Below are 144,179 nucleotides of genomic sequence, written 5' to 3'. Positions count from 1 at the left end.
TGAAATGTTTAAGACTTTTAAACTCAGAATTTGTTTGGAAATGACTAGTGTGAGTAATTCTTCAATTTAAAATGCTCTCTTTTTTATATCCTACTAGACTCAGCCGTGGGCAAACTATGGCCCGCGGAACGGATCCGGCCCGTTTGAAATGAATAAAACTAAAAAAAAAAAAAAAAAAAAAAAGACCGTACCCTTTTATCTAATGATGTTTACTTTGAAATTATATTAGTTCACACAAACACTCCATCCATGCTTTTGTTCCGGCCCTCCGGTCCAGTTTAAGAACCCATTGTCGCCCTCGAGTCAAAAAGTTTGCCCACCCCTGTACTAGAGGCTTGTTGCACGAAGATTCACGCATTAGGCCTTCCTTCCCCTGGCTGCCGGCACTGGTTTTCCTTCGGCACCCGGGACCCAGGCTTTTGGTTCGACCGCAGCAGCGAGGCTTGGCTTCTCAGCTCCGGCTGCTCCCAGACCTTCCTTTTTTTTTTTATCCCAGCTCCTCCAGCAGAGCCCAGGGTGACTGGAAGCCTGGGTCGGTGACCCAGGCCCCTAGCCCCTCCTTGAGCAGAGCCCAGCCGGGCTGGAGCAGAGTACAGGGCCAGTGGGAAGCTTGGCTTCCTCCGTCGCCGGGAGCAACCCAAGCCTCCTAATCACACCAGCTCGGTGGCTGCCGCCATCTTTAGTCGTCTTTAGTCTTCGCTCCGTGCCTGTGTATGCAAATTAACTGCCATCTTTATTGGTTTAATTTGCATAGTTTCTCTGATGGGCTGGTGGGTGTAGTGGAGTAATGGAGTGATAGTTAATTTGCATGTTTCTCTTTTATTAGTGTAGATTACTAATGAAGCATTTAAAGTTATGAATATTTTATATATAAACTAGAGGCCCAGTACATGAAACTCATGCACAGATATGGTCCTTAGGCCTGGCCTATGATCAGGGCCATCTTCCCCTGCTGCTAGCAGCCGGCCCTGCTCTCCACCGCCACCCACCCCCAGTTCCCTGTTTTGCCATCAGGAGATCAGAGCCTGAGGACTGGGGGGAGAGACCAAGAGGTAGGCTGTTCCCAACTGCTCACCGGCCCCACTCCTCACCACCACCAGTCACCCTCTGTGTGTGGGGCAATCAATGGGGCAGGAGCCTTTGCCTGGCACCACCCACATCCACTGCCACCCACCCCCAGTTCCCCATTCCCCATCGGGCGATCGTAGCCTGCTGGCCAGGGAAAGGGACTAAAAGGTTGGCCTGCAGGCCCCAATTGGGTGATCAGGGCCTGCCGGCGGCAGGTCCTGCATTGAGCATCTGCCCCTGGTGTCAGTGGGCGTCATAGCAACCAGTCGTGCTGCCGTTTGGTCGATTTGCATATTACCCTTTTATTATAGGATAGAGTGATATTTTATGTACAAAAGGATATAGTTAAATTTCTGATTTAACTTGCTCTGAAGAAGGAATATTTCAATAGAAGGAAAACAGGAAATGGCACCTACATATAAAACAGGAAATCTAAACCTGTCAAAATTACCCCTAATCCACCAGGACACTTAGCTTGCCTATGCAACATAGCAGATTCTGATGTTTTAAAACCAAACATTGAAAAATCAACATCTCTTCCTTCAGGTGGTGTTCAATTCTTAGTTTAAGGTGTAAATCTATCATAAATCCACCATATCCATGTCCTGTACTGTTCCATCATGCCCTCACACAAAGCATTATATTATTTATCAAACCTTGATGTAAGTACAGAATATATAGATAACAAATATAGTAACCCTAGTGCAAAATTAAATGACTTCTTTGCTTGATTTATTCTTAGTAAAATGATCCCAATGATCACCTATCTTTTTTTCTTTAGTAACTATAAGTTTAATATGCCATGTTAAAATGTCTTCATGCAAATTACAATAAAGCTAAGAAGTATATAATTTCTGGAACATACCTAAAACCCATATATAAAAGTCTAGACCATCTTTTTTGGGGGGGAGGGGGGACTGTCAATCTCCATGATTTCTCAAGTATTATTTAGAGTGACCTTTAGCTATGAGAGATTCACTATGGCTAATTTCTCTTCTCAGAATAAGCAACAACAAAATGTACAAAAGATATGAAATAATGTTTTCAGATATTGCATATCAAACAGAGAATGTAATAGATGGAAGCTCTTTTATCATCCTAGCTTTCTGCTTGGAGACACTTCTAGACCATGTTACAAGAAGGATGGTCCCAAGCAAAGCACGTATTGCTGAATTAAGGGAAAAGATAGTATAGTCAAAAAGGATGAAACAGCTAAAAATTGCAGGGAAGACAACAGGACCTGGGATAGTTGGGCATATAAGAAGCTTCAGAAATCTGCATATGGATAAAATTAAGTGATCTAGTCATCTAGTTAGGGTGTCAAATAAAGGACAGCAGGAAGGAAATAATCAGGAACTGAACAGGGAAAAAAAAGAAAGAAAAGGAAGGAATATGGGAAAAGGATGGGAAATTCCAAGAGACAAATATTGAGCTTTAAGAAATATTTCCTAAACACTTTCAGTTTGGTGCTGCCCAATTCAAATCCATGCTTGCCCTAGTAAACTCTTAGAAATGTTGATGTGCCTCTGTTTATCATTTATCAAGATACTATCTTTGGGGAAGGGTGTGTTAAATTTTTCTGTGATATTGCAACTTACTGTGTATTTATAATTGTTTTAAAATTAAAAGTTATAATAAGAGCATCTTGTCACTGTAACTCTCCATTTCAACCATTCGATCCCTTATAAAACATTAGGTTATCTGCCTGTTCTGGAGATCATACTGACTACACCAAATTTTGCACTTGAATTTAAAGAAGGCAGGTTTGGCAGTAGTTCCTGTTAGTCTTGCCCAAAAAAGTTTGTAATACTTAAGCATGATGTGAAATATTTCTAGAGAAAAAGAGAATTGTATATAAGAGTAAAGATACTATCAAGCAGCAAAATATCAATACTACCTTTTCCATTTCTATTTTCTTCATTTTTTTTTCTTTAACCGTGTAACCTTATTTACAAATGTGAGTTTTTAAGTGTAGAGTAAAAAAGAGTAACTGCTAAAATATGAATGGTTTATTTTAATACCAATTATTTTTATTTTAAAATCAGAGCCAAATTTTAACATCTTGGTTACAGTACTAATAATGCCCTTCAATTATAAAAGACATTGACTATCTCTCTCAAAATAAAATATCACATCTAAAACTCAAAGCATTTTTATAACATTTGAAAGATTGTTAAATAACATTTTTTAGATAACAGCTGAGTATGGTTGTACATTTTTTCATTTTGTTCTTTTGCTACAGAACTCTTTTTCAATGGAGAAGGGAATTACAGTGACCTGAAACTCTTCTGGAATCTGTCTTGTGGCTTTGGAACCTATGATTTTTTAATGTAGCTACAATGGTCAACCAGCCCTAGCTATTATTACTCGTGTCTATATTTATGCTCAGCTGTTAAATGTCTCTTTGAATTAATAATCTGTTAAACCCAAATAATCTTCTTATGTTAAGTTATCCAATAAATTAACAATATTTTATTATAAATTTAAAATAATTTTTACCTTTTATTCAATGAAAAATAATTCTATCTCCTTAGATATAAAATAAGTAGTGCCACAGGTTTTCCTTTCATATTTATACTAATCTCGTTATATTAAACTAGAGGCCAGGTGCACAAATTCATGCACAGGTGGGGTCCAGCTGGCCCACTTCAGTGGAGCCCATCAGGCCAGGCCAGCGGGGGGGGGGGGGCACAGGTGGTTGGTGGCCGGCCCCACCCCCGATTGGCATGTTGGGGGCCATTCAGGGGCTTAGCCGGGCGAGGCTGGGGGTGGGGGTAATCAGGGCCTGGGTCAGGCTTGTTGGCTGCCACAGTACACCTCATAGCCACCGGTTGTTCTGCTTGTTCCAGTCATTCTGCCCTTTTGGCTTTTATATATATAGATTTTTTTTTTTAATCCTTTGGAAAAAATCCTATATCCAAAGACCAACATTTTCTTTGCAAGTTTACTAGAGTGAATGAGTGCTTACCAAAATAAAAAGTACTTGTTCAGGACATTCTAATGAATGACAAGGAACAGTCCAGTGCAACTAAATGTCACCGGCCTAGGCACAAGATCTGAAAGTGGATATTTTCTTTCTTTTTTTTTTTTTTGAAAGTGGATATTTTCATATCAAAGATGATTTTATTTGTTGGATAAGGTCTTTTGTACTGTTATTTTTTCTTTTTATTTAACAACTTAATATTTACTGTTATCTCTAGATCAACCAATGATAGCACATCCATGGTGGATATTTTTTTAAATTTTCATTTTCAACATCCTAATATTTATTTTTTTCACGTAGACAGATAAGTTACAAATTTAATGAGATGGATAATAATCACAGAAAAAGCAGAGATGACACAGCCAAAGCATGGGCCTCAAAGTCTCTTGGAGCTCATTTCACATTCAATTAGATATATATTTGAATTTGAGGCTTGACTAATAAACTCTTCATAGTAAGCTCACAGCATTCTTTAAATCATTATTATTCTTTTCCAAAGTCAGGCCTACATGAAAAAATACTGACACTATATTAAATCTCTTAGTTTGAATACTAATTAATTGTGGTTTCTTTATAAAATCACATAATATTCTTCAATGCCAGTGCCTTCATCATAAAGGGACTGTGCTGAATGATACACCCTGCAAGCAGGGCATTGGTGCAATGGCTTTCTACCCTTATCAGAAAGTAATTTAAAATCTCTAGGCTGAAATGATTTCTGGGCAGAATGCTCTTGGTGGTGATAATCGGGAGTGGAGTTCAGGAATGTAACACTAACCTACTTTCTTAGAAAAGGGTATTGAAGAATAATGAAGCAATGCAAAATGTATTTTTCTTAATGAAGTTATAAGGTGAAACTTTGGAATGGAAGTCAGCCTATGAAATAAAATCTTGAATAAAAGTTTAAATTGTAAAAGCTACTTATAAATTCAAATAATGAAAATTATATTAATATTCACATAACTTTTGAATTAACATATAAAATTCAATAATATATATACAGTTATTTACCCATAATTAAAATGTTTTATAATAATATATTTAGATATGAAATTATATTGAAATATGAAATTATATTAGCTATTAGTATAATAAGGATAGAACTTTGAATATTCCTTCCATTTGACAGTTTGTAAAAGTTTGCAATATTATATGTATCATTAAGGCTGTTTCTTTACACTTTAATGTGAATGGAAGATTTAGAAAGTTATGGAATTTATTTTATTACTTATCCTAATAATTTAAAACACCATTTTGCAGCAAAGACATCTTAAAGTTTTGATTAGTTGAGGATTTAGACTAACCAAATGTAGTTTTCAGATTAGCACTGTTTATTAGAAACTTGGAGAATGCCTATAAAGATCTTTTAAGTAAAAACAGAATGGTAAAACTAAGTGCAATTTCATAAGATTATGTAATATCTTCTTGCATATGCATTTATCAATATTACCTTTATACAGAATGTTTATAAAATGGCTAATTACATATAAAGCAGGAAAAGTTCTAAATTATTTTAATACCAAAATAATTTAAGCACTTTTATTTTCTTCTCTTTATCATTTAAAGTACATCCAACCTCACTTGGAAATTGTAAAAATTGCTCCCAGGCCCAACTCTACTAAACTACTTTTTTCCCATGAGTGTTTGTTTTTTTAACCTTTATTATTATTGCTGTGTAGTATTCCATTGTGTAAATGTTCCATATTTTTTATCCACTCATCTGCTGATGGGCACTTAGGCTGCTTCCACATCTTAGCTATTGTAAATTGTGCTGCTATGAACATAGGGGTGCATATATTCTTTCTGATGAGTGTTTCCAGTTTCTTAGGATATATTCCTAGAAGTGGGATTACTGGGTCAAATGGGAGTTCCATTTTTAGTTTTTTGAGGAAACTTCATACTGTTTTCCACAGTGGCTGCACCAGTCTGTATTCTCACCAGCAGTGTATGAGGGTTCCATTTTCTCCACATCCTCTACAACACTTGTCCTTTGTTCATTTGTTGATGATAGCCATTCTGACAGGTGTGAGGTGGTATTTCATTGTTGTTTTGATCTGCATCTCTCGGATGATTAGTGACTTTGAGCATTTTTTTCTTATGTCTCTTGCCTTTCTTTATGTCCATTTTGGAGGAGTATCTATTTACATCCTTTGCATTTTTTAATTGGATCATTTGTCTTCCTTTAATTAATTGTATGAGTTCCCTATATATTTTGGAGGTTAACCCCTTATCGAATGTATCAATGGCAAATATGTTCTCCCATGCAGTGGGCTTTCTTGTTGTTTTGTTGATGGTTTATTTTGCAGTGCAGGAGCTTTTTATTTTGATGTAGTCCCATTTCTTTATTTTCTCCTTAGTTTCCATTGTCCTAGGAGATTTATTGGTAAACATATTGCTATGAGAAATGTATGAGATTTTAGTACCTACAGTTTCTTCTAGGACTTTTATGGTTTCCCTTATTACATTTAAGTCTTTTATCCATTTTGAATTTATTCTTGTGTATGGTATAAGTTGGTTTGTCTAGTTTCATTTTTTTGCATGTACCTGTCCAATTTTCCCAACACCATTTGTTGAAGAGACTGTCTCTGCTCCAAAGTATACTCTTGCCTCCTTTGTCAAATATTAATTGAGCATAGTGGCTTGGATTGATTTCTGGGTTCTCTGTTCTGTTCAATTGATTTATATGCCTGTTCTTCTGATAGTGCCAGGATGTTTTGAGCACAATGGCTTTGTAGTATGATTTGATATATGGTATTGTGATTCTTCCAACTTTGTTCTTCTTTTTCAAGATTGCTCTGCTACTTGGGGTCTTTTTTGGTTCCATATAAATTTTTGGAGTGTTTGTTCTAGGTCTGTGAAATATGCCATTGGCATTTAATAGGGATTGCATTGAATCTGTAAATTGTTTTGTGTAATATGGACATTTTAATGATGTTGATTTTACCAATCCATGAACATGGTATATTCTTCCACTTGTTTGTATTTTCCTCTCTTTTTTCAACATCCTATAGGTTTCTTTTTAATTTTCTATTTCTGAGAGTTCACTATTGGTGTATAAAAATGCTATAGATTTTTAGGTGTTAATTTTGTATCCTGCTACATTTCTGAATTCATTTATTAAATCTAGCAATTTTTTATGGAGTCTTTAGGGTTTTCCATGTACAGTATCATGTTATCTGTGAATTATGAGAGTTTTACTTCCTCCTTTCCAATTTGGATGCCTTTTTAAAAAAATATATTTTATTGATTTTTTACAGAGAGGAAGAGAGAGAGATAGAGTTAGAAACATCGATGAGAGAGAAACATCGACCAGGTGCCTCCAGCACACCCCCTACTGGGGATGTGCCCGCAACCAAGGTACATGCCCTTGACCTGAATCGAACCTGGGACCTTTCAGACCGGAGGCCGACGCTCTATCCACTGAGCCAAACCATCCAGGGCTTGGATGCCTTTTCTTTTTTCTTTTTGTCTCATCACTATGGCCAGGACTTCCAGTACTATGTTGAACAAGAATAGTGAAAGAGGGCATCCCTACCTTCTTCTTTTTCTTAGGGGAAACCATTTTAGTATTTTTCTATTTATTGATTATGTTGTTGGCTATATGGTTTGTCATATATGACCTTTATTATTTTGAGGTATGATCCCTCTATTCCCACTTTGCTGAGAGCTTTTATCAAAAAAGGGTGCTGGATTTTGTTGAATGCTTTTTTTAACCGCTTTGATAACCCATTCATTAATATGATTTTTGTATTGCAATCTGTTTTTGTGCTATATCACATTTATTGATTTGCGAATATTGTACCAGCCTTGCATCTCCATGAATAAATGCCACTTGGTCATGATATATGATATTTTTAATACATTGCTAGATCCAATTTGCTAATATTTTGTTGAGGATTTTTAACATCTGTATTCAACAGGGATATTGGCCTGTAGTTCTCTTTCGTTGCCATGTCTTTTTTGGTTTTGGAATTAGAGTAATGCTGACTTCATGGAAAGAGTTTGGAAGTCTTCCTTCCACTTGAACTTTTTGGGATAGTTCAAGAAGAATGGGTGTTAGTTCTTTGAATATTTGGTAAAACTCTTCTGGGAATCTGGACAAGGGCTTTGGTTTGCTGGAAGGTTTTGTTTGTTTGTTTGTTTAATTTTTTTTTATTACTACTTCAATTTCATCAGTAGTTATCAGCCTACTCAGGTTTTCTGATTCTTTCTGATTGAGTTTTGGAAGGTTGTATTTTTCTAAGAATATGTCCATTTGTCCAGGTTGCCCCATTTGTTGGACTAAAGTCATTCATAGTATTTTTTTAATGATTCTTTGTATTTCTGTGGGGTCAGTTGTTACTTCTTTAATTCTGATTTTATTTGGGTCCTCTCTCTGTTTCATAGAAAGTCTAGCTAGAGGTTCATCAATCTTGTTTATCCTTTCGAAGAACCAGCTCTCATTTTTATTGATCTTTTGTACTGTTTTTTGTTTGTTTGTTTGTTTTTTGGTCTCTAGTCATTTATTTATTTACACTCTGATCTTTATTATTTTCTTCCTTCTACTTATTCTGGGCTTTTATTGCTGTTCTGTTTCTAATTCTTTAAGTTGTTGTGTTAGATAACTTACTACCAGTTTTTCTTCTTTTCTGAGGTAGGCATGTAGTGCTATGAACTTCCCTCTCGGGACTGCTTTCACTGTGTCCCATAGATTTTGGATTGTTGTGTGTTCATTTTCTTTGTTTTCCAGGATGTTTTTAATTTCTTCTTTGATCTCTTCGGTAACCCATTCATTGTTTAAAAGCACACTAGTTAGCCTCCATGTATTTGGTTGTTTTTGAGCATTTTTTATTGTAGCTGATTTCTAATTTCATGCTATTGTGGACTGACAAGATGCTTAATATGATTTCAATCTCCTTGAATTTGTAGAGACTTAGCTTGTGTCCTAACATATGATCTATCTTTGAAAATGGCCCATGTGCACTTGAGAAGAATGTATATTCCATAGCTTTGGGGTGGAATGTTCTGAAGATGTCAGTTAGTTCCATCTGTTCTAGAGTGTCATTTAGGATTGCTGTTTTCTTGTTGATTTTTTTGTCTATAATATTTATCCAGTAATGTCAGTGGGGTATTAAATTCACCTACTATGATTGTATTATAGTCAATCTCTCCCTTGATATCCTCCAGAAGTTTGTATTGGGTGCTCCTGTATTGGGTGCATATATATGTCAACATATATATGCACCCAATACCAAAATCAGAAGTCAAAAAATGAAGTGTCATTCGCTTCAGCTGACTTTTAGTGCCCCGAGGGGGCTGGCTTAGGACCCCACTCTTCTGTCTGCCAATTCTGGGCTTTCTATTAAATATTTAGTTGCTAACCCAGCGGTGGGCAAACTTTTTGACTCGAGGGCCACAATGGGCTCTTAAACTGGACCGGAGGGCCGGAACAAAAGCATGGATGGAGTGTTTGTGTGAACTAATATAAATTCAAAGTAAACATCATTACATAAAAGGGTAAGGTCTTTTTTTTCAATAGTTTTATTCATTTCAAACAGGCCGGATCCGGCCCGCGGGCCGTAGTTTGCCCACGGCTGTCAGCTAACCACTGCCAGGCACTGTCTTTTGGCTTTTAGCAACCTCCTTGAATCTCCAAATGATCTGCTGGTCCACTGCTTTTGTCTGTCTCCATAGGTCTTGGCTTCACGCAGGAGGGGCCAATCTGCCCTCTTTACCTGTCTGCCACTGTCAGTCTTAAACACTCAAGAGTCTGTTTCTGATAGGGCTTTAGATGCGGTTGGTGTTGTTTCATTTTCAGGGACTATGATGGGTGTTTTTTCCTGTCCCAGAACTACTCCTCTGCCAGTGGCCCAAAATGTTATTCTGCCCTTTGCTGGATGGAGGTCCTTGTGTGGTCCAATGGAGTCAGATGGGACTCTGGAGTTTTTATCAGTCTGGTTCCTGGAATAGTGGGGGGTAGAGGTGGGTGGTGGGGGGGGGACAGATGGCCCCCCCTCCACACCATCACGAAGGGATCCTTGAGACTATTCAGACCTGTGAGCTTGGCCTCCGCCTTTGTTTCCTCAGTAAAACTCAAAATGCAGGGTGTAGCAGACTGTCTCACAGTGGGCAGGTGCTGTTTTTTATTTTCCTTTACCTGCCCTTTCGGTGTTTGGAGGATGTAGCTTCTCCCAGGGGAAATGGCCATTTAAACCATATGAATGACCCAACCAGGACTCCTGGCTACTACTGCTTTTTCAGGTTTCTCTGCCCTGCTTCCCTCCCCAACCTGTCCTCGGGCACCTCAAGTCCATGCCTCTCTCCCTGAAACATTGCCTGGGGTGTGTAGTTGCAAGTGGAAACTCCTATGCTCTAGGTTTAGAGATTTTAAAAAGTCGGGGTGGGGGGGGCTGTCAAAACCGCAGCTTTCTCAGCTTTCTCCCCAACTGGCTCTGTTCTGCTGAGCCTAGACTCCACTGCTGCCAGCAGTCTTGCTGACTTTCATAGCTGCTTGTATATATGATACGGGCGATGCGGGTAGCGCCACTGCAGGGGGTGTGTGTGCTCCTGGCAACCCCCCTCTCGTGATATCGCCCTTCCTACTGGTCTCCAGGTGCCTTCTGTTCTTCCTTGTTATAAGTCACCTCCTCAGCTGGACCACAGTTGGAAATTCCAGATGAATGTTCTCCAATTTAGTTGGATTTCCAGTCTGCCCCTTGGACTAGGTACCCAACAGCTCTGCATAGTCAGCCGTCATTTTCTCCTCTGCCCAACTATACTAAACTATTAACATGGTCTGAAGCTATATGTTTTTACTTGAAGGATACTATTTGTTTTTATTAAAACTCTAACAGTGATTTCAAAATTGTGTTGATTACACTAACATCTTAGAATTTCAGGGGTGTGTGAAATGCTTTTATGTGATTTGCCCTCTACTCAGAAAAAAAAAAAAAGGAATTGATTTTACAGTGAAATTAATATGAACTATTTTTCAGAGAATTTATATTGAGTCTTGCAGACCCCTGGTGACCATTTAGTCACATAATGGTGCTATTTACTAAGAGTCATTCAGGGACCTTAAAAAGTCTGCTGAATTATATACAAGTCAATAACTCTGCAATTGACTAACACATATTTGTGTTTAATTTTTTGGTAAATATAAAAACCAAAAAGAGTGCATATTTAGATGTTTTACAAGTTATAACTAATTGTCAAACAACAAAAATTTTAAAAGTTGTTCTTGAACAGCTAATTATTATTTATTTGTATACATTTTCCCTAAGAGACTGTTTGCTTCTCGGTCAGTTGCTTTTCTACACCTAGAATCTCTGAACTATCTTTCTCCAATGATTTTATATATATATATATATATATATATATATATATATATATATATATATATTAAATGTTACAGCAAAAGCAAGCATTTTGTACTAAATGGTACAAAATAGCAAATCCAAACTGGGTGGGGCAAAGTAGCTGCATTCAATGTTTACAACAATGCTGAAGACTAACTTTCCTCCTCCCTATTTATCTCTGTCATCGGAATCAAACACTGTTCTGTTGGTTAGAAGAGCCAGAAGAATTATCTACTGATTTATATCATCTGTACTAGTAATAAGCTGAGAAATTACACCGCAAAAAGCTTAGATAAGTAAGAGAAGGCTGAATATCTCTTCTCAGTAATGAATAATCTATAAGTTCCCATCCTTCTGAATCATGAAATGCTTATCCAGCAATTCTGCTACAGACACTGTCGGGTTCAGCATTCACCAGGCTCACATAGACAGGGTCTAATTGGAGAGCCTTTAGCTAACTTCTTCCTTTGCTTCTCCACATTTCATAGACAGTGCTTGAAAACAAACACATACCACAGAAAAACAGTCATGCATGTAATCTGATCATTTTAATGTTATTCAAGCTAGCATAACCATATATTGCAGTTTACCAGTTTTTACTTGTTTTTTTCAGAATCCCGTCTTGTCTATTAATTTTCATCCTAGACAAATGTAGCATGGTTTAGATATCTACCCAAAAGACAAAACAATTTTTGGAAATATTTTTATTTTCTTTGAATATGTTGAATATGTGTGTAGAAAAACATACAGATATATTGAAACAAACCAAGTAGCTATTACATATCCAAATGAGGGATCCTTCAAAATTATCCTGTTCTGAAATTGCATTCATAGTGGATTTTAGGTCAAATGATGGACTAAATATATACTGAACTGTCTGTTGCTCAAAATTTGTTAAGATTTTTATGTTTACAATTTCATAAAAATTCCCCAAAAGCATTAACCATAATAATAAAAATAAGTATTATTATATGAAAAATGAAGCATTTCTCATGAACCGTAGGCAACATAAGTGAGGCTGACAAGTAAACAAGCATATGAATACTTGTTTTCTGAAATTTTAAAATAAGATAACAAGTGTTAATAGAATATTAAGAAAGGCAAACATTTATTCACTACTAGTAATAAATAGCATAAATCAGTGTTTTAGAGATATTTCTGGATTTTCTTTTTATGAAATTAGTATATGTTTTGAAGCTTGCCTCTAAGACACAATCCCCAATGGGTTCATGAGGATGTTCTCAGCTTGTTTATATGGCAAAAGTTGGAAAAAACTGAGCCACCATCATAAAGGAAAATATTAATAAAATGTTTTATGTCCATATACAGCAATACTATTTATTATGCTTAAACCATAAAACCGAGTTTTAAAAAATCAGAAAACTATTTAGCACTATGTGGTTCAGATAAGCAAAATTATAAATCAAACATATATTTTTCAAGTATATTCTTATTTAAAGGTATACATTAATATATTAATAAGATTTCTTATTTGAGGTATGGGAGAGAATAGTATTGGGGTAGAGGCAAGAAGAGGAAAATAATTAAATGTAATAATAATAACATTTTACGTATTTATAATAATGATATGCCATGAGCTAAAGAATTTTATTAACTCAATACTCAATATAAGGACCATAATAAACAAATTAAATATCAATAAATTAAACATTGATGTTTAGTCTATAAAAAGATTTCCAGTATAGAGTATCCACTAAAATATGCACTCACACTCAGGGTAGAGAGAGTGAAAGAGACAAAGATAGAGAGATGTAGTATATTTTACATAGCATATGTTTAACATAGCATCTATGATATCCATATCATTTATGTTAAATAAGTGCATTCAAAGATAAAAGGACATTTAAAAAGTTTTTTATAAAATAAAAACAGTTTTTTCTAAAAAACAAAACAAAAAAAACTTGTTTCTCGCCGAAACCGGTTTGGCTCAGTGGATAGAGCGTCGGCCTGCGGACTGAAAGGTCCCGGGTTCGATTCCGGTCGGGGCATGTACCTTGGTTGCGGGCACATCCCCAGCAGGGTGTGTGCAGGAGGCAGCCGATGTTTCTCTCTCATCGATGTTTCTAACTCTCTATCTCTCTCCCTTCCTCTCTGTAAAAAATCAATAAAATATATTAAAAAACAAACAAACAAACAAAAAACTTGTTTCTGGGAATGGGTTTAATTTCTAAAATGGCAGCGTTTGCTTCGAAATTACTAGATTAAGTGTCCTCTTTCTGGGGAATATAAAGACTTAGTAGTGATACAACTATTGTTTCAGTTATATAGAAATAAAGCCTAATGTGCTACTGGAATTCAATCTGAGATATAAACTAAGTTAAATAAAGGGAACTCATCTAGGTCTCTAAAGGATTGTTATGCAACACATTATTTCACCACACAACAACAACAAAAAAAGGAAACAAAACAAGAAGCCCTACACATAGAGATAAATTATCTTAAATATTGGTGATATGTAATCTATCTGATAGTTTGAATAGCCAACAGAATGGAATGTCTTAGTAAAGAAGAAATACTAACTCTAAAAGAACCATTTCAGGTTATAAGTTTGGTGTCTTTGGGCAAATTGGAAGGGACAGTACTTTGAGGAAACAAGACTGTGAGATCCTCTCCCGGTCATAGAGCAGACAGGATGGCTTGCAGAACTCAGGACCATGAGACTGCTGAACCATGAGATGTCCACAAAAGTAGAGCCAGTTCTGTTCCTTTCAGATCCCAATGACACAGCACAATCAGTTTTTTTACAGTAACTATAAAGTGAAGAAGTATTCATGGCAATGTAAGTTCATTTTTCCAACCCCAAAAGAGAAAATATCTGACTATGTGGCGAAAAACTGAGGATCATAGTGGGTGTTTATACAAAAAAAGCAAACCTGCATCTCCCTCTATTTTGTGGGGCTCTTGGGCAAGTAGGTGTCATGAGATATCCATCTATACTAATAAAAGCCTAGGTGGCTCAGGGCCTCCTGCATGACCTCATCACAAGATGGCTGCCACCAGATGGCTGCCACAAAGATGGCCGCACACACAGTGGAGGCGGGGCCCAGCGGCCACTCCATGTGGTGAGGCCTGGGGGTCCCGCAGCTCTGCATGGCATGGAGGTGGCCAGTCCTGGCATCTATGCTGCCTCATGCGGAGGAGACGGGTCCCAGCAGAGGAGGCAGGTCGTGGCAGAGAAGGGCAGTTGGGGGCAATCGGGCTGGCAGAGGAGGGCAGTTGGGGGCAATCGGGCCAGCAAGGGAGCTGTTAGGGGGTGATCAGGCTGGCAGGCAGAAGAGGTTAGGGGCAATCAGGCAGGCAGGAAGGCAAGCGGTTAGGAGCCAGTGGTCCCAGATTGTGAGAGGGATGTCTGACTGCCAGTTTAGGCCCTATCCCACAATTGGCAGTCGGACATCCCCGCAGGAGTCCTAGATTGGAGAGGGTGCAGGCCAAACTGAGGGACACCCCTCCCATGCATTAATTTCATGCAGCAGTCCTCTAGTATCCATATAATTTAGAAGGAATCTGGAATAAAGAAAAGCAGTGTCTTGTATACCATGTGAAACTTGAGTAAACAAATTAAACAAAAGCAAAATGAAGAAGTAAAATATTTTCTTTCTGTACACCATTAATACCACCATTTTCTTTTGACTATGAAATAGCATGAAAAAGTATCCCCAGGTATTCTGTCTCTCCAAAACTTGTGGCTAGGTGTAGGAAAGTAGGCCTGAAGAGACCTCTCCATTGGCTAAGTGTAACAGCACTGAGAGTGACTAGAGGACAAATGTGAGGATAATTCAATTGTTGGTGTGTAAGTCCCTTCCAAGCCTAGAAAAGAGCGAGAAAAAATAATGAAGGGAAAATATGGAATTGACTGATTAACCACTAGAAAAGAAGAAAAAAGTTGAGAAAAAGAGGGAGGCGGGAAGAGAAAGGAGAGACAGAGACAGAGAGAACTGGTTTGACCTCATGTTGACAATAATTTTCTAATAAAAGCAGAAATTGGGACCCAATACCTAAGTATATTTTGAAAATAAAGTTTTCCTTTGGCAGTCTGTGTTTGCAGACTATGACCTCTGTACCTGCTCTTCCAGCGAAGACGCCTCAATACATTAGTGACCATCTTATAAAGTCAGTGTCACTGTATAAAAGCAGTACTAGCACGTTGCACCTAATGCTTTCAGAATATTTGAACAAGAAAAAAATATTAAGAAAAATGCCTAAAAGGAGAAGAATGGGGAAAAAATAGCTCTCCATATTTTAATTTTGGAATAGGGTGACTTGCAAGGCGGTAGAGATGCCATGCATGTCGGCATGAGTAAAAGGAAAAGGGAAAAATTGTATATGATAGCCACTACCTAGACTGCAGTTATTAACCTTTTAGAAGGAGAGGGAATAAAGTAGATGATTTCTCAAAGTACAATCTAGGGCTGTCATTCTATCATACTATGGCTCTTTGATGTCAGAATGCAATCCGGAACTTTTGAAGTATATTAGAAAACCCAGTATAACTTGCTGTCTCCTGGGCCACAAGCCAACATGAGGCTTATGAAAGAAAGTGTCAGGGATGGCATTCACTAAGGATGCAAAACTCACCCAAAGAAATAGATGAAGGATACATTAAGAAGGGAAGTAAATAGTGGAGATGTAAGAAACTCAGGCTGAAACAACCTGAATTAAGATGGCGTATAAGGAGTTTGTTTATCTGGTTTTATCCACTTCAGATTACCTGAATTTTGAATGTTAATAGACAAGTACTTTTCAGATACAGTATGAAAAACTATAGAACTGTGTCTAGAGGAATGTTTTAAAATAGAGTGCTATGAAGGAAAACACTTTATTAAGAATATAAATCCTGGAAATAAAGTGTGTAAGGGGGTGGGGAGAGAGAATGGAAGAGAAAATGCAGACATATATGTGGGGACACTGGCATCACAAATCCTTCAAATGAATGTTTATGAGTACCTACAGTAAACTAAGCATAAGGTAAATATTCTGCAAATAAATTAGTAAACAGGAAAAATTCTTTCTCCTCCAAAAGCATGTATACAATAGTCAATGCTGGTCATATGTATACCCTACTTTCCCCACACTCTGTATTGTAGTGGGGCTGATGCTCACAGAGAGCATTTCCCTGGCTCCCACATCACCAGGCTCCAGTCTAGGTCCTGTCACAGAGAGAAGTGGGGAGAGAGAAGCTAGGATATTCCTTGCCCTCTTTCTCTACTTCTGGCCATATTTCTAATGGTGGCTGCAACTCTTCAATGGTTCACACTTCTTCCAGATGGTCCCTCTGCACATGACCCCATATGAGACCGCGGACTCACTACACCATCCTATGCATGTGTTTAGCTCTCATCTTGTCATCCTGGATTTGGGGCTCTCCTAGCACCACGTTTTTCTTTGGTTCCTCAAGAGTCCAATTGCTACTAATATCTTGGTAGCCTTACTATAGTGTGTGGCTTCTCAGCATTTCAAAAACCTCTATTAAACTATAGAATCTGTTTTCCTTCCTTCACCCCAAATGATCCACTGCCTAATACAGTGGGATTATAGAGGATCTAGGATGATATAGACACATTTATTACTGAAGCCTATCTTACTCTTGGGTCAAAGAAATGTCTTTTAAGTCAACTGGCATATATGCTGGCACTGATGAGTGGGCATCTGCCAGTTACAAGGAAAGGAAAATTTTAGACCTGGCAATAGCATTCTCAGAGTTGCTGCACACACCCGTGTGTGTGTGTGTGTGTGTGTGTGTGTAGTGAGAGCATTTAAGTTCTACTCTCTTAACACATTTTATGTATACAATAGATTATTAAGTATAGTTGACCTATTGTTCATTAGTTGTCTAGAACTTATTCATCTTATAAGTTTGTATTAACATTGCCCATTTCCCCCGGCCCCTAGCAACCAACATTCTATTCTACTTTTTGTCCAAGTTCAACCTTTTCACATTCCACATATAAGTGACATGATGCAATATTTGTCTTTCTGTGTCTGGTATATTTCATTTAGAATGATATCCTACAAGTTATTTTGCATTGTCAGAAATGACAGATTTTCCTTTTTTTTTAAGGCTGAATAATATTTAAATTTAGTTGTCAGGTTCCAAGAGCTGTGGAGATGTTAGGCAAGACTGGAAGAGGAATAGATACAATGCAAGGTAGGCAAGTGAGGAATTTGAATAATGAGAAGTGGGTGAGGCATGGACAGGTAGGATCTTTGAATTTTTCCTCACTAAGAAAGTGAAGAAATGTTAATGCTTATTAATCACTATAAAATCTGTTATAATCTTTTCTAATATTCATCTTTCATTTTCTTCCTCCAGATAACTAGATGGCTCACTGCATCAACTCATTCAGATATTCAAATATCACCCATTCATTTCTTCATCCTGTTTAAATCTCAAACTCCACCCATCATGACCTATTTCTCTTCCTGGCTATTTTTCATCTTTGTTTAATTCCTATAATCAATAATAAGGCAGATTATTTTTTACTCTATGCACTTTGCTGCTCTGTTTCCAAGATCATATCAGTGACATAAAAATATAGTAAAAATTTAATAAATATTTAATTAAGTGTAATTAAATTATCTTCTAATTCTTTTCTTTCTGACAGTAATTTTAATGAGCTATTACCACTAAATACTTATCCTTTGAAACAAAAAACAAAGCCACAGTTAACTTTAAGTAGAATCTACATTAATTGATTCCATAGAGATATTGCTTCCCTATGAGGTGATCTATAATATGCCAACAGGTTTCCTTGTCAGCCACAGGAATAGTATCTGTCTGTCTGTCTGTCTGTCTGCAGAGGCTGCAGCTCTCCCTAACCTGAAATTCCCTACCTCTGGCCTCTTTGCCATGTTACATGAGGGCCAGAGAAAGAATTTCCCTTGTGTGAGGTTTGTACTAAAAATGGACTCCCTTTTTATATAGGGCCTTAATATTTCCTGTGTCATCCCAATAAATATTCCTTGGAAACAATTTTGTGTAATCAGTTTGGCTTGTTCCCAAAATAGACCCAAAGACAGAGATGTGTATGCAGAGATGTTCTACAACAAACTGAATTTTACTTAATATATTATGATCATTTTAATAGCTTCAAATATTCTTGCAAAATACTATTTTACTGTTAGACATTATTCTATAACCCAGAGGTATCGGGCCATGTTATCAAGGATGGTGTCTGTGAGGAACACCCGAAGCAGGATTGGGAGAGAGGAGGAAGGAATTGAGTGCAGTAGGAACAGTATCTTCAGACCTCCTCAGAGAGGGTCTGAGATGAGGAGGGCCCTTCAGAGAAGTCCTGAATCAAGGCACAGGGCTGGCCACCTGTAGTCCCATGTTAGTCATCTTGAGCCATGGCCACTCCCCAGGGAGGGATTCTTATATACTGGGTGACTCAACGCCTTTAGTCAAAGGCATTTCTGCCAGTTGTCATCACCCAACACTCCTGGTTTCTAATGGTGCACACCCAACATCCACCACAAACTTCATACTTACTTATGGGATAACAAAAGAAGGAAAAAATAGAAAGAAATTAGAGGATTCCTTTCTCAGAGGTAAATAAAAGAATAGGTATAAAATGGAACAGACAGATCAAGAAGTTACAAATATAAGATACCATAATATCTTATTATTTTATCTAGGACATATAAATAATTAGTTAATATTCATGTGTGATCTTAGAACAAAGCAAAGTCCTTTTCTGTTGAACTAAGGGATTATTAGTATGATATGTTTGAAACAAATACATTTTTCTTCACAGTCATTAGTGAATACTTCACTTGAACTTATTATTGCTTTATAATCATTATATTCAAAATGACAACATTTAAAAAAAACAATAAGGAAAATAAGAATACATAACCCCATTACCTAGATGATGCTTGCTAACACACTGGTTATAATTCTTTCAGAATGCTAACTAGCAGTGTCTGTCTGTCTGTTTCTCTCTCTTTTTACCAGCACTATATATACATATATACACACATAGGACATTCACCCACACTATTTTTATCATATCATATATTTTTTGTCATTTTTTTTACTACATCATGAACATTTTAAGTACTTCAAATATTCTGATAAAATATGATTCTATTGGTTACACATCATTGTATTACATAGATGCATCTTAATTTCTATGTTCCACAAGATTATCATAATTCATTTAACTGATAAACTACTGCTTTTGATATAGACAGATAACACTATAAACCCTTTTATTTTTTTCTTAAGCCTTGGGCAGGTTTTTCTGAAACTACTGCTTTTGATATAGACAGATAACACTATAAAACCTTTTATTTTTTTCTAAGCCTTGGGCAACTTTTCCTGAAATCCAGTTACTGCGGAATATATGACAACATATTTTACATGACATGTTTATAATTTCTCAATATGTTTCTCAGCATGTTAGGAGGCTTTGAGGCAGTATATATCTTTGAAGGTAATTAACACATTAAAATGTTGAACCACTTAAACATGATTATTTGTATTTCATATTTGGTTGGATCCAATTTTTCATTATTAAAGAAACTCAGCAATTATTACCAAGTTCCCTATGAGAGAATAGTACTTAAATCTTCCTTCACATAACTGAGAATTATTGGGTATAATGTTCCTTTTGCTTAATTTAAATCTTTCATTTAATAAATGCACAATCTTTAAATATTTAATTCTGGGTAACTTGTCAGCACATGTATTGCTATTGAAGTCACCATAACAGGGGGTAATTAAATAAACTGGTGATGCATTAGATAGACTCTTAACATTTTTTACAGTAAACTCGTTTTGTGTAGTAATAAGCTTTGTCATTACAAATGAAATGCACCACCTGGCACAATTAGAGTCATGCCTCTTATTTTTTTAGTAAGTCTCAGAGTTGTAGTGGAATGTTATAATTTGCATTGTTTAGCTCAAGCAAAATGCTAGCACTTGATTCAAAAATGTCTTTCATACTGGGGTCTAGGCTCATTTAATATATCATATTCTAGTTAGGTGCTATGAACATTTTAAAGATAATACAGGTTGATAAAATTATGGCCAAAGTATCATCTATCTATCTATATATCTATATCTATATCTATATATCTATATCTATGGCTAATTTTCAGGTTAAAGTACTTGAACCATGTAATCCTGTGAAAATTAGAATGCTATATGCTATATGCTATATGCTAAAATATAAGCTAATACAATTAATCATGTAATTTATTAAACTATCTAAAGGTAAAATTTTAATAATATTCAACCACAGCATATAAATTATCCTTCTAACATACCATGGACAGATGGGAGGAAATCTTAAAGGAATGGTCTACTCAATGGGCTTTATTAATGAACTTGAGAACAGCTCTTTGCAGGATGAATATAGCACTGTAGCCGTTAAACTTAAAACAATGATTATTCCAGTACAACTGTCAAAACTACATATAGTCAATCTCTCAACTATAAAACAGGTTACTAAGCGTGTATCAATATCTATCTCCCAAATTTCATTAAAACTACTGAAAGGAATTTTAAAGATAGGACAGGCTATTCGAGGGAATAAGGAGGATCCATGGGGAAGGAATGCATATGAGAAGGGCAGAAATAGCTCCAAGCCACCAAAATGCTTATCATACTCTCACAGAGGATTGGGAAAAATCACAAGATACCAGGAAGAGGGAAACATTTTCACAGAGGATAGAGGAATGTTGCAAGATAAGGGAGAGAGAAATAGGGGGGCACCACATGGGCTTTGACCTTTGAAACTGATACTCTGTAGCAGAATGACCAATGAGGAAAGCATTGAGGTCCTAAATTAAGGAAGGGTCCAATTAGAAAGGGTCGTGTTCAGACAAGGAGCTACAGCCTTTACTATAAACTGAAGACAAAGGGACCCAAGACAGATTTTTAGATTTTTTTTCCCCATTAGAGAGAGAGAGAGAGGGAGAGAGAGAGAGAGAGAGAGAGAGAGAGAGAGAGAGAGAGAGAGAGAGAGAGAGAGAAGGTTTTTCCTATTTTGGGACCGGTTCCCAGAGGGTTCCCCTTTGGGGCCCCCTCCCAGAGAGAGTTTGTATATGCTTACAATAAACTTCCACATATTTTATTTAGTATCTTTTAGTCCGCAAGTTTATTCTTCAAACTTCGTAGTGATAACTGAACAGTGAGCCGAGGTGCTTTCCCAGGTTGTGTCTCAGGACACTGAAGAATGGGCTCTGCAGACCAGACGATGTAAGCAAAGTGGAACATTTATTACAAGCAGATTCAGACCCTGCAAGGGGAGGGGGACCCAGTAATGGGCTGCCCGTTAAAGCCTTATAGGCGAGGGGTATATATTTGCTACAAGCCTGCTCTAAGTCTACCAGTGTTGTCACCGATTGATTCCCTCAGTTGTTCTTGCCCAGCAATGAACCTGAACTTTCCCTGTTTCTGTGAGTTCTTTCTCTGTTCCTATGCTGAATTTTCTCTGTTTCTATGTGTTCATACAGCTTGTTGCTACAGGCCCTCCCTTGGTTTCCCATGCCTCCTGCTTTGAATCTAGAAACATTTTATTATTTCTGCTTGGTTGGTTCCTGTGGTTAGGCTGCTCAAACTGCCATGTCTGCCCCTGCCTGTGTTTCACCTGCCTTTGTTTTCCACTAGACCCCTGCCCTATCTGCCTGTTTCAAGTTAACCTTCTCAATTTTGTCCGCTCCCTCTACTCTGAGCCCTGAGGGGATTAGCGGTAGCCGAGGGGAGAGCCAGTGTGCTTATTAACAACTGCTCTTTTTGTTTGCTGTAGTCTTATGTTGCAAATCTCATGAGGCTGGAAGTTGGGAGTTTCTTCCTAAGTTTGATGACACTCAGCCTGGGGCAGGGTTAACGGCGAGAGTGTGGCTCAGTCTTTCCAAATCCATTTTGATCTGAGTATTTCTTCATTCACCTATGCGCCCCTGGGAGGAAGGAATTCAGGAGCTTAACTATATTGCTATCTTGGTTGAAACCTAAACTTTTTTTTTTTAATTTGATGACAGGCATTGTGAATTTTAAATTGTTCATTACTGAATTTTGTTGTCTGACCTTCAACAATTTTGGACTTTGTTCTAATAGACTGTTGACTTGCATGAATATCCTTTTGATCAATCTAGAGGAGAAATCAGCAAACGTTCTATAAAAGGCCAGCCCTTATCTCCCTTAAGCTTTGCAAGCTATGTGACCTCTATGTCAACTCATCAACTTTGAGGTTGTAGCACAAAAACCTCCATGGGTAAGTAAATGAACAAGAAGAGATGTGTTCCAACAAAACTTTATTTATGAATCGGGCAGTAGATGAGATTCTGAACGCTAGTCTAGACTCATCGGTTTTACAAGAGTAGTTCAGCCCAGTTTACTACAGCATGACTTTTCTTGTATCTCTACTAAATTCCCCCATATATTTAATGATATTTCTTCAGTTTGGTTGCTGAATTTGGAAGGATTCATGACCCTGTTTGAGGTACAACAATTGTTTGGTTTACAAATACCTGGCAATTATTCTTTCCTCTGCACATTTTTTGTTTGCTCGCAGAGTTTCACCCTATCCACACAGATTGGTATTCCACCATAGACTCCAGAGGATCCATATGCAGATGTCCAGAGCTCATTCTCACTGCTTATCAGCTTCAATCATTCTAGTCACCTCAACGCATAATGTGGAGTGATACTCCAAACTCAACTCCTCAAACAAAAAGTGCACCACGGGTCTTTTGAGTTGGGTTTCCCTGCTCCAGGATTTAGAAATCACCAGCAAGCAAAAGGCCAGAGTGACTGAGAACACTGACCTTTTTTGTTTCTCTTATCTAATAGTTTTGTGTGGACATTTGTTTTGCCTAATTTTCTAGTTGTTTCTAGAGGGAAAGAAAACCTTATTGAGAAGCACAACCTTACTGATATGCACAAGTTTTCTACGTATTTTTTTATGAAGCTCTTTTAATAAAATCTCTCTACCAAGACATTTTTTTTTCCTGAGGAACACTTTTGGCCACTTTTGATGCGGGTGTCTTACTATGCATTTTTGCCTTTGCACATGAAAGAATTCAAATTGGAGCCAACATAGAGTTTAAAAAGAAAGATAGTTTATTGGTGAAGCAGTGGGACTGAGAGAAGGCTGCTCCACAGACAGAGCAACTCTTCCATAATGAGACTTACTTTTTTTTTTTTTTTGAGGCTCATTTAATCAAGGGATAAGATATTCAATAAAGGGAAGAAATGTTCAGGGTTTTTCTCAGAAAGGGTGAATACTTCTAGGAGAGCACCTTGCACCATTTTGTGTCCTTATATGGGCTTTTCATTTCATATCTTAGCAGTTCAGGGTGTGTTAGTTAGTCTTACAATTTGCATTTAATAAGGCTAGAGGTTACTGCAAGGTGAAATTAGTCACCATGTTCGATCAAGCTAGTCTTCTGCCATTTCTAAGCCATAAATCCATTGGGGGTTCATCTTATCTCTGTGACAGTCCTTATAGCCTTTATTGGTTATAGCCATTTTACCAACTACTCTATTTCACTTCTATAAATAAATAAATAAATAAATAAATAAATAAATAAATAAATTTACAGAGCAGACAAATTACTATCTTGGTTGAAACCTAAACTTTTGTCTTCCCTACAATCTACAGGAAGTTAAGGGGCTGTAGAGGTTTCTCAGTATTTTAAGATGGTAGAGTCCTACTTTTGAAGTTACCTTAAGAATAGTTTCTATAGTCCCAAATATTCTTATATATTAAATTTGTATTTTGCTTCTTTGGAGAATTAAAAACACAATTAATTAAAAAATTATTTTATGTTTAAAATTTCATTGTATATTTTGACTAATTCTCCTAGGTGCTAAACAGGAAAACTTAAAAGAAAAGTCACATTTTAACAGTGACTTTAGGAGGTTTTTTTGTTTGTTTGTTTTTACTTATCTGTCTATTCTATACATATATGTTGTCATTTCCCCCCTAAAACAGATGGTATTAATATTTTTAGTTATTTTAAATTCCTTCTTTCCTTTTCGATTTCATATTGTTGTATGTAGGGATCTCAAATATTAAATAAAGAATGGCTTTCATTGTCACTTTCTAGAAAGTGATAGCTTGTATGTAATAAATGTGCACTGGCAGTGCCATTATTGATATAACCTCTCCACTAAGCAAGCTCTGCTGTCCAAGCAAGAGAGTGTAAAACCCTAGATATGACCATGGAGAGATACTAACAATGTGATCATGGTTAAATTTCTAAAATATACTTTTACTTAATTTGAGTATCCAAATTTTATATGAAAGCTGTTTTTAGTCAAGGTTCTCCAGAGAAACAGATCCAATAAGATATATACTGGTATATATATATATGTAATTAGAGGCCCGGTGCATGACATTCATGCACTGAGGGGTGTGGGGGTTCCTCAGCCCTACCTGCACCCTCTCCAATCTGGGAGCCCTCAGGGAAGCCCTCTCCAATCCTGGAGTTTCTGTCTGTCTTTGCAATCATATGAGCGAATTGTCTGAGACCCCAACACGGTTTGGTTTGTTGCTCACAGAATAATAGAGGCATTTTTTTTTCTTAGCTTCATTGGTGGAGATTTCCTGGAAGTTTTAGGATATCTTCCTTTTAATTTTTCCTAGACACTCTGATTTTACTTATGTCTCTCACCTTTGCTTTCCCTCCATCCCCCACCGCAACAGTAAGTTGCTCCAGGCTCACTTTGCTCTAGAGCAGCCGTGGCAAACTAGGGCCCGCGGGCCGGATCTGGCCTGTTCGGCTGTTCTATCTGGCCCACGGAGCCGAAAGAGCGGAGGGTTCTCTTGCTCTCCCCTCCACTCCTTCACCAGCAGCAGTGTTAACATGTATTAGTTCACACAAACACTCCATCCATGCTTTTGTTCCGGCCCTCCGGTCCAGTTTAAGAACCCATTGTGGCCCTCAAATCAAAAAGTTTTCCCACCCCTGCTCTAGTGCCTAGGAGATCCGTCTGCCATCAGAACCACGATTCCCAGCATTCCTGGTGCTCCCACGCTCTAGATTTTCCCTTCCTGCTCTGTCTCCGTCCCAGGGCCTCCCACTCTGCCATGTCCCCGCAAGCTTCTGGCTCTAATGCTCTGCTCTCTGACTGGTGGCTTTGGGGAGCAACCAAGGGAGCCACGTCCCCCCAAGCTGCCAGTTCTCCCACTTCTGCTATCCGCCTGGGTCCTGTGTATGCATATTAACCCGCCATCTTTGTTGAGTTGATTTGCATATTCACTCCTGATTGGCTGGTGAGTATAGCGAAGGGACAGTCAATTTACATGTTTCTCTTTTATTATATAAGAAGAAGATGATAGATAGATAGATAGATAGATAGATAGATAGATAGATAGATACTAGAAGAGGCCTGATGCGCGAAAGTCATGCAAAAGTAGACCTTCCTTCCCCTGGCTGCTCGCACCGGCTTCTCTCTAGCACCCAGGACCCAGGCATCCCTCATAGCCCTGGCTTCATCCAGAAGGTTGTCCAGAAGGACATCTGGTCTAATTAGCATATGACACTTTTATTATTATAGATACTAATTAAAGGGTCATATGCTAAGTAGGGCAGACATCTTCCGGATGTCCATTCAGATAAAGTTATAGCAGCTGCGAGGCCTGGGGCTCAGGCAGCCATGGGCTCAGGCAGCCGTGAGGCCTGGGGCTCAGGCCTTGCAGCCACCAAGGCCGGCAGTGGCAGCAGCAGCAGGGTGATGGGGGCGGCATCTTCCCTGATCAGCCAGGTCGCCTCCCACAAAGGGAGGCCAGACTGCAGGGAGCAGGCCTAAGCTGTCAGTAGGACATCCCCTGAGGGCTCCCAGACTGTGAGAGGGGACAGGCCAGGCTGAGGGACCCCCCCCCCCCCATGGATGAATTTTTGTGCATCGAGCCTCTATACACACACACACACACACACACACACTCAACCCTCACGCTGTTGCAAAGATGGTGGCACCCACAGCCAATAAGGAGGGAATATACTAATTGACCTCCCCGCCCTCAAAGATGGAGGCGCCCACAGCCAATAAGGAGGGAAGATGATAATTCACTGCCCCACCCTCAAAGATAGTGGCGCTCATAGCCACAAGATGGCGGTGCCCAGACCCCTAAGCCCTGCTGGGGTGGCAGGCGCCTGCCTCTAGAGTCCCCCAGTCCCCTCAGCTCCCCAGCCACCCAGGGCAGCCCAAGGAGCAGGTAACCAGGGTCGGCTGAGGCTTGCGCTGCCAGCAGTGGTAGCAGCAGAGGTGTGATGGGGTGTCACCTTCCCCTGATTGCCAGGTCGCCTCCCACCCCTGAGGGCTCCTGGACTGTGAGAAGGGGCAGGGCTGAGGGAACCCCCCTCCAGTGCATGAATTTTCATGTTATATATATATATATATGATATATATATATATATATATATATATATATATATATATATTTATTAGAGAAAGAGGGAGATTATAAGGAATTGGCTCACAATTATGGAGGCTGGCAAGTTAAAAATCTGTAGTGTGGACCAGCAGGTCAAGACACAATAGAATTAATGGTGCAGATGAAGCCCAAAGGCAGTCTTCAAAAGAATTCACTACCACTCTGGGGAGCTGATCTTTTTGTTCTAGTTAGGTCTTCAGCTGATTTGATGAAACCCACCTATATTATAGAGGGCAATCTGATTCACCCAGAACTCATCAACTTAAATGTTAATCTCATCCCCAAACACCCTATGTATTGACACCTAAAAATTAAGCATCATAATAGCATTTATATTAATCCTGTAGACCTTATTAAAATACTGACAAGAAGATAAACAACTTATAATGAATACACTTAATAAACTAAAAAAGACATGCTGATTTTATACAATGTAATGGAGTAGAGGTGTTATGAGGAGGAGGAGGTAGAGGTTGTGGAAAATGCATTAGAATATGGAACACTCAAGAAGTTGAGATAAAGAAAAACATGGTATATATTTTTTTGTATTCTATTACTAAATGTCTAGGGTATCTATTATTGTCCCAAAGGCTTTACATACCAATGGTACATAAGGATATCTATGATGATTCATGAGTACTAATGATTTCAGATACTTAAAGGATCATATGTGAAAAACCCACAATTAGTGTGATAATTAATTAGCAGTTTTAATCACACAAGGAATAGGAGATTTTTCAACCTTAGCTTTGGTGTAAACATTATTAAAGAGAAAACAATGTTATTCACAGCAATAACTAAATAACTAAACTTTGTTAAAGGAGTCCTGGTTCTGCCTCCCAATCCACAAAAAATCAAATTGACTTTTTTTGGGGGGGAGAGGGGCCCTTTTTTTGAACCTCTCTTACTGGTCCTAAAGCAAGAACCAAATAACTTAGTGTTTCTGACTTTTGTTTTGTGAAGAATTCTTGCCAGCTAACTTATTTTCTTTCTTTTTCTTCTTGCAAAATACTTAGAGTATGTAAAATTACTATTCTCCCTTAATTCTTATCCCCACCCTCAAAACTAAATGCTTTCTCCAGTGACTAGAAATATTTGGTCCAGTTATATAGTTATACTGGGTGAAATAGAGAGTAAAGAAACAGAATCTTGTGCCTTTTAGGTGAAAAACATCACTTTTCCAAGTACTCAAAGGTAATTGAGCCACCTCCATTTTCACAAGGTTTGACACTTTGTTTTCAAAGTTTATCTTTAATCTATGAAAAAATAATAAAATGTTTATTCTGAAAAATATTTTTAATTCTTTCAGAATAAACTGTAAAATATGTGTATAGCTCTCATAGTTTTATATTTGGGAAAAAAACAAAGACCTATATAAACATTAGTGAGTCGATGATGCTAGTATAATATCAACTAGGTCTGTTTTCAGTAATCATCCATTCAGCTGTGCACTTTCAGGCTTTGTATAAGAATCTATCCCATGGCAATATGAAACATTTAGGTAAGTGCTGCTGAACATTATGTGCAACCGGGTGATTATTCATGGATGTTTATATGAATCTTTCATTGCCCATCCAAATAAATGCTACATTGAGCATTCAATATCTTTGGATGTAAAACCTCTCACAAAAATATTCTTTCTTCAAACCATAATGTTATACAGTGTCTTACTATGTGGCTTTTAATATATTAGAGTATCATTCTGCACACACCATCTTTGGGATTTTGTGCTGTGAGCCATGAGATGCTCCTATACAGTGGTGCCCGGATCAATGGACCTGATCTTTATTATCTCACTGCAAAGAGAAAGTCGAAGTGAGGTCCTTGCCACTTATATGACTGTCTCTTATTTTGATTGTTACAATTAGACAATAAATCTCAGTGGCATTAAAGGTGATCTGAAGGTTAAACACTGAAGGATTTCCAAAAATAACAATGAGCTGCTTTAAACCACAAGATTAACAAACAAAACAAAACTATAGAGCTTATTTATTTTTTTATTTTTTATTTTCTTTTAAGTAGGAGGCAGAAGAATTAATTAAATAGCCCATTTTTTTCTAAAGCCTACAGAGATATCGAACTTACTGAAGTCAGCCTTTGTAAGAGGTGTCAGAAATATGTGTTATTTTTGCTATAAAACCCTGAGTTTCTTAAAAAAAACAACAACAACATAAATGTAATTCTCATCAAAATGTTAAATAAAACTTCCCAACATGTTTTGCTTGACATAGCCATCATATACATCAACATTGATGACAATACAGAATAAACTTAATAAAACTGAAGCTAACTTACTTATACTCCCAGAAACTATGGTAGAGACAGGAAGAGAGTAAGCTCCTAAAATCTGTATGCATGCAAAATCAAGGTGTGACCAACCAACACAATGTCATTCTCAATCACTTTCTATTGTGGATAATATGATGTGCCACCCAGATTCCCCATATAGGACTAAGACGCTCATTCCCTTTTCCCCTTTTGGGAATTTCAGCAGCTGAGTTCTTCTCAAGAAATTTACTTTACCTGAGAGAACTTCTATACCCAGGTCATGTCCCAACCCAAGTGGGAACTTACCCATCATAAACACAGGAGTGTAAAGTCATGGCTCCCTTATCTTAAGGCAAGACAACTCTAAAGGGCCATCCCAACTCCAGGGCTTTCCATGAAACTATAAAAGTTTATCCCTGTGCCACGCCAGCATGCCTCAGTGGTTGAGCAACTACCTTTGAACTAGGAGGTCATGGTTTGATCCCCAGTCAGGACACATGCCTGGGTTGCAGGCTCGATCCCCAGTGTGGGGCGTGTAGAAGGTAGCCAATCAATGATTCTCTCTCATCATTGACGTTTCTATCTCTCCCTCTTCCTTCTTCTCTGAAATCAATAAAAAAATACATTTTTAAGAAGAAAAAGAGTATAATATGCAAATTACCAATAAACATAACATTGAAAACTCTCAAAGACCGGGTCACTAAAGAGGATGTATACATAAGTTCATTCCTATGGAGCTCAAGAGCAAGAGAAACTAAGCTATGGTGAGATAAAGAATCATTGAAAATTATAGATGGAGAATGACTGGAGAAAAGGAAAAAGGGTATTTCTAGGATGATGGAAATGTTCCATGCTCTGATCTGAGTACTGGCTATTGCTTATAGAGTTTACCAAACTCATCAAAGAACAGTACGTTTTGTTATTGGGGACGTTGAGGTATCCCTTCCCCCACTTAGTGCGCGGGGTGGAGTTCTCACAACATCTCGAGAAACAGAATTTTCTGATACTTGCACGGAAGAATGAATGATTTTTATTTTCGTGGAACTACATCTCTGCATTACCAAACTCCCATTTCCCTTAACCAAGTCCTGGAAGAAGAGTAGCTGGGGATTCAGCAGAGCGAAAAACAAAGCCAGTGTCCAGTTTCCGTTCCATGTTGCAGCCAGGTCCAGTTCAGCATCAGGCTATTTACAGGTCATCAGTCCATTGTGTGTGGGAGCACACATGGCTGTGGGCCACACCGAAGAATGCCAGGAAGCAGGAACAAGAGCCCCACAACACAGGAGGTAATGAAGAAAGCTGACTCCTTTGTTTAGGGGAGTAAACATTTCAAATGGCATGCCCTTGCAGTGGCCATGACAACTCTGGCCAGTGATCTGTTCCAGGTGTGACTGACAGACAAGTACCTTGCCTGCATCACCTCAGCTTTACTGGGCATGTGTCTATCTTCCCTGTCTAGTCCCTTCCCCCAGCCATCTGCAGGGAATAGACTGGTGGCTCCCTGGGGAGTGTAAAGCTGTAGCTTCCTGGTGAAGCTGTCTAAATGACATACCTATAATATTTGGACTTCCCTTTGCTCCTTTCATCTGTTATCAATAGCTAGGTTAATTACAACAGTATCATTTTCACTGAATGTAAATTATATTAATAAAATAAAAAGTAGTCTTATTAAAGTCTGTAGTGGATAAAGAATAAAATAGCTAAAACCACTGTTATACCTTTGTGAACATCTCTAGTCTCATAACTAATTGATCCTTTGTTTAATTAAGCCATTCTGTCTTGATCAAATAAATGTTTGGTTTGATATCCCAGAGTTTTGAAGCCTATCTTTCAAATACACATTCATTTATTGAGGTGAATAATTAAGGGAAAACTTCCTCTAAGATTGATTCAGGCATATGTGTATCATGTTGGTTTTCTGGGATTATGATGAGGTAAACCCTCTACATTTTTAGAATGGCATGGGGTAAATGTTGCATTCTGAGAGGGAAATTTTAAAAGGGAAGAGGGGAGAGACAGTGCTATATGAAGGAAATGCCATCGCTACATAGCCATGAATACATAAATGTAACCTGACTGCATGGATAAAAATGCTAAAGAATAAATGTGTCAATCAGAAAGGGTACAAATTAAACCAGGTACTGAAAGGAGGTAAAGCAGAATTAGGTAAACAGGCAAAGGGATGGAAGAAGGAGGAATCATGGAGCTAGCTGAAACAACAACAACAACAAAAAATGTTTTGTAGAAAAACAGGATGGATAGCAGAAAAATGGGGTGTTTTGAAACAAGGATTTTTTCAAGGATGTATAAAAGAAAATGTTGCAAAAAGGCCAGGAACCAATCAGAGAGTAGCCCAGTTAGACAAAGAGCAGGCCTTCAGCAGATAGAAGGGAAATAGCAGAATGCTTCAGGGGGACAACCTTTTTGAATTCCCTCCCAAGCAGAGATCCTGAGTTTGCAATAAACTCCTGCCTTGTTGAACTCCTCTGGTCCTTGGCTTCCTTCTTCGAGTCCGGCTTCATTCTTCAATCCGTGAGACACGACCCCGGGAAGAATTCCTGCTTACTGGTTCCAGTCTCAATACTAAAGGAAAGAAATGTGAAGATACAAGTTGTATCAGCTTCTAGTCAAGAACAGTCCTATGGAAAGAGAGCTTTGGCAATCAGCCCTTAAATACATTTAGCCCACTGGCTAAACCTTTCTTATGCTGAGATGAATAAAACAAGCTATTAGCTTCCAGCGCTGAATAACGCGTCTGCCCTCTGACACGTGGAGCACTTGTAGAGTAATGATAAAATCATATATCTGAGTCAGTAAATTTGGTAGCTAGACATTGGATCATGAAAAATTTATCGTACAAGATTGCCACTTTATACCCTGGCTCGTGTGGCTCAGTGGGTAGAGTGTTGGCCTGTAGACTCAAGGGTCCCAGGTTTGATTCTAGTCAATGGCACATGCCCAGGTTGCTGGCTCGATCCCCAGTAAGGGGTGTGCAGGAGGCAGCCAATCAATGATTCTCTCTCATCATTGATGTTTCTATCTCTTCCTCTCTAAAATCAATAAAAAATTATATAAAAGAAATGCCACTTTGTGACAGTTTTAGGGATGTGGACTAGCTAACTTTTATTTCCTAATAGTACTGTTCTCTTTTTTGCCTGTTTTAGTTTTCTAGATTTTTACAAAAAATATTCTTGACATTTATTCTGTCTTTAAATCTATCCTTTTGGACCCTGCAGACTTTGTTAGCATTTGGATTTCTATCCATGGCAGGTAAATGTCTATCAGCCCAGTGTGTATTTATCTTCTGAATATTAGTCTCTTACTCATTTATCCATTAGACCTTTTATCTTGTGTGAGGTATCAGTGCTACTTTCCAGTGGTAGACCTTATTTTTGCTGCTAGTTTTTTTTTTCTAAATCTTTGCTTTCTTCTCTTCCTACTAAAAGCTTTACCCAGCCTCATTCATGGACACTTAACATGCAGAGCCCTCCGGAAGGAGGTGCTACATTCCAGTCTCATTGATTTGGGGCTTGGTCACAATACACAAATTAGCCAAAGAAATGTGAGGAATAATAATTACAGAACTATCTGAGAAGAAACTTTAGAAGGCACCAATAGTTTCTGCCAGCTCTCTTTCTGGAGGTCCCAAGTAAGGCCAGCTCTTTGAGGTTAGAATCTGGAATGAGAACACATGTGGAACAGACATAAGGAAGTTGTCCCACAGCCACTGACAAGTATCAGGAGTGAGAAATGCATGTGTGTGTTATAAGCCACTGTGATTTTGGGGGCCTAATTTTAGTTAATAAAGCTAATGAAATTAATGTACTAGGTTAGGAAATTTAAAAAAAGAAATAGCTTAATAGCAAATTTGAATTGCAAATTTACATCCACTTTACATGATCTGTCAAATGAGTGAAAAATATAATGTTTAAACAAGAGTAAAAATCAGATGAAAGTTATTTAAAATTAATACAAAATTAAAAATTTTAAATCCAGAATTACTAAAAAACATAATTTGTCTATCTTTTGGCTATAATAATCTAAGATTAAGTTAACTAATCTCATCATTTGATGATCACTCCTGATCATTTGAGGAGAGATCTCTTCTTCTTCAGCAAGGCTTTGCGTGTGAAAGTTGACTTTTCTTGACAAGACATGTAAGTCATGGCCAGGAACAGGAACACTGTTCTTCTTGGTTCCCATTGGAGTTTATGCCATCAGTGGTTCGCCATCCGCCACCCATCATGCTGTCATCTACAGGCCACTTAATTACCCGCCAGGAATTAAAGGCCTACTCAACTCATATAATCATTACTTATTTCCCTGCATGATGTTTAGTGACTTCAAATAATCATAATCATGTAGATGATCCAAAATCCTAGTCTCTCTTCAATTGTCTTTTTTATACCTAGCAAAATTTGGTTTCACCTCAATTTAATCTTCCATTAGTTTCTAATTCCCATAGTAATTCTGTATCTTGCACCAGCATTAGGGTTTTTTCCCCCCTCTGAAATCCAAGTTGCAAGTTTTTCACTCTCTGTGCACCTATCACCTTTTCAACTTCTCTAGTAGCCACTTAAATTACTTCATTATATTGAGATTTCATCCTATTGGGTTGTAGACTTTATGCATCTGTCCTCTTCTGTTTTCACTCCCCTTTTTACTTTTTACCATCTTAGGTTAGGTGGCTCATCATTATTTGCATGATTTTTTAAGCAGTTTAAACTCTTGATTTCTCTCCCTCTCCCATACTTGTCTGGCAAAACCTCAACTCTGGTTGAATGCAAGTATACACATTCTGTGTATACAACCTGAATAACTCAACTCAACTAGAAGTACTCATGTAACCATACTGACAAATCTCTATTTTAATTCATGAGCACTAGCCTTAAATAGACAAGTAGCACTTCTCCAAAATAATACTACATGTCCTACATGATTTCGATTCCCAGGCTTTGGTAAAAATAATTCAGATAATCCCTTTCAACAAATATCTCCTTATATGGTCTCATAGTTTGCTTGATTGGTTATATACAATATAATGTCTTCCATTGTGTTCTTTATTTTCTGCCACTTTTGCCTGGCCAATCGTTCACTTCCTTGCATTTGCATTTGCTATCCTCTCAGTATATAATGCTCTTGTTCAGTTCTGTGCATTGCTAGCTCCCTCTTATTCTGCAAGTCTCTCTTCAAATGTCACCTCCTCCAAGAGCCCTTCCCCGACCATGTTATTCAAAGAATTTCACTACCGTTAGTTACACTACCCTGTTGAGGCCTTCACAGCACTTATCACAACATGCAATTACCTCCAGGTTTTCCTCCTGTTATATCTATCTACATCTAGAAATTAAACTCCTCAAGAGGATGACATTTGTCTACTTTGTACTCTGCTGTATCTTCAATGCCAAGTATAATCTCTGACAAAGAGTATGTAGTGAAGAAATAATTTTTACTAATTAATAAATTAATACCATACGTAAGTCACTAGATAACACCTTTATTAATTTTTTTAATCTGTAGAATGAAAAGGTGATAGTACAAGGTTTCCAAAGTGTCTTGTGGGATTCTAGTCCCATCTTTATCTTCTTGACTAGGTTGTGAATAACTGTACCATAAGATTAATTGGGTACTTCAATCAACTTGAACTTTGAAGTGTCTTTTGCACTTGTTGTACCATTTATCACCAGAGAGTTGATGATATAAGCCCAGTGTTGATGCGTTCTACAGGTGACTTCATCTTTAAAGGGATATCAGTATCCATGTGCAAGGATCATCAACTGCCCAGACACCTCTGTTTACCTTAACAGACATGACAGGTGCCTGTGATACCAAGGACCCACATTCAGATCATCATGGTTCTAAGATAGTCTCCATAGGAATTCTCCTCATCATAAAAATTATAATAATTCATTCACTTTCAAGAATTCTATGTAAATTTATTCCTCTGTCAAAAAGATTATAAGTGGCGAAATACAATCTACTTTCTTCTTCATATCTTCATTTAACACATATGGTCAAAAGGTAGCTAGTTTTACATTTAGGTTACACAAGAGAGGTTAAAATGGCCAAATTTGGATCTTCCCCAAAGGATTTTAAAATGTATTTCTTTATTTTTCTAATAATAGAAACACAATTGTAACCAACATAAACTTTACAATTTGCATGAGCTGTGAATATCTGAGTATATGTTTAATCATAATACCTATCTTAACATTAGGTATTTGCATAGTGAAGTTTTCTGGTGAACTGTAGGTAAATATGATTGTGTTTATGCAGAATACAGATCGATTATTCGTATGATGAGGCACAGGTCAGATGTGAATTAGACTCATTATTTTTCCTTTATTTCCACAGGCTCCCTCCAATAGGTATCTATTTATTCATTCTCCCACAGCAGCTTTCTCCTGCTGACAGATTAGGCATCTCTGCACTTAGCTTTCAAAAGTTTAGTTCATAAGGACTTAAGTTATTTGCTCAACTATTCATTTAACAAGAGCCCAGGTTATCAAATTTTCAATCCATTAAACATAAACCATGAAATCATTGTGTATACTTTAATAGAATTATTTAATTGAAGGATTGTAATTTCATGTACATGCAAGGACCAAGCAGATAAATGAATTGGAATAAACACAAATTGTGAAGCGAGATGAAACAATTGTTACTTAATGCCTCCTAATCATTACTATCAGAGTAGGTGAGTTTGGTATTAACAAATCTTATGATATTGAAAATAAATTTGTATAACTGGCACTTAATTGTGTGTGTGTGTATTTAATTTTGATCCATTTTGCTGGAAAACAAAAGTCTTCTAGAAGTTATATTCATCACTAGTGTACCAGCTAATAATGACCTGAATATTATTTTTCTTTAAATATTTAAGTGATAAACAATAAACCATTTAAAATGTCTGCTTCACAAAGTTCACTTTACACACAACTGTCCAATGTTATAATATATACATCAAAGCAATATTTTCCAGAGATACTTATTATATACTATTATAACTATAAAAGTGATTGCATAGATATGTATTTATCTAAAAAGAGATAGAACTACACAAATAATTGTTTTAGCCTTGAAAAATGTGTAATACTATTTCCCTTTGATTCTTTTGTGATAAATTGAAAATAATACAAAAAGAAGGTTGGTTAAGTTAAAAAAGAAATTAAGTGAATGGTTGGATTGGGCAACATGAGAAAAGAAAGGTAATAAGAGAGCAGAAGGAAATTGGCTAACACAGATATGAGAGACATAGAAAGTACCCTAAGATTAAAAAATTATGACCCAAAGCGATATACTCTCTAGAGAGTGACAGAGAGAATTGCTTTGGAAGTGACCACCATTCAATAGGAGAACAGTTTGGGGTAGGTAGTATGTGGGGTAGGTAATAGTTACTCTGTTTCTACCAGACAGTTCCTCCCAGCGCCACTGAGCATGGAAACACAGGGAAAGTAGAACACAGAAAATATATCACTAGGTAATAAGGTGATATATTTGAGGACTTCCCAAAACATGTGAGGAATAGTGTATCTGTTTGTTTTCAGGGGTCTTTGCAGAGGGAATAAAACAGCAAGAGTTAGGACTATAAACCAAATAAGATAAGGGTTTAAAAACAATTAAAACATGGATTATAAGCAATTGAAGTCCCATTCCAAATTGGAGTATATTGGACTAGCAGTTGTTAAAAGATATCTCAGAGAACATTTCAAATGGAAATTATAAATTGAAGAATATTTAACTAACAGTGTGTAAGAACTGTCTTTTCAAAGACATTTATATTTAAATAGAGCTCAAATACTTAATGCAAACAAAACTGTAAGTGGTGGGGTTAGATAGTGGGGAAGAACTGAGAATGGCAATGATGGGATTTTCTTGTTGTTCCAGAAATTATATTTATAATTGTATATTGTACCTATAGTCAAGATCACCCCTCTGTTATTATTACATTTGCTTATTATGGATGAAAAACAAAACACAAAGTAACAGAAGGACAATGAATATACATACTGAACAAAAATCAGTGAAGCTTTATGCATATTTATATGAGCAAAATGAATTAATTTAGAATAAATTTTTTTAAAACTAGATATTTTGTCCAGAAAAAAAATAAAAAAGACTGAGTTGCCTAGTGATGAACAGCTAAATTTTCATGAACATGTCGCTTGTTTTTCCTGATCATTGACTCATAGGTAAAAGGCTTTCATGAATAATTCTCAGTATATTGTAAGGTCATTAACAAGAATTTGAACCAGCCCATCTGCATCTGTGATGATTTGATGTGCCAACTTGATTTGTCCATAGTACCCAAATATTTAGTTAAATGCCAGTCTAGATGTTGGTGTGAAGGTGTTTTTTTAGTACAGAGTAACTTTTAAATCCAAAATTTTTGAGTAAAGCAGTTTATCCTCCATAATCTGATGGGCCTCACCCAGGAAACTGAAGACTTTAAGAAAATAATAGATTGAGGTTCCCTAAAGAAGAGGGATGTCTGCCTCCAGACGTCGTCGGAGTTGAGCTACAATATTAACTCTTCCTTCTTCCAGTCTACCACCTTATCCTACAAATGGGAAGTGTCAACCTCCACAATTACATGATCAGTTCCTTAAAATAAGTCTCTCTTCCCTGTATTTACACACATCTTATGGTTCTGTTTCTCTGGAGGTTCTGGACTAATACACCAACAATTCCATTGTTAAAATGTCATGGGTACTAACAAGAAGCAATTGGAACTTGAAATTAAAATAAAACACATTTATGTTAGCACTCAAAAAATAAAATACTTAGGTGTAAATCTAACTAAACATGTGCAAGAGCTATATGATGAATACCGACAAAGTTTGATGAAATGAATCAAAGAATAGCTAAATAAATGAAGAGATTATCCATGTTCATGATAGGAAGGCAATATAGTTAAGATGTCACTTTTTTTCAACTTGATCTACAGATTCAACTATTCCAAGTTATTTTGAAGATATTGACAAACTGATTTTAAAGCTTATATTGAGACAAAAGATACAAAGTAGCCTACATAATATGGAAGGAGAACAGTTGGAGCACTGAAACTACCAGATTTTAACTCTTATTATTAAGTTAAAATAATAACGACAATGTGATTATTTGTGAAAGAATACACAAATAAATCAGTGGAACAGATAAAGTCCCAAAAATAAACCCATTCAAGTGTATTCAACTGATCTTTGAGAAAGAACAAAGGCAGCACAATGCAGATAACATTGTCTTTTCAACAAATGGTCCATAAACAACTAGATAGCCACATGCAAAAAAACAAAAAACAAAACAAAACAAAACAACAACAACAACAAAAAACTTAGACATATAACTTACACTCTTCACAAAAATTAAATCAAAATACATGGTAGACTTAATATAAAATGGGAAATTATAAAACTCCCAGAAGATAACAGGTGAAAAAATCTAGATGACCTTGGGTTGACAATGACTTTTTAGATTCATCAAAGGTAAGATGAATGTAAGGATAGTCAATAAACTAGAAGAGTTAATCAAATTTGAAATGTCTGCTCTGTGAAAGATGCTGTCAAAATAATGAGAAGATAAACCATGGGCTGAAAGAAAATATTTGCAAAACATATGTGATAAAGGTCTTTATCCAAATATATACAAAGAACTCTTAAATTCAGCAGTAACAAAATGAAAAACCCAATTTAAATTGGGCAAAAGATCTCAATAGGCTTCTCACCAAAGAAGATACACAGATGGCAAATAAGCATATGAAAAGATGTTTCAAACCATATGTCCTCAGGAAAATGCAAATTAAAACAACAATGAGATACCACTAAACACCTATTTAATGGTCAACATTCAAAATAATGAAAATACCAAATGCTGGTGAGGATGTAGAGCAACAAGAACTCTCATTCATTGCCGGTGGGATGGAAAATAGTACAGTTACTTGGAAGACAATACAGGTTTCTTCAAAGTTAACCATAGTCTTACCATCAATCTTACCAGCTACTATACTGATTTGGTTTTTACCCAAATGAGTTGATAACTTAAGTCAACACAAAACAACTTCACATGGATGTTTATAGCAGCTTTGTGATTGCCAAAACTCAGAAGTAACCAAGAGTTCCTTCAGTAGGCATTTGGATAAATACTGCAGTATATCCATAATATGGAATATTATTCAGCATTGAAAAAAAGTGAGCGCTTATGCCATGAAAAAAAAAAATACGGAGGAATTTTAAAAGCATATTATTAAGTAAAAGAAGCCAATATAAAAGGGTTACATACTGTATAATTACAACTATATGACTTCTGGAAAAGGCAAAACTGTGGAGTATAAAGATCAGTGTTTGCTAAGAGTCAGTGGGGAAGGAGAGCAGAGCACAGAGGATATTTAGAACAGTGAAACTACCCTGTATAATACTTTTAAGTTATTACACATCTAGAAAAGTCCATAGGATGAATGTAAAATACCAAGAGTGAACCCTAAAATAAGCTATGGACTGTGGGTGACAATGATATGTCAATGTAGCTTCATTGATTTTAACAAATGTACTGCTCTGATATGGCATGTTGATAGTGGGGGAAGCTGTGTATGTTGGAGGTGAGGGTATATGGTAAGTCTCTGTACTTTCTGCTCAATATGCTGTAAATCAAAAACTGTTCTAAAAATAGTTTATTAAGAAAAACTGTCATGGGCCATTAAAAACCCCACTATGAAACACCAAATGTCTACCCACTTATTCCTAGCTAAAGCTGAGGGCACAGGCTGCAATTAAAACATGATTTACATTAAGTTGAAAGATAAAGCAGCATTTTAAAAGCAGCTGCCATTATTTTCATTATTTATTCATAGGGTGCTGTGTAATTGCAGAATTGTGCTGAATAAAGACAAATGTGTGCTCTTTAGTGAAGAACTTACAGTACAAAGATAGAATGGAAATTTAGAACCAACGTGAATTTTTCAGGATCATCAAAACAGGCATTCTAATGGAAAGACGTGAACCCAAAAGACTCTTGTGTGGATATGTTTTCTTACACAACATTTATATTTACGGTTCTTATGCCTAATTGCCTATTGAGAAGAACCAGACTGTCCTCAATTTGGACCAAGTGTTGGCCTGTATGCTTTTTATTAACTTGGCAAATACAGATGCATATTTCATGAATCTAATAATATTAGACAAATGACACTAAAATACACTCTAAACACTAAAGTGTTCAAATATGGGAAGTGGAAGCTCTTGAGTCTTACCGATCCATTATCAATCATTCAGAAGTGTTTACCTCAATCTAAAAGGTGCCATGCTTAAGGAATTTAGAAATAGCAGCATTATAGAATTCAGGCATTCATACCCCCCCCCCCCCCCGTCTTCTAGAAGTTTAAATACGTTTTCTGTGTTCCTATAACTAATACTTGGTGTGCTTTTCTTCTGCTGTTGTGTTTGTTTTGTTCTGTTAGGGCCAGATGAACCGTTTCCCCTAATTTAACTTAAAGCTTCATACAGGAATCAAACCCAATTTCCTCTGGCAGATTTTCTTGTTGCAACTTTCCCATTAGAGGAGACAGCTTGGCATTGTGGAGCTGTAGAATATTCATCCTGAACCCTTTGTCCCACTCCTCTTCCTTTCCACTTTCTATTCCCACAGGACTGAACTACTCCACAGTTCCCCAAAGCACCGGCTCTTTCCTCTGCTTGTTATGTCCTAACCTCCCTCTGTCTGGCTTACTCCTTAGCCTTGCAAACCCCAGTTTATCTGTGCCCTCCCTCGGGAAGCTCACCTTCCTTGCTGCCCCAAACTGAAACACTACCTCTGCTTCTACTCAGTAGCTTTCCTAGATGCCAGGTACATGCTTCAAATGCTGCTGTTACTCATGGTGCCAGATTGCAACTTATTTGTTTTACAATCTCCCCCCCCCCCCCCCCCGAGTGAGTGAACTTCATGTATGGCTGGATGCTATATTTTAATCATCTGTATGTTCAGATGTCTTCCATATTGCCTGGCTTTTAGTACTTGCTCAAGATATGTTGGACAAATTTCAGTGATGCACATTACACTATCACCATCAGTGAGTGGCTTTTTATTTAAAATCCAAAATTTATTTGTTCCCTGTTTCAAAATCAGAAAGTCACCTCAGAGAATTTAGCATGCTAACCAGGCGCTGCCCATGTCCTCCCCTCCTACGTTTCCTTTTGAACTTAAATAAGCGTTTTCTTTACTGCAGCTTCTCCAGGTTAAGTCAGTCTGATAGAGATGCATTAATGCAAGGGAGATTTGCCTCAGCATCAATAAACTCGAAAGGCTCCCAGCAGACCACTTGTAGTGTCAATAAAGGCTCATAATTACTTGCTCCTTTGAGCATTTTAGACCCAACCCCCTAGTTCCCTAGTTTGTTCTGCTGTGAATAAAGGCTGGTTCTTAACTTCCCAAACCTTAGGCAAAGAATGTCAGACATTGGTGAGGACCTGGTTTCCTATTACGAAAAGCAGCTAGATGTTATCATTATTTTAAGCCCTCCGGGGACTGGTAATGAGTTAACTCCTTTTCCTGCTCTCCTCCAGCATAGGATGGGTGGTGGGCCTCAGCACTTCTGGTTTGCAGAGGTGTAAACCCCAGGGGCAAGAGTGGATGACTGCTAGAGCTGCTATAGGCCAGGTACAAAAGGTCACCAGGGTGGAAAGCCCCAGGTGGCCAGCAAAGGGCAAAATGTAGAGTGGGACCTCACCCTGGGTGACCTTTCCTCCCCTAGCTTATTGCTGCTGGTCTTATGGTTTGGAGCCCCTGACCTTTCCCCCTTAGAGATAACATCTAAGCCTCAGTTGTATTTCAGCTCCAGACCCAGATAAGCAAGAAAACCAGCACTGCTGAAGTGAGGACCAGCTGCATGGAAGAATGCCAATCAATCAGTGGAGACCACAACCCTGAATAGACACACCTGGAAGGGTGCTGAATATTCTATTAAGATCTTTCCCTGGGACCTCCCCTAAAATGTCTACCTTTAAAACCCTTAGGATGGAGGACCCAGTGCGCTCTCCCTCCAGGGAGCCTGCCCATGCCCTCCTCTCCCCCTCTCTGCCCCAGGCACATTACCATTAGCTTCCTCACTCCCAACTTCCAAGGGCCCGTCCTTTACCTTCATAATTTGTATCCTAAGAATCACTTCTTCTACCTCTGTAATTTACTAGACAAATGTCCTCTTACAGTTTGGGTCTTGCTCTGAATTCTTTCCCAGCCAGAACCCAAGTACCGAGGTTGTAAACCCGGGTTTGGTCTGACCCCACAGGTCAGACACCTGGTGCCCTTCCTGCCACCTGCAGAAGAGCCACTGCTCAACCTGAAGGAACAAAGATTGCAATTGACAAGTTAGGGGTTGGGAGAGGGGAGGGGACGAACTTGGGATCCTTGCCTGTACATTGGTGAAAATCCTGGGCTCCAGGCACTGTCTCCTGCCAGGGGTGCAGCCCAAAGGACAGTAGAGAAATACTCAGACTGCGGACTGGAACTGGGGACTGGAAAGATGCCCCTGCATCAGAAGTGAGGAAACAGTTGGAGGGAGGAGAGGGTGAAAATCAGAGGATAAATACTTACTGAAACTTTTGAAGAAGAGCCCCTTCCTTCCTTCCTTCCTTCCTTCCTTCCTTCCTTCCTTCCTTCCTTCCCCTCCTTCTCTCTCTCTCTCTCTCTCTCTCTCTCTCTCTCTCTCTCTCTTCCTTCCTTCCTTCCTTCCTTCCTTCCTTCCTTCCTTCCTTCCTTCCTTCCTCCCTTCCCTTCCTAACTTCTTTCCTGTTTTCCTTCACGTGTGCAGGTGTACTTGTATTTTTTTTTTTTAGTTCTTGGGTGATTGCTTTTTCTCAGAATCCTGTTTCTCCTCAATGAAATTTAAGAGGGGTTGACGTTTCCTTGACTTAGGTGAGGAGTTTCCGAATGACAATGAAAGGGAGTCACGTAAATATCCATTACGTGCCCAATGTCATCATTTGTTTCCTACAGGATCCTGAGTGGGGGTCATCCGCCACCCCCCTGAGGGGTAATAGGCTGATCCGTGCGTGTATTTATACTTTCCAGATTGAGCTATGCACGGTTTATAAAACGTCCTCTTTCTACTCTTTCATCCCCGATCTCCCCCCGTCCCCCCCCCCGCCCCAAATCACTCTATTTGAGAGGCATGCGGATGCCTAAGTGCGCGCATGTGTTTGTTTTCAAAAGCTTGGAGCATGGGAACCCTTCTTGCAACACACCCCTTCTTTATCTGTACGATTTCGCCACCAGGAAGCCTCTCTAATCTGTCCGCAGCAGAAGCGCCCTCTCCACGCTCTACGGACGGGCGCCCTCAGCGCCTCCCAGTCCTGCGAGCTTCGGGGTTCTGGGGCTGCCTGCCTCGCTCTCCCCGCAGTGCAGGAGGGCTGGCTCCCGCGAGTGTGAGTGTGAGTGTGTGTGCGTGTGCATGCACGGCCAGGAGCTTGTTGGCTTCCTCTCCGGGCACAGTGCAGGCAGCGCCTGCAACGCTACTCTCCGAGCAGCCGCCGGCAACGCGAGGCGGCAGCAGCCTCCGCCTCCTCCGCTGGTGATTGGCTGGTTTTGCTCATCATTTCCCTGCTAGGAAAAGGGAAGGGCCAGTGACGCCCCCGAGCCCAGCTGCAGAAGCGGCCGTCTCCTTCAAAGCACAAGGTGTCTAGTCTTTAAAGAAATCTAAGCCCCAGGGAGGCAGCGCGGAGCGACCCGGCGGGGCTGGCGCGAACCGCGAGGGAGAGCGCAGGGCTGCGCTCCGGCACCGGGGTGAGCGTGGCCGCGGTGGACCCCCGCGACCTGCGCCGGAGACCCCGGCTCCACGCTCTCCTCGCATTTTACAGATAACGCCCCCCACCTCCGGCGACTAAATCTCCCAACACGGAGCTTTTATATCCAGAGAAGGTGCAGGAACCGGGGCAACCACTACTGTCCCAGGCACCCAAGATGCGGTCCGTTAGGAAGAGGTGGACGATCTGCACGATAAGTCTGCTCCTGATCTTTTATAAGACAAAAGAAATAGCAAGAACTGAGGAGCACCAGGAGACGCAACTCATCGGGTAAATGCAAAGCTTCATTTCAGGATATGATTATTATTATTTTTTTAAAAAAGTCAAGCCAGGAATGAGATGTGGCTGTAGACAATAGAGTGAAGGCTGGGGTGCTCTGTGTGTTCCTAGGAGCGTGTGTGTGTTTAGTCTCGGGAATTAAATAACAAAGGCAGTTGCCGAGGTGTGCGTGCTTCGCTAGGCGTGTTCCCGGGAAGAGTTCAACTTGCTGTGGGGTGGCCGTGACAGTTGTGTGGGCGGCGGGGCCCGCACGCCAAGGGGGGAGTCACTGCAGAAGTGTCAACAAAGAACGGGTGCCCTTGTGCCTTTAATCCGCGGGCAGAACTCAAGGGAGAGGTCTTTACTCGCCGTCTGGTTGCCCTCCCTTCTGTACCTTATCGCCGTGGCGATGCCAGGGAAAGCTGGCTGTCCGAAGGGCCGAAGTTACCGCCCGGAAAGCAGGACATGCGTCTGCACTCGTTACTCTTCTTTGGCGTGGGGGAGATCTGTGTATCTCCGTTTGAATGAGAAACTCCAGTACAACCAAGGATACTTTCTTACTTGCTCTTCTGTTGATAAAACACAGGGGCGTCATGGGTACTGTAGCTTCAAACACTATATTTCTGCCCTTTTTTCTTTCTTTAAGTTTGTCTAGTTGAGTTCAAAATCTTCCTCCACCCCAGAAAGTTCTCTAAATATCACACTTCCTTCCTCCTTGCCCCTGGCCTCTGTCTCTTTGAAGTTTACCCAGCGGGGTGGCTGCAACTTTGTGTTGCTTTACAAGGCTTGGAAGCGTTTGCTGAGGATAGGAACCTGGTTGTCAAAGGACTGTGTTCAAAGTCCTGTTTTCGGAAATCCTCCCTCATCCGGAGGCGTCCGCTGTGGGAAACTACACACTGGCCACTGGCAGAGATGCCCGCTTTGCCCCCTCGGTTTTTATTTCCCTCGGCATTTATTAAAACGAAGACAGAATCCTTGCCCCGCTGTGTGTGTGTGTGTGTGTGTGTGTGTGTGTGTGTGTGTGTGTGTGTGTGTGTGGCAGAGGACTGCTAAAACGTGCACAGGCACGCGAACTTCATGCACTCCATTTGTTCATATTCCTTCTCCCTAAGTAAGGAGCATTTAAGTGAACAAGGCTCAGGCTTACCCTGAGGGAAGTAGTTACTATTTTATAGGAAACTAAGATAGCCAGAAGCACAGCCGAATGGAACTGGTAGATGATGAAAAAGCTAATAAGGAATGGCCTGGATGGTCGCAATGCATCAACAAACCTATAAGTGGGTCTGTTCCTGCGGGGAGCGGGGGCCACGCTGAACTGTGTGATGAGGTCGTTTGCACATGGAGTGGGTGGGTGGGTTGCACATGAGACCGAGCTCAGTTGTCAGGAAAGGAGGACCTCGGGCGGGGGTGGTGGGCTTCCCTGGCCGACCTGCGCTTCCCAGGCAGACAAAGGGGTCTTTCGGAAGGTGGTGAACCAGCGCGTGGGGGCGAGGCGGATGCCGGGGTGTGGGGGAGGCTCTTTGTTCCCTTCCGGGCCGGGCCGGTGGCTCCGAAGACAAGCCTGAGCCCAGACAAAGCGGCCAAGCCTCGCCGGGACGCAGAGTGCGGGCCCACCGCTGGCGACCCGGGGAGCAGGAGTGGGCGGGGCGGGCGAGGCGAGGGGAGGCGCCACAAGCTGCCCAAACGCCCGCCCCGGGCCTCGGGCGGGAAGGAGGCGCGCACCCAGGTCGGGTCCCAATGGGGGAATAACAGACCTAACACGCTCCTCATGTCAGGGGCGATGTCGCTCCCGGGGCCCTCCCCGGACCCCGCGGGCCGGTGGGCGCTGCCCTGGACGCTGCGGGGAGGGGGCGGGCCGGCCGGGCGCGGCGGTTAGGTGCTGGGCTGGGTTCACATCGCACCCTTGGCGGGGTGGCGCTGCGGTCTCTTCCAGGCTCCCCTGACAAAGCTGGGACTGGCGCTGGAGTTGATCACTGGGAAGCGAGGTGTACACGAGGTTTCTCCCCTCCTCACCAGAGCTGGCCGCGAGGGCGGGAGAATGATGAGAAGACGGGAAGCCTTTTGCAGGAATCCGGTCCCTTTAAAAGAGCATCACTTTTCCTGCTTTCCCGCCACCCTGCTCCTCCTCCTTAATTAAAACCCGCAATTACCGGTGTGCGGGGCGCGCGCGGGGCAGTGCCTCGCAGCCATGGGCTTCCCGGAGACCTTGGAGGTGGCGCTGCCAGCGGCAATGCCAGGACAGCCAGGACCTGTAAGCGCTCCCCCTTTCTCTTCAGGATAAAGTGTTCAACAGGAACGCCTGTGGTGTTAGTTCATGACTGCGTTTTCAACTCCCAGACAGTGCTTCAGGTGGAGGGCTGGACGCACCAAAAGATCATTTCCTTGATTCTCTACTCACGCCACGCAGAGGGGCTAGTTTCCAGAGGAGTAACCTAGAGTGGAGGTTTGGCCCTCGCGCCCAGACCTGTATTCTACAGTGGGGTAAGGGAGGCAGTGTCTGACCTTTGGGGGGCACTGCGTGCCTTCTGAGTAGGCTGAGTGGATTCAATGAAGGGCATTCCATACTCCCCATATCTTAGGACAGCCCCCTAGATTCTTAATTAGGTTACTTGCTACCCTTTTTTAATAGGCAGGCAGTTCCGTTGTCTATTGGACTTCTGCCTTTCTTAACTGCAAGTCCCATCTAGAATCAGTGCAGCGCTGCTCTCATGCACCAGGTTGAGCAGGCATTCCGCGTAGAAGGAGGGAGAACACCAGCACAACTTTCCTACCAACCATCCACATTTTCATCTGTCCACAGGAATACTAGCAGCATGGTTTTTCTAAGGGACTGTTTGAGAATAGATCAAGTAATTATTGGGCATTTTAAACGGAAATCCCCTTCTAGGCAAACCTATTAATAAAGTGGAACTCAAAGGGCATGAAGTGGTCTGTGCTTGATGAACATTTTTTTCTTAATGGGAAAATGACATTTGCCTTGCAATTGGCCCAGGATTTCACTGATCCTGTGAGTGCTCTTTGGGTGTCATTGGAAACGTGTTACCTTAAGTGTCCTACAGATAACAGTGTATGTGTGTATGCTTATTGAATGTGATAATGTATTTGAGAGTATGACAGAAACTTTAATATCATTCAAATATTTGTTTTGATTGTTATTCTTTAAAATGTGCCACATGCCATTTTCCTGGTTGACCACAAGTGAACTTTAACTTACATTTCTTATCATCTAGAGATCTTTTTAATTTGACTGTGTACCTTCTGTTGTCTTACCAGTATTAGTTCTGAAACTTTTAACTGAATTGACTGTGCAGATAAGCATTCCTACTTAGAAAACGATCATTGTCAGCAAAGTTCCTTCCAGCGTGTCCTAGGGTAGAACACACTCTTGTAAATCAGGAAACCCAGGTTCTGCACGTCCCTTCACATGTCCCTTTGGAGCTCTGCTAACAACCATCAAGCAGGGAGTTGAGGTAGGAAGTACATCTCTCATCTTTATTTTTAGTTGTTTGACACTAAGGTAATGAAAACAGAAAGCTGACTGCTGTTTGTGTTCAGGCGTACTTGGATGCAAATTCTTTTAAATGATTTTCAAAATTTTATATTAACGAGGAGATTTAACCCAGTCCAAAGGAAACACATTCATTTCAAAGAACAAATCATGAAGAATTTTTCAGTAGAGGTGGGATCTAATTTCATGAAACGAAATTAATATGTGTTATATTCTACAGAATTAATAAATTGTAGTGATGCCTGACAACTCATATTTCAAATAGAAAAATATTTGTAAGTATTAGTAACCTAACTATTGATTAGTTTCTGTCACTAGCATTGCATAGATGAACATCTAGGAGGGCTTCTCTTAACTTCATACAAGCAGGAAAACTTACATATATTGCTTTATGCTACATTATTTCCTTGATGTGTCTTGTAGTTTTCCTTGTGGAGGAACATGTTGAATCTTACTGTGTATATAGCCCTATGCCAGTGATGACGAACCAGATGACACGCGAACTCATTTTTTTTGGTTGATTTTTTCTTTGTTAAATGGCATTTAAATATATAAAATAAATATCAAAAATATAAGTCTTTGTTTTATTATGGTTGCAAATATCAAAAAATTTCTATATGTGACACGGCACCAGAGTTAAGTTAGGGTTTTTCAAAATGCTGACACGCCGAGCTCAAAAGGTTCGCCATCACTGCCCTATGCAAATGTTTTCAGCGCAGCTGTTCAGCAATCATGTCTGATATGGAGTGAGAAACTAGTAGAGGGGGTGGTAGCCTCCTTGCATGCACGGGAAGGAAAAGCCTTTTCTAAGATAGAATGCTACCAAGTCACAAGTGAAAAATCCCTTGGGGCCCATTTAACTTTATACAAAGAAATTTGCTTCAGAGCCTCAGATTGCACTAAGCCAGGCCCTCTCACACAGGAATTTCATTGACTTCAAGAAGTTAACTAGTTGCAGCTGTTTGCATTCAATGATTAAAAACCTGAAATGTGGCTTATCACCAATTTAAATGAAAATAATTCAAATGGAATAGTAACATAGTAGCATTTCATTAATATAAATCTGATTTAAACTTTAAAACCCCCCTTTTTAAAACCTGAGAGGTCCTGTAAAGGCTCCACACAGCTAGGTGCATCATAACAATCATTCCGCCATGTAAAAATGTATCAATAGCAATCTTCCATGGATATTTTAAAATGTCAGCCTGTGCATATTTTTACTTCTCCCATAAAAGTTTATTGGTGAAAACAATTATCATAATCATAGCAATCTATGGTTAGAAGAAGATGATATTGACAGCCCAGTTATTAACAAGATGAAGATTGGAAAGATTCCTACCCCTGGAAATGGTAAAAGTTTGTGTCATACTCTTAAAGGCATACCTACAAAAGGGTGGAGATTAACTTCTGTGTATATCCACATTTTCATTCATATGTAGTTATTATCATTAGACATATAATGTAAAAACTGACTTCTGGGCCACTGAGTAGTAAATTGCTCCCTATGTTTTCTTGCATCCTAAATGACCTCTATAAAACAGTCACTATTAGCCATATATAGGCATGCCAATGTATCATTTTCATCAGTAAGATAGTTTAAATATTATTTTTTACAGAGTTCTAAATTTTACAGTGAGTAGTTGCAACTCATGCCTTGAGTTGCTTCAAATTGGAAATACATGTTTAAAAAAGAATGCAGACCAAAATACCAAACTATAAACTTCCATTACAGAATTCATCCAACAGCTGTTACACAAGCAGTGTTTCCATTGATAGTAGGAGAGGATTGCCTATGTAATAAACAGATTTAGGCTTTCTGATTGAGCAAATAGTTATGCTATTTTTTAAATTATACTTTTGAGAGTCTTAAAACTTAAAAGGTAATATATAAAGAAATAAATGCAGATGTTGAAAAGGTTATGCCATAAACAGGTGACTTTCAGATTCTCTAAGTCTTTACATCTATAAAGTACCAAGAAAATAGTTTAAACAATGATCTAGTCTGCTATTAATGTTCCAATGGCATAAATGTAATCAGAGATACCTGTCACCATCATCATTATTTCCAGCCCCCCTGCTACTACCATGACACTGGGATACTTGATTGACACTACTGATTGAAGGGAGTAGCAGTGTTAATTTCTTTAATGTACAAGAAAATACCAGTAATAATGACTACTCAATGAGTTTTCTCCCCACTACCTCTGTCTCCCTACCACCATCAACTATCAGGAAAGTGTCTCTTGTTGAGATGACTCAAAGTAATCTTAGCAAGTAGCATGTTAATAGTGCTTTATAAATTACTTTCACATTCAGAGTCCCACATAATTCTCACAAAGTCATTGCACATTAGATAATTTTATTGCAGTTTCACAAGTTAAGATAAGGATTTAGTGGCCTAGAAAGAAAATATTGTCCAAGGTCATACAGGCTAGCAAGTGATAGAATCACCAACATATCCAGATCATCTGATATCCCAAGGTCTTCTTACTACAAAACAAAAGCTCTTTCCATTATGTGTATATGCCTTCTGTGAAAATAAAATTACAGTCTTGGGAGTCACAAGTATACAGATGCAGAAGAACTGGCAAAACATCCTGTCTCTATTGTCTAAAACAGTGGGGAAGGATGGGCTAAACTGGAACAGGGCTTTGATGAGAATTTATTTTTTTCTTTAAATATCACAAAGACCTTTACATTATTTTTTCAGGATTCTTTTTTAAAAAAATCTAGATAGCATTGGCTTTTATTGGTTAACAAGGGTTTATGTTGGTATATATTATCATGTAAGTTTCAGGTGTTCAACATTATAGTTTAACATATGTGTACACTACAGCATGCTCACTACCAAAGGTCTAATTTCCATTTGTCACCATATAATTGACCACTTATACCCATTTCATTTTCCTACTACCCATCCATTCTGCTAACCACCAATGAGTTTGTTTTTACTTTGTTTTGTTTAAATTTTCTTCTTTCCACATATGAGTAAAATCACATGGTATTTTTCTTTCTCCATCTGACTTCTTTCACTTAGCATAATACCTTCAGGATCCATTCATGTTGTCTTGAATGTCAAGATTTCATATTTTTCATGGCTAAGTAGTATTCCTGTGTGTGTGTGTGTGAGAGAGAGAGAGAGAGAGAGGCGGGGTGGGGGGGGGGAGAGAATATCACATCTTTATCTATTCATCTGTGCATAGACACTTAGACTGTTTTCATAACTTCTGTATTTTAAATAATGCTACTATAAACATAGAGGTGCATATATCTTTTTAAATTTGTATTTTAATATTCTTTGCATGAATAACTACAAATGGAATAGCTGGATCATATGCTAGTTCTATTTTTAATTTTTGAGAAATCTTCATACTGTTTTTTCATAGTGGCTACACTAATCTACAGTCCCACCAACAGTGTATAAGGGGTCCCTTTTCACAGCATCTTCTCCAACACTTATTTCTTATAATAGCCATTTTTACAGGTGTGAGATGATAGCTCACTGTAGTTCTGATTTTAATTTCCCTAAAAATTGGTAATGTTCAATTTTTTTTTTATATGTCTGTTGGCCATCTGAATGTCTTCTTTGAAAAATGTCTCTTCAGATGCTCTGCCCATTTCCTGTTGGGTTGTTTGGGTTTTTTTGTTGTTGAATTGAATGAGGTCTGTATATATTTTGGATATTAACATTTGTATAATTTGAAAATACCTTTTCCCATTCGGTAAGTTGCCTTTTTGTTTTGTTGATCGTTTCCTTTATTGTCAAAGGCTATTTCTCTATGAAATGGGCTCTATTTCAAAAAGAATAAGTGTAAATGATTGCCCTGATAAAGTCATATTCACTTAACCTTTATAATACTTTTTATCATGGTTATTGAACTCTTCTAACTTGTAGAAAAAGTTCCATTTACTATTTGTCACTAGTTATCTAAATCAAATGTATTATGCTACTTAGACAAATGCTTCTTATTTTCACCAAGCTGGCATTTTTATTTTGTTTCAGAGATGGTGAATTGTATTTGAGTCGATCCCTTGTCAATAGTTCTGATAAAATCATTCGAAAGGCTGGCTCTTCAATCTTCCAGCACTCTGTAGAAGGTTGGAAAATCAATTCCTCTTTGGTCCTGGAGATAAGGTGAGTTTCTTTAATTAGGCATAATACATTTCACATCGTGTTCTTGGATATGTTGGGATTGGCAGACTTATATTGAACATTTAATTTATGGTTTAAGTATGAATACTTTAATATAAGAGTGAACTGAACCAGTTCTACTAAATGTTACTCACTGAAGAATATGAAACCATAAAACTGAAATCATTATGCAGTCAGAAATTTAAGGATGAATATTTGAGTTTGAATATACTGTCTTTATGGGAATGGAATAAGATATTTAAGTGAGTACTAATGTTTAACATACTTTTCTTCACTCAATTACTCAGGATAGCCATATTTTTGTGAATTATCTCTAACTTCCCTGTTAAGTCTTCATACTGATTTTGAGAGTTTTCTCACACTAGATGAAAACTGAACTTATTCAATTCCTATTTTGCTGACAATTATAAATAAATCTGACATTCTATCACTGGGTATTTCTATATGCGCTTCTGTGATAAAAGTCTCAGTAATTATATCTTAAATCAGAAAATAATTTTTCTGGGATACTGATTTATTCTTTGGAATTTTAGGTGAAACAAGCTCTTGAAAACAAACTTGGTGCCTACATATATCCACTATATCTTACTTTCTTCAATTATAATCCTATTACTAATAAGAAAGGTAGGGTCAGCCTCTCCTAATTATGGGGAAGCAAACAGAATTTTTCTCTATAGTTTCATTACTGTATTGGTCAGCAGGTTTTAAAAAGAGCATTTTAGTAAATCAGAACTAGTGTATTGATTGATTGATTGATTGATCTTTATTGTTGAGAGTATTACAGATCCCCCCCTCCCTTTTTGCACCCTTGCTTCTCACCATCCGGTTCCCACCCCACCCCAAGCCTTCACCACCCTATTGCCTGTGTTCATGGGCAATATATATATGCATGTAAGTTCTTTGTTTAATCTTCCCACCCCATCTTCCCTCTGAGATTCGTCAATCTGTTCCATGCCTCTAGTTCTATTTTACTCATCAATTTATTGTGTTCATTAGATTCCACATATAAGTGAGATCATGTGATATTTGTCTTTCTCTGACTGGCTTATTTCACTTAGCATAACCATCTCCAGGTCCCTCCATGCTGTCTCAAAGGTTAATGGATCCTTTTTTTTTATAGCTGCACTAGGGACCCAGTGCACGAATGCGTGCACCTTGAAAGGAACTTTGGGCTGCAATGATGTCGTGGGCACAGGGGCGGGTCTCGGCCCATCCTCTGTGCCTCTGCCTGGCCCCTTCCACCTCGGCCTCTGGTCCCCTGTCTGCCAGCAGCCCCGCTCTTGCCTCTGCCACTCCCACACGCTGACAGCACTGGCCCTGCTCACACCTGCTGTCAGCATGGAACGATTGGGGCCAGCGTCAGCAGCGGGTGTGAGCACCCAGCTGGACCGCAATGTGCAGGAGCGAAGAATTTTCAGTAACCACCAGAGGATTGCCCCTATGACAGTGACTGATGCCCTGCCTTGGTCTGGCGCCCCTGCTAACCTGCTCCACCATCCCCCTGAGGCCCATGCCCGCCATGTTCCGTGTGTGCCCCCTGGTGGTCAGCGCATGTCGTAGCAACTGGTTGTTCAGTTCCACTGTTCGGTCCATTTGCATATTAGGCTTTTATATATATAGACTAGCGGCCCGGTGCACAAAAATTTGTGCACTCAAGGGGGGTAGGAGGGGTCCCTCAGCCAGGCCTGTGCCCTCTTGCAGTCTGGGACCCCTTGGGAGATAACGACCTGCTGGCTTAGGCCTGCTCCTGGGTGGCAGAGGGTAGGCCCAATTGCTAGGTGCAGCTCCTGGTCGGGCTCAGAGCAGGGCTGATTGGGGAGTTGGGGTGCCGCCCCCTGTCATGCACAGAGCAGGGCGGATCGGGAGGTTGTGATGCCACCCTCAGTCACGCTCAGGGTAGGGCCCATCAGGGGGGTTGGGGCTCCGTACCCTCTCACACTCAAGGCAGGGTCGATGGGGAGGTTGCGGCGCCACCCCCTGTCACGCACAGAGCAGGGCCAATCAGGGGGTTGCGGTGCCACCCCCTGTCACGCACAGAGCAGGGCCAATCAGGGGGTTGCGGTGCCACCCCCTGTCACGCACAGAGCAGGGCCAATCAGGGGGTTGCGGTGCCACCACCTGTCATGCACAGAGCAGGGCCCATCAGGGGGGTTGGGGCTCCGTACCCTGTCAAGCACAGAGCAGGGTCGATCAGGGGGTTGGGGAGCTCCCCCCTATCACACACAGAGCAGGGCCCATCAGGGGGTTGGGGAGCTCCCCCCCTGTCATGCACAGAGCAGGGTGGATCAGGGGATTGGGGCGCCGCCCTCTATCACCCACAGAGCAGGGCCGATCAGGGGGTTGGGGCGCTGCCACTCTCACACTCAGGGCAGGGTCGATGGGGAGGGAGGTTATGGCTCTACTCCCATCACACACAGAGCAGGGCCTGTGGGGTGGGGCGGGTTGGGGCACCGCACCCTGTCACACACAGAGCAAGGCCGATCAGGGAGTTGGGGCACTGCACCCTGTCACACACAGAGCTGCAGGGCGATCAGGGGGTTGGGGAGCTCCCCCCTATCAGGCACAGAGCAGGGCTGATCAGGGGGTTGGGGCGCCTTCCCCTGTCACGAACAAAGCAGGGCGGATAGGGAGGTTGTGGCCCCGCCCCCTGTCACACACAGAGCTGCGGGCGATCAGGGGGTTTGGGCGATGCCCCCTGTCACACTGATCCCGGTGCCAGGAGGCCTCTCAGCTCCACTGATCCCGGTGCTGGGAGGCCTTGTGGCTCTGCTGATCCCGGTGCTGGGAGGCATATTACCCTATTACTATATAGGATAGAGGCCTGGTGCACGGGTGGGGGCCAGCTGCTTTGCCCTGAAGGGTATCCTGGATCAGGGTGGGGGTCCCCACTGGGGTGCCTGGCCAGCCTGGATGAGGGGATGATGGCTGTTTGCAGCTGGTCACACACCTTTCAGGGTGGGGGTCCCCACTGGGGTGCCTGGCCAATCTGGGTGAGGGGCTGAGGGCTGTTTTCAGGCTAGGGGTGACTGAAGCTCCCAACTGCTCCTTTTTTTCTTTTTCTTTTTTATTCTGGGCCAGCTTTAGCTCTGGCTCCAGCTCTGAGGCTTCAGCTGCTGAAAGCAGGTATCTGGTTTGTTTGGGTTCTATAATTGAAACTCTGTATCAACTCCAGCTTTGAGATCCCGGCGGGCTGAAAGCAGGTTTCTGTGGTTTTGTTTAGCTTCTATATTTGTAACTATGTTTCAAACTGCAAGCTCAGAGGCTGGCAAGGCAGGCGGGGAACGTTTGGTTTCCTCCGTCACTGAAGCAAGCAAGCCTCATGTTAGTTTCAAGCTGCCTGGCTGCTGGCTGCCATCTTGGCTGGCAGTTAATTTGCATATCTCATTGATTAGCCAATAGGAAGGGTAGCGGACGTGCGCAAATTACCATGTTTCTCTTTTATTAGATAGGATAGTACTCCATTGTGGAAAGATACCACAAGTTTGTTTTTTGTCCATTCATCTACTCTTAGTACTTGGGCTGTTTCCAGATCTTAGCTATGTAATCTAATAAAAGAGAAACATTCAAATTGACTGCAACTCCCCTCTGCTACTCCCCAAGTCACGCCCACCAGCCAATCAGAGCAACTATATGCAAATTAACCCAACCAAGATGGCGGCAGGAAGCCACAGAGCTGGAGCAAGCAGGAGGCTTGGTTTCCCCGGCAATGGAGGAAGCCAAGCTTCCCGCCTGCCCTGGCCAGCTGTGGCCTCCGTTCAAGGCAACAAAGTTTCAATTATAGAAGATAAATAAATCCCAGATACTGGTTTCCAGCCAGCCTCCACTGAGAGCTTGGGTGGCTGGGGGCCATGGCCAGCCTACAAACAGCCATCAGCCCCTCACCCAAGATGGCTACACCCTCATGGAGTGAGGGTCCCCGCTGGGGGGCTTGGCCAGCCTGCAAACAGCCATCAGCCCCTCACCCAGACTAGCCAGACACCCCAGCAAGACCCCCCCACCCTGAGGGGCTGTGGCCAGCCTGCAAACAGCCATCAACCCCTCACCTAGGCTGGCCAGGCACCCCCGCGGGGACCCCCACACTGAAGGGGCTGTGGCCAGCCTGAAAACAGCCATTAGCCACTCACCAAGGCTGACCAGGCACTCTGGCGGGGACCTCCACCCTGAAGGGGGTGTGGCCAGTCTGAAAACAGCTCTCAGCCCCTCACCCAGGTTGGCCAGGCACCCCAGCGGGACCCACACCCTGATCCAGGACACCCTTCAAAGCAAATCTGCCGGCCCACACCCATGCACCAGGCCTCTATCCTATATAATAAAAGGGTAATATGCAAATTGACCCTAACAGCAGAACGACTGGGAATCACTGGTCACTATGACACACACTGACCACCAGGGTGCAGACGTTCAATGCAGGAGCTGCCCCCTGGTGGTCAGTGCGCTCCCACAGGGGGAGCTCTGCTCAGCCACAAGCCAGGCTGACGGCTGCCAGTACAGCAGTGGTGGTGGGAGCCTCTCCCACCTCCTCAGCAGCGCTAAGGATGTCCCACTGCAGCTTAGGCCTGCTCCCCGCTGGCAAGTGGACATCCTCCGAGGGCTCCCGGGCTTCCAGAGGGATGTCTGATTGCCAGCTTAGGCTCAATCCCCTTGGGAGCGGGCCTAAGTCAGCAGGTAGTCATCCCCCTAGGGGTCCCAGACTGTGAGAGGGCACAGGCTAGGCTGAGGGACCCCCCCCCCCTCAAGTGCACAAATTTTTGTGCACTGTGCCTCTAGTCTATAATAATAAAGGCGTAATATGGCAATTAGACCAGATGTCCTTCCAGTCAACCTTCTGGATGAAACCAGGGCTGCAAGGGGGGCCTGGGTCCCGGGTGCCAGAGGAAAGCCGGTGCTGGCAGCTGGGGGAAGGAAGGCCTACTCTTGCACGAATTTCATGCATCGGGCCTCTAGTTGTAATTAATGCTGCTATGAACATAGGGGTGCAAATATTCTTTCTGATTGGTGTTGCAGGATTCTTAGGATATATTCCTAGAAGTAGGATCACTGGGTCAAATGACAGTTCCATTTTAATTTATTTGCTATTAATCACTGCCTGAGGACATATTTTCATTGATTTTTAGAGTGGAAGAGTAGAAGGGAGGGAATGGGGGAGGGAGGGAACAAGGGAGAAAGAAACATCAGTGTGAAAGAGACACATTGATTGGTCACCTCCCACAGGCATGCTAACCAGGGCAGGGGATTGAACCTGCAACCCAGGTACATGCCTTTGACTGGGGAACTGAAGACCATTTGGTCTGCAGGCTTATGCTCTAACCATTGAACTATACTGGCCAGGCCCATTTTTAATATTTTGAGGAAACTCCACACTGTTTTCCATAGTGGTTGTACCAGTCTACATTCTCACAAGGAGTGCACTAGGGTTCCTTTTTCTCCACATTCCCTCCAGCACTTGTTGTTTATTGATTTGTTGATGGTAGGTTGTCATTCTGAATGACCATCCTTTACATAATAAAATCATTGAATATTTCTAGTATTGACCAAATGCTAATTATTCATTTATTGGATAGTAATGCAGATTTTTTAAGCGCAGTTAGTGCACTTAAAAGGGTAAGCTGGTGATTTGTTTGGGTTTCTACCTACTCATTTCTTGGATCATACCCACATACTGAATGTTGTAGATTATAAGCAAATTAAAGAAATAATTTTCATACTCATCTTTAGAGTATGCATAGCAATTCATAGAATTAATGACAGCAAAGGCACTCACTTCATGTTAAAGTATATTTGACAGAATGTCTGTTAATTAAAGAGATGGGTCAGGCAAATGTAGGAAATGTTAGAATACTTTGTTTTAAAGCTTTGGCAGTGACTGGAAAGGGAAACTGAAATCAACTCACAGCATTGTCAAGTGGTGTTATGTTTGGTTGATTTTAGTTTAGTGAGAACGTTATATATTTGTAGGTGGAGTACAGGAATGTGAAGATAAGTATAGTGTGGAGACAGAGATTATAAATTGGTATCTTTTGGGTAGAATGTTGTCAGCAAGCAAGATTTATTTCAACCAGGTAGAAAAAAACTTAAAGCCAATATTAAAAATTGGGAGATTCCTTATAAAAGTAAAGATTTTCATTACTCTTGAAAATAAACATTGACGACTCTGGGTTCCACCAAAGCACTATTTGCTTGAGACAACATTAGGCAAATATATGCATATAAATTCTTTGTTTAATCTCTCTAGTTTGACATTTTTACCGATGGAGCATCCTTCTCTCATGATACTTACCTAGTAACTTCCTCATTATCCCAGACCTTTATACCCACATTTGAATTTAGAAACCCTATACGTGATGAGATAATTATGAGAAAAACAGCTACAGGATGTGGGACTCAAATGTGGTTGAGTTTAGAACAAAGTAAGGACTCATATTTCTTTGAGGTAGATTGGAAAGAGAGAAATATGGGTCATTATAAAAGGAAATATTTTTAGCATTATTCGTGGTGGCCAAAACTTGGAAACAACTAAAGTATCCCTCAATAAATGATTGGGTAAAGAAGACATGGTACATATATACAGTGGAATACTACTCAGCCATAAGAAAAGATGAAATACTTGCAACAGCATGGATCAATCTTTCACGCTTGCGAAATACTAAGTCAGGCAATAAAAATCAAGGACCATATGATTTCACTCATGTGGAATATAAAACTGAATGCAACAAATGAACAAATAACACAAACAAACAAATGAAACCTGATAGACACAGACAACAGTATGGTGGTTACCGAGAGGAAGATGGGTAGGGGAAGGTGGGTAGTAGAGAGTAAAGGGGGTCCAAATATATGGTGGCTGAAGGAAGGTAATTTGACTTTGGGTGGTAAACATGCAACGCAATAGAATTGTACACTTAAACCTATATAATTTTATTAACCAACTAGAGGCCTGGTGCATGAAAATTCATGCACTGGAGTGGGGGGGGGGTCCCTCAGCTTGGCCTACCTCCTCTCACAGTCCGGGAGCCCTCAGGGGCAGGAGGTGACCCGGTGATCAGGGTAAGGCGACGACCCATCACACCTCTGCTGCTGTCATTGCCGGCAGCGCAAGACTCGGCCAGCCCTGGTTACCTGATCCTCGGCCAGTCCTGGGTGGTTGGGCAGCTGCCATCCGAGGCTTAACTGCACCTTGGGCCAGCCCTGGGCAACTGGGGGGCTGAGGGGATTGGGTGCTGCCATCTTGTGGCTGTGGGTGCTGCCATCTTTGAGGGCAGGGCAGTCAATTAGCATATTCCCTCCTTATTGGCTGTGGGCACCACCATCTTTGGGATGACATTAGGGTCAATTAGCATATTCCCTCTTTATTAGGATTTACCCCAATACATTTAATAATAAATACCTAAATAAAAAGGATATATTTGATCTGTAAGGATGTCTCCAAAGAGAATTTTAAAATGGAAAGATTTGAAAAGATGGGAGACAATTAGGTAAGGGAAAGGTCAGGTAAAGGAAGGTAATGGAAGAAAGCAAAGTAATAACTAATTGGCAATAGTTCAGTTAATGTAACTGGCCATGCCTTCCTCGCATCTGTAGAAAAATGAAAATGTAGTTGTGCATGAGGCAACAGAGTTATGGTTTGCTATTGTTAAGATATTCAAACTAAATGTATTAAACATAATCTGACCCAAGCAGTTCATTATAGTAATTTTACAAATTAATGAGGGTTGTATCCATATTTTTAGGGGAACAGTCTATTTTTAATTATAACACCTGATAATATGTGTAAAATATTAGTATTCTTTTCATATGTTCTTAACAGATAAAGAAATAAACAATAATGCAATGAGCAAATATTAACTAATGCATACAAAGTTGTCACATAAAGTGGAATACTACTGAGTGGAATGGAATACTATTATTAGGGAATACTATTCCACACCTACAATGGAATACTATTATTTCTTTACAAGGAAATAATAATTTCTAAAACCATTATTGCACAAAATGCAAACAATTCATTAAAATTATAATTGCCTATAGCAGTAGTGACTAGTGATTATTAATCAATTTGAAACTTGTAATAAAAAATTTAGAATACAAAAATGTCTTATTGTTCACTAACCTTTTTTTTTTCTTAAAGTCACACTGGAAGCTAATTTTACAGTGTTTTGAATTAAGTTTTCTATTTTCCTCCCATTATGTAGAACCATATTACTTTGTGTTTGTGAGTGGGTGTGGGCATATTTCATAAGTGTTTTCAAAATTCTTTTTTCAAGTTGTTGATTAAAAAATTACAACTAATAATTTTTTATCTTATGTGATTGAGCCATGCTTACAAACCTTCCTCATTTAAAAAAATCTCATTAAACTTAAAATGCTCTTGTGACATTTCTACTAAATTATCTATTTACATTAAAATGTAAAACAGCTACTGAAAATATTTTCCTTACATTTTCTTTTTATTACTAATTCTTTCAACCCCATCTGTACTCTGCTACTTTCACAAACATATTAAGTATGCACTCATATATATTCATCAAACAACTCTACCTCTGGGGAGTTACAAAAGAGAGATGGTTTCATGTATTGGTTCATTGTATTTTGGAGATTCATCATGGTTTAAGGAAGTTTATTCACCCTACAGCTAACTTTATCATTAAAATAATTTGCGTAGTTTAAGGCTTGATTTTATTAGTACTGGTTTGTTCTTCATTATTGTAAGCTAAGAAATGGCACACTTAAGATGTGAGTAAATCTGTGAACATTGTACTGAGATATCATTTGGTCATGTCCAACACTTGTGACTTGCCTTTGCTTTTTCCATGTTTAAGTTGTTTCTTGTCTTTCTTTTTTACTTATTTTTCATATGTTGAATAGAAACCTGAAGAATTATAATGCCAAATATAGATGTACAGAAATGTATGAGCTCAGCTACTATTCAGGACAGATTAAGCATGTCATAATTAGGCAGAAAAAAAATACTTTCAACTCTTAGCATTACCATATATCAAAGTTTCCAAACAGAAAAGGCTAGCAGAGCAACTAAACATAACTGCAAATTTATATGTGCTTATCTGTAAAAAGAGAATTTTCTGTTGCCTTCCTCAGTTTACTTTAGAAAAGGGTCCCCATATATTTTGTTCAGTAAGTGACCAGTAAAACACATCTTGGGTCTCACAGCTTCATAGTGTCAGAGTCAAGCTGCAAAACCAGGCCTAATTGGAAAACGATATTTTAGTACTAAAATGTATACTATGAAATGTATCTTTATGAAGTATACAATATTTTCTATGCACCAAAATAATAAAATACATGTAAGATAATATGAATCCAATATTACCGAATGCTGGGTCAAATAGTAAATGGCCATCTGAGGGGTAAATTAAACCAAGAAATGCTTTTCTTTAAGCAGCTAGAGACAACTCTGCCTTTTTATTTGTTTGTTTTAGGATTTTTTATTTATTTTTTTTACCATAGAGGACCTTAAGCTCAGAAGCCTGAACAAGCTATAGGTTATGTTCATTTAGAACTCTGAGGCAATGTGCTCATGGAAATAACCTTTTGAGTTAAAAACGTTTGTGTGTTCTCTCTGCTTTTCCTAAGCATAATGAAACACTTGGCACTTCTTAAATTATTATTTTTTTTCTTTTTAGTAAACCATGTGAGTAACAACTGATTTAGCAATTTTTGTCTGGAGTTTAAAGTTTGTATGTGTCATAACCCTATTTGCTTCTCAACTTGTGATGCATTCCAACAGTAAGATCTGTCTCACAAGACTTGCTGATGGAGTCAACAATGTCATTTGGATTAAATTTTTGTTGCCATAGCACGTATGTTTGTTGTTGACAAGGAAGCTGCAGAGAAGAAAGAGTGGCACCTGGTGATAGGTTAGCCCTAGTTAACATTTCACAAGTGAAAAAAATCTTTAGTAAACTAATTCTCTGAGACTCTGCAGCTGCTATTTGAAGTGATGGCTGTTGTTGAAAGGGAAGTTCTAGTTGAAAATTCAGTTGAAAAGTTTCTGCGTAGAATCTATTTCTGTCAGTTTAACTGTTTAACTGTCAGTTTAAGCCAGCGTTGCCTAACAAAAATGACCTTTCTGACTAAGAGTTTAGTCTCACTGAAAGTGAAACAAGTATTTTTGGGTTTTTTCAGTCATCATTATAACAGTTGCTGAGTTTAGGTGTGTACTTATCTAATGGGATTTCAAAAGTTACTTTATGTTCACAAAATGTCCAAGATATAAAAAGTTTTTTATTTTATTGTTCTGTTAAGTCACACACAGAAAGCACAACCCCCAACTTTAAATATCTGGTAATAACTTGACTACTTATAGGAAAATTTGTACAGCAGGTCCTAGAATAACGTGGTTTCATTCAACGTCATTCCATTATACATTGATGAGAAAAATAATCAATTCCTGGTTGGGGCCACTGTTTGTGTGGAGTTTGCATGTTCTCCCCACGTCTGTGTGGGTTTTCTTTGGCTCCTTTGGTTTCCTCCCACCGCAGATACATGCATGTTAGGTGAGCTGGTATGTCTACACTTTCCCAGTCTGAGTGGGTGTGGGTATGGATGTGAGTGGCCCTGAGCGGGAAGGGTGAACTCTCCAGGGTGGGTGCCCGCCTTGCACTCTGAGCTGCTGGGATAGGCTCCAGCTGCCTGTGACCCTGAACTGGAATAAGCGTGTTGGAAAAGAATTCTCTTATTTTAATTCATCTTTCTTAAATATATATACAGTTCACATTTATTTCAGTGTTTAATATTTAAAATGTTTTGGGTTTTTATTTTGAAGTTTGATGATGTTTTTGTGACCAGAAATATCTTGTAGGAACTTCACTCATATATATCAGTTAGACTGTGGCAAAATTGGTTTTGTTATATGTCTTCTCTCTCTTGAAGTCACAGTTTCGAAGAACTTATCCACTCTATTAAATGAGGACTTACTGTACTGGTTCAGCCTGCATATTAATAAGTAACTTTTGTTGGTTCATGTTTCTTTAGAGCCCAGAAGTTAAACTGAGTTTTCTTTCCATCTCTCTCATTCTGAAGTAGTTTTGTTTAACCTAATCTTTTCATTCATATCAATTATCTTCTGAACAAAATATGTCAGTTATCTTTGATGATACTTAAAGGGTTGTTTCAGTTCCAAGTAAGTTCACTAGTTTTTCATGCTTCCAAGGACATTTAGTTAATTGTATTTAAGCTCCAGTTTTCTTATTTATTTTTTTCTACAGTCCAAACAACAACTAGACTTAGCAAATCCACAGAACATTTTATAGTCTGTCACATCTAGAATCTAAAAAATAGCCCTAGCTGGTTCTTCTCAGTAGAGTGTTGGCCCAAGGATTGAAGGGTTGCGGATTCAATTCCAGTCAAGGGCATGTACCTTGATTGCAGGCTCAAGCCCTGGCTCCAGTCAGGGCTCTTGCAGGAGGCAGCCAATCCATGTCTCTCTCTCACATCAATGTTTCTCTCTGTCTCTCCCCCTCCCTTTTACTCTCTCTGAAAATCAATGGAAAAATATCCTTGGGTGAGGATTAACAACAGCAACAACAAAAGGCCTATAACCTGCTAAGGAGAAAAAGAAAGAACTAACATTTCTCATTGTTTTAAAAAATAAGCATCAAAAACAAAATATTATTAGCTAAGTAATTATTTTCAGCCTTACTCGTATCCTTCATCAGGAATCTTAGCTCAGATAAAAAGACTGACTAAAAGGTCGGTTCGATATAAGAAAAAGAACAAACTAGAGACCCTCTAGGTCTTTTCCCTTCCCCTTCAGTTTTAAAAACAAATACTATGCAATCATTCTGAGTTTTGCCTACAAACTTATATTTTGATTAGCCTATGTGAATTGGTGTCTTTATTCTGTCTTGGAAAATACTTTTACTATTTTTACTGCTGCCAATAAAAAGAAAAAACACAACTGTTGAGGCTATAACAGTATTGGAGGAACACACACAATTGTATCATCTGTACTTAATAATTATATATCTCATTAAGCATTCTTTTCTTCCAAGAGTAGGACATTATGATGTTTTTTAAAACGTTTCTGGACTCTAATAATCCACTTTATTATACCAACTTTTCTCTGAATAAATAAATTAAACATGCCCATTGATACTCAGAAATTTAGAAGACTTAATGCTTGAAAATATTTTTACTGCTTTTGATCACATGACAAAGGTTCTGTTATGTGAAAGTCCCTCTTACACCCTCTTGCAATCAGCTGTCAGGCATTTAGCTGTTAATTTTTTTTCACGAGGAAAGGGATTTCCAGGCTCTCAAGATTTTTCTTTCAAATCTGAACCTGAAATCTATTCACTTCTACTTGCATACTTGTGAGTACATCCTCAGATATCTACTGCAACCCCTTCGAATTATGTTCAAAGGAAAATGATAATATCTCCTTTGGTGATCTGACCACATCCGTGCAGTCTTTATTTTAGAGCCAGTCTTGTCATTTTCACAGGAAATGAACATTTTTGTGTTGAAATACAAGTGTCCAAGCATTACTTTTTTTCCTTAAATAAATAAATTGTAACTAATAAGACTGTATAAAAGTTTGTATGGATTGCAGCTCTTGGTGCTAGTTGTTAACTTTTGTTAAGAATCATATTTACTTAATGAAATGAAAGACCTCGATTTTCTACAATTTCTATGCCTTACAGTTGCTAAATTCATTGGATGTTTTCTTCTCATATAATTTGTACTTTGTTAAGATAAATTATTATAGTGTCTGATAATAATTCTATTAATTTTAAAATTTCATTGTAGTGCATTTATACAGATTTTCCTGTACGAATTCCACTCTTTATGCACCTAATATTCCAAATGTTTGAGAAAATTTTTTCAAAAATCATTTTCTTTTTCAGAGAGATGATAGACATATATATCCCTTATAAAAATCTGGCAAAACAAAGTTTTTAATCCCTGGTTTTCTAATTATACAGCACATTAAATTGGGACTTATTTTCTTCCCTCTTTGCTAGTCATGCTTCTAGCTCTTGTATGATTTGATGAATTGCTCTTTTGGTGGATTGATGGGAGGACACCCATATTTTGTAACAAAGTATATGGATTGTGAGGGAGCTTAAATAGTAACAGCACTAGAGGAAAAATATGTCTGTCATATCTTGAATCTTATAATAATGGCATTGTATACCAGCTGCAATAGTACACTTTATTAAATAATATCCAATTCTCAATCTAGAAAAGAGCTTTCTCAAATTGTTTCTAGCTGGTATATGTTTGGTAGTTAAAGGATAAGCAATCCCAGACTTTGTAGACCAAGTGCATAGTGTCTTTGGCAATATAATTCCCTCAAAAATGTATTATACTCGTTGTAGTTAGTTCCTGGTATAATTAAACGCACCCCAAAATATCTTCTGAACAGGACTCTTCAGTGTTTTGGTTCCCTCAATTTAATGGCAGCTACTCTGACCTCATTTGAATGATTACACTTAGATGGAAAGGCAATATTCCTCTTGCTGCTAGGATGGCTCTAATTTATAGTTGCATCTTTTGCTCACTGGGGTAGTAGAAACATTGAGGAGGTCCCAATTACTAGATTTTCACATGGTTTAGATTGTAGGTCATTACCAGAGATTATCCTCTCCATCTTAACTTGCAATTTGGCTACATCATGCCTAACTTTGCCCATCTTTTAGTGCCTTGCTCAAAGGAACAAGCAACATATAAACACTTTTAAACCAATTCTTCAAGATTAACAGGTTTTTACGTATAGATTATGACTCCCAAATTATTGCAGATAACAGTTTTTATCAGGAGCTTTGCTATATTCATGTCAAGGGTCACTACCTTTCTAGCCTACTGTATCTATATGTTCATTTTCCATCATTAAACTTACCATATCAATATATGTTTATGTGGCATCTCACATCTTTTATTAATTTCTTCATTAGTTATGGGCTAGGCCAGCCGTGGGCAAACTACGGCCCGCGGGCTGGATCCGGCCCGTTTGAAATGAATAAAACTATTGAAAAAAAAGACCGGACCCTTTTATGTAATGATGTTTACTTTGAATTTATATTAGTTCACACAAACACTCCATCCATGCTTTTGTTCTGGCCCTCCGGTCCAGTTTAAGAACCCATTGTGGCCCTCGAGTCAAAAAGTTTGCCCACCCCTGGGCTAGGCTAAGCTTTCTTTCAAAAGACCTTAAAATATAGTGGATTAATTAAACAAGTTGAAATTTATTTTTCTCTCCAATAGTTATGTTCATGATTCACTTGTATACCATTTAAGAAAACAGACTACATGACCAAACCCAGCTCCACTGGGATTTGAAAACTTGGAAATGTTCTAGTTGACCATCTATGAGCTCAATTAAAACTTAGAGGATTCAAATACTAAAAGGAAGAAGGGGAGAAAGAACGCTAAGGAACAATTAGCTATCGCTGCCATGCATGAGTCCAGTGTTTTATCTATCTTTTCATCAAATGTACCCATATTACTTCCTGGATCCTTGCGCTCAGAAGAAAGCTTTTATATACATATAGTGCTATAGTTTTAATTCTCCTTCAAATAATTATAATATACACATAATTTGGGTAAATGTATATAAGTTCATTGGAGGGTTCAATTATTTTAATAGAGTTTATTAAGGTGTAATTCGAAACAATTTCATGTTATTTCTGGTCACCTTAAGGGGACAATATTAAACAAAATAGATAACTATAAAACATTAACTAACACTAGTAGAATGTTAATTATGCAAAATCAAGTCATGACAATTGCATTTTATTTATTAAACTAATTTTTCTGTATATTTTGGTAGATGAGGGGCTTTGCCATTCCACAAATAGGTGCAGATACCGTGTTTATCTAGAAAATCATTGAGAAACTGTGCAAATGATTTTTAAAACATATACTCTATTTCCTATAGAATCCATTTAACTAATAGGTTGCTTTAATTACCAACTTACAATTTAAGATTAGTAATTTACCAATTTACATTTCATTATATGGTACTTTGTAAGATATATCACCAGTTCTTTGATATGTTGTCATTAATAGAAAACTTTATATTTCAAATATAGGAAGAACATTCTTCGTTTCCTAGATGCAGAACGAGATGTCTCGGTGGTCAAGAGCAGTTTTAAGCCTGGTGATGTCATCCACTATGTGCTTGACAGGCGCCGGACACTAAATATTTCTCAGGATCTGCATAGCCTGCTCCCTGAAGTGTCACCGATGAAGAACCGCCGATTTAAGACCTGTGCAGTTGTGGGAAACTCTGGCATTCTGCTGGATAGTGAATGTGGAAAGGAGATTGACAGTCACAATTTTGTAATAAGGTGAGCTTTCTTTTTTTTCCTAAAGATTTTAATTTATTCAAAGAAGTTTAATTTAGAAGTACAAAGCTGGCAGAAATGTTTAAACCTAACATTAATATTAAGGATTATTGAAAGCCCAAACAAATATTTATCTATTATATCTTTTTCTGTGTCACATCCAAATTTACATTTACCCTGAAATATAAAATTATTATATCATTGAAAGAAAAGATTCATACCAGCAATTTTTTAATCAAATGGCAATTTTATTATATTTAATACTATACAGGAAAATTATTATTAATATTTATTCTTTATATTTATTAATTTAACATTAAAAAATTCATGAGTATGAAAAATTAATTGTATGTGTGAATGAATTAATTCACTTAGTTAACAAAATAAAATTTAAAAAGTCATCTTCAAACTAAATATGGAATTTCTTATTTCTTGTGATGTGAGGTAAGGCTCTAACTTTTTTCTTCCAACCTTGTCACTCCTTGGATAAAGAGATTTTATTTACAGTAGATAATTTTTAAAATGGAAATGACAATGACTGATAAAGTATTTTAAGTTTTGAAACATTTTCTTAAAATGCTTATTCTTCTTTCTAAAACTAGAGTATTATAAACAGATACAGTTACTCTTCTATCAGTCCAGCAAGAACTTTAAAGTCCTGTATATTCAATACAAAGTTGCAGTGATACTGGAACTCCTGTAAAACACTTTAAAAATGTAAATTGATTAAACTTTTCTAAAAATCAAGTTGATAATTTCGAACAAGTCTTAAAAATAGTATGTTTCTCTACTCAGTATTTTCAGTTCCAAGAACCTATGCAAATGTGTATAACTGTTTAAGTAGAAAGGCATTTTATAGTGCCTGACAAGAAAGGACAAGTAAATCATCATAGACCTGGATGATTAGTCATTCAACACTTGGAAAAGAGGAATCTAAGGCACAGGGACCAGTAAGCACAAAGACAAATGGTTTCCGTGGTCTCTGGATAAAGCAGAGTTTGTGACCATTCTATTATCACATTCATAATGAGCAACAGTGTGAAAGGGGAAATGGCAAGGGATTGGGGCTTAAATAAAGAAGGATTATTACACCATGTTAAAGGATTTACATGGTATCCTGTAGTTCAAGAAAGAACCTTAGAGTTTTTTGGTTTCTTGGCTTGTTTTTGTTGAGGTTTTGTTGCTGTTGCTATAAGACAGGGAGGAACGAATTTGGAGGTACAGAAGAATGAGCATATTTGCAGATGGAAGGACCATGTAATAAATAATCAAAGATAAGAAAGAGCAATCGAAAAGGAAACTACTAGAAGAGGCAAAATATGATAAAATCCAAGTCGGAGTATTTGGACAGAGTAAGGTGATAAACCAAGCTTATATGGTATGACTGATATTAATGTAAAATATTATAGAGATCATCCTTTCCTGACATCAAATGAGCATTGGTAAATGGGCAATTGATCGGTCCTTCCATAGATTTCAAAGTGTGGCTTCAGTTTTGGGTTTAAGGTATTTGTTATCTTTCATCTATCAAACTCATATCTGTAAGTGAACATAGGCCCAAAATATGTACTCCAAAGCCAAATGCAAAGGTTCCAGTAACCATTGTTTCCAGTGATAGATAGCATTGCTTTGATCTTCCTTATAATTTATTAACTCCTTTGCTCTTTTATTTGCCTATTTTAGGAAGTAGAGATACAGAAATGGAGAGCAGTCTCTACATTGAGATGATCACAGTCTAGTGAAGGCGATAAAATAATGAACTAATAATGTGCAGATTGCTTTATTAGGGTTACGCAGAGAAGTAGGCACTGGTAACAAGGCGCAGGTGAGACTTAAGGGGATGGCCAAGAATGATTTCCCGAGAGAGACAGCACTTGAGTTTGGTAATGAATGCCGAAGAGGCAAGTATAGAAAGGAAAAGAAAGAGCGTGAGACCTAGTCCACACTGGATCTATGATGTGCAAAGGGACCTGGGCCTGGGGACAAGTGGCTTTCCCAGGTCCAGACGTAGTGTCAGCATGCGGGAATAAAGGGTTGTGTGGACAAATGGAAGCAGGCTAGGTTGGAGAGGGAGGCTGGGAGACAGGTTCTTCCTTCCTAAGGGGTTGGGCTTAATTTTGCATAAGGTCTGTGAAACCACTCAGTTTAGGAATGGCGTGACCAAATTTAAACTTCGAAAGACATCTAGGTGATAAATAAATTAGTGGAAGACAAATGTAGTAATACTAAAGAGTTTAAAAGTAAAAATAATGAATGACAAAGTAAGACAGTGACAGTGGGGATCACTTGGAAGCAAATTAGGACAACCAATGAATGATACATGAATAGTAAAATAAATGGAAAGTGGAAATGATAATGAATATGAGTATGCTTCACTTTAAAATATAACACTTTTGGGGGGACGACAGAAAATGAAGACTCCAAATAATATTCCATTATTTGGGTTTAAGGTATTTGTTATTTTTCATCTATCAAACTCATCTGTATGTGAACATAAGCCCAAAATATGTACTCCAAAGCCAAATGCAAAGGTTTCATCTGAGTTACTTAGGATTAGGCTAACAAACTGTATTTTTCCATAGAGAGTTTTGAATGACTTTCCCGAGTGTACACAATAAGTTGGAGAAAGAAGCAACAACAGAGCTTTTTTCTTCCCCTCACCTACTCAAAGTCCAACACTTTATTTTCAAATTAAGATTCAAAATACTTATCTTTTTCAATTAGAAATAACAGTCAGTGTTATGCTAGATCCACAGATTTTTAGTTTCATGTTTACTCTGAAACATGAAGACCAGCGAGATATTGTCTCAATTAGGGGACATTTCACATTTTGAGGACTTACCACGAAAGAAAGACAAAGAATGTGTAGGCTAACAAAACCAATTGAACAACAAATAAAACCACACACACACACACACACACACACACACACACATATCACAACTATCTCAGGTGATGAATGTGTTATTCTTGTTCTGGCAATCATTTACAGTATATATCCGTATACCAAAACATCATGTTGTACACTTAAACTTACCCAATATTATCTGTCAACCATATCACACTAAAACTGGGGGGAAAAACAATTTTTAAAAAATCAAAGAAATAAAAAAATAAAAAACCAAGCCGACTTTTTAGGGTTGAACAGTTTCTCCAGTTGTGGTCTCTGGACCATCTGTGAGAATTTCTTTCTTTTATCACATACTTACTGTGTGTCAAAAGAATGTCTAAGCATTCTAAAGATAGCTAAGTGTGCAGGAGATAAGACCTTTTCTCTCTAGGGAGCTACCACCTCCCCCAATCAGGTAGATGTGACTGCAAGTTTCAGCTTTTTCATTATATCTTATATTCAATCTTAAGTGATTTGTTTGCTTCTCTAAACCCCAGATTCTTCATGTTTAATATGAAGAAAATAATCCCTACCTTTAATTTTAGAAATAAAATGAGATAATACATGTGAAAGGAGCTATTTATAAACCCAAATATAAATTAGTTCTTAAAGAAATATAAAGTTTTCTTTTTCTGATGGCATAGGATTAATATTCATGCTAGGAAAATTGTATCTGTGACCTGGGTGCACAGAAAATGTAAATATTTGCAGTTAAATGGCCATTGTTATTAAGCAGTGCGTATGCTCCCATGAAGTATAAATGAAATGATACTTATTTGAGAGTTCAGAAACCTGGATCCCCTGCTGGCATTGCTACTAAATATAGCTGTGTGACTTTGAACAATAAGGTAAACCATTTTGGGTTTCAATTTCCAGATATGCCAAATGCGGCAGTTGAACTAGATGGAGTCATAAATTCCTTTCTGTATCTAAAACTCCATGACTCTATTTTCCTCTGATTCAATAGATACCTTTGGAATAAGTCCTGTTAACTTGCATTGTTTTTTAGATTGTTTTTCCTTCTGTTTGCCATGTTTTATAAATATATTTCCTCCTCATCAGTCAGCTTGTAGAAATAATATTTCCACTTCTTACTGCATCATCTGATCTGGCTGTTTGTTTCCGTGGGTCCCGGAGTATTGCCTTTTCTCATCATGTTTGCAGGCAACTGGTAAGACTTAAAATCAGGAAAGTAAAGCTTCTTAGCCAAAGAAAAATAAGGGTAATTTTTAATGATTCATACAGATTATTGAAAGGTCAGGAACTTGGAAAGTCACGGTCTGTTCAAAGTATGTAAAGAAACAGTAAATACAAGTGTTATCACAAGGATAGAGAAGTTATTTCACATCAACATCATTTACTATGTTGTTGACATTTCTCTGGAAGATAAGACCTCCCACTTCCCATATCTATTTCACTGGCAATCTCTGAAATTCTTGGAACCACAGAAAATAATATTTTCAGTATATAATTTGACTCATGCCATTATTGGAAACTTTTTTTTAAATAATAGCAGTCAGTATGTTATTAAATATTAACAGTGATTGTCTTTTACAGGGAAACTTATAAGTGCTTTCTGTTGGAAAATTAGTTTAATTTCTGTTTTTGGTATCGATGTTTATGTGTGTGTGTATTTTTTCATGCAGTGAACACAAATAATGCTTTTAAATTGGGAATGATGAACAAAAATAGATACAGAGACAGAGCAGCAACAAACAGACTGTCAAACTACAGCGGAAAGGCTGGGGAGGGTTGGGGGGAAGGGGTAAGAGATCAACCAAAGGACTTGTATGCATGCATATAAGCATAACCAATGGACACAAGACACTGGGGGTTAGGGGAGGCCGGGGGAAGGTCAAAGGGGGGGAAAAAAAGGAGACATATGTAATACTCTTTGTAATACTTTAAGCAATAAAACAACATTTTTAAAAAAACCTTAAATTTAAAAAAATAATTATAAAGTCAAAAAAAATAAATTGGGAATGAAAGTAACTTTAATTTTAAAAATTATGTTAAAATCTGGAGTATGGGCGAGTAGGATGCTGTATTAGGAGTTAGGAGAATTGGACTCATATTTCAATTCTGACACTACCTGAGTGATCTTAAGCATTGTATTTGTTTTTTAACAAATATATAAAATTCACCTTTGTAGAGTTTTGTAGCCTGTAGTTTTGAGTATTCTCTCTTTATTGTGAGGTGTCTTGTTTATGGTGTGTGTCTGTGTGTGTGTGTGTGTGTGTGTGTGTGTGTGTGAGAGAGAGAGAGAGAGAGAGAGAGAGAGAGAGAGAGAGAGAAAGAGAGAGAGAGAGAAACTGTGTATTTTGGATAATCAAAATCATTTGATACCGAAATATTGTACAATAATTTTTGGATTTTTTAATGTTTCAGATTTAAAGTTGGGTTCAACTCCCAGCTCTGAAGATTTGTAATCTGAAGCATTTTCCCACCTTATTTGTAAAATATGATTACTGATACTCAATTGTATGACTATTCTTTAGGTTTGAATAACTTAAATATGTGTAGTATTTGGCATAAGGTAGGTAGTAACTATTAGCTTTCATAATGGTTAGGAAATTATATTGGACTGAACAACACAGCCTTGACACAAAAGCATAATGAGCCTATAAAGAATTGGGAGTAATATTTCTGCTGAGATTCATAAATTGTTTAGGAAAGATGTTCAACATTAGCATCCCATAATTATTTTTGAGTACTACTTTGATCTTTGACATTAAGTGTATGTCACCTAAATATAATTATTAAAAATAAAAAAATATTTATTTGAAGTTTAATAATGGAAGTGGTAGTTTCATTAATCTGTGGTTGCATTATTCAACAGATATTTCTTTCTTAAACAAACAATGAGCAAGCAGCCACTAAATGCCAAGTTCTGAAGGACCTCCTGAGGTTTTTGGGATACAAAGATAAATTATGTGGTCTCTCTCTTGGAATTTTCAGTCTGATGGAACAAACAGACATGTGTAAAGAAATAAGAAAATAGTACAATAGCAGTAATAATAAAGCTAGAAACAAAGTATTGCTACCAGGGAGACAGAAGAAATTCTATCTAATAATAGACAAACATGGTAATTAACTGTACCTTTGCTACGCCACCCATTTGCTAATCAGCGAGATATGCAAATTAACAGCCAACAAAGATGGTGGTTTATTTGCATACGTAGGCACGATGCGGCGGAGCAAAGACTGAAGGCGGCTCCAGCCAGAGCAGCGAAGGCTTGAAGGTGACTCTGGCCGGAGTGAAGGCCTGGGTCCCGGGTGCTGGAGGAAAACCGGTGACGGCAGCCAGGGGACGGGAAGGCCTATTGCACAGATCTTTTCGTGCAACAGGCCTCTAAATTATAAAATGAAAGAATTTAAGTTTTAAGGCAGTTCCTTCTGGGAGAGGAAAAGTAATTTCCTTTTGAGGACTATCATATTTTTATGCACATTCTTGCCTTTATTCTTTGTGCTTATCATCTTAGCAAAGTATAGTGTGGATGTGTTTTTCATGATGCTCTTTAGCCTCAATAATTGAGATCATTAATAAAAATCCTACCCAATTTCTTAACATGCCTTGCACTTCATTTTAATTTTTAAAATTCTCCAGGCATGATCTTCTATATGTATTTAAGGAAACTATTAATATCTGAGAAGCTTAATTTTGTGCACTTTATATTAAAATATCTTTATCTATTCTTTAATTATCTAAGATATTCTTTAATTTCTAAGTCTTGGACAATTGTAATGTACAATAGACTTTTAGGAATATTTCAATATTTTATGTGATGTTCAACAAAAGGCAGAACATTTATCTGGATTTAGCTAGAACTGCAAGTTTCATTTTTACAAACCAAAAACTGAATCTGTAATCCTATCTAATAATAGACAAACATGGTAATTAACCATACCTTTGCTACCATCGCCATTGGCTGATCAGCACAATATGCAAATTAACCGCCAACAAAGATGGCGGCTAATTTACATACTGCAGGCAGGGTGGGACAATGGGATCTGTCATCCAGGCCCCATGTGCAACCCCAGGAGCCACGAGAAAGCCAGGCTGCAGGCAAGGCAGCCCCCCAGGACCCAGGAGTCACCTTGCCTGTGGCCCGTGATCGTGATCGGAAAGCTGGGCCACAAGCAAGATGGCACCCCGAGACCCAGGAGCCACCTTGCCTGCCGCCCGTGATCATGATCATGATTGGAAAGCCAGGCTGCAGGCAAGGTGGCCCCCCAGGACCTAGGAGCCCATCGGCGAGGTCTGCAGGCGAAGCAGCGATCAAGCTATGAGTTCGAGGGTGGAAGGAGCTACAGGAGCAGCTCTGGCTGGAGACTGAAGACTCTGGCTGGAATGAGGAGCAAAGACTGAAGACTCCAGCCACAGCGAAGACTGTGTCCAGAGCGAAGATGGAAGGCGGTGGCCAGAGTGAAGGTCTGGGTCCCGGGTGCCAGAGGAAAACTGGTGCTGGCAGCCAGGAGAAAGAAGGCCTATTGCACGAGTCTTCGTGCAATGGGCCTCTAGTACTTTAATAAAATAAAAGAAGGGAGGGACCCTGACAATTGAAGAATGCTAAACACTGTAGGTTCCCCCCCCCCCACTTGCTATCCTTATCTACCATCTTTTCTTATGGGTAAATTTTGACTTTTGAGTGTTTTAATAGATCAGGATGTTTTTTTAAAATCAGCTTTTAGAACTTCTCTAGTTTCCTAATTTGTTCTGAATGATGATGGTTCTGCTTTCAGAAAACACTAGTCACCTAAAATAGGTATATCAGTGAAATAGTTTGTATTTCCTGCTTAATTTTAAATCCAACTTGAAGGGATGATTTAAAAAATGATTTTTGGTCTATTTTAGTTAGCACCTATGGTTAAAATGCAGCTTAACACATGTTTGTTTTCCTTAGTTCAACTCTCAAAACACACACTATATCGACTTTCTAATGGAACATCTTTAACATATTGAATAGAACTAACATTTAAAAATAAAGATTGAAGTTACTGTCCAATGAATCAGAAGATTTAATGCAGAGCTCACAAACTGACAGCCTGGGGGCCCATCCAGGTAGTAGATTTTGTTGTTGTTGTCTGGCATTGATCATCACTGTCCCATGAGAGGCTGCCCCCTTTAAATAGGGAAACAGATAAGCAAAATTACCCATTTTCCAGAGATATGTTACTCTCTGGTCCAGGGGCCTGCATGTTTTCAGACCTGCTCTAGAGCATTAGCGGTACGCCGAGAAGACTAGAGAGACCAAATACCATTATAAATAGTTCTCATTTCTCATACACAGAATACACAGAGAAACTGTCATTGATATTACTATGGCTACCTCTACTAATTTCATTAACTATATCAACTCTCTACAAGCAACTAGATATGACAGAATTTAATACATAGTAGAATAACTAAGTATTTTGAACACTACAGTGGAAGCAATTAACAAAGAAATCATTGCAATAGATAATAGCCTTTGAGTTTTAACAATAGTTATGACATTTTTTTCAGACAAGAGGCTAGAGTGTCCTGAGGGAGGTTATTTCAGGCAAATATATTATCCTATATAATAACAGCCTAATATGCTAAGTGTCCTGTTGACCTGTTGGCCGTTCAACCAATCAAAGTATAATACGCTAATGATATACAGTGGAGGCTTGACTTACGAGTTTAATTCGTTCCAAGACCAAGCTCATTAAGGAGCTCGTTAAGGAGCTCATTAACTCAAATTACTCTGTCAACTCAATGCAAAAAATCGGCCGAGAGACAGCTGGTATCTCAAAAAAACTCGTTAGTCGGGACACTCATAAGTCAAGGCCCCACTGTACTAAGGCTACTCAACTGCTTGCTATAACGTGCAATGACCACAAGGGGGCAGATGCTCCAACCAGTAGGTTAGCTTGCTGCTGGGTTCTGGCCAATCAGGACTGAGCGAGATGGGCTGGACACGCCTGGAGCCCTCCTACAGTCCTTCCCTGGCTGGCCAACCTTCTGCGTCTCTCCTCAGCCCCGATTGTACACTAGTGGGGTCCGTTGGCCTGGCCTGTGCCCTCTTACAATCCAGGACTCCTCGGGGGATGTCAGAGAGCTGGTTTTGGCCCTCTCCTGCAGGCCAGGCCGAGGGACCGCAATCGTGCACAAATTTGTGCACTGGGCCTCTAGTCATAAATAAAGGGACACAGATAAGTATGTGGAGTAGTCTGATGTCATTCATATGTAACATAAGTAATGGGGGTTGTATAGAGAAAATTCTGGAAAGTATGGGTAGGGACAAGTTATAAAGCTGTGAACTGACATCACTGAAGATTTTTGGTTAGGACAGTAACATTATCAAATGTCCATTTTAATAAGATAATACCATCCTTGAAACAGAATGAAAATGTTGGAGTACTTGTATTAAAGAACTGGTTAGAGCAATATTTTCCAATATGTATAATAAAGATGCATAGTAAGATTATGTGCAAGAAAATTATGTGCAAGAAATCTTTCATTTTCTATTTAATCCATTCTGTTCTTTATCATTCATTAAAAATTGCTGATGAATGACCCCAACTTTAATTAATGCCACCTATGGGTTTAGCTAATAGTTTGAAAAATAATTAAGAAATTATTATAATGATAGTTCAAAGAAATATGGTGGTGCCTATCAATAGAAATAAAGAATATATTCAGGATAAATATCAATATCAATTTGGATAAATATTCTAAGAAGAATTTTTAGCACTTTGTAATAAATCCAATATGGAAGATTAAATAATTATAGATATCAAGACCTTTCAACCAAGTCCAAAATGTGACTTTCTACTGAAAGATCCACTTAGAATAAATATGATGTAATGAATGTGAAGTTGCCTTGGCCTACCTTATGATAACAAAAAATAAAGCATTTATTTTATCCATGATATGATACTTTTCTGAATGCTTGATTGGTATCAGAATGCCTAAGTCTTCTGGGCATTAAACTTACTGTCTTTCCAGAACCAAGTGTCAAATAAATCATATGTACTAAATTAGAAGTCATTTCTCTACCTTAGATAGTATTTTTTAAAAGGTAAAAGAAATATATTTATAATTTAACAAATAAGAAAATTAAATGTCAAGGCAATGGTACTGTGTGACCTGTTTTCTGGGTAATCACTAAAAGTTAGAAAACTCAGATGTTTCCTGCAAACAATGTGATGACCCCGTTGTACATAGTTTATTAACTCCAGAAATTGGCAGAGAGAAAAAGTTATGGTTTCTCTGCCATGGTCTTCTGGCATGGATGATTAAAGTATCAGCCATATTATTTCAGGAATTTTATTTTATTTTTTTTATTGCACATCAATTTTTAAGAACATAAACCCATGCTGATTCAGTTTTTCCCTCTATAAAACAGTAACCACTAACTACTCAGTAACTACCCAGAAACCACTGATCAATGGAGTAGTCTAGTTCCCTGATTATGACAAGAGAGCCTAAAAAATACATTCTTTCTTGGTTTCCTACCATCTTGCCTTACATATCCCAGTCATGGATTTTGCCAAGAGTATGAATAAGAAATTTCTCAACAACAGTCAGAAATGACCCTTCACACCCTTCAGAAAAATTAAAATTATCCTACTTATTTAATTATAAAGGAAGGATTAAGAGGGTATGCTTAGTATTCATTCTATATGCTATTTCAAGGAACATGACATTTATAATAATTCATAATTTATTTTTTTGAAAAGTAAAACAATCACATGCTATTTCTTAATTATAATAAAGGATAAAATGCATAGCTCATATTTAAATTACTTTGAAAATCCATGTAGTATAACAATATGTTTTTCACAATGCTCGTGAAGTGTATGAACTTTTATAAATATATTGTGAAGTTCCAGATAGAGAACAGCAGTTAAAGCTTTTACCTTAAAAATCACTTGGCGCACACAACCACACACTGATATCTAGAGGCTCTGAGACCTAATTTTTAATGGAGAGAAATATATTTGCAACTTGTTATCCTTCTGATGTCTTATTTTTTCCTCTTGTGCTTCTCCTGTTATTCCTTTTACCCCTCCTCTATTTCTTATTTTCTTGAAAAATATGTGATGACTTGTAAGTCGTCACACCACTCAAAATTAATTGGGACCAAAGGAAAAGAATAATAAATGCTAAGTTTGAGCTTGATTAAAAATGTGGACTCATACCCTACCTTGTTTGGCTCAGTGGATAGAGCATCAGCCCTCAGACTGAAGGGTCTGGGGTTTAATTCTGGTCAAGGATACGTAACTCGGTCGCAGACTCCATCCCTGACCCATGTTGGGGGCTCATGCAGGAGGCAACCAATTGATGTGTCTCTCTCAAATCAACCAATATATGTGTCTCTCTCACATTGATGTTTCTCTGTCTCTCCCCTTCCATTCTCTCTAAAAATCAATAGAAAAATATCCTTGGGTAAAGAGTAACAAAAAAAATGTGGACTCAGTGGAAAACTGACTACTAGTATAACCACCTTCCCTGACTTCCCCAACTCTTGCCTTTTCATATGCTAGAGTTAATCATGAGAGTCTAAGGCAGAGGCCTATGGAGACAAATTTGTATCTTTAGCTAAATTCTTGGAATAATTCTTCACTTTTAGGCCTTACTTTTAATCCATTGCTTTATATCAGAGGAGATGCTTGTATTTTTATATCACATTTAAATTCATTGAAGTCACTAATAGCCCCCCAAGTACTCTCTTAATATTTTGAGATAGTTTCAGTATCCTCTCATTATGTTAAGATCTGAGTTCCAATACTAAAGCATCTTTGCCCTTTCAGCAATACCACTTGCTCATATGTAGTTTTTCATAATGGGCACTTCTTATAAGAAATAAATCTCCAAAGACAGAGAGAAAATAAGAAAAATAAAAATGTATTTATTTCTAAATTAAACTCAATCGGTAGACTTTACTTCATCTTCTCACCTAAGACAAGTTCCTTCTTTTAGGGAAGAGAATATAGTCTAATAATTTTGCTGTAGAATTTTTATTTGAATTCATGAGTGATTATGGGAGAGTGAGGAAGGATTGAACCTCTATCTTAGCCAACTAGACTTTCACACCAGACTTGTGAATCAATGAAATCAATGAGATGATAAAAGCCACTGCTATATCACATTCAAATGCAACTGAATTTGTGACCGAATTCTCTAAATTTGTTCTGTGGTCTAGTTCTTACTTTTCATTCACAGGGATTAGCTGGTGCACAATACCTAAGAGCTTAAAACCTACCTCTACTACTTACAAGCTATGTCAACTTTTACAATTTACCACAACTCAGTTTCTGTCTCATGGGATCATTATTAGAGTTGCATATATCACATACAAAAGAAATAAAACAGTTTCTGTTTTATCATATTAAAAGATCTTTGCTACCTTATATGTAAACTATTTCAAAGTTCTAATTATGGAGCCTAATTCCCTTGCATACATGTCATATTCTTCTTTTATTGGGGTGATACTGGTTAACAAAATTATACAGGTACACAATTCTACACCATATCATCTGTACACTGTATTGTGTGTTCATCACAACAAATCATTCTTAAGTATACTAGGCCAAATTTATGAGCTCCTAAAGTTTTCACATTGCCTATTATATCAGATTTATTCAAGATGTTATGAAATCAACCATCAAATCAACCATTCTAACCCTAGTTAGTTTCAGGGGTGCCTAAATTCCAAAAAAAAAGGTTTATTAAATGACCTATAAATAATCTTTCTTTCCACACTGTTGCTCAGTAAGTTCTTCCTAGATGTCGGGGTCCAGCCCCAGCGGGTCCAGGGGTCCCCAAAGGTGTGGACAGAGTTGGCGAAGAAGGAATGACACGGAGGCAGCGTTCAGTTGATCAGCAGCCTAGCCAGGATCTCTAGCCAAGTTCTGGTCAGGATCTCCAGTGAAGTTCTGGTTAGGATCTCCAGCCAGGTTCTGTGTCCATGTTCTCTTGCTAGGTTCTCCAGCCAGGTTCTCCAGGTTCTCCAGCCAGGTTCTGTAGCCATGTTCCCTCGCTAGGTTCTCCAGCCAGGTTCGGTCCAGGTTCTAGTCAGGTTCTCTTGCCATGTTCTATAGTCAGGTTCAGTCCAGGATCTTTTGCCATGTTCTCTTGCTAGGCTCTGTCTCTAGGTTCTGTGTAGGTTCTGTCTTCTAAGTTCTGTCTCTTCGTTCTGTCTTGTTACATCTGTATTTATACCAGTTGATTCCAATCCTATCAATCTCTATTCCAAAGGTTAGGGCGTTTCTTATCTCCATTCCAGGGAGTAAAGATTATGTAGCTTAAGCATGATTGTTCGTAGTTAAAGTGATTAATTACCCATCTGGCACTTAGTTAAGAGGTTTTATTCCCTCCCTAACTTCAGGGGAAAATCCTTACCTGGGGAAACAACCTTTCTCAGAGACCTTGGTTAAAACACATAATGCCAAGAAGGTGAGCAAACATATTAAGAACAGTATGCCATATATGCTAGGTCCCTTGAAACAGCAAGCATGGACCGGCTCCCAGCACCTATTTGACATGCTCTTTAAATTGTTTGATTGCTTTTCTTTTGACTCTCACAATAGGTCGTAAGAGGAAAGAGCATGTAAAAATGATAAACACTAGCTAATATTTATTACTAACTCTAAGCAATCAATTCTGAGGATATTTAGATATTTTGTTCCTTTTTCCTCCCATTATCATTCCAATCAGTGTTAATAGATTCAATTATAGAAAAAGTTTGATCTCAGAGAGGTTATATAACACCTAGTATATGTGAGGTTACATAGATTGAAATGTGAAGACCAATGCCCACATAGGTACTAATTAAAAGATGGCTGAGGGCAGAAACTAATCTAAATACCTGTTATTCCTTAAAGTAAGCCAAATTTGGATATTTTTAAATGCATATTTAACATTTTATTTGATTAAGCATAATATACCCATTTCTTGGCATCCCTTCCCCTTCAGCCCTCCAAAAGAACTGTTATTAAATAATATGTGTGCAGTTGTAGCAGATTTGCCCAGTGATTCCATTTTGGTTTTGACTGAAATGTGGGAATGGCATAGTCTAACATATTCCTGAGTATTCAGATCTTTATATTTTAGAATGAGCTTGATTTTTTTTTTTCATTCTGTGATTTTCCTAGAAATAATATGACACTGTTCTTCCCAATCTTGCCAGTAATGTAAACAAATCTGGATTTGTGAAAAAGTTCCTTTCTTGTTTAGTCAGTTGTTTTCATGAAATGTGTCATTAGTATTTATTTCTGTCAAGCTTAGGATTTTATTGATATTTTATCATCAAACATAAAGTGTGATGTGAACATTTTTGTGTTCCCCAACCATACTGAAAATGCAAATCTTCAACATAACATTTCATCTCTATTTCTTACACACTGTGTAAGAAATAGCATGCCAATTTGCTTCATAATTCAAAATGACCTAAATTAGATAGTTAACCCTTTTCCCAACATTTTGAAAAATTTTCCTCAAGAGATCTGAAGTATAAATATTATTTTGCATATTTAATATACTTAAGGCCCCTTGTTTAAAAACTGCTCAGGATTTGGGGAGTGTTTATGGCTGAGTTGTTTTATATAATATGCTTAAATCCTGGGAGTCTGAGACTGGAACCTGAAACTAAATGGTAAAGTGCTCTCTCCTACAGGAAATTGGGGTGAATGATGAACATATAAACATTTCCTCTGACTCTGAAAGAAATCACATGTGTAAGTTATGTCATTTAAAACTTCCGTCCTGGAGTGATTCTAAAGTAGCTGTGCTTGTTCTTTTATATATACTATGGCCTAGGACAGTGGTTCTCAACCTGTGGGTCGAGACCCCTTTGGCAGTCGAACGACCCTTTCACAGGGGTCGCCTAAGACCATCCTGCATATCAGATATTTACATTATGATTCATAAAAGTAGCAACATTACAGTTAGGAAGTAGCAACGAAAATAATTTTATGGTTGGGTCACAACATGAGGAACTGAATTTAAAGGGCCAGACGGTTGAGAACCACTGGCCTAGGACGTATTTCTTAACCACTTTGACCTTAGTTTCTCGTCTTCAAAGTGGAGTTAATACTACTTACCTCAAAGTGCTGGGAAAAGTATTGGTTTAAAGTCAATTGGGGGCCTAATACCCTCACCTTAAAGAAAGACTGATAGATTACACGTTTCACCATCTCCTAGCAATTTTGAGAGGATAACCACAAAACCTAAAACACCCAGGTAACAGAGAGTGTTTATTCTCTTGGTTCTTCAAGCTCAAAAGTAAGATGAGAGTAGATAGGAACCATAAGCTTCCTCTGGGAGCAGAAAAGAGAAGAGGCTATCTCCCTTTCCTGGTTGGTTGACAAATGTGGTTCCATTGGTAACAATGGTTTGGGCTAAGGGATTTTAATGCTAGTACAGAGAAACACACAGTGGAGTTGGTGTTGGTCAAAAGAGACATTAACTAGTAGTGAGGAAGAATATAATTTATTCTGCAGTACACTCAGTTTTGTTTTCTTCTCACTTAATCTATGTTATATGTGTAAAGAAGTAACTAACAACCTTCTATATCACAGTGCATGCTGTTTTACCTCAGTATTGTGGATGACTAGTCCTGTAGGTAGCACAAATGTATAAGATGCACCATGGAATGATTAAAGATGTGGCTAAATCAATGAGAATTATCTTACTGATATTACTAATAATAACCAAAAATATTGTATTTTGGCCAGGTTATGTCATTGTAAAAAATTACTATCAAATAGTAAGATAGCGGAAGAGTTCTGAACATATGGTGCAGTATTTTCAGAATGAACTCTCAAGAGAACTGTTGAGCTATTGAGAAAAGAACTTCTCAGTTGCTTAAACTGCTGAACTATAGCATAAGGAGAATTCAGGGAATATCAATAAATCTAAGAGATATGTCTTCCTAGGGAATTCTGTGATCTTGAGTTATTATACATGAAATAAGCATTTCTTTCCTTAAAAATTAAATGAATTAAAATTAAAATGAACGTTAAAAATTACATAGCCTTGAAATAAACAAAAGTACCTTCAATTCTGCATAGAAGGAAAGTTGAAAGGCAATCACATCTAGAGTGAGATCATAGAAGAAATTTCAGAGGTCTAAATTACAAGAGGACCTACCTGCATTTCTTCAGGATTTTCAGCAATGATGGTAAATAAATAGAAAATTAGGCAGCTTAGAATAAACAGGGAGTTTGGATAATGTGTATATATCTTCAGGTTTTTAATATGTCTAAAACTAGTTGGACAGTTAAAATTTAATTTGGCTAAAGAAATAGAGCTTAAATATATCAAATATTCTTATGCACTTAGTACTTTTGACTCACAAAATCCATCATTTATAAGTTGTCCACTCTTCAATTTTATGAGATTAAGAATAACATATAAAATAATGTGTTACTTCATAAATGCTTGCCACACATTCTGGGTACTTTTGAATATTGTGATCCCTAAGATTTAAAGAAAGGAAGATGAAGTAGATGTGATTGGAAATCTATTCATAATCTTGCTCAATCAGCAGTATTGCTACTAGTATCGCTATGTGGTTCGCAACAAGCCTACTGAATTGCTGGAGTACAACACAGCTGGTTGCTTATTCTGGCTTGCTTAATGTTTGCCCTGATTATGTAGCGTTCAGCTAAATATATGACTAAATATCTGACTCAGCCACAGAGTAGTTAATTTACTGGCCACATGTGAGCATGATGTTAATCTTTCCTTCCAATGAAAAATTAGACATAGTCACCCCAAGGAAAATGAACCTGTCGAACTCCTGGAGCCAGCATAGATTGTATTTTACTATGTGTCCTTCTGTCATGCTATTTCCATCCCTCGCAAAGCTTGGTTGGGCTGTGCTTAAGACATAAAAACTTGACAATAAAACTCATGTGGATTAATTACTCTTTGATCTCTTTGTTCCCTTTTGTTAGCACCACAGTCATTTAACATTCCTTGATTGCATCAACTATGTTGTTTTGTTTCCTGGATCAACCCTATTCTCCAGAAATGTTCTTCTGTTAGTTTCCTTTGCTTCCAAGGTGGAAAGTACCTGATTTTCAATATCCAACTTTATGGATGAATGTCTTTCTAGCTCTGAAATTATACCTGGCCAGATAATCATGTTTCAGAAACATGCTGAGCCAATCCTTAAAAAGTGGATGTTAGAAAACTTGGGGGTGGAATAGCTTTTAAATATGTGATAAGAAAAAGTAATGAAAAGCATAAAGTAATTAAGTGATTTTTTTTCCTGAGAATGTTATTTTTGTTCTTTTAAACTGGGCTGGCTTGGATAATTTTTATAAGTGTAGAGAAAGTGAAGTATAGGTATTATTTTTCTATAGGGGGAATCCTCTGAAAAGAATTGCTGAGGAATTGTTGTAGCAGAAAGATATATTTGATGCTATCTTTCCTGACAGGAACATGTTAACTGTAATATTCACAAGCATTGCCTATTTTTTATCTATGGAAGTAGAAGTGTCTGTAATAAAGATAATAAGAACACCTTTTCCCCCACAGTATCTAAATTCATCTTATAATCTGCTTGCTTAGAATTTTAGATTATTTTTAAAGCTGGTATGGAGTACATTTTAGGACCTCAAACTTCACCACGTCCTCAGTCTTCCATGAGTTCCATTGTAAGATGCTCACTTTGGTTTCTCCTCACATGTAGCTGTTCTTTTCCAGGGCAATCCCATCCATAACATTCTGACTGTGGTGGGGATGCATAGTGTCTAATATCAAATAGTGCATGGATCATGGATAGAGACAAAAATACCCTCTCATAATATAGTGGGTGTGTTTAAATATGCATAACTTGAAAATATTATTTCTAAATAATATGACGTATCAATTTTTATTTGTTGCCGAAACCGGTTTGGCTCGGTGGGTTATTTGTTTTATCTCAGTAGCTCATCTTTGATAACAGACTTTGCTTAATTGTGTAAGATGAAAGATATCTGTTGTGATAGCTAAGTGTTTTTAGAGATCTAAGAAGTAATAATGCATATTAATTAAAAGAGATAAGAAAGGATACATAAGCCAGTATTTTTAATGGCAGAGCACACACTTTACTTTTTAATTAAATTTATCTGGCTTAAGAATTTAATAAATATGGCTAAATGCATAAGGAAGAGAAATGTGAGAAATTTTCATAATGCAGTCAAATCTGTAAAATGCAGAAAGAAGAAATCATTCTATTTTTTCTTCCCTTGAAAGGCTGATATGAGGAGAGAAAAAGAAAAGAAGGAGAATCCTGTGTGTCTGTGTCTATGGGTGTGTGTGTATGCTTGTGTGTGTTTTCATGAAAGTGTACATTGAATAGATTCAAATTATTTTTTTCCAAATTAGCAAAATCTTGTTTGCTAAAAATCTAATTTTTCACTAATCAAAGATAATTAAAATTTACCTTTCCTAGGAGGTAAAGTACTTTAAAATAAAAGACTATTTTCAAGTAGTCAAAGATCTATGTCACAGAATCAAAATATCATCACAAATTGGCTGAATGCCAAGTTCAAGGTACTTTCCTAAACTTGTAATACAAGAGTGAAATCAGCATACAAGAACAGAACCAGGCGCAGGCACTTTGCAATATCCTGGAACTTCAGATGTGAGAACAGGTCAGCCAATTCTGACCTCCCCCACAGTGGGCAAGTCTCCTGTTAACAGGGAAAACAAGCATTTTGAGTATGTCCTCAGAGAAACAGAAAGGTATTTGTCTCTAGAGCAGGGCTTTTCTGCATTATTTAACATCTCAAAAATGCATATTAAATATGATTACTCCATTTTTCTTACCTTTGTTTCCCATTTAGGCCCCTAGAAGGCAATTGTAGACATGTTTATGAAAAATGCTATAAGGAATTGCAGTTTTCCCTTAACCTTAGAATACAGAAAAGCCATCATCACTTATGTTTATAAAGTTGTTGAAATGACTTAAGCTTGAGGAGTGGTGCAGATTGGGAGATCAGGTTTTACTTACTTATAGAACAGCATGTGGTTAGGTTTCCCACCTGCATGGCGACAGCCAAACTTACCATCATAAATTCACCTATTAGGAATTCACATTGTATGATTTTATGGCGATTACAGCAAAGAGTATTCTTAGACAGCAGGTTGAATTCATGTAAGTGACAATTTGAGCCCTACCGTAGGAGTGCACATCTTTATTGCAGAAAATTCCTGATGCGTGGTGATTTATTGAAAATGTAATTTTCCCAGGTTTTTTTTCCTACCTGGTTAAAATAAAAACTATGCTCGTTTCTCATTCTTCTTTTCAAGCATATAATTTTAGAAGTAAATATTTCATATTTATTTCTCACTTTTCCATTAATTTTTCCCTCTTCAGGTGTAATCTAGCCCCTGTGGTGGAGTTTGCTGCAGATGTGGGAACTAAATCAGATTTTATTACCATGAATCCATCAGTTGTGCAAAGAGCATTTGGAGGCTTTCGGAATGAGAGTGACAGAGAAAAATTTGTGCACAGACTTTCCATGCTGAATGACAGTGTCCTTTGGATCCCTGCTTTCATGGTCAAAGGAGGAGAGAAGCACGTGGAGTGGGTTAATGCATTAATCCTTAAGAATAAACTGAAAGTGCGAACTGCCTATCCATCATTGAGACTTATTCATGCTGTCAGAGGGTAAGTGTCTGGAAAGGACCAGTCTGTCCTTGGCACAGTGGAACACATAACTAAACCTTTTCCCTCGGCAGGGAGGAGCCTCCACAAACTCTCCCAGGGGGTATATGTTTTCATTCTTGATAACGGCTACTCTATTCACCAACTTGACTTTTATTTATGTGCTATAATATTTAGTTTATTCTTTTTCTTGAAAAGGCAAATATTTGAACTTGGCACTTACATATGTCTGCTCATGAACAAACTACTGATTTTTATACTTTTCTGTGTTAAAGAATAGTGAGCATTCTTAGTAAAATTGATAAAACTTGGGTAATAAAACAATGGAAGTGCTAAGTGGCTAGTGGTGATATGGTTGAAGCATACATGTTAAATGTATTTAAGGAGCAGTTAAGACCCATTTGTAGCTAGGAGGCCTATTGGAGATAGAGAAACTGGCTGAAATAATATTCCTAAATGTTTCCCCCCAAAAGTTACATTCTATTTTTATGAATTAAGTTAACATTTCCCTTTTATTTATTAACTCAAATGCAGAAGAAAAACCTAAGAAATAGACTCTTGTTTAAAAGTGGCAAATCACCGAAAGGCCAAATTCAGTCTTGTATATGTGTGTTTGTGTGATATATATAACACAAAGATAAGCAATAATGTGTATTTATTGAACTTTTACTGAGTGTCAGGTGCTGTAGATACAAAAATAAAACAGTACTTCCCACTGCTTTAAAGGAACGCTGGGCTGATGGTGGAATCAGAGGCATGCACAGTTGACTAGGACATAAACAAATGTTAAGGAGGTATGTTGTTAAGAGTGTAGAATTTGTCCCTCAGATTAACAAATAAGTCTTAAAAGTAGGACACTTGAACTAGACGTTAAAAATAGAATAACAATTGTCGGAAGAGAAAAAGAGACAACCAAACAAAGAAATGCTATGGCATCACTAGAGCAAACTGAGGCAGGAAATGATTAAGTACACAGTACACTTGTGGAGTATTGTGGAGCATTGTACTACAGAGTTGGAAAAATTACTTGTGTTCTGGTTGGGAAGAGAATCAATTTTATCCTGCATTAAGCACAGTTAGCTGTGTGCATTTAGGAGAGTAAATCTTGTAACTTCAGACTCTGCATTGGCAAGAAGAGGTGCTAGAGGAATGAAAACCAATTAGGCTTTTTGACTAATTGAACCATAAATTGATAAAAATGTAGGGCAGAATCAGTGGAGATGGAAAGGAAGGGCAAGTCAGGGGACCAACTGAATACAGTGGATAGAAGTCCTAAAAGAAAGTGGTTAACAACCCCAGAGTTAAAAATAGTTTTCTCCATCTACTATAAGTGGGCCTGGGCTAGTATTTTCCTTTTGTTTTGTTACTGAGATACTCCCCTCAAAGATTTACCATTTCCTTGTTCTGTCTAAAGATAGTTTCTTGGATTGTATTATTCTGTGAACAATTGCATTCTTATATTGGATCATGTTTATTCAACCCTTTCTCTTGATGTTTGACACAAAGTTTCAACAAAATGAGATAAAAATATGCCCATTTGGAGGAAAAGTATTTTTTACGTTACAAAGATTTCTGTTAATTACAATTTGAAAAAAACAATTTTCTTTTTATATAATGTGTTCTTAACAGAATCACTTAATAATGCATTGTGCTAAGACTATATACTATTCTTTGAGATGTCAATGTCGAGTATCATTTGATTCAGAGAAAAACTTAAAATATGCTGCTTTACGCATGCACACGCTCTGACACATACAGTCACCACTTATTAAGATTCAAAAACAAATGTTTTGAAAAACTTCCTGAGTATATGAAACTAATTAGAAAATCCATTACTCTGAATTAGTAATTTTTAATAGACTATTTTTACAGCATTTTTAGGTTCACAGCAAAAGCAAGAGAAGGTTACAAAGATTCCCCATCTATACCATGCCTTCCTCTCCAAACACACATAGCTTCCCTCATTATCAACATCTTTCACAGTTATACATTTGTTAAAATTGATGAATTTTCATTGAAAGTTATTATCACCCAATGTCCATAGTTCACCCTGCAGTTCACTCCTAGTTGGCACATCCTGTGGGCTTTGGCAGATGTATAATGACATGTCGCCATCAATAGAGTATCACAAAACAGTAGTTTAACTGCCCTAAACAATCCTCTCCGCTCAGCCTATTCACCCCTTCTTCACCGTTAATATATGGCAAGCACTGATCTTTTTGTTGTCTCCATAGTTTAGCCTTTTCTAGAATGTTATATATTGGAATCAGATAGTATGTTGCCCTTTTATATTGGCTTCTTTTACTTAAAATATGCTTTAAAGATTTCTCCTTTGTCTTTGCATGGCTTGAAAGCTCATTTCCTTTCAGGGGGGAATAATATTCCATTATCTGGATGTACCAATTTATATATTCACTCATCTGTTGATTCCAAGTTTTGGCGATCATGAATAAAGCTTCTGTAAGCATCTGTATGCAGATTTTTGGGTAGACATAGTTTTCTAGTCATTTGGATAAATGGCAAGGTATGATTGCTGGATCTTATAATAAAAGTATGTTTAGTTTTGTAAGAAATTTCCAAACTGTCTTCCAAAGTGTCTGTACCATTTTTACATTCCCACCAATAATGAATGTGAATTCCTGTAGCTCCACATCCTCACCGGTATTTTGTTTTCCCAGTGTTCTGGATTTTGGCTATTCTAATAGAAATATAGTGATATTTTGTAGTTATTTTAATTTGCATTTCTCTTATGACATATGATATCCATTGTCTTTTAATGTGCTTATTTGCCATCTATATCTTTTCTTTAGTGAGATGTCTTTTAAGGTCTTTGACCCATTTCTTAGTCAAGTTGTTAGTTTTCTTGTTGAGTTGTATATATTTAGGATAACTGTTCTTTATCAGATATATATTTTGGACATATTTTCTCCCGGTCTGTGACTTGTCTTCTCATTCTCATGACATTGCCTTTTGTAGAATATTATTTATTATTTTTAATGAAATCCAGGTTATCATTTATTTCTTTTATAGATCATGACTTTTGGTATTATATCTGAAAAGTCCTTGCCAAACACAAACTTATGTAGATTTTCTTCTATGAGTTATCTTCTAAGAGTTTTATAATTTTGCATTTTACATTTATATCTGTAGTCTATTTTCAGTTAAATTTTGTGAAAGACGTAAGGTCTGTGTGTAGATTCATTGTTTTGTATGACGATGTCCTGTAGTTCCAGCGCCATTTTGTTGAAAATAGTGTTTTTACCCCATTATATTATCTTTGCTTCTTTGTCAAACATTAATTGACTATATTTGTGTGGGTCTGTTTCTGGGCTCTTTACCTATTTTGTTGATCTGTTTGTCTATTTTTCACCAACACCTAGTAGTCCTGATTATTGTAGCTTTATAGGAATTCTTGAAGTCAGGTAGTGTCTGCTGACTTTTTCTTATTCATCAATATCCTGTTGACTATTATGGGCTTTTTTCCTTTCTGTAGAATCTTTGGGATTAGTAACTTTGTTCTTTAGATTTTGGTTTATATTTCTCAGTTTACCACCAGTAACAAAACACAAAATAAGAAGCATGGTTCAAATAGGGCATTTTCAATTAATTAGAGTCCAGGTAGGATTATGTATTTATTAGCAACAATGAATTCATATGGGCTTTTTACAGATATGTTAAACTTTTAATAATTAGTTCATCAGACTCTCCTTTTACGTTTTGTACACGTTTCTTCCTTATCTTTATAAGTATAAACTACCTCACTAATTTCTAAGCATTTTATTTCAAAGAGCAAGACCAAACTTCTGACTGCTGGTGGTGATATTAATGGTATGCTTTCTTTTTATTACTGTGCTTTAGGTGTTTTTGACAAGACTTATCTTGAATTCTCCAGAAACAACTTATCTTGCTACTTTCCTAGTCATGTATCTAATTACACATTCCCCCTGAAATGTCAAGTGATTGAGTTCTAAACTGTAGCCCAGGATATAAAAAGTAGCTGTAGAGATGCCTTTCACATTTCAAATATTTTGGAAATTCATACACATGGTGTATGTGAAAGGTAATTTCACTTATAGAATTAATAACACATTAGTGCATGTAATGTTGCATTTTGTCATAATGTTTGTAGTCTGTGCAGCTACTAAAACGCCGAAACAAAATAAGGAAGTGATGAAACAAGAGTCACAGGATAACAAAACAAGAGCAAAATTCCCAAAGTTCTGTTCTTTATGTATCTGTTTTTCATCTCTCTGAAATGGCGTGGTTAATACAATGCAGTAAAATAGTTGAGAGAGTTTCATATCCTCTGCCGATCACTGGAGTTTGTTGTCTCTCATGAAAGGTTTAGAGTACTCTACATACATTTTAAGGTGCATATAATCACCATGTTGAAAAGGCCTTTCCACGTACTGCAGCTACAAGTAGAAAGTTTAAGCTGTTTGGAAAGCAAAGTTTCTTGAACAGAATGGGAATCATTTAAGTAGTTTCCATTTTGTCAAGCTTCATTATTTAAACTTTTTCCTCTCTGAAAATTATGATGGCTTACTAATTTTAAACATCCATTCATTTGCAGGGTTTTTTGAAAAGCTCTAAAAATATAACTATCAATCTTAAAACTGAAAGAGATTCTTACATGATATTTTAATATATGGCCATTATTCCCAAGCCATATTAAGTGAAGCTGGAGGAAAAAATATAGATATAGTCTAAGTTTTAAAACAGTCAACATAAGGAAAGGGTAATTTAATAGGGACAAATAAAAGATATAATTTCAGCCCTAGCTGGTTTGGCTCAGTGGATAGAGCATCGGCTTGCGGACTGAAGGGTCCCAGGTTTGATTCCAGTCAAGGGCACATGCCAGGGTTGTGGGCTTGATCCCCAGTAAGGGGGCATTCAGGAGGCAGCCAATCAATGATTATCTCTCATCACTAATGTTTCTCTCTCTCCCACTTCCTTCCTCTCTGAAATCAATAAAAATATATTTAAAAAAGATATAATTACAAATTTAAATGTATCAACTGGTTTGGGATTGCAAGCTTCTCATTGGTATTCTTCAGAAGCCCTATATGTCTACTTATTTTATTTTTAAAAAAATATTTCTTGTAAAGAATGGAACAATTTTCATAATATTTTAAGAGTGAGGAAGGGATTTTGAAACTATAAACTGACTCATTGAAACTTTAAAAATATTATTATAATATATAAAAATTATCTAACCCATAATATAATATACGATTTTAAATTATTATGTAAAACATTAAAAATATTTTATAACATATCATGTTAAGCAAAAAATATCTATTTTTATAATTAATATTTGATTCATAATAACTAGGTAGTGTTGTGTGTTTTTAGGGATGGTTATATTTAATTTCCTAACTTTTAACACTGTAGCAAGAACGAAACAAACACAAAAAAACACGAATAGTTTAAAAAAATAGATCCTCAGTTCCACTATCAATTGCTATAGATAATTACTTAAGAATTCTCCCAGGAACTAGCCTGGCCAATGTGGCTCAATGGTTTAGCGACAACCTATGAACCAGGAGGTAATGGTTTGATTCTGGTCAGGGCCTATGCCTGGGTTGTGGGCTTAATCCCCAGTAGAGGGTGTGCAGAAGGCAGGTGATTCTCATCATTGATGTTTTTATCTCTCTCCCTCTCCCTTCCTCTCTCTGAGATCAATAAAAAGCATATTTAAATTTAAAAAATTCTTCCATGAGATAAATAAATGAGTATATTTTTAAATTATGTTTTACAAAACTAAATATTTGTAAATTCTTAGTTTATATTAGAATCATATCCACACTTATGCAAATTTTTTTGAAGTTTGCACTTTAGGGAGTTTGCTCTTATCGTTCTCATCTTCATTCCTCTATTTCTTATAATACTGCTCTTATCTCTATTCCGATATTTATTTTTAAGAGCTTAATTGATTTAAACTTTATATTTGTTTACAATCAGTCCTGGAAAAAATATCCGAACATTTATATTTGGATCCTTTGCCCTCTGGCAATTATTATGACTATTACTAAACTATTTAAAATCAATTATTTTTAATGTATATGACCCATTAGTTTTATTATTTTAATTCTACTGTAACAAAAATAATGTATGTGTCCTATTTTGTCACCATATTCTAACTAATAATTTGTTTTAATATAATTGACTCTACTCATCAAATTAATAAGCTTGAACTTTGTATTAATCAAGACAAACATGATTGAAAATTCACTGGTGATTATTGAGTTTGGTAAAAGTAGATATGTTCTGTGATGTCATTATTATAGTCATTCTAAAGTTATCCAACAATTTTATACGCTAATATCTTCAACAAAATGAATTTTAAGGACAAAATAAATTGAGTGAATATAGATTTTTAAAATTTTGGTACAAGTTCTACTTGTGACATTTGTTCTTTATCTTTTAGTGGAGAATACATATGTTATCCTTTTTTAAATATTTGACAAATATTCCAGACATTTTTTTATTTGAAGGATAATTTAACAGTTATAATAAATGTGCAAGTGTGAGATAAATTGACCACATAACTACTTTAAATTTTCTTGGAATTAAGAATTTTCATTTGAAATGCTTGATATGCCCCTCATGACCTACAGCAGTGTTTCTCAAATTAGTTTGCAGATATATATTGCAGAATATGAGGAAATGTTCTTATTCTCTTTAAAACATGTTTTTACATTGATCCAAACTGAGAATATTTGCTTACAGAATGTTCAATAATCTTTTAGGAGGTTGATTTCCAAGGATGGTAAACCAAAAACAAAAAACAAACAAAAAAAACAACAATAAACACCTTTCCTATTCTGACTGTAGACAAGACTATTTTCAATCTTGAGTCTCAAATATGTATCTTTTAAAATGTGGATATTGACATAAATAATCATTTGGATTCCTTTGGGCTTCCAGTTTTACTGGTTCTGTCCTTTGTTCTTACTGAAGTGCATATTCAAACCACCACAATAAACATTTGTACTTGATTTTCATAAACATCTTCAAAAATGTCTTCTCTATAACCTAAAGAAAGTTCATTTAACTTTTGATCATCACAGTAATAGAGATAGCTCACTAAAATATTCCTACTTTCAAGTAATATCTCTTGGAATTTAAATATTCTTAATATTTTTAATACCATGATTTAACTAACCCACCCTCATCTGAACGTTTACTGTTGATAGTAAAAGATACACACACTACCAAATGTATATAAATAGATATAGAAAATATAGGCACATATGTTTGTTATGATGCTACATAGTCTATTGAATTTATTCTTTCTTTGGATTTCTGCAATTATGAAACTTTAAAAAATCATAACTGTTTATAAATGGAAATTATGGAAAATTATTTCTCGATTAGTATATGTTACATATATGAAAAATAAAAATAGTACATACATATGCTGTATATATACATAATGTATATTTAATATTTAATGTACTATTAATATTTCATATATACAAAGTATATAATATAATGTTATATATATTTATAGAAAATATAAAATATGAATAGTGTGTATATATTCCATACAAGTTGTTTTGTTAGACCTTTTGCACATTAGACACAGTATCAATAATACATTGACTTTCCTTATAATTATGATATATTGTTGATTTATATTCAGTTTGTTATCACTTGGGATTTTCAAAAGTTGATTTTGTTGTACTTAATATGTAGCAAAAGTCTCATATTTTATATTTATGTTGTTGGTATTTGTTGTGCTATCTTGAACTTATTCCTAGTAATTTAATTTTGTGTTGGGAGGATAAGCATTTTTTTACACTATTACTGTGCCTACATAATTTTTTAGTTATTTCATTTTATTTAGAATATAAGATAAGATTCTAATTAATCTGCATATTTCACAAATAGTATACTTATTTCTTCATTTTTGCCATTAAATAAAATTATGTTGAATAATGGGCTATCACTTAATATACCCTCCTAAATTTCCCAGGGTTTTGCTGGGTTATGGATGTTTTCTTATGGCATGCAGCCAGTAAACTGGCTGATTCACAATTAATGATCAAGGTCATAATTCCTAGCTTGTTGGTATAAATGTAAGCAGAAATAACAAGCCTTAGAGAAATCAAATAAAGTAACATTTCTAGCTCACCTCTTATTTATGTAGCTGTCACTCTGTTGTAAAATATTTCTTTGGTCTAGTATATCTATTAAAAGAAGCATACATTAGTTGCTAAAGTATGTTTTTTATGTGGCTCTTAATAAATAAACAGATTGTATTTTTACACATCTCCCAGCATCAACTCCCCACCGCCCCCCCCCGCCAGTTTTAAGATTACAAAATAAATACTATTTCTCAGACTTTAATTACTGCACTTATTTTTCAGATGTGAAAATTTGTCAATTTTAAATGAGTATACAAAAAAGGCTATATAAAATTAGGGTGATCCTCTGCAGACTACCAGTAATTCATGTGAATGGCGTGTGCTTGCCCAATAATTTGAATCAGACCAGGCTCCAAAAAGAGCCCCCACTAAAAGTGTAGGCTGAAATAGACCATTAGCAGACTTCAGGAAACTTAAGTTCATCACTGTTGTTCAAATGGATTGTGTTAGAATATTGAATCTACTCAGTCACATAAGTAAAAGCAATTTAATAAAACAACTTTGAAAATGGATACATTCACTCCAAGTGCCTTCTGGAAATGGCTTATTTGTTCTAAATTTGATCTTATGCCAAACACATTTTCATATGGTTTCTATTTTGACCAATGAGCAACACAGCTGTAATATTGCTTTATAAAACATGTATCCTTCTTTAATGCCTTTGAGCAGTTAGATACTGCATTTTGGGTGTTCTAAGCCTCATAATTTTTCATAATGGAATATTTCTTCCCTTACTGGGGACTTTGATATCCACCCTTCTGGCATTGCCCCATTTCCTGATATCTTAAATCTTTTTACTCTCGTGTCACAATATTATTTCCTAGCAGTTCCCATTATTCATATTTCATCCTGGAATGTGAAAATATTCATAGCTTATATCTGAGAAGTCATTCACAGGTGTATGGCTTAAACAGGAACCTGTGAGAAACAGAGCTGCCAGGCTGCCCTTGGCCAGCATGTTCTCTCATTGAGACTAAAAAGGCTCTGCAAATATCTAGAATGTCTTTTGACAAGTGGGGAAGCATTCGTGGCACTCAGTGACATAGGCATATCCTGGTTTTTCTCCTGGGTATACATTTTCTCTCTTCTCCACTCGGATAACTTCTACTCCTTCTTCAAGTCTCCATGGAAAGGTAAGTTCCAATAGGGCACAATTCCTCACTCTTGTGTCTTCTCTCTGTATTTTCTTCACAAGTAATAGATGTCTCTAATAAAACATTCATCGAAATGTATGATTATTATTCATTTTGTTCTCTGTTTATATTGTAAATTACTTGAGAGCAAAGATTTATTTATTTATCTCTTTATCTTAGAAGTGTGAAAACCTCATACTCCTTATGGTGAGGGCTGAGGCACAGGTGCAGAAGGGTGGAGAATAGAGTCATGAAAAAGAACAAAGTTGTGTTGAGCTTTGGTTTAGGGTTACTTCTTTAGAACAATCAAAGAAGCAGGGTAGCAAGTAGAATGGAAGAAAAACATTTTTAATCATTCTGGCACCACCAGAAATCATATTAGCTTATGTTAAAGCAGAGGGAAACCATGCCAGTAAGGAAGGTTTGAATCTCAAATAATGAGAATAGAACCTGGATAGCTTGTCTTCCCGGCAATTTGTTAATTAATCAACTCGTACATAAAGAACCAACTTGTGTCCAGTATCCACAAAAACCACAAAATTGTGATATCAATGCTTACTAAATTTTACCTGCCTAAGGTGTTGTTAGAATGAAAATATAAGATTAACTTCTGATTAACAAATAAGTGGATCATAATAATAAAGTGTGAAACTTGGGAATATCTATCCTGGCCACCTGAGAAAGTTACCATAGTTTCATAATTTAATACTTAATGTTATCTCTTGAATATTATCTTTCAAATTCTGATATATATGTGAGAGAGAGAGGAGAAGAGAGAGGGAAATCTATGAATATTTTATAAAGAATTTACTATTCTGCTCTTGAGAAGAAAAATTATTATATTAAACACTTTAGCCAGGGAAAGAAATGTATTTTCATTATTTTTTAAGTTCCAAGACTATATTCAGAATAAAGATTTATACTGCTATATTTAAGAGCTACAGGAAAAATTCATGCATTTATTTTTATATGTTATATTTGTGACATGCATTTGGGTTGTTTTTGGTTGTGTTTTGTTTGTTTTTTTGCCTTTTTGCTTTTAAGACCCAATCTTGTAATGACTGGTGGTAGAAAATACATGCATAATCTTAGAAATTCCCCTGTTTCTCTGACCTTTCAGGAAAAAAGAGGAACACTGATCAATATGCAAAAAATGTATTGAATTAATCTGCATAAAGCTATTCTAACTTAAGGCCAAGTGACTGGGCAATTACTACATTCAGAGATTTCTTATAAACATTAAAATAATTAGTTGTGAATTTAAAATAAAAAGCAAACCTAATGGATTTTTAAGAAGTGAATATCTCTAGATATTGAGTTTGCTGGGAAGGTTATTGAATCAAGTGTCCCATAAATCTTTAAAAATTTACAATTTCTTATCTCCTTAGAATAATTTAGCTCTGGTTTAGCTTGAAGGCAATAGTTTAGATTAGGTGTTTTCAAATGATTGATTATAGGCAATCAGTTAACTCTAGCTTCTAATATGGTTGATCAGATTATCATAGCCTCAGGCTACAACTTCCAAATTATGGCTATAGGTATTTGAAATGCCAACTCAAGATAACATATTAGGAGAGAGTAAAGCAAAAAAAACTCGGGGTTTGCCCACTAGACTTTTCATATAGGAAAGAAGTCACTGATAGAGACTTTGGCATATTCAAAGGTCTGTGTACCAGACCTCATTACCTAAGCAATGATATTACTATATTTAGTTATATTCCTTGATTAAATTTTCCTGGAGAAAATATGACTGTAATGCTAGCATATTAAGAACTCAGTCACATTCAATTCTACCCTGTTCCACTTTTGTCTTCCAAACCATCATCTAATGACCGTGTTTGGTGGTCAAATGGAATGTGTAGCAGGCAAGATTGGGCGGCAGTTGCTATTTAACTATTAGTCTCTCATCAGGAATAAACTAATTTTGTTTCAGGCAGTGTACATTTTTATTGTCAACACCCAATTGTTTTCAAAACAAAAGTATGGTCAATAGTGCTTGTCTCATTCTCCAATTCCTCATTTAGAGCACACTCTTGAAGAAAAGATTGCCATTTGATGTATTTCTAGAGATGGTCAAACCAGTGAAAAAATCCGTTTAACCCTTTGTAAAAAAATAAACAAAGTTTTATATAGTAATTGGGAAATCTTAGGTACTTAGTTTGTATAGATTCTATTGATGAGTTATATGAACTATGTTTTCTTAGCCTTTATAACAATTTCAGAGAAATTTTCCAAAATTAATTAGGCTGTAGCACCAAACAACTGAGTTCAGAATTATAGCTTCATTGTTTCAGATATCCAACAATACTTATGCTAGTTAAATTCTAGATGCAATTAAAAGGCTAAAACAATCATATAACATCTAAAATGCAAAGAATTCTATATTATGCTATTAATATTTTTGATAATTTAGTCTAATAAGAACCAACATTTTTTTTTCCTTTGCTCCAGTGGATTTTACTTAAAATTATCACCTGCAGCTAAAGTAATCATTTTGGATTTTATTCCATTGATGATCTTACTTCTCTCAGTAGAATTCTGTAAACTTTCTTTTTTTATATTTATTTTTATGTCTTTTGTAGAATGAAAATAGCAATTTATTTTAATTCTTCAAATGCAGTTAATAACAAAATAGCAATTAGTATCTCAATAAATTATCCTGACATATACTAGGTGTTTTACCTGTGTAAATTAATCTGACTTGTATTACCAATACAGGTTTTTTTTTTTAATTTAAATTATTTATTGTTTAAAGTATTTCATAAATTTCCTTTTCCCCCCATGGATCTCTCCCCCATCGCTCCTACCCCCAGCACATGCCTTCACCCCCCTACTGTCTGTGTCCATTGGTTATGCTCATATGCATGCATACAAGTCCTTTGATCTCTTACACACACACACACACCTTGCCTTCTATCTTAGGTTGCATGGTCTGATGCTTCTATCTCTGGCTCTATTTTTGTTCATCAGTTTATGTTTTTCATTATATTCCACAAATGAGTGAGATCATGTGATATTTATCTTTCTCTGGCTGGCTTATTTTGCTTAGCATAGTACTCTTCAGGTCCATCCATGCTGTTGCAAATGGTAAGAGTTCCTTCTTTTTCACTGCAGCATAGAATTCCATTATATAGACATACCACAGTTTTCTAATCCACTCATCTGCTGATGGGCACTTGGGCTGCTTCCAAATCTTAGCTATTGTAAATTGTGCAGCTATGAACATAGCGATGCATATATCCTTTCTGGTTGGTGTTTCTGTTTTCTTGGGATATATTCCTAGAAGTAGGAACACTGGGTCAAGTGAGAGTTTCATTTTTAATTTTTTGAGGAAACTCCATACTGTTTTCCACAGTGGCTGCACCAATCTGCATTCCCACCAGCAGTGCATGAGGGTTCCTTTTTCTCTGCATCCTTGCCATCACTTGTCATTTGTTGATTTGTTGATGATAGCCATTCTGAGAGGTATGAGATGGTACCTCATTGTTGTTTTGCTTTGTATCTCTCGGATAATTAGTGACTTTGAGCATGTTTTCATATGTCTCTTGACCTGTATGTCCTCTTTTGAAAAGTGTTTATTTAGGTCTTCTGCCCATTTTTTGATTGGATTGTTTATCTTCCTTTTGTTAAGTTGTATGAGTTCCCTGTAAATGTTGGAGATTAAACCCTTATCGGAGATAACATTGGCAAATATGTTTTCCCCATGCAGTGGGCTTTCTTGTTGTTTTGTTGATGGTTTCTTTGCTGTGCAGAAGCTTTTTATTTTGATGTAGTCCCACTTGTATATTTTCTTCTTAGTTTCCATTGTCCTAGGAGCTGTATTGGTGAAGATATTGCTACAACATATGTCTGATATTTTGCTGCCTATGGGTTCTTCTAAGATTTTTATGGTTTCCTTTCTTATGTCCTAGTCCTTTACCCATTTTGTGTATGGTGTAAGTTGGTGGTCTAGTTTCATTTTTTTTTTTGCATGTATCTTTCCAATTTTCCCAACACCATTTATTGAAGAGACTGTCTTGACTCCATTGTATGCTCTTGCCTCCTTTGTCTAATATGAATTCTGTAAACTTTCTACAGAAATTTATTTTATAGCCGTATATGAAATTTTCACAATATTACAGACTGACTTACATTAAAATACCTGTTTCTCAGTATTGCTGTAGAAAAGTATATAGTCATTATAAATGTTTGACAGTAGCTATTTTAAAATAATCAAAATTAGAGAAGCAGTGTTTGGATGGGATTGAGCACTTTCCTAAAACTCTCATCTGTGTTTTGCTTGTTACTAGGCATTATTAAAAAAAAAAAAAAGAAAGAAAAGAACTTGATACTTTGTAGAATCCATATGTGTTAAGGTCAAATAATCCACCAGCAGGAAGAATCAGTGCTGCTAAGCGCATTTTGTAGTTTATTCAGCTGGCAAATATGTTCTCTTTCTTTTTTTCCCTAGATCAGACACCTACAACAGAATTGCTATTAGTTTCAAAATCAGTAACCTGATTATTTTATGGAAAATAATTAACACAGTATATGTTCATACACATATTTTAGTAATGCACGAAGGATGGCATTCCTCTCAGACTGGGTAAATAATAAAACTCAGAATTTTTCATTTAAAAAGTTTATTCTAAAAGCAGCAAAGTACTTTAAATCACATAATTCCACAGTTGGGAAATATGAGTAGATGAATTTCTTCACAATCATCCCTTCAACAACCTTAATAGAGTGCATTCTGTGCCAAGAATTGGGGTAGGTCTGAAGTTGCAAACAGATAACAAAAGGATGGGCTTCCTCAAGGATGGGAATCCCCCCCAGAGATTTGCATAAAATAAGGACAAAGTAATTTGAGAATGCAGGCCCAGGGGATTTGGCAAATGCTTGGAATCCCTCTGGTGGAATGTATAAGCAGCGTCACTGAATAGACATGAACAGAAGAGTTTCCAAGCAGGATTAAAGGTCAGCTAAATGCATAGACCAAAATTTACAGTAGTGCCTGTTCATAGCTATATACTGCATAATAGTCCTCTTTTCAGAGAACTAAGTGTAATAACTCCAAATCTTTATTATTTGATTTAAAAAAGAAAGAATCCCTAACCAGTTTGGTTCAGTGGATAGAGTGTCGTCCTGCGGACTGAATGGTCCCAGGTTTGATTCCAGTCAAGGGCATGTACCTTGGTTGCGGGCACATCCCCAGTAGGAGGTGTGCAGGAGGCAGCTGATTGATGTTTCTCTCTCATCGATGTTTCCAACTCTCTGTCCCTCTCCCTCTCTGTAAAAAAATCCATAAAATATATTCAAAAAGATAAAAAAAGAAAGAAAATAATATTAATCAGAGTCCTAACTTATAAAAATCTTCAGGATCCAAACAATGACAATGCTAAAATTTATTCTAGAAAGGTATGGAAGGTGATAAGAGGGAGCATTTATATAACTGCTGAAATGAGTTAGCCTTTTAGAACTAACACAAGGTGACAGAACAAATTATGTTCAAATAGGTTTAGGAATCTCTCTTCTTTTCCACCATGATATATGGTGAATTTGACATTTCCCTTATTCTGGTTTTCTCTTTTAACTTAGTGTGTATAGGAACTAAGTCTTTGGCTTACTCACTGCCTGTGGGACACTGAATGTGAGAGTGAGGAGGTACTCTGACTTCCAGTAGATTAGAAGGAGGGCAGGTACTTACTGGAGAAAAGAAAAAGGTGACACACTAGACAAACCATCTGCATTTTTTTGGTTCTTTTGCATCTGGGTAAATGGTTTTTGGAGATCGGTTTTCTTATATCCTTAAGGAACCTGAGACAGGCATGTGACAAGAGCATATGTAGGCTAACTGGGAAAAAGAATAAAGGCAAACTGAGCACTGTTCAAATGGGGTGCTGCCCCTACTGGCCAGGCGATGACAGAGGCATGTGACTTTCTTTCTGGAAGTTAGTATGTTAGGAAATGACTGCATTGCACAAGAATTGTGACTCATGATGCAATGAACCCTTTGGGGAATTTGACATCCCCCCCCCCTCCATCTTCTGGACCTTTTAACACATAAGTTTGATTGGGGACTTTCTAACCAAGCTGATGGTTGACAATATTAGGGAACATTTTTTCATAGCTTGTTCTTTATTTCATGATAGTAATGCACTGAAAATAGCTTGTATAGTTTCTGAAAATCCCCAATCTTTCACCTTAAAGGAAACTCTAATGTATTCTATATGTTCATCAAACAACTGCATTCTCTCCTTTGAATTTCTTTAAAAATAGCACTATAATTCTCCCTGAAATATGTGAAAAATTTTGGAAAAAGTGAGGAAATTGATAAGTGATTAGAAAAATCCAAACTTATTTGAAAAACAATGAAGATTCTCATTTCGTACATCAAACAATTTTGCTTTGTCTCACTGATAAACATAGATTTATATAACACAAGACTATGGATCAAGAATAGTTAAAAAAGATTTTAGGTATAGTGAAAATATTAAAATGATATAATTATTATAAATATATAAATATATGATGCATAGCTAATTTATGTATATCAAAGAGACTTTAGTGACCCTTTGACGATATATCTAATGAAACCCCTCATTTTGCAGAGCAGGATATTGAGGCCCAGAGTTTCATCTAAGACTAGACACGCAGTGGCAGAGCCAAACTTGCTGATCCCAGGATCGGCTCACTTTCCACCAATATCTCTATAGAAGATGTAGCTTTATATTAGTATGACAGTATTTGTGTCATTTCATCATTCCCTTTTCATGTTTATTTTCCAATATAATAAAACCTATTAATTTATATAGCTTTGCACTCTTTTTCAAATGATATTCAGAAAGTGAATGCATTCCTGTTTATATGTCATCACAGATCTTGAACGTTTTCTAGCTTATGTTTCCTACCCAGAGAGAAAAAGAAGATTATTTTCCAGAGACAAGAAGAGGAAACAACTAAATAAACTGTCTATATAGTTAAGGACTATACTCCAAACTTCAGACACAGTTAGTTGTTATATAATTCTAAAATAGAATTCCTTTTTTTTTTTTTCATTCAACTCTAAAAGAGAGAACAAAAGTCCTAGAGCTAGGTTCTGAAGCATTCCATTAAATTCATGTTCTTTTATCTACTCAGGCTTTCAGCCAACATCTGTAGAGCAAAAGCAGGATCTCTTCTAGAGAATTGATTGTGTGCCATATTATTTGTAAAGCTCAAGCCATGTAAATTTGAAATATTTTATTTTAAATTAAATTTGAAACATAATGCAGAGCTTTAAGGTATATACTTAGCTAGAGAAGACATGCAATTTGTATAATAATAAAATATCAATTCTTACACATTCTAAGTTGATGAAAGGTTATAGAAATAAAAAATAATATGTTTTTAGTTCAAGCTTTGTCAACATGATTCAAATAAGTTTGCTGAGAAGTTTAATGTGGATGACACAGTAATAGAATCAGAATGTCACTGTTTCATAATATGCAGAAATTACCTAGTGACATTTTTTTTTCTATTGTACACATTTATTATTTTATGGAAAGCAAATACTGTTGAGGGTATTCCTGAGAAAGGTGGGAATAATTGGGAATCTATTTTAAATAACAAAAATATTGATGACTTGCACTTGAGTCACTTCATTCAGGTCTTTATTTCAAATTTGGATTGAAGTAGTAATTGCACTCTTATAGATAAATAAGCAAATGACTTATAGTAGTGTGACTTCTAATATTTAATTAACAAGTTGTTTTCCCTTTTGGTGTTCCCTGGAGTGTTTCAAACATAATAATTTACTAATATTTGGACTAGGATGAGAAAAACATGTAATTTAGATATTATTTTTACTCAATACAGACTTATAAAATACGTTGTTTTCAGTATCTGACACTTATCTGATAGCAGTATAAGTAATATCATGTTGGTCTTCATTAAAATCCCTGGCTTCTTTCGTTTCTCCTGTAGAAACACCCTATTGCCTTTTCTGTTCCTCTTCCTGGTTGTAGAATAGGGGTAGCAAACTCATGAGTAACAATTTGATGCCAGTTTACGGACCTGTTTAACCACACAGATATTTAAAGATAAAATTTGTGCCCAACATATAAAAACCATGAATTTTCAAATTATATCTCAATTTTTGTTGATTCTTTAGTAAATCAGAAGATCTGGCAATGCTGGAACTTTATCTCTTCTTGATAACTGTGAGCTAGACCTGATTTTTTTTTTCTTTCTATAGTGTAAGAATTGTTATTCCGTTTGTCACAACCCACATACTTCCTTTGTCTTTTCCATCCTGACATTCAGCCTGATTCGTTTATTTCTGACCACTAGATTTTAGCCATCCTTTTTATTATTCTACCTTTTAGAAGGAGAATGAGGTATAAACATTAAACATATGGTAATTGATTTCCAGGGGTGGGCAAACTTTTTGACTGGAGGGCCACAGTGGGTTCTTAAACTGGACGGGAGGGCCGGACCAAAAGCATGGATGGAGTGTTTGTGTGAACTAATATAAATTCAAAGTAAACATCATTACATAAAAGGGTACAGTCTTTTATTTCAATAGTTTTATTCATTTCAAACGGGCCGGATCCGGCCCTGGGGCTGTAGTTTGCCCACGGCTGATTTAGACAGTCTGAGAACTGGAGAAGACTGCACATCATCTAATCAAAGGACTCAATTTCTCTATTATAAATGCCTGAAAGCATTTTACATGAGTAAAAATGTTCCATTTTAATCTAGAAACTTGGTAGTTTTGATATTGATTCTCACACTTACATAATTGGAAAAATATGATTTCTTTAAATACTTAACCTAAAAACCAAGATGATATGAGTAAAATAACTTATCCGAGAAAATAAAATTCTATTGTCATTTCCTTTAGTCATAACTAAATATTTAAAAATAAAAATAATTTTTGGTAATTTTTTTCACAAAATAAGTAAATTTTAATATTTGATAATACATACTTAAAATATTATAATGAATATATATACATGTTTTATATATGTGCATATGTGTGAATTCCAGTTAATGTGCACCCAATTCTGTATCTCATTCCAGAACTCTTAATGCATTATTTTAGTGAACTAATTGATCTAATTATTAATACATAGTAAGATTTATTTCCAAATAGGAAAAAATGACGTATATATTCAAAGTAGTTCAGATTTTCAGAAAAAAAATTATTTCATCTGCAATGTCTTATGTTAACTCAGTTATCTATTTCATAGGTGTTTTAGACTAAGAAACTGAAATATTTTTTTCTTCTTCATTCCATAATGAATGGCATCTCATCAGAAAAAGGAATTAGAACCAAATCATTTACAATAGTACTTGAGATCATACATAGTTCATTATTACTCTGTTTCCTAGGAGATTTAATCTTCTATTTGAAAAGAATGATTTTGTCATCTAAAACCTCTTATATTCATCCTCAAGGTTGAACACAGTTCCATTCTAACCACTGCATCTAAAATATTTCACCTCTCTTGCATGAAAATGACTTGCCCAGTGCCACAGGATTATTAAATACTAGAGGCCCAGTTGGTACACTACATTCATGCACTGGGGGCTGGGGGTCCCTCAGCCCCACCAGCGCCCGCTCGCAGTCCGGGACCCCTTGGGGATGTCTGCCTTCTGCAGGGAGTGGGCCTAAGCCGGCAGTTGGACATCCTGCATAGGGGTCCTTAGTGCTGCATTGGAAGCAGGAGCCCCACAGCATTCACCAGCCATGAGCCCGGCTTCTGGCTGAGCTGTGCTCCCAGACCACCAGGCGACAGCTCCTGTGTTGAGTATCTGCCCCCTAGTGGTCAGTGCACATCATAGTGACCAGTCGTTCTGCCATTTGGTCAATTTGCATATTACCCTTTTATTATATAGGATTACAGATGGTGAGTCTGCACCATTTGTTTTCATTATTTTTGTGGGGGCAAAAGAAATAATAAGAAAACAGGCAAATGCAACATTTTTTTAAATATATATTTTATTGATTTTTTTACAGAGAGGAAGGGAGAGGGATAGTTAGAAACGTTGATGAGAGAGAAACATCAATCAGCTGCCTCCTGCACACTCCCCACTGGGTATGTGCCTGCAACCAAGGTATATGCCCTTGACTGGAATCGAACCTGGGACCCTTGAGTCCGCAGGCTGACACTCTATCCACTGAGCCAAACTGGTCAGGGGCAAATGCAACATTTGATTTAGAAGAACAAAGAAAGATAAGATATCTAGATGAACATTTAAAAACTTTTAAAAGATAGCTGTTGCTGCTCACAGGACTTATATGCCCCATTTATTTTATTTTGTCTGTGAAAAGACTGGCAAAATGTGTGTGTGAAAAAGAGAGAGAGAGAGAGAGAGAGAGAGAGAGAGAGAGAGAGAGAGAGAGAGAGAGAGAGAGGAGAGAAGAGAGGGAGAGAAGAGAATGTTGTGCTGGAAGAATCACTTGGAATAGTTGTTGAATTCTATCCTCTGAGTTTGGGGTGAGTAGTATATAAAAGAAAAGTAAAATAGGCTATCTTCTAGGATTTGAGAATTACCCTCTACACAGAATTTGGGGGTAGAAAAGGGTGCCTAAGACTAAGGTATAAATTGGCTTGTTATTTTGCTTGCTGTGTTTTCACCATATTTTGAGAAAGAGTGTGGTATGGAAAATAAGACTGTTGGAATCTATCTATCTATCCATCTATCTATCATCTACCTACCTACCTATCATCTATCTATCTTTTTCTTTCTTTTTTGTAAGCCAATTCAACACTGGTTCCCCAAGCACCTTTTACATTTATGATGACTGTGATTTTGCAAGTGGAAAGTAGAGCTAATAATCTGAATGGTCTCTTATTTCCCTCAAGTATTGTGAGGTGTGTGTGTGTGTGTGTGTGTGTGTGTGTGTGTGTGTGAGAGAGAGAGAGAGAGAGAGAGATTTAGCATTAATGAGAAAACTCCCTAGACTTCCTTTAGAGTGCCTATGAATAAAGTCAATAGTGATCATAACTGTCATGGGAATATTACTACCCAGAAATTAGATAGCATGTCTCCAAAGTATTCTATTTTAATGTCAGCATGGAATATAGCATTTTTTTCCGATAGATTTTATTCTTTTCCAAGTAACAGTGTTATTTCTACCAACTTTAAGTAAACACAGAATCTGGAGATGATAAAATACTTTTCTAATTATATATAGTTCAATTTGATTATTTTAAATTATTTTTCAGTTTGAAAATATAATTATATCCCTCAGTAAAATGAATAACTTTGATTTGACAGGTTGAAGAAATCAACATGGGATTTAACATTTGCCATAGAAAAATAAAAGTTTTTAAATTCCAGGTGACACTTAGTAAGGAGGACCATATATTTACCTGGGGGAGAAAAGCATGTTAACCTTCTTTTGTGCAGTAGGTTTTAGAAGCATTTTTACTTCTCTGTGTTTTCTTCTAGCAGTTAATACAACACACCTAATGACTAGAATTATACCCAAGAAAGTTATAAAATAAAGTATTGGGCCTTCAGTCATAGTTTACATTTTGGTAATTTAATTATTGATTCTGAAATTAATGTAATGCCAACTAAAATGACATGGCAAATTAATTGCCCTACTAAGATTCCACTTAATGTTTAGGACATTTACCTTCGAGAGAGATTTTTCTTTTTAATTGCAAGTTTCACAGCTTATCAAGTTTAGGACTTTGGTCCAGTTCTTTATTCTCATCATGCTTTAGTGTTCTGAATTGTAAAACAAAGTTAAGAGTTTCTACTTCACAGGGTTGCTGAGAGAATCATTTGAGTTGTATGTAAACCATATAGAACAGTGCCTGGTACATTTTAAGTGGAAGAGCTTAATGCCATTTGCCATATGGAAAGCAAGACCCTGGCCACCTGTATTTCTGACCGACCGGCTGTAAATCAAAGGTTTGCACAACCTCTTTCTGGAATTCGGTGATTTGCTAGAACAAGTCACATAACTCGGGACAGCAATTTATTTGCTATTACTGGCTTGTTATAAGGATTGTAACTCAGAAACTGCCAAAGGGAAGAGATACATATGGCAAAGATGTGTTGGGGGAAGAGGGATAAGGGAGATGGCTAGGAGTTTTCAGCACCTTGGTGTGTATACTCACTGGGAAGCTCTGTGGATCTCCTGGTTCAAGAGTTTTTATAACCAAGTTTCCAGTCCCCTCCCCTTTCTAGGGGTCAGGGGTGGGGCTGAAAGTTCTCACCCACTTACTGGTTGGCCTTTCTTATCACCAGCCCCAGGCCTGAGGTATTTAGGGGCCCCACCTGTGTCACCCCCTCAATATAAACTCCAGGGTAATGGAAAGTGACCTTTGATGAATAGCAAAGACACTGCTATCACTCGGGGTCTACCAAGGGTCTTAGGGTCTCTGTGCCAGGAAGTAGTGACGAAGACCAAAAGGACCATTTGTTAATAGATCTGAACCTGTGAGTTTCTTTAGAATTTGTGATTGAGAACTTTGTGTGCAAGTTGAAAAGTTAGTATGTCTGAGATGCAAAGTTCAATAGCTATACATGTAAGAATATAAATTGGAAGATTTCCATTTCTTCTTTGTTTTATAGCTTTAAAAAATTAATGCAACCAGGGTGGGTCAATTTCATCAAGAGTGACAACTTGAGAATGAGGAAAAGATATTAAATGTAAAACACATACTTATTAAACATTTAGAAATTTAAAACTATCAAATTAAAATACATCACACAATAATTCCTTGCAGCAATTATGTTTTAATGCCACCATTAGATGCCAAATTACAGGCGTTTTCACAAATAAGGACTTTTTTTCTGTGTGTGAGATAGATAACCATAAGGTGTCTGTATTTAATATCTAAGTGAGGTTTTAAGAAATGCTAAATCCTACTCTCTTTTCATTCCCCACAAGCTAACAATTGCTCCTTTTGTCATATGATTTCATGTTTTATTTTATTCTATTTTTCTGTCACTTTTTACTTCTATTTCTATTAAAAATATACCTCAATGTTATATGCATATATTTTAATTGCATTTTATAGTAATCTTATTTATTATTGTGTTTATACTCATTTGATTAAGAGAATTTCCTAAACTTCAATTTTCTTCAATAACATCATCTAGCATTCACCTTAAATCAAACATCAGCTGTGTGCCAGGTACTTTGTAGATCTGGGGTACAAATTTGGATTAAATAGACTTAGTTCTCACCTTCACCTGAATGATTATATCAGTGTAACAAGTGCTGTGATTGTGGAGGAAAGGAGAGTGTGGGATAGTCACTTCTAAAAGAAATAAAAATGGGAGGTTGATTAAAAGAAAAAGACCTGCTGGAGAAATTGATATTCTAGTTAATGTAGGAGTAGGGGGACTGTTTAAGGCAAAGAAAATGACATGTGTCAAGACAGATGACTTTTTGCAAACGTTTCACTGTTTAATTTTAGCTAACACTCATATAACACTTACTATGTGCCAGCCTCTTTACAAGTTGTTTTCATACTATGTAAACAACCCTGTAAGCTAGTTCTGCTATTACTTTCATTTTTCACATGAGGAAACTGACAGAGGAACTAGTGACGCAACTTGCCAAGTTTATACAACCAGTGAAAAGCAAAGCCCGAGTCCAAGACAAGCAGCTTGAGTCTGTACTCTTCCATAGTGCCTTTCACAATGGAAATGCCTCAAAGTAAAAATTTAATTAGTTACACTAGGCATTCATTTTGGAGCCCAATAAAACCAGTAAAATTATTTTGGAGACCAGCTCACAGTAGCTGAAATCATAAAAATCACCAAAAAGCCAGAGTGCCATTTATAATGAATCATAGTCCACAACAGACTAAAAACTCACTTCACTTCAATAAAGATTTATTGTCTCTCTATCTCTACATGCAACGTTCCCTGCTAGGACCCAGGGACATAAACAACAATTAGTTTAAGCTCGGAGGTTCTCAATTTTGTCTGTGAGGTGATGCACCAACCAATAAGAAGATAAACAACTTATGGCAAATACAATTGAGCAGACACCTGTCTGATATAAGGGCGAGTTTTTCTTATTTGCTTTTGATTTCAGAGCACAATGTCTAACACATTATGCATGAAATAAATGAATGAATGCAACAATCTATACTAATAAAAGGGTAATATGCTAATTAGATGGGACATCTTTCGGACATCCTTTCGGACGACCTTCTGGACAAAGCCACGGTGGCAGAGACTGAGGCAGAGGTGGTTAGGGGCAATCAAGCCAGCAGGGGGGAGCAGTTAAGGATGACCAGATTGGCAGGGGAGGGCGACCAAGCTGGCAGGGGAGCAGTTAGGTGGTGATCAGGGTGGCAGGGGAGCAGTTAGGGGGCGATCAGGCTGGCGGGCAGAGGCAGTTAGGGGTGATCAGGGCGGCAGGCAGGCAAGTGGTTAGGAGGCAGCAGTCCCGGTTTGTGAGAGGGATGTCCTAGGGATTAGGCCTAAACTGGCAATCAGACATCCCTTGAGGGGTCCGGGATTGGAGAGGGTGCAGGCCGGGCTGAGTCTCCACCCTCCCTCCGCCGCCCCCGTGCCTGAATTTCGTGCACCAGGCCTTTAGTGTGCTATAAAGGGAAAAATTGCTTTCATCAGTGTAAATCATGAAATATTTCATTAAAATAGGCATTTGGAGCCCTGAAGAGTGACTTGGATTTCCCTAATGGAAGATTATAGAGTAGCAGGATAAATGAATCTTGTTTAATATATAAAGGATGAACAAAAGCATTACATTAGATAAATAAATAACTGAGTAAGGACAGAAATAATTACTGAAGAGTTTGGCTAGTGTAAGATTCCAAAAAGCCTTGAAGGATGCACAAGAAACCTTATTCTTTCAAAAGTAGAGAATCCTTAGAGGTTTGTGAGCAAGAAGCGGCAAGATCAGAGCTGAACTGTCATAAAATTAGCCTTGTATTGGGTAACTGGAGCCTGTAATAATGTTTTAGAGGCTAATTTGTTAAAGTGTGTTCAAATTAACAATGGTCTGCAACAGGCCAATAAAAATAAGAAGATAAAGAAACAGAAAGATGTGGATGTTAGCTAAGCATATACTGAATTTATAGAATGCTGCAATAGGTTTTAATGCTCTAACCTACACTAACTGAAAGAGAGAGGCACACTTCAAAAATAAGGACAATTCCTTCACTTCACTGATGGAAATAGCAAATCTTTATTCTTACTATTATAGTTGCTGTGGTCCAAAGCATGCCTGAAAATGAAATATCTATGATACCAAAATATCTTCAATAAATGAAACATCTGTGATACTGAAAAATCCTCAATATGTTTTAAGAATTGGGAAGGCTTCCCTCATATACAGTCCCAGATATACAGTATTACAGTTTAGGTCTAATTGCAAAAACTGTGGTGTCCTGACATAGTTCCCAGAGAAAAAACGAATCCATGTGGAGTTAAGTGTTTTTTTTAAAGGATAAAACTGTGGACTGATTTTATTAAAGTCCTTTCTCTAAGTATAAATGAATAGAACACATTTAATTTCTCCAGTTATGAAGTCTCTGTTATTGATATTCAGTATGTATTTAGACAAAGTTAAATAGTGTGATGTTCAAATAAAACTAGATTCTGTTGAGAATTCAGAGATGAATTCTAAGTCTTTTCCAGAATCAATATTTTAAAGTTATGATTCCAGTTTCTGAGACCATACTCAAATACAATTCACTTGCATATATAGATTACTGTCATGTCTCAATTCATATGTCACCCATCTATCAAAAAAAAAGAAAGAAAAACAGCAACAACAACACACACACACACACACACACACACACACACTGTAAAATGTTAGATCAAGAGTCAGATGAGGCGAATTTAAAAAAAGTAAAATTATTTGTTTGGGGCTCCTTCAGAGATAATCAGGTCAAACTATTTAGGAATATGTCGTCTGGCAAAGAACTGGACTTGAACTCCAAGGAAAGGTTTAAGTAGTGGAGCAGAAGTAGTGGAGAATGAAGGAAAAATGAATATGATAACACAGGATGGGGAAGAGATGATTTACTAGAGAAGAGTTGTATAAGACTTTATATCTCTATCTTCTTTAAGAAAAGAAAAATGAGTTCTTTACTTCAGAAAAATGAGTTTACTCAAAGAACACTATGTCACTAGCTAGAAACATTGTGGTAATTCTAAAGGACATGTTGAAGCATTTCAGAGCTTAAGGACACAAGTCATTTATTATGTCCATTTTCCTTTCCCTATTATAGATCTATCACTGTCTATACCCTTTATATTTCAACCTTTTCTTTATTACTCTAAAGTAGAATTCAGGCAAAAAAACTTTAAGTAAATGAAAAGATGTATCGAAGCATCGGGGCAGTAATTGGGAGGAGTCCAGGGAAATGGATCAGAGGAATGTGTGCCTATTTTTGAAAATTTCTGATCTGTGAGTGGGAAATAGTACAAGGGGGTGGACATCAGGCCTAAAGATGATTGTGCTCTGAGGGGGGGTGAGACCGTGCAGGGAGAGTCCCTGGTTGGCAGCTCCCAGACCTCACGGGCTCCCTTGTTTCCTGGGATGAGAAGGCAGAGCAGGGCTCTAGGGTGAGTGTGAGCGCATACACTGCTCTTCCTACCTGCAGGATATTCACAGTTCATAGGTAACGATTTGTGTTTGGGGCACAGACTCTGCATCAGAATTCATTGGCATTTCATAGTAAGTCAGCTGGCACTGCTTTGTTCTTTTCCTGACTGTAATCACTTAGCTAATGAAAATCCCTCTCGGTCTCAGGCTTGCTAGGAACATTTCATAGAAATTTGGGCCTTGGAGAAAACTGAACTCTTCCCTTGCTCGATTAGGGAGTAGTAGTAACTGAGGAAGGTCTTTACCTCTGACTTGAATGGACACCTGTGGACTAAGGATCCCCCACACCCCATCCAAACTGTGATCCTCCCCTTAGAGTTCTGGAGCTCTCCACTTAGCTTTTCAAAGGCAAACTGCGGGTTTAATCATGAAACATGGCCCTAGATGTCTCTGGTGTCCCACAAGTGAGAAAATCTAGGGCACAAGCTAGGCTTTTGGCCTGAAAGAAGTTTTGTTTTGGGGGTGGGTTTTTTTTGGCAAAGATGTGTTTCATCTAACACAAATTTTTTTATTCCATTACAAGCAGCTTTCAGTTAGGTTTTCAGAAAGGCATTGATCGCTTTTTGAGGTCTTTTGCGGGGGGAGGGGGGAGGGAGTGGAGCTTTCCGCTTGCAAAAGGTGTAGCAGGGAGTTGTTCTCTCTGGTGAATGCCCTGGAAAGCTGCTTGCCTGGCCCAAGCAAGGGACCCTGAACGGCTGAGGGAAATACTCCTCATGCCAGCCACTGTGAACGTACCATCCATCAGCTCATTCGGGTTTCCACAGGGGTTGGTTTGTGCAGGCCACAGTTGGTAATGAACTTGAGAAGTAAAAACTCACCCCTGGAGGAAGCAAGGACTCACCTAGGAGAAGTAATCCACTTTCCAGTGAATGGAAGTAGATTCATGTTTTGTTGTTACAGTCACACATTTGCTCTAATTGGTGAGATGTCCCAGAACTGCAAATTCAATGTTTTATTTTTACTTCAGTTTATGCATCTACATGTTCTTAGGTACATGGATGTAGATATAGATTTCAGTTTGAAACTTGAATCACTTAACCAGTGTCTACCAAGTGTACACGGTGCTGATGCTGCTTATGGCATCTGGGAAAAGTGCTACAATGGGCCCAGGAAATCCGTGCTCTTACAAGGCACTTTGCAGTGTCCTAATAGAAGCACAGAAACTGCTGCCGTGGATGTCACTGCTATTTAGGGAGTGACAGAGGTACATCTTGGACTTCTTAGAGTGGCCTGCAGCCACACGTGCAGCTTGTCTCTGAAGCCAAGGGGGTCTGATTAAATTCAGCCCACCCACTGTGAGAAAGCTCTCTGGCATCCCAGCTGCCATTCAGAATGTGAAATCCAGGATATGACCTGTCAAGATGAGCCACTTCAGCATATTGTGGCAATGCAGCTGTCACTGAGATCCATCAGCCTCCAGAGGAAGGCATTCAAACTGTTTCCATGGTGGGGTGAATACAAATACACAGCTCCCAGTCACATTTGAATGTGATTTCTTTTCAGCAGGATGGCCTACACTAAATATGCACATTAGTGGAAGTGATCCCATACCTCTTCTCATCTTTGATTGCTGAGCATTTTCTGGCAGCAAACTGGTTCAATATTTCTCTTGATCTGTAGTTGAGAGGGGCATGGAGTATTTGGATGCCATACAAATTTACAATATGCATTTTCCCCTTCTCTTTCCTCAATAAAAACAAAATTGCTATAGATCCCCAAAGGTATTTCAGTGAAAAGTTTGGAAACCAGACAGCTCCACAATCCAGGTTTAAAAGATGGATTTCATTTTCATTCCTCGACACTGAACTTATTCTAGATAACATTTTTATCTATGGCACTAACACCAAAACTTACACTAGAATTTGAAAATTTCTAACTTGTGACATGAATGTCAAGAGAAGATCGGTGAATAAGATTAGTGATTATATAAGCATTTTCCTAATGGAGAATTAACATGTATGACCTCTCAGCTGTGTCCACATAGGTGGCAGTAAATCAATTTTAGAGTAAATTTATTTTTTAAGTTCCTATTAAACGTTTCTGAAAAATAGGAAACATGTTTGAATTTGGTACATTCTTGATAAAACTGGCGGAAATATGTCTCATAACAAAAATGCCTCATCATAGGCAGAGTTTTGTCAGGAATTATACCAATCTGCATTGTCAACCAACTGACTTCCTTTTAATAGCATAAAGGAAATGAGAGAAACTTTGATTCAGCTAACATTAGAGTTTTAAAAAGTCTTGCTATCCCCAATATTTTTTTGTATTTTAAAGCAATATTATCAACTATATATTCTGAGATTTAGATAATTATTATATACTTATGAGATATTTGTTTGCATATATATATTTGCATAGCAAACTAGAGGTATATATTTACATATACATTACATGTGTGTAATTACATATGTAAACATAATATGTGACATATAACTATGTATATTATATAGCCAGACTTGATAGTATACTTATATATTCACTTTATTAGTTAGAATGAAATGTCCTCTTTCTCATAACATAATAATTTGTTTCACTTGTTTATCTCTTGATTCCAATAATTCATTAATTTGGCAATTATGTTCATGCTGACTATGTAAAATTGTTTAGTAGATATGTGTTTCTAGTTTGTGTGCATATTAATTCAGAACTTGTTTATCCCAAAATACCTGAAAGCCACCACTGAACTTTGAAATAACCTTGAGGCTTTCACACATGTCATTTCTTCACTGCACTGTGACAAATATTTTTCCCCAAACACCTATCATATTCCTCAGATGGCTTAGCATCACTGTCAGAGTGTGAATAATGTTTTAGGTTGAACAGATGTAAGCAATTTGTAATTTTTCCCCTTTCTAAACCAGCTTTGTTTTGATGAATCAACTGGAAATGGAAACTTACTTAGAACTTGTGTTTGAAAAGGAGCAGTGTTTTCCCACATTGGAATATGTGTATGTAATCAGCTCTGAAATGTGGCAAGAGACAGGGAACAGGGCAGCTGGCCAGACTGTGTGAGAATAAAAAGAGGAAGATCATTACTTAGCATTGCAATGTAGTTCCCAGTTTCTTTAATCTATAGAACCACATCTAGAAATAGTTGCAGGTCTTTCCAAAGCAACCAGACCTCGATCACATTTTGAAAAGAGGGTTTTGGTTTTTTTTACTAGTGTGTATATCACATTGCCCATGTTTCTTTCTCTCTGGTCAGAATACTCTTCGAAGAAATAGAGTACTAGAAATGCAGAAAGTGCTGATGAAGTGTTGAGAGAAGGAAATCACCTATTCTTGTGGCAAGGATTTGTTTATTCTGCCAACTTAATCTTATATAAATTATATTTTTGACCTTAATATAGTCAACTTAAATTTAGCCTTACTAGCAATTCAGTTTCAGGGAAAGCTCTCTCAAACTATAAATTAAATACGCTTTTCTTTTAAAGAAGTGATTTTAAAAGTCTACCTAAGACAAATTTAATTCCATGGTTATAAAAAGCACATTTATGTATGCATTGATATTCCATTTGTATTCATTCAATATAATTTATTTTCCTTATCATAACCATAATGTCCAGAGTTCAGTCACTCCCTACACTTCCAGGCCTGTCTCTGCACTGGTAATTCTGCTGTTGGAAGCACAATCATAGTGAGTATTTGTAGTTTTCCTTAAGTTAAGGCCTGTAAGACCGAACTAATGGACAATTGGTCTAGTTAGATAACTCTGAATTATTTGAACACTTAATAATTTGGGAACTTTATATTCTACAGACAGAATTTAATAACCCAAAATGAACTATCAAAGACAGCCTTCAGTGCACGTCTTATCCCTGCTCATTGCTACATTTCATCACCATTGACAAAGAGGGTTTAATGTTAATATTGTAAAATGAAACATTATAGGTAGCATTTATAGACCATTCTCACAAAATTTTTTAAACCTGCTCTATTTGAAAATCACAAAATTTCATACACGTCCTTTGGAATGTCAAAATAAATTAAATAGTTCGACTTAAATCTCATCAAAACAATTAGAATATGTATTATGCTGCTCCACTTCAGAAAGCCACCCGTTTTACCTTCTTCAGTGAATAATCACTGGTCCTGATAAGGTGGTTAAGGATATGATTTGCCATGGTCATGTAGCAGCCACTTTGAGGAACTTAATAAATATATCGTCTTATTTACTTACGGAGCTCTACAGAATGGCCTACATTGTTGTTTTTTTTGTCTCTTAGATTCTCTAAGTTAACATTCTGCAGATATATAACTCAGAACCTGAGTTGCTGCTTTTGTTTTCATACACTATTGCTAGGCCATGGGCGAAAAGTCTTGTTTTCATGCCAATACAAAATGAAGGACCCCCTGGACAGTTCTTTCAGGACGCCCATGAATTGTAATGATTTGTAGCCTTTTTGGTGTTGCATTTCATTTCTTCTCTTTATCTGAAAGGATGTATATTAAGATAGCAACTGAGACAAGACCATGTGAGAGTCAGTATGAAATTTCTTAATATTTTAACCTAATTATTCTTATTCCAAAATTTAACTGTAATTTATTCTTCAGTAGTGTGTACTCCTTTTCTCAACCTGTATATTCCCCAAATTCATCTCTTGCTCTCTCCTCTCTAGGGATGTTTTGTGCATTCAAGAAGTTTACAAATGAAATTTGAGTCAGCATACAAAACAATAGTACATGAATGTACTAACACAAAAAACAGATGGTCAAGAATACCATACACATGCTTTGTAAGCCAGCTCCCACAGATTGCCTGTTTTCAGATATTTCCCCCCCAAGTAGAATCAATCATTAGACCAGTGATTTGAGAAGCTTTATTATGGAAATATTCCTCTTGAACAACAACAAAAAGCCATTTCAATTCTTTTCATTTTAAAGAAAGTTATGTTTCACCCTCTTGGTAAGTTTGTTATGAAATCTGAGCTAATTATCTCCATCAACTTACATTCTTATTCAAAGTGTCTGGAAAAAAAGTGTTGTTACTCTCATTCCTGAATTTCTGTTATATCAGTACAACTAAAAGAAAACAAATAGTACAAAATAAATGGCTGTCCTAGACCAACTGCCTCTAAATTTATGTGAACTTCATTATTGCTATATGCAGTTGAATTGTATAGTTCACATTCTAGAATCTAGATGGAAACCTAATGGTTATTTCTCTCTGCCTATTAAAATGTAACAAGTTTAAAAGAAGTAACTATAGGTTTTTTGATTGTTTGTTTTGCTTTGTTTTCCTAGGTGATATTTAAGACCTAGTACTATAATGCAGGCAATACTTCATCAAGTTCTTTAAAAAAACAAGAACTAAACTAAACTGAACTCGAAGTCACTAGTTGACTGTTATAGCCATGTGCATAGGTAATGTGACTGGCCATTCCTCATATGATTACATCAACATAATATCTTAAATTTCATATGTATATAAATTCACAGTGAACTCGAAAAAAGGCAGGGGATGAGGGTTTGATTGTTGTGCCCAGATTTCAAGATTCCCAAGGGCCCACCAGGGAGCCAGCCAGTCCGATGCAAAAGAAAAGAGTCCTTCATTTCAAACTAGTTCAGCTCCCCAACCACACTCACCGATGCAACGGTAAGCCCAGTGGCCGAGAGCGCGAGGCCTGATGGGATTGTGGGTTTTATAGTAAGGGCAGGGGAGGGGACTGTGGGCCCCACCGATTGGCCAGGCGCGAGTTGGTGTCTCATTACACAGGATGTAGTCATATTGATGGCGTGCACTTCCCTTGATTACCATTGGTTAGTTTAAAGAAATCCTGGGCGTGGTCAGCAGGGGCCTGGGCTTCTGGGAAGAAGGTACTCTCCTGAGCACATGGCGGCTGCCCCAAAAATGGAGGACCCAGGGCAAGATGGAGGGCGCAGTCCTAGGCCCCCCCCCCCCCCAGGGCAAGCTGAGCCCAGGCTGTAGGGGCCAGTCCGGTTGCCGGGGGTCCAGCAGAGCGACCAGTTCCAGCCCAGACAGGAAGTCCACGTCCTCCATCTCGTCCCCGGGGGCGCCGGCGATCGCCTCCTCCTCCATCTGCTCTGGCGAGGGCACGCGCCCCGCGCCGCCGTGCGGGTCCGGTCCGGGGCGGCAGGCGAGTGGCAGCCTGCGCCGGGCTCCCGCCGTGGGCTGGGGAGTCGGTGGCCGAGGCTGCCAGCAGCGTGGTCAGGCTGTGCCTCATGGGGCCCGGCAGCCGGCCCACGTAGGCCCCGCGACGACTCGCCCTTTCATTGATCAGATGTCAAAGGTGGTCAGATATAAAAAGTAGGGTAATTCCTCCTAAATTAATTTGTCAGGATTCTTGCTAAAACTGAACTCAGCCAGATAGATACAGAAGGCCAAAGTAGTGGCCTAGTTGACAAGAGGGTACAGAGGAGTCTAAATAAAGTTTGGTCCAGGAGAGAATATTATACCTAGGAGTACAATTGCTGCATCATAAGGTAATTGTAGGTCTAAACTTTTGAGAAATTTCCAGACCTTGTTGCAAAGGGGCTACATCATTTTACTCTCATACACAAGCATCAGCAATATATGAAGGTTTCAATCGCATCACGTTCTCACCAACACTTAATATTATTTATCTTTTTTTTTTTTATTATAATCATTCTTATTGGTATGAAAAAACATCTCATTGTGAATTTGACTCACATTTTCTTGATGGCTAATAATGTTGACCATTTTTTTCATGTTCATATTGGCAATTTATATCTTCTTTGGAAAAATGTCTATTCCTTTGCTCATTTTTAAATTAAGTATTTTGGTGTATTTATTATTGAACTATAAAATTTATGTATTTTAGATGCAAGTCCCTTATAAGTTATGTGATTTGCAAATATTTTCACCTATTCTGTGGTGGGTTTTTTTTCCTCTTTCATTTTTATGGTATTCTTTGAAACACAAACATTTTTAATTTTGATGAAGTCCAATTTATTTTTCTTTTATCAATTGTGCTTTTGGTGTCATATTTAAGGAGGCTTTGGCTAAGGTCATGTTACATTATTCCTCTATTTCTAAGAGTTTTAGCTCTTAACTAAATGAGTCTATGATTCCTTTTGAGTTATTTTTTGCAATGGGTATGATGAAGGGGTCCAACTTCATTCTTTCAACATTGCATTTTAACTGAATATCATGATAAACATCATAATAGGGTCAAGTTTCAGGCAAGGGACAGTTTTTTAAACAATAGTCTGGTTGTGTAGTTCTGTTTCACTTTTATATTTTCCCATTATAAAGAATATTATATTACCTAATGTAATTGTCTTTACAGCTATATTTCTGATTGTTTTATTTCTTCAGAAGTACAAGAGCATTCTTGAAAAAATATCTACTAATGGTCTTCCATTCGGCAACTACTTTATAAATGTGCTTTACATATTAAGTGATTCTGCTTAAAAATATGTTGAAGGGATCAGCATTAGTTATGCTAAAAAAGAGAAAAGGGAGGAAACTTGCATTCATTACATTATATTGGACTTGCATCAAATAAAGATTGACATCTGGAGGGGGAAAATAAGTACTTATCGACATTTAACTCAATGAAAAGTATTATACATCACCTTATAGCCCTTCAAACTTTATATAAAAATTTAAATTTATCCCTTAATTAATCATGTGGAGCAGTTGTATTTCTAGTGACAGGTAACTTTGGAGTATTACACAGATTCCACAGCCTGCATCCCTGTTTTGCCTCAACAATACCCCATTTTTGTTGTTGTTTATTTGTTTGTTTTTAAGCTAGAATCCCCATTCTATGCTTACCGAATGTCTTTTACTGAGTGATACATTATGCCAAAGACAAGGCAAATGTCTGAATGTCAAGTCACTTCAGCATTACATCCTCTATGGCAGGAATAAAAAGAGAATAATTACCTAAATTTGACTAACCTCCCCACATGCTATTATTTTGATACTTGCTGGAAAAGCTTTAAAAACACTTTGAACTTGCTTATGGCTCTTTTTTATTTCATTACTTCGCTGGGCTTTGAGAACTCTGATCTTTGGCTGATACTTGTACACTTTGCTAGCAAGCATTCTACACTACTGAATGGATTAGCGATAACATTTTAGGTCCTTATTCCTTCTGAAATAGATTTTAGTACAATTCCTATCAGGAAGGTTAATGTAACCTGACTTATTAATGTAAACTAAACATATACACTTGAAAATAGCCCAAATCAAGCATAAATAAGATCATCAGACCATTAGAAGAGTTGTTTACATTTTATTATTATAGTAAAACGGACTTTTATTGGGAAACTGTTCTTACGTTGGCTGGGGATGTGGAAATGTAATCTCTAAGTGTTTCCTTGGACTAAATGTTTATGTAAAGAAAACATTTGCATGAGTAAAATACCACTATCATTTTCATCTTCCAGTATATGACCCATTTTTTTTTGCTAGGTTTTGGGATTATCTACCCTAGTTGATTTTAATTCTTCTTTCTTTTTCTGTAGGACTCCATGTCTTATGATAAATGATTTTACTGCTTCCTTTTAATTTTAATAAGAAAAATGTAAGATTTTTCATAATTATGGATTTTCAAAAAGCAATCTAACCTCATTAGAAAGATAATACAAAAGGATTAACCTCATTTAACTCCTTCATCATGCTTCAAAACCATCCCGATTCTATGTTGCTTATATTTCACCGTTTGAATGTCACCACTTCCTCATTCTGACAGTTTACATTATCAATTTCAGTTATCTTTCAGAATTTAATTTGGTTAAAAGAGAAGCTTATTAAAACCTGTGGCTTTACATCCACTTTATATTTTTGCCATAACCTCCATGTACCAGTTAAAGTTTTTAAGCTTTAACTTTAAGAAGTCTCAAAATGGTTAGAATTCATTAATGTACTATAATTATTTTTAAATTCCCCTTCACATAAATCTAACTAACATGATGTTCTTTTGGTGTAGTCCTTTTAAATTTATTCAGGTTTCTGACATGATAAAGTCTAAAGAATTCCTCTGTTTATTTTTGTTTAATTGTTCTCACGTCTCAACAAAATTCCATTTTCCTATATGGTATCATTCTCTCCCATTGGTTTTATATTTGAAATTATAGTGAATAGGTTTATAATTTTTAGATAATCAAAAATCAATTTATTATGAATTTTTAAGTCAATGTTATGACCTCTAGTTAAAAGTATAGAAAATTAGAAATTATGTTAAACTGTTCAGCAGGGGTGATTTTATCAAACAGCTCCATAATGTTATTGAAGGGAAATGCTGCATGTTATTTCAGATCACATATCATAAAAGTATTAGCAGTTAATAACTTCAAACAAAACATAAAGTTTAGATTACTAATACAACTGGATGAACTTTCATGTTCCTCAATCCAAATTCAGATTACTGTGACCTTTTATAAATGACAGTTTTATATGTGGTAGAAACCATATTAAGAATCTGATTTTATTGGTTAATAATGTGCAACTGACTAAGTTTCAGGGGTTTGCCCAAGATCACATAGTTAGCTAAAGGTACAGCCAAGCCAAGACTGCCACTTTTTTAGGGCTTTCCCACTATTAAATATTGTCACTCAGAGATTTCCAAGCCATGAGGGTGCTCCACTTTTTTAACACTACAAATCTCCAAAATGCCAGCAAGAAGAATTTAAATAAACAGTCATTAGTAGTTATTTTGTATCCAGCACTGTGCTAAAATACCATGAGATGAAATAGATTTATCTTTCTATTTTATTACATAAGTAGAGGCCTGATGCACGAAATTAATGCACTGGGGAAAGCGGGTTCCTCAGCCTGGCCTGTGCCCTCTCGCAATCCAAGACCCCTCACTCCTTACCACCCACCTGCTCACTGCTCGTTACCGCTCTGCTTGCTGCTCCTTAGCACTGCCACGGAGGCAGGAGAGGCTCTCGCAACTCGCCACCGTGAGCCCCGCTGCACTCGCCAGCCACGAGCCCCGCTTCTGCCTGAGTGGCACACCCCCTGAGGGAGCACATTGACCACCAGGAGCAGCTCCTGCGTTGAGTGTCTGCCCCCTGGTGGTCAGTGTGCATCATAGCAACCAGTTGTTCTGGTCATTCCACTGTAACAGTTGCTTAGGCTTTTATTATATTGACTAGAGGTCCGGTGCACAAAAATTCATACACTGAGGGCCAGGGGGTCCCTCAGCCCAGCCTGCCCCCTCTCACAGTCCGAGAGTCCTCAGAAGATGTCCTACTGACAGCTTAGGCTCATTACCCCTGGGGGGAGCGGGCCTAAGCTGCAGTCTGGCCTCCCTTTGCAGGAGGCCACCAGGCTGATCAGGGGAAGGTGCCGCCACCATCAACCCACTGCTGCTGCCACTGACACTGCTGGCCGCTGCAACTGCTGGCCCTCGGCTCTTGTAGCCGCCAAGGTGTTTTCATCAACATAGACTCCAGTCTCTTCAGCACAAAAGAATGACAACTTTCTTTAGGCATTTTTAAGATGTCTCTTTCATAGGATATGACCTACCTTTCTTTCTTTCTTTCTTCTTCCTTTCTTTCTTTCTTTCTTTCTTTCTTTCTTTCTTTCTTTCTTTCTTTCTTTCTTTCTTTCTTCCTTCCTTCCTTCCTTCCTTCCTTCCTTCCTTCCTTCCTTCCTTCCTTCCTTCCTTTCTTTTTTACTTATCCTCCCTGAGGATATCCTCACTGCGGCTGCTGATCAGGCCCTGCCTCTCTCTCCAGGCCTTGCAGCAGCCACGATGGCTGCTGATCAGCCCTCCCCTGGCGCAGGCATGCGGAGGCCCCCGCCATGGCCCCACCCCTGACGTTGCAAGTCTCCACCCACCCAAGTTTGCTGTGCACAAAGCCTGCTGATCAGTCGTTACTGTGATGAGGTGCCAGACAATTTGCATATTCCTCTATTATTAGTTTAGATAAATAATGTTAAACTTCTGTGTAAGTATGTAGTGAAGTTATCTTTACAGATATGCAAGTTATTCCCCTATCTTCTCTCTTTACAAACAGGGCAAAAATAAACAACTACCTGGAAATTTCTCAAAGGCACTTTTTCTAACTTTGAATTTTCTTGTATAAATCTTATGGAGCTATGGGTCAGGAGGAATATTTTCTATGTCTTTTCTGCAGTCAGTGGTGTACTGGAGCTGGCTTGCAAGAACTGATTATGTCATCTCTTTCCATCTCAGTTTTCACTGATGTCAGGTTAGAAGCCTGAAATTAGCTGTGATGGGAATATTTACACCACGGAAATTGGCCAATGCTGCAGATCAGTAACTGTCTCCCCTAATCAGTGTCTGCTATTAAACATTTACCAACATACCCATGCACAATGCACTGGCTGAGCAAAATTGGGCAAGTTATTTTACTTCTTAAGCTATTAACTGTTTCTTCTGTGAAGTAGGAATGCTAATATATACTATATCATTTATAACAGAATTTTATACGTCCATGTGAAAGTACTTTGAAACTGAGTTTCAAGTAGAATAACTATTGCAGTAATTAGAGTTATATGTTCACTGATAAAATATGAGACACTTGGCAAAACCAACATAGTTTAGGTAGATCAAAAATTTCTTAACACTGCATCTTCACATAAACTGACTATGGACCTGGCTAAATAAAAAGAAAAAGAATGAAATTCCGAGCTAAGGTCAAAGTCTGGATTTCTATAGAGGACATCAAATAACATTAACAGGTACCAAACAGAAAATAGAGATTATTGGGCCTAAGGTATTATTCCTATTCTTTTCCCATGCCATAATTCCTCTGTGCCTCTGATGAATTAGGCTTAGGAAGGTGGATAAATATTTTCTGTTTGTAGATTGCGAAGGCCTCTGCAGAAAGAATTTTGTTTTCTTTTTATCACCTACATAATACAGACCTCTGTATACAAAAGGCTCACAGATAAGAAATATTGACAGATTGACCTCTTGAGGTTACACATTCCTGCTTTCATTTTCATGACACTTGAAAATACTTTTTAAATCTGCATGGAAATCCCTACCCTTTGATACAGTGTCACTGCCTTTGGCATTTGCAATGTGGTTAAGTAAGTTATATATTGAAACTACAAAATCCTCTTCTGATTTAAATACTTTTGAGAATGTACTTTGGAAAAGTGGGTCCTGTATATTGGTCAGCTCTTACTTCCCATTGAATAAAACAAAAAACCCAAAAACCTTTGCGTGTAAAACATCACTAACAGCTGACTGTTAATCACCAAAACATGATACGGTTCACGTGATACATGTGAACTCAGTGTGGAAACGATTCCCCGGGACTTGCTATTTCAAGCTGAATGATCTTGAAAACTAAAGAAATCAATTCCTTTTTGTTAAAAGTGAAACTATTATAGTCAGATAGATGTGGGCTTAAATCTTGGTTCCATCATCTACAATTTCCATGATCTTAAACTGGTTATATAACCTTCCCAAGCCTGGTTTCCTCATATGTGAAATAATATCAATTGATAGGTTTGTGGTGGGTATTAAGTGAAGAAAAAAACAGCAGCATACATAAAGTTCTTAACGCTATCTCTGGCCCATTATGGATACTCAGTAAATTATTATTCTCTTTGCTACTTTTCAATAGATTGCTTGTGTTTTTTACTCTTGGGTTTACTCCTAGCTTGCCACATCACATAAAATATGCCCGTCTTTTTGTTTCCTCACACAAGAAGAAGATATAAGATCACTGTTTGCTTCCCTGGAATAATATAAGGATGAATTAATTCATGGTGGACTGAATTATTCTCAGGATGTACAGTACTGGAAGTTCTATTTTTTTAAAGAAATGATCACCAACCTTACTTTTGTGGCAAGACAAATCATTTCATAATCTTTAAAAAGAAATATCATTAACTTTACCAAAAGTTTTCAAACAAAATTAAGTTTTATGCACTTTAAAAAAATGAATTCATGTTATGTTGCATACTGCAGACGGGAGACATGAAAGGACTAGTTGAAAACAAAATACAAGAGATGTTCTAGTTTGGCCTGCCCAGGATGACCATTTTAAGTTTTATTTTATATAGCCCTTACACATAGATTACTCCAAAGAATGAAACAGCATATTGACAAATATGTAGAACAGAATCCCTGAAAATTCTTATAAATTATTCAGGTATTATAAAAGAATAAACTTTTGGGAGGTGGGGTGTAGATTTGGGGCAATGAATTATAGAAAGCGAATTCTTTTATAATGTCTCATATGTTCACACATGTTTTAGAACCAGAAGCCATAATATTCCCTTAACAGAATCTTCCTATGGAACCGAGCACAAAGCTTAGTTGTGGAAAGTTTAAACATAGGAGGAGAAATCAAGAAGACTCTTCTGAACTCAGAGTACACTATGCTATGTGCTTCATTTCACATTCCAGACAAAAGAATTCCTGGGCTCACAAATGGAAATTTTGCAAGTAATATAATACCAAGTTAAAAACTGTTGGCACAGTAAGATTCCATACTTTTTATTCAGATTCATCTAGAAATTTTTATGCTCAGTTGTTGGAAGGATAATAATATTTTATGAAGGAGAATATTTTATTACTTGTAAACATTTAGACTTATTTGTTTAAATAAAAATTATTTGCCAACATGTTGAGTGTGAACTGTCTCCAGTATATTACTTCTAAATTATTGGTTGTTTGAAATAATCACATAATTTGGTTCATCAAGTGGTCATTATCTAATTTCATTATGACATAAAATCTAACATATTGCTGGCTTTAATATCAAGCATTTTTTGAGTAACTTTTTTGCTTTGCAATATATTAAAACCTGAAAAAGGGTAAAGAGAGCAGCATAAGGAAGAGGAAGCAGAACAAGACTAAAAGTGTCAGGGCATGTTCAGTTTCATGGGGAGAGAAAATTTGAAACAGCAAATAGAGAAAAGCCTAAAGCCATACAATCAAATGTTTCTGTTTCTCAGCTAAGGAAACATGCCCATTGAGGTTAAATTACATACCTCCAATTGTCCAGCCAGTATGTAGTTACAGAAGGTGCCAAGAGAGAAGTGGGATATGTGAGTAGGATTGAAGAATGGGTTGTTATGGGACCTGATGAAATTGAACTAATACTATGTACTATTTGTCAAATTTTATACTATGTTCTTCCACACTTACTATCTCTTTTACATGATCATAACAGGCTGGTATGTTCAATATTATTAACCAATGTCCAAGGAAATAAAAGTAGTTGTCCCAATGACTTAAAAGCAATATATCACAGATTCACACCCATGGCACGTTGTGACCATACGCATGGCCTTCTATAGCACACTGATTTGTGGGTAAAGGCATCCTACTAGTAAGTGTTGAGTTCCTCTGAAATAATGGGACTGATATGTTGGAGGAACAGTACATAAGGCACCTTGCTTAGCAAGAACAGAGCTTTCATACTGGGAAGTAATGAGATGATTGAATCTATTTAAAGAAGAAGAAGAAGAAATATTCCACTTACACATAAAAGTGAGTTGGTTTCATATAGACAGAGTATTACAATATTGAAATAAAGCAGAAAGTAAGGAAGAGAGGGAGTTAATCGTATCTAAAATAAAACAGCCTGGCTGATGAAAATTATCCCATGTGTACCTATGAATGATTATAATACATTTTAATATCTAAAACTGTCAGAGAAACAAAAGGGTGCCTCACATTATAGCAGCTATTATCGCTATGTGATGTATTATAAGTAATATTCTTCTTTTTCATTCATTTCTTTTTTCTTCAAGTTTTCTATATGAAGCCTTCACTCTATAAATTAAAAAATAATTTATTTATAAAAATAAATACATACATGGAAACTAGATGATTTCCTGATTGAAAACATTGATAAATTTTAAGCTACAACAGGTAAGATTTTGAGACAAAACTTAGAACAGCTTGTACTGAATTAGAATGTGAATAGTGCATTATTTTATCAATGCAGCTTTTTAGTCAATTTTGTCCTAAATAAGATTAAAAACTTAATATTCTATCTTTTGTATAAACTCCTCACAACAAACTTATAGTTTTTAAATGTCAGCTTGTAAATAAGCAGATACTTTCAAATATGGTTTTTAAAATTGTCCTCTGGGCTTTGGATTATAAAGTTGACCAAAATTATCTGATAATGCTAATAGAATTTTAAAAGAATATTATTTTTGTTATTTTCACATGTGGAATTTGTTTCTGGACAAATGCTGAATCCTGATCATTTAGGTTGGCCTATACAATTTCAAGCACAAGGTTAGATTTTTCATAAGCACATAGTAGACTCTTACTGTATTTGATAGCTGTTACGTTTTTTAATTTCACAAAATGTTATTACTATGACTTTAGTTCTTGACCTGCTTTAAGGATTTTTTGTTTTTTTTATCTGTTGCATGTTGATATCATTTATTAAGGTCTGTTTTCTTGTGTGTTTTTGTTTGTTTGTTTGTTTTAGAATTCAATAGGATAAGTGCATTTATTTTGTGTGTGTGTGTGTGTGTGTGTGTGTGTTTTTAATGTCCTGAAAAATGAGTAATTTATATTTCTTTGGATTATTCAAATTGTTACAAGCCAAACATTACAAAGCTTAATTTCTCCTTCTGTTAGCATTTCTAAAGGAAAGTTTATTAATACCGGTATTATTTTAATGGCATAGTTGAGAATACAGGAACTTTCTAAAGTATCTCTACCCATTATTTACAAACTAGAGGCCCGGTGCACACATTCATGCACTGGTGGGGTCCCTAGGCCTGGCCCTTGGGGATCAGGCCTAAACCAGCTTTCCAACATCCCCCAAGGGGTCCCAGATTGTGAGAGGGTGTTTTTTGAGTGACACACCCCAGAATCAGGCTCCCTCCTCTCTGGTTCTGGTGTGTCATGGAAGAACTGCAGCTGCAAAGTCACCACAACTTGCAGCTCCTGTGTTGAGCATCTACCCCCTGGTGGTCAATGCACATCATGGGTCCTTATATATATAGACTAGAGGCCCAGTGCATCAAATTCAGGCACTTGGCGGGGGGGGAGTGTCCCTCAGCCCAACCTGTGCCCTCTCATAGTCCAGGACTGCTTGGGGGATGTCCGCCTACCAGAGGGATGGGGCCTAAGCCGGCAGGAGGACATCCCTCTTACAACCTGGGATCTCTCACTCCTTACTGCCCACATGCTCGCTCCTTACTGCTTGGCTTGTTGCTTCTTAGCAGCAGGCTCCTTACTCCTTGGCTTACTGCTCCTTAGCACTGCCGTGAACCCGGCTTTTGGCTGAGTGGTGCTCCCCCTGTGGGAGCGCACTGACCACCAGGAGGCATCTCCTACATTGAGAGTCTGCCCTCTATGGTCAGTGCGCATCATAGCAACCGGTCGTTCTGGTCATTCCACTGTAATGGTCGCTTAGGCATTTATTATATAGATAAGATACTTTGTGATCAGAATTTAGTTTTCAGAACACAATTTTTATTAATATTAATTAATTAATATTCTAGGTATATCCTACCTCTTAAAAAGTTAAAACATTAATTTGCTCCATAAATTCCTCACTGAAGTCACAGTGAATTGATGATTATTTCAAGAATTATATTTTTCTAATATGTTTTTCTGGATGTGCTGACCTTCCATAATGCTCATTTGTCTGATCTGCATTTAGATGTCAGGTACTTGGGGGTAAGAGGTCAACCTCACTAACTGTCTGTGCTATCTTATAAGGTGCCTGCATCTAAAAATGTTGAGTGATTGTTCACCTCTGACATTATTTTGAAATAGGCCAATAATTTTGCCTTCAGCATTTCTAACATTAGAGTTGCTTATTTGTATTACATATAGGAGTTGCTTTGGTATTTTGTCTATGACCAACCATATTTAAGTGGATCCCTGCATATCTCACCAGAATTAAGGAATGAAAAGCATCTATTTATAATGTACCCATGGAGTCATATTTAATGTGATCTTTCATTCCTATACAAATAATATAACATTATATGATTGCCTGGTAGTTATTTTTTTCTCATCTTAGAATAAGATTAAAACACATAATTTAGCATGACCTTCATACTGCCAAATTATTCCAAATCATTGGCACTCCCTGATGGAAATAATCAAATTTTTTAAGTGTACAGTTCAACATTTTGTTTTTTTAATGTATTCAAATATACGTACAACCACCAACTGCAGGCTGAACCAGCTTCTTCAATGTATTCAAACTGTAGGCATGGAATCAACAGCTGGGTTCCCTCATGGTGTTACCAATATGCATTGTATAGTTTTTGCTCATTCAGCTACCTTTGGGTTGTGAAACAATGTTTAGATGTTCTTCTCTGTAAATTCCTTATGAACCTTCTTAATTGAAGGATAAGCTTTCTTAAAACACTTGTAATAACAAAAGGTCAGTGATGCATTTCACATTGCTTAACACGTTCAGCATGTGGCCCTCACCCCAAGAAAAATAAAAATGTAAAAGGTCACTTCTGGCTTAAAGAGGGGTACAAAGAAAAAAAAAGGAACGATTATAGCAAAGTGTATTTCCTTTTCCTGTTTGAGATGTTGGAGTGAGGTTTGAAAATCCACTATGTATCTATCAAATAAAGTAAAATAAAATTTTGTGGTTTTTTTCATATTCAATAGTCTAAATCTATTTGCTCTTCCCTAAAAAGCTTCATGAATTATTTTTTAAATGGAAATAATAATATATAAAAATCTAAGCCAAGTATTTAAATACAACTGTGACCAAAATCTAATCATTTTCTCCCTTACATTTGGATGGCAGAAATATATTTCCTCAAATAGGAGATATTAATTAAAACACAAATTTTAAAAACAGACTATTTATTATTGGACAACTTTAAAAGTAGGGGACATCTATACCCTTACTCTTTCAGCAGGTTTCACGTAAGATAATGAATATCTCAAGAACTATTGGAAACCCCCTTCCATACCAGAGGTGCTGATTAACTTCTGAGTTTGCATGCTTTTCAAAGGAACCAAGTGTGGCAACAATGATGGGTCATAACATTTTGGAGTATTTTAGTGCCTTTTAAAATGAAGAGTATAAAATACTTATTAGCACTGACATATATTTTACCAATTTTACAAAATGTTAAACTGCATAAATGGTGAATTAGTTGCAAATATATGTTTTATGTTGTTCTTCTGTGGGTTGAGGCAATGTTTTTAATTAGCCTTGATAATATATGACTTGGACAATTGAAGTTGAAGAAGTAAATTAGTATAATGCAGGTAAAGCATTTATTTATTTGGGTTTTTAAGTTAAATATGAGGTTTTGAAAAACTATAAGCATAGTTTCAAATTCTCTTTATCCAGGAGATTACTTAGTCACTGCCCACTTACTATACCTTTCTCAACATATTTAACACTTTCTGAGAAGATTCCAGTCTGTATATAAATGTTTGCTACTAATTTATTTTAATACAAGATCACACAACAATATTTACCTACATTTCAGGTACCCTGGCTAACTATATGACCTCAAAAATTAGCAATATAATAAAATAAATACATTAGTATTCTAAATGCTTATAAATATATTTCTTCAGTAATCTTCTGTGTATCATTTATAAAGATACTTTTCAAATTTCACATACTTTAATTCTTCATAGTATATTTAGTATATAGTCTATGTTGTATGTTTCTCTAAATTATCTTTTCTGTGTGTGTGTGTGCTGTTGTTTTTTCCAGTTACTGGCTGACAAACAAAGTTCCCATCAAAAGACCCAGTACAGGTCTCCTCATGTATACACTTGCCACAAGATTCTGTGATGAAATTCACCTGTATGGATTCTGGCCTTTCCCTAAGGATTTGAATGGAAAAGCAGTCAAATATCATTACTATGATGACTTAAAATATAGGTACTTTTCTAATGCAAGTCCTCACAGAATGCCATTAGAATTCAAAACCTTAAATGTGCTACACAATAGAGGAGCTCTGAAACTGACAACAGGGAAGTGTGTAAAGCAATAAAGCACATTTGAAAACAGACAAACTGAATATGCACTTCTTTTCTGAAGATGCTTCCTAAGATCTGAAAATAGGATCCAAAACACGACTGGGTTTCAGCATCCACCAATTACCTGAAAGGTGATCAAGGACATTCATGAGAAATCCACTACCAGCTGATGAAATACCTGCGAAGTGCTCTAAAATTTAAATATGTTGACTTCAAGGGTCCTAGTAAGTGCCACTTCCACGAAGAACACAGTTTGAATGTATAATCAGTAGTGTTTACAAGATCCAACAATGCACTTGTCCTTAGTTACTGAAACAAAGATGTTCATCACTGTCGGGCTGCCTCGGCGATGCCAAGCACATGAGAAGAGGAACAGCGGGAACCTAACTCAGCCCCTGGGGAAATTAACCATCCTTGTCAGCAGATATGAAGATGGAAACTGAGCAGCGAAATACACAAGATTAAACAACTCAAGTAAATGCCTTCAGTCAGGACTCTGAGTCTGATCATGAATTTCATGTTTCTGTTTTTTTGTCTGGAATCTCTTTTGGTTTGGGGTGTTTAGAAATCCTTTCTAAGACAAATATGAATGAGATAAATAACCTCCATGTGGTCATTTTTAAACTTCTTAAATTTTTAAAGAGCAGTCACACAATGACTTTGTAAAAAAGTTTTATTTTGCACAACTCTAAACCTCCAGATGTTTTTCCAGTGGTATAGAAGGTACCAGCTAAACTGTACCATTAAGTAATCTTGAACCATTCTAAAGAAAAGATGTTCTGTGTCACCTAAGGTGGTAATATTAGCTGAAAAAAAATGTACTTTTGGTACCAAAGATTATACTGATGTTTCTACATGACAAACCATTTTCCTTTCATGGAAATAATATATTACTGTGTTATTCTGTTAATGTGAAAGCTCTCTCTAGATATTTTCAATTTTCAAAACTCAAACTTTATTTTTATTTGAAGGAAGACTTCCATGGTGTTTACATTTCATAATAATTTTGTGGAAGCACTTTGCCCTTTAAGAATAAATGTTTGCCTGATAGGGATGAAATGTGACTTCCAGTTATTTGATATTCCCCCTATTCAAATAGAAAGATTGGCCTGCTCTTTAGAGCACAAATTTTCTCAGTGCAGAAATAACTAATGAGTGTTGCTTCCATTGCAGAGGCGATTCATTTTAATAGGTTTAACAATGGAACTGTATGTCAGTATTTTGCACTTTGAATGAATTAAATTGACCAACATTTTTTTTCTGTGGTTAAATTTATTCAATGTTATCATATTAGTATGTTTTAAAAGAAGCACATGAAGTTATTAATAAAGTGAGTTAGGATGTGTGAGCATGTAACAGAATTGACCAGTAGGCCTGTTTACTGGTAGCTCGTGCTACGCTGGTCGGTGATTCTGATGGTAACTTGTTTCTTTTGAAAGCAGAAGTGCTCTGTTTCCACTTCTACTCTTGGTCTGAAACAACTCAGTTGACTTCTTGTTTTTTAGGCAAGGCAGTCTGAAGAAAGAAGAATAGCACGCAGAGTATGTATGCTTTGTTTTTTAGAGAAGACACTCTGAAAAAAGAAAGAATAAATAGCATGGGGAATGTATATGAAATCACGAAAAAAGATATTCTCAGTACAGTTCTTAATATATTAATGATATATGGTATTATTTTTAAAAATATGTTAGAACTGTGTGATATGGGAGACTATATTTTCTGAGAATTCATGTGTCTCTAAGAAAACAAAATAAAATAAAGGAGATGCTTAGCTATAAATGGATAGAACATACGTACTTTTGTCATTAATCTCTTTAGGAAATTTAAAAAAAAATTAGGCACATGTTATGAATGTAAAGTTAAAAATCTGATGGACTTAATAAATCAAAAATAGGTAGGTGGTTTATAGAATCTTAATTTCCACCATTTGTGAATAAGTTGTTTGAGTAGTCCTTAATTGAATTCTATAGAAATTTTGAAGTCAAAATTTGTATGTAAAATTAACCTCAGAACTTATTTAAAGTATGTCCTAAAAAGCATCAGCAAAGTACCTTGCCATTTTTACTGAATTTTAGACAAATGTATTTAAACAATTTTAAGGCCACAGCAAAAGCGTCCCAGCCATTCACTGTTCTGTGCTTTGAAGTTTATTTCATAGATGCATTGAGTAGTGCCTTTTTAGCTTCACCTTGCTTTGTTACCCTGTGCATTCTGTTCTCTAAATATGTTGCCCAGTTCTGAAAATGTTTGGCATATAAAAAAGGGCTTCAGTATCAACTGAGACTACTTTTGTTCATCTCAGGGAGCTTTCAATACTCAAGAATGAATTCAATTAAGGCATCAAATGTTCAAAGCATACAAACTGTACATGATCATTTCATTCCCTATCGTAAACCTTTCCATCCATGCCTCCCAATTCAAGATCTACTGTGGCCTTAATGGGGCAAGGAGATGAATGAGAGCTGACAGCAAGAATAAGAAAATAACTGAGATTTAACCAATAAGGGGGCAGAAGGGATCATGATAAGATCTAATTATAAATGCATACTTGAAATATCTGCTTTTTTTCTTTTGTACTATTATATGTTCACGGCTTTAGTTTTTTATTTCTTTGTTATGATTTAACCCAGTACCTGGCAATGCTCAGGCAGCTGATTGTAAAAGAAAGGTTCCTGTCCTTCAGAGAACATGGTTGTTACTGTGCTGTTGACATGAGTAGGCCATGGAAACCTGTTCATCATTATTACCCAGCTTGTTCTATTATTAATATTAAGTTGCCGGAATAAAAAAATAAGAATCAGTAACAGATTTTCTGGGCAATTCTAATTAATTATTCAGCCCAAAGGACTGCTGAAATTATTGTGGAAGTTTTTCTATCTGAAGGTGCTGGGCATTCAAATGTATTTATGTATTGTGTATCATATGAAGTGTGTATCAATTGCTAACGGGAATTTCTACATATATGCTTATAGAAGCAATTTATTTCAATGACGCTATGTTTGCATTGGTGGTATAGTGGTGAGCATAGCTGCCTTCTATACGTTATGGGTAGTGTACATACCAACTAGTTATTAAACTACTACACAGGAAAAGGGTGAAGAAAATAATTTATTTCTGATTGAGCGAGTCAGTCACAATGCACATAATGTGGTATTTGGTTCATAAAAGAGTTGTTTTCACGTGGTTATTGTTGGAAGTAGCTATAATTGTGGAAGGAGTGTAGGAAGAGTTAAATAGAATTAGTTACCTCTACAGGCGTGAAATTTCCCCAAGAGACATTATCCATATACCAATGTTTTAAAGATTGAGTGAAGGGAGGATATTGCTTGTACTAGTATTTAATGAAAGAAAATCCAAATAAAGACCACCTAGAAATAGATATTTTATTATATATGTGCTATAGATATATCTATATAGTACAAATAGACATGTGTGATGCATATATACAATGCTATATATGTGTGTTTGTGTGTATACACACTGAGTCTGAAATATACACACACTAGACTTGTGTTATGCTAACATCTTCAGGGGCCGCACTGTGAAGCACCCTGGAGAGAAGACCACTTTAGAATGAAGAAGTCCTTTTGAGACTTCAGTTACTAACCTGCTTTAAGAGGTATCTACTTTATAACTGAATTGTGTGTTGCTCATACCTAGAGTTACAATAAGGGTCTAGTCTGTCGGAATCTTAAATAAAAAGAAAACTTTAAAATTAAAAAAAAAAAGTCTTCCTGCTGGCAATGTATTTGAATTGCAGTTTTCAGCTTGTGGCTCCAGGCCCTGAGTCTCCCATCTAAGTAGCACCTTTTCACAGACATGGTTTCTGTGTGTACGCAAAAGCACAAGTGGTCCACATGTAGATAGCAGGGAAAGTTTACAAAGACAGCGTTGCTGCACAGAATGATTGCTACGGAGTATTTCTTATATAATTTGTGGAAATGAAAGCTGAGGTTTATTCTGTCAAACTCATTCTGTTCAACACTGTTTTCCTGTTGTTTATGTAGAGCAATTGGGTGTTGCTGTTTTATCATTTGTAATATTGTAAAATAAATTAAATCCTTTTTTTCCCAATTTTTCTCTTATTTCTTATATCCAAGCCCTGCTTTTACTTTATACATTAATATAAGGTCATAGTTTAGCTAATGCCTTTGTCTTCCCTGCCTCTCACCTGCAGCCATTGGCAATTTGGCATTTATTTTAAAGAGTATGCACGAGACTGAACAAAATCAAAAGCCCATGAACATCAGGAAATTCTTGACAATTTTAAGTGTGGTGCGTTGTGTTTTTAGTTGAAGGAATAGAATGTTACACAAGTTACAGTCATTTCTACTCAGTTTATAGTCCTGCTAACTGCTGTCAGCTAGTCACTACAGCTTTACGGCTAGAGAGGTCAATGGTTTCTTACACACTGCACATTCTTATTTTTTAAAAAAATTAAATCTTTATTGTTCAGATTATTACATTTGTTCCTCTCCCCCCTCCCCCCATAACTCCCCTCCTCCCAGTTCCCGCCCCACCCTCGGCCCTCACTCCCCACCCACTGTCCTCATCCATAGGTGCACGATTTTTGTCCAGTCTCTTCCCGCATCTCCCACACCCCTTTCCCCCCCAAGAACAGTCAGTCCATTCCCTTTCTATGTCCCTGATTCTATTATAATCACCAGTTCATTCTGTTCATCAGATTATTTATTCACTTGATTCTTAGATTCACTTGTTGATAGATGCATATTTGTTGTTCATAATTTGTATCTTTACCTTTTTCTTCCTCTTCCTCTTCTTAAAGGATACTTTTCAGCATTTCATATAATACTGGTTTGGTGGTGATGAACTCCTTTAGCTTTTCCTTATCTGTGAAGCTCTTTATCTGACCTTCAGTTCTGAATGATAGCTTTGCTGGATAAAGTAATCTTGGTTGTAGGTTCTTGGTATTCATCACTTTGAATATTTCTTGCCACTCCCTTCTGGCCTGCAAAGTTTCTGTTGAGAAATCAGCTGACAGTCGTATGGGTATTCCCTTGTAGGTAACTGGGTTTCTTTCTCTTGCTGCTTTTAAGATTCTCTCTTTGTCTTTTGCTCTTGGCATTTTAATTATGATGTGTCTTGGTGTGGTCCTCTTTGGATTCCTTTTGTTTGGGGTTCTCTGCGCTTCTTGGACCTATAAGTCTATTTCTTTCACCAGGTGGGGGAAGTTTTCTGTCATTATTTCTTCAAATAGGTTTTCAATATCTTGCTCTCTCTCATCTTCTGGCACCCCTATAATTCTGATGGTACGCTTGAAGCTGTCCCAGAGGCTCCTTACACTATCTTTGTATTTTCGGATTCTTTTTTCATTTTGCTTTTCCGGTTGGGTGTTTTTTGCTTCTTCGCATTTCGAATCTTTGACTTGATTCTTGCGCTTCTCTGGTCTGCTGTTGGGAGTCTGTATAGTATTCTTTATTTCAGTCGGTGTATGCTTAATTTCTAGTTGGTTCTTTATCAGAACATCGAGGGTCTCATTAGATTTCTCGAGGATCTCATTAAGTTTATCGGCGCCTTCTAGACAGTTCTTGAGAGACCTTAAAAGTGTGGTTCTGAACTCTATATCTTCCATTGACAATTTTGTCCTGTTTCTTTGTCTCCGCATTTTGTTATGCTTTCTTGGTGCACCCCCTAGTGGTCTTTGTGTGCAGTCTGTAGTCAAGCCTTGATTGTTGTAGCTAATATTAGGGGGGATTTGACTTCCAGGCCAAGTGGCTGTGAGAATCAGCTGTGTCTGCAGTGAGAGAACTTCTGTCCTCTAGGGAGGTGCTAATCTGGCATTTGCCTGAGGCTATCCAGCAAATGCCTCTGTGCAGGGCTTGGGCGGGGCGGGTGGGTCGCACAGGATCAACAGGGTGGGCCAGAGAGAGCAGTTATGGCGGCTGTCAGTCCTGTCCCCAGGGGCTCTGCCTCTCTGAGTCCCAGCACCCGCTGCAAACCTCGGAGAGAAAGCTGCACTCGCTCCGCCCGAAGCCAGACAGTCCCGCTTCTCCCGTTTGAGTCAGGGTCCCTAAAGACTCGCCCGGATCTGGAGCTCAGCGTCTGCGACTCCCTCCTGATTGAAAACGCCAACCGCACCCTCAGCCACCAGCCCGCTCTGCATGCACTCTGCACCTCAGAATTTGACTTTAGCACTGCGCCTCCTCTGAGTGTCGGTATGCGTTTCTCTTTCCTCCTAGTTGTAGGACTTCCACTCAGCCAGCGTTCCTGTGGTTCTGGGTGATGTTCGTTCCATCTTTTAGTTTCACTTTTGAAGTGGTTGTTCGAGGCAGCAAACTCCGGCGTTAACCTATGCCGCCATCTTGGTTCTCCCCACACTGCACATTCTTAAGGCTTTTCTTGGATCTGTGATTTCAAATTTTCGAGTTTGCAGTTCCCTTCCAGGAGATGATTCTGGAAAACTACATGTTTAAATCCTCTCATCTTTGTTTTCAGACTCTGCACTATTTTCTCCAGAAATTATTACATATGGTCACTTTTAGCATTCTGTAATTTTGAAACATTTGCTAGAGACCAACAGTGAATCATGAATCATTAACAATGGTTAATGAATATTGATCTTATTTATATCTGCGTAATTACCTTTTAATTCCAAATATCCATACACTCTGGGGTCATTCCTCTCTATTCTGGGGATGTAATCAGATCTTATCATAAACCTATGAGATAGATATTGCGAATATCCCAGTAATACAGATTAGATTAAATGAGAGGTTGGGTGTTTTGAAGGTCACACGGTTCAGAAGTGAGAGAATCAGTATTTGAACCCAAGTGGTCAGTCTCACTTCAGTGTCCACTGTCTCAACCATCACATTTTTTGTTGAAAGTATCACAGATATTCCCTTTTTCCCCCCCAGTCACCCCCTCTACCCTTTACCCCTGACTCTTCATCCCATAGGCCATGCTGCCTCTTTTAAACTGGCAAGAAGTGCCCTAGAAAACTTAAGTTTGCAAATAATTTATTGTTTGTAATGAGCACAGCTCAAAAGTATAGGTGTGTACATAGGAGGTATATATAATATAGGCTTTAGGATAGTGTAATAAATGGCCCCTGCCCTACTTAGAAGTATTATCTCTAATGACAATATGTGCGCCTTCTAGTTCAGAGGTTTTCCCCCTGGATAGTGCTGCATAAACAATGCCAACTTTTCCTCCAAATTTTTATATGTTTTTTTCATACAAGATGGATTACACTTATGTTAGAATCTGACTTTATGTGTTACAAAATATATGATAGCTATTTTAAAGTCTAATTGTGAGGTTCCTCCATAAACATTTTGATTGAATTTGAGTGTTTGATTCATCTCTATTAGCAACTATTTCCAGAAATATCTTAAGTTTGAACTTGTGCAGATAGCTAAGTTCATCCGTTTTATATTAATTAAAAGTAAAACCTAGTTTCTCTCTCTGGCTTGAAATGGAAATAACTTCATCTCCAGATAAAGGGGATTGCTTAATGATTCCCCCTATATACTAACTTCATTGTGCATAAGCCCATGAAAGTTAAAAAAAAAATTTCAGATATAGGAATAAAGTTATTGTTCCATCCATTTAAAAAAGTTTTTGGTCACTTCATTGCTTAAGTTCTGAAATCTCAATAAACAAATTATGTGGAAGAATTGAATGCCAATATAAATATCTCCTCTTTTTTTGCTTCTAGATTGCTGATTTCTAATTCAGTTGCCCAAGTAAAATCTCTCAAGCAGACATGATCTACAAAAATGCCTCATTGAGTGACAATTCTGTAATATCTCTCCCTTGGAGATTCAGAAAATGCACTAACATAAAAAAAATCTGAGAAATTTTATAATAAAGATTTTTTTTATTATTTAAAAAGTCATAGATTACACATCACTTCTGTCGAGTATGAAATTATGTTCTACAGACCATACTTGGGCTAGCACTTGCAGATAACAAACAATACAAGATAACAGGTAAGAGCTGCAGTTTTAGAAAGGCTGATGCTGACTTTATTCAGTGCTATCTTTTCCCATGGACCAAAAATATTGTCTTAATAATATTTTCAAATATAAAAATAATTTAAACTGGCATTTATTCTCTAAACTTTTTACATTAATTTTTACATTAACAATTACTCTCTAAACAATTAATCATATCATGGCTAAATTCCTAAGAGCAGTCCCAAAGGTAAACTTTATTGCTCATTATAAGTAATGCACACAAATTAGTTAGCATTAAGACACTAATAGCACAGGAAGGGGAACAAAATGCAATGAGGTGCTAATTTGCATTTCTAGAGCAACTTAGTATATTACCGTAAGCTCTCTCCCTGCTGTCCGTCCAGCCCAGCTTCCTCCAACCTCCCATCACCACACAGATGGGCTGTCTCTGAGCACATCTGCCAGTGCTGCCACAGTGTAAACATGCTCAGCTGGTAGCAGATGTTTTCCAGGAGAGATTGCTACCACTGGAGTTGTTCCGCTTTGGATTCTATGTTGCTTGATCTCCATGATTGAGCAGAAGGTTATTGTGTTCAAATAGATCATTTGTCTATCAGGTACAGAACAATAGCAGGGTAGTTGCAGGCTCAACTGTTTGACATTACCATGTACATATATGTAGAAATGCTCTGAAGGCTCTCCTAATAAGTCAAAATTTTTCTTTTTTTAAATATGAGCCTTTATAAAACTTTTTTGCTGAGTTCTTCAAAGTTAAAAGAAAAATAAGTTGAGTCTCTGATTTTCTATGGTAATTGTTGTAATGGTTAGTGTTCTTGTGGGTTGTTATGATAAGTGTGTGTATTCGTGGTTCTCAGTTTATATCAATAAACTAGGCATTCATTAATGGAATAATTTTATTTAATTCTATAGACACTGATAGCATGTTTTTCTTATGTAAGTTTATCATTTCACTTAGTATGGATATATTTGAAAATTTATTGATGATATGTAAAATCTACAAATACTGCAGCTTTTAAATGGTTACATTTGTTGGCTTTTATAAAGTAACTAGAGGCCCAGGGCACAAAATTTTGTGCACTCAGTGGGGAAAGGGGGGTCCATCAGCCCGGCTTGTGCCCTTTTGCAGTCTGGGACCCCTCTGGAGATAACGCCCTGCTGGCTTAGGCCTGCTCTCCAGTGGCAGAGGGCAGGCCCAATCCCTAGGTACAGCCCCTGGTCGGGCTCAGAGCAGGGCCGATTGGGGAGTTGGGGCCCCGCCCCCTATCATGCACAGAGCAGGGCAGATTGGGAGGTTTCGATGCCACCCTCAGTCATGCTCAGGGTAGGGCCGATTGGGGGGTTGGGGCACCGCCCCCTGTCACACTCAAGGCAGGGTCAATAGGGAGGTTGTGGTGCCACCCCCTGTCACGCACAGAGCAGGGCCGATCAGGGAGTTGGGGAGCTCCCCCCTGTCATGCACAGAGCAGGGCCCATCAGGGGGTTGAGGAGCTCCCCCCTGTCACTCACAGAGTAGGGGCGATAGGGGAGTTGGGGCACCGCCCTCTATCACCCACAGAGCAGGGCCGATCAGGGGTTTGGGGCGCTGCCACTGTCACACTCAAGGCAGGGCCAATGGGGAGGTTATGGCTCTACCCTGTCACACACAGAGCAGGGCCTGTGGGGGGGGGGGGGGTTGGGGCGCCGCACCCTGTCACACACAGAGCCGCAGGGCGATCAGAGGGTTGGGGAGCTCCCGCGTATCAGGCACAGAGCAGGGCTGATCAGGAGGTTGGGGTGCCTTCCCCTGTCACGAACAGAGCAGGGCCGATAGGGAGGTTGTGGTCCCACCCCCTGTCACACACAGAGCCGCAGGGCGATCAGGGGGTTTGGGCGCTGCCCCCTGTCACGCTGATCCCGGTGCCGGGAGGCCTCGCGTCTCCGCTGATTCCGGTGCTGGGAGGCATATTACCCTTTTACTATATAGGATAGAGGCCTGGCGCATGGGTGGGGGCTGTCTGGTTTGCCCTGAAAGGTGTTCTGGATCAGGGTGGGGGTCCCCACTGGGATGCCTGGCCAGCCTGGGTGAGGGGCTGATGGCTGTTTGCAGCTGGTCACACCCCCTTCAGGGTGGGGGTCCCTACTGGGGTGCCTGGCCAGCCTGGGTGAGAGGATGATGGCTGTTTGCAGCTGGTCACACACCCTTCAGGGTGGGGGTCCCCACTGGGGTGCCTGGCCAGTCTGGGTGAGGGCCTGAGGGCTGTTTTCAGGCTGGCGAGTGACGGAAGCTCCCAACTGCTCCTTTTTTCCTTTTGTTTTTTATTCTGGGCCAGCTTTAGCTCTGAGGCTTCAGCTCTTAGGCCTCCACTCCTGAAAGCAGGTATGTGGTTTGTTTCGGTTCTATAATCGAAACTCTGTATCAACTCCAGCTCTGAGATCCCAGCTCGCTGAAAGCAGGTTTCTGGGGTTTTGTTAAGCTTCTATATTTGTTACAATGTTTCTTAAACTGCAGGCTCAGAGGCCGGCAAGGCAGGCGGGGAACGTTGGAGTCCTCTGTCACAGAAGCAAGCAAGCCTCATGTTAGTTTTAAGCTGCCTGGCTGCTGGCTGGCATCTTGGCTGGCAGTTAATTTGCATATCTCGCTGATTAGCCAATGGGAAGGGTAGCGGTTGTACACCAATTACCATGTTTCTCTTTTATTAGATAGGATACTACCTACTAGGCACTCAAATAAACATGAGGAATACCTTTCTACATAGTATGTCTTCAAAATTTAAATAGAAAAGACATACAAGAAATAATCATATTCTTTGGCGACAAGTATTCTATTCCCAGAGTGCCAGAGAGTTAGGGGACCGTAGAGGAGGCCAAGCAGAGGGCACAGGTTGCATTGAGCAGGGTTTTCCGTCAGATGGTAAATACTCCATTAAGACAGAAGACCCAACGAACAATTTCTTTAGTAATCTAATCAGCAGGGTTTGAAAAACCATTGTTCGAAAAACACTTTTTACCCCTGCTCCTGAACAAACTTCCCCCGAATCACTGTTGAATTACAAGTTTAAATAAAACTGAAGTCCACCCTAAACCAAGCACTTACCGCCAAAACCAAGTAACTGCAAACCTATTGAATGATCTATTGTACAAGACTCTCCACTTCCAAATATCTGTCTTAACATATACTTTGTGCTTCCAGCTGAATGAAAGCGCCATAAAAGAAAATGTCTTGTACTAGCTTCCAAGTGATGACTTTAAAAACTGATTTATTTCTGCTACTTCAATACATGTTCCCAGATTATCATAACTTTTAAGTTTGATTTTGGGATGACCCCAGAATTTGAAAATCCACCTGCCCAAACTTTCTAAGATATCAGAATACGAGCCTTCTATTATTCTCATTCAATGTCCACAGCTTCTCTCTCTTCTGCCAGCTCCTTCTTTTATGATACCTACAATGTGTTTCTGTAAGACTTTCTTTAGTCTTTTATCTCCACAATTCTAGAGATCTTATCTATTCTGATGTTTTGTAAACTGGCAGAGGTATGGATAAGCAGAGATAATAATAAAATTAAGGACTTTATTCATAGAAGAACATGCACATTCACATCACTTTTATAGTTTAGCTTCCCTTAAAAACATAGCTAAAGGCTTTTTAATGCAAATAGTCTACTGGGCAAATGGTTGCAGGAAACAGCAGGAAAGAACCAGGAAACAATAGACTGAATGTCTGTGTCCCTCCAAAATTCATATGTTGAAATCTGATTCCTAATGTGATGGTATTTGGAGGTAGGGCCTTTTGGGAGCTAATTAGGTCCTGAGAATGGCGCCCTCCGGAACAGGATTAATGCATTTATAGAAGAACCTTAGATTGCTGCCTCACCCTCTACTACACCACATGAATCCACAGCAGGAAGATGGCTGAAGTTGAACTAAGAAGCAGGCTCTCACCAGATACCAAATCTGCAGGTGCTTTGATTTGGGACTTCACAGCCTCCAGAAGTTGTTATCAGCCACCTAGTCTATTATGTTTTGTTATAGCAGATTGAATGGACTAAGACTCAGGGAAAGTGTAACAGGAAAGGAGAGAAAGCTTATATAAAGATATGTTTTCAAATTGACTGCTTCTATGGATACTGAGTGCTCAATCCCACTTGGACTATTTGAGGAAATGTATACTAAGGCTCTTACGATTCAAGAGATATAAAGAGGAAGCAATTATCTATCAGACACTCTTTCTCACTGAGAGTTTTCATATGAGTCATAAATTTCCAGAACTTCTGAGTTACACATGTGAATACTAAGCCAGCTTACGCAGCTATCCCAGATCATATGCCAGAGACGCAACCGGCAGTATGCAAGAGAGGCAATGCAGCTTGACATGAGGAACTGTCTGCACAGTATTGTTTGCTGAGTCAGTGAGTGGAATTAGAGGTGAGGCAGAGAAAAAATGAGGTAGTGCACAAGGTGTTTAATATGTAATTCTAGTGCACCATTTGCATAGGTTAGTGTCCTCTGTTAATTCCAATCTATAACAAACTCTCCAAAATGTTAGATTGCTATACATTTTACAAAAGAATTTGTATATGAGGGTTATTTTGCAACTGTAGTTCCCTCAACTGTGAACCATTGTGAGTCATAAATTGTTATTCATCATCTCCATTCTTAGAGCCGCCTCACTTCAGCTAGTGTGGATTTCTTGCTTATGAGTGACCCAAATCCTCGACGAGTCTGAGCACTTAGTTGTCTTGTCTATAGTGGACCTTGACTGCTGAAATAGTTCACTCAGATTTATTTCTGGGCACTGAAGCACCAAGAGATACTCAATGAATGTTCTGGGTCTCAGAATTTCTCTTCCCTTTCTTCATCATATTTCACCAACTCTAACTCAATTACCCCTCACAGTATGATAACTCCTGTCCT

General features: G+C 37.6%; 1 protein-coding gene across 1 annotated transcript; it reads left to right on the top strand.

The window, feature by feature from the left end:
- Positions 1-43,690: 43,690 nt before the first annotated feature.
- On the top strand, positions 43,691-133,156 carry ST8SIA4 (ST8 alpha-N-acetyl-neuraminide alpha-2,8-sialyltransferase 4). The gene is made up of 5 exons (XM_081088774.1): positions 43,691-44,119; positions 51,619-51,750; positions 66,819-67,076; positions 86,304-86,597; positions 131,075-133,156. The coding sequence occupies exons 1-5, from the start codon at positions 44,007-44,009 to the stop codon at positions 131,355-131,357; spliced, it is 1,080 nt and encodes a 359-aa protein (XP_080944900.1). The 5' UTR covers positions 43,691-44,006; the 3' UTR covers positions 131,358-133,156.
- Positions 133,157-144,179: the final 11,023 nt, after the last annotated feature.

Source organism: Myotis nattereri (assembly GCF_964212035.1).
Source record: "Myotis nattereri genome assembly, chromosome: 4".
In the NCBI taxonomy this organism is placed as follows: domain Eukaryota; kingdom Metazoa; phylum Chordata; class Mammalia; order Chiroptera; family Vespertilionidae; genus Myotis; species Myotis nattereri.
The sequence above is the reverse complement of the archived record's forward strand: the minus strand, read 5'-3'. Positions and strand labels throughout refer to the sequence as shown.

Bases quoted from the DNA above. Each gene is read 5' to 3' on its own strand.
- ST8SIA4 (XM_081088774.1), top strand. From the start codon at position 44,007: ATGCGGTCCGTTAGGAAGAGGTGGACGATCTGCACGATAAGTCTGCTC. The intron at 51,751-66,818 runs GTGAGTTTCTTT...TTTCAAATATAG, and splicing joins TCTTTGGTCCTGGAGATAAG to GAAGAACATTCTTCGTTTCC. The intron at 67,077-86,303 runs GTGAGCTTTCTT...TTCCCTCTTCAG, and splicing joins AGTCACAATTTTGTAATAAG to GTGTAATCTAGCCCCTGTGG.